Source organism: Gopherus flavomarginatus, chromosome 1 (genome assembly GCF_025201925.1).
Source record: "Gopherus flavomarginatus isolate rGopFla2 chromosome 1, rGopFla2.mat.asm, whole genome shotgun sequence".
NCBI classification, from domain to species: domain Eukaryota; kingdom Metazoa; phylum Chordata; order Testudines; family Testudinidae; genus Gopherus; species Gopherus flavomarginatus.
Window position 1 is genome coordinate 210670816 of NC_066617.1, and position 144179 is coordinate 210814994.

The 144179-nt window shown below is 44.2% G+C and overlaps 1 protein-coding gene across 4 annotated transcripts; it reads left to right on the forward strand.

Annotated features, from left to right (window-relative positions):
* The first annotated feature begins 8960 nt into the window (after positions 1-8960).
* PDXK (pyridoxal kinase) lies at positions 8961-102144 on the forward strand. Of its 4 annotated transcripts, none has more exons than XM_050936708.1 (12): positions 8994-9064; positions 38752-38947; positions 51662-51716; positions 63866-63970; positions 76455-76538; positions 80419-80465; positions 85973-86058; positions 86939-86984; positions 91548-91659; positions 92704-92840; positions 96243-96309; positions 97368-102144. In XM_050936708.1, the coding sequence occupies exons 4-12, from the start codon at positions 63889-63891 to the stop codon at positions 97478-97480; spliced, it is 774 nt and encodes a 257-aa protein (XP_050792665.1). In that variant the 5' UTR covers positions 8994-9064; positions 38752-38947; positions 51662-51716; positions 63866-63888; the 3' UTR covers positions 97481-102144. The 4 variants fall into 4 exon arrangements, with proteins under 4 accessions (XP_050792664.1, XP_050792665.1, XP_050792666.1 ...); XM_050936711.1 differs by lacking the exons at positions 8994-9064; positions 38752-38947 and adding exons at positions 18481-18510; positions 25440-25582; XM_050936707.1 differs by lacking the exon at positions 38752-38947 and having other exon boundaries at positions 8961-9064.
* The last annotated feature ends 42035 nt before the right edge of the window (positions 102145-144179 follow it).

The following is a 144179-nucleotide window of genomic DNA, read 5'->3' on the forward strand; positions in this document are numbered from 1 at the left end:
CCCTACTCCAGGCCTACCCTCACTTCACCCCTTCCTCCAAGTCCCCACCTCTACCTGCCCCCAAGGCTCCCCTACTCTTCCCACTGGCCCTGCCCCCCCACCTCTTCCCCCAAGGCCCTACCCTTGCTCCCTCCCTGAGCATACCCCATCCCCTTCTCTCCCAGTGCATCCTGCATGCTGTTGAACAGCTGTTCTGTGATGTGCAGAAGGCAGGAGAAGGAGGTGTTGATCAGTGGGTGGAAGGCCCTGGGGGAGGAGAAGGAGTTGATTGGAGGGGAAAGGGGTATGTGTGTGTGGGGGAAGCTTGACTACTGATGGGGGGGCTAAGCATCCTCTAATTATTTTCTGTGGGTGCTCTAGCCATGGTATTTTTTTCAAAGGATCTCTGCCTCATTCACTGCACAAGATGGACCTGCTCTGGAGAGGAATCAGAGTTGTGTAGTGAAGGTGAATGTTGTCTGTAAGATCCCTGCTTCATTTGTTGCAGAATTTGGAAGAGTGTGGTGAGTAAAGCAGGGAGGGAAAGGAAGGCCTCATGGTTAAGGCAGCTGAAGATTGTCCTGGAGAATTAGGTTCTATCCCCTTCCTGTGCTACAGAGTTCCTATGTGATGCTGGTCTAGTCATTTAAATCAAACTTGTCATGGGTGGTTGATAACTGTGTTCATCATGTTTTGGATGCCTGACTTGAGAGCACAGGTGCTGACTCCATGGGTGCTCTGGGGCTGGAGCACTCATGGGGAAAAATGAGTGGGTGCTCTGCACCCACTGGTAGCCAAGCTCCCCTCACTCCCTGCTCTTTTTTCTCCCCCTCCCACACTGAGCGTGCCATGTCCCCACTCCTCTGCCTGCCTCCCAGTGTTTCCTGCCTGGCCACTGCCAAACAGCTGTTTGGTGGCATTAGCTGAGAGGGATGGGGGGGCGGAGCTGAATGTGGCAGGGCTAGGGAGGGGATTTGGGGAAGGGGTTGGAATAGAGGCAGGGAGGGGGTGGAGTTGGGGCAGGGACTGTGGGGAAGGGGCAGGGCCTCATGGAAGGTGTGGAGTTGGGGGAGGGGTGTCAAGCCCCCGGGGGGAAGTGGGCACTTATGCTTGAGAGCATGTGGTGTGCTTTGCATAAGAGCTGAGCACTCTCAGATGCAAATAAACTCAATGGAAGCTGTGCTTTGAACATAAAGTACTATATAATGCTAAGTTACCTGAAAGATCAGGTTGTAGATATCTCAAATAGGGCACTCAAAATTAGTGGATATTTTTCACCTTAATCTCTCAGTTCTCTGTTTGTAAAATGGGGAGTTTAATGCTAGTTTGCTGCACAGGGGAGTTGTGAAAATAAACTGTTTGAAGCACTTAGATACTATAATGAGAAGTGCCACAAGAAAACCCCTGAGGAAATCAATAATTCTGTTTGCATAGCAGTGTTTGTTCAGGCCTTATTTATGCACTGTGTTCATTTGTGAGTAGTGTATGGAGTTTGTGTGTAGTGTCAGAGGGTGCACTTTTGCATGCTGTTTGTGTAATTTCATTGTGTGCATGAATACAACCTTCTGACAATACAATTCAGTTCCTTCTACTAGATAGGAGTGAAGTCTCAAGCCTGAAGCCTGCTTAAATAGCCATCTGAGACAAAATTTCATTAGAAACGCTATATCTACAGCTATGCAAATAAATTTGTGCATTAAAAAACTCCATAACTAATGGCTGCAGAGTAGATCTTGAACAATTCTCTTCCTAATTAACATCCAGAAAAAGAATACTAAACTTCTTCTGGTACTATCTCAAGCAAAGCAGCAGTCACTCCCTCTATCACAAAGCACTAGAGAATCAAATGATAAATCCAAACAAGAACATAATCCACTCCTATGTGATGTTATCCAAGGCCTCAGTGCCATTAACCTCCTGACCTGAGGAGCAAATCTCTCCAAAACTGAACATATCCAAGACACTGAACCAAAAGCTAAAACATCAAAGTATGATGCATTGGGCATAAAAAGTCAGAACATGCTAAACTGATACAGCTCCCTGCACAAATCACCATACACCATAGCAAAATGTGAAAAACTCTATGGTAGGCTCTTACCAACCACAGAATATGTGACCATAAACTACAGGTGGAAAATGAAGGCTATAAAGCAAAATGCAGAGAGAAACAACTGTGCAGCCAACACAACAGGAAAGGGAGTGAAAGAGAGGCATTTTCTACTCCATTGGTCAAAGTATGAAGTAGTATAAGGAAAATATTTCTGATAATTTGAGGCAATAAGACTTGTTTAAAATGTTGACTAAAAACTGCACATTAGTAGGAGAAAGATGAGACAGCTGAGATGACTTCAAGCTATGAGTCAATCTTTGACTGAAATCAGGAATGGTCAATAGTGACAAATGGGCAGGCAGATTAAATCCACAAACATGCTGTGAAGTCCTATCCTGGGCTGCAGCTTAATGTATTGTATCTCTGACAGACACACAATTTCTATCTTTGCTCTTGTAGCTGATTATGCCAAATATGCCAAAATACCATTGAACTCAATTAAAAATTGCATTGTGCATGTTATATATGGGTAGTGTCAGTAGGCGCACTGTGCGTGTTCTTGTGGTACTGGAGAGTGTATTGTACATTCTTTGCCTATGTATGGTATCAGTAGTTGAATTGCCATAGTGTGTGGGTTCACTGTATGTTCCATGTGTATGGGGAGAGGTGGCTAAATGTGTGTGTGTGGGAGTGTGATGGGTGCATGATGTAATTCTGGTTCGTTCTCTCTCTCTCTCTGGGACTGTACATATATGATGGGTTTCACTTGGTGGATCTGCATTGGCAGCCATCAGAGGTGTCAGCAGGTGCATTGAATGGCACTGTGTGGCTCAGTGCCCATCTCTCGAAGTTGCTATGCTGCTGAGGGATGTATGGTGTCTAGGCAGTCAATAATGGACTGTGTGATATGTGTGTTTGAATAGCTGCCATGGTGAGTGGGTAATAGAGGTGGCAGTAGGGAGTGGGCATGGGGTAAGTGGGTAGGTGGTGGTGGGGGGCTGTCGGATGCATTGTGTGTGGGAGAGTGTTTGGGGTGGCTGCAGTGGGTGGGTATTGTGAGAGTGCGCACTGGGTGCTGGGGAGTTTCATGGATGTGGGAGGTGGCATTATTTGTATTATGTGGTGAGGGGAAAGAGGCAGGTGGTGACATACGAGTGTGTGGGGCATGGTAATGGGTGAGATGTGTACAGGGATGGGCAATGAGTACACTGATATATAGGGGTGGTGTATGTGGAGGTGGTAATGTGGGGATGGAGAGGAGATGTAGCAATTTCCTTGCAAGGGAGAGAGCTTATTTAATTAAGAATTCTTTGAGGGGGGTCAACAAGCATGTGGATAAGGGGGATCCAGTGGATATACTGTACTTAGATTTTCAGAAAGCCTTTGACAAAGTCCTTCACCAAAGGCTCTTAAGAGAAGTAAGATGTCTTGGGATAAGAGGGACGGTCTGCCCAGGGATTGGTAACTGGTTAAAAGATAGGAAACAAAGGTAGGCATAAATGGTCAGTTTTCAGAATGGAGAGGAGGTAGATAGTGGTGTCCTCCAGGGATCTGTACTGGGACCAGTCCTATTCAACATATTCATAAATGATCTGAAAAAGGGAGTAAACACTGAGGTGGCAAAATTTGCAGATGATACAAAACTACTCAAGATAGTGAAGTCACACGCAGACTTCAAAGAGCTACAAAAGAATTTCACAAAACTGGGTGACTGGGCAACTAAATGGCAGATAAAATTCAGCGTTGATAAATGCAAAGTGATGCACATTGGAAAATATAATCCCAACTATATTTATAAAATGATGAAGTCTAAATTAGTTGTTACCACTCAAGAAAAATCGTGTAGTCATTGTGGATAGTTCTCTGAAAACATCCACTCAATGTGCAGTGGCAGTCAAAAAAGCTAACAGCATGTTGGGAATCATTAAGAAAGAGATGGAGAATGACAGAAAATCTCATTGCTTCTATATAAATCAAATATACACCCGCATCTTGAATACTGCTTGCAGATATGGTCGCCCCATCTCCAAAAAACTATACTGCAATTGGAAAAGGTTCAGAAAAGTGTAGCAGGAGTGACTAATAAGACTGGGACTTTTCAGCTTGGAAAAGTGATAACTAAGGGTGGATATGAGAGAGGTCTATAAAGTCATGACTGGTGTGGAGAAAGTAAATAAGGAAGTGTTTACTCCTTATAACACAAGATCTAGGTGTCACCAAATGAAATGAATAGGCAGCAGGTTTAGAACAAACAAAAGGAAGCATTTTTGCACACAACACACAGTCAACCTGTGGAACTCTTTCCTAGAGGATGTTGTGAATACTAAGACTATAACTGTAAAACATTTTTCCCAGATCTGGACCTTAGCGTCCAAAATACGGGTGTTAGCATGAAAACCTCCAAGCTTAGTTACCAGCTTGGACCTGGTAAAGCTGCCACCAGCCAGAGAGTTACAGTGCCTAGCTCACTGTGGTCTCCCCAAAACCTTCCCTGGGGGATCCCCAGACTCAGATTCCTTGAGTCTCACAACAAAGGGGAATAAACCATTTCCCTTTCCCCTCCAGGTGTTCCCTCCCTGGGTTCCTGGAGAGAGATACAGCAGCAAGCTCTGTGAATCTAAAACAGAAGGACTCCACCCTCCCTGTTTCCAGTTCTGGAATCACAAGTACTTCCCCCCCCCCCACCCAGAGGGTATGCAAAGTCAGGTTAGTAAATCTAACACAAAGAGTTTTTCCCCCTGACTCCTTCCTCCCACCAATTCCCTGGTGAGCTGCAGACTCAATTCCCTGGAGTCCCCACTAAAGAAAAACTCCAACAAGTCTTAAAAAGAAGGCCTTTATATAAAAAAGAAAGAAAAAGGACATAAAAATGGTCTCTCTGTATTAAGGTGACAAATACAGGGTCATTTGCTTAAAAGGGAAAAAAAAATGAATAAACAGCCTTATCCAAAAAAAATACAATTTAAACATTCCAGTAACTACACACATGTAAATACAAAAGAAAACAATATAAACCTTATTGTCTTACTATCTTTGTACTTACAACTTGGAAATAGAAGATTAGAAAGCCAGGAGACAGAAAGATCACTCTCAGAGCCGAGAGGGTCAGACACAAGACAAAGAACTCGCACACAAACTTCCCTCCACCCAGATTTGAAAAAGTCTTGTTTCCTGATTGGTCCTCTGATCAGGTGTTTCACGTTACTGGTGTTACCTCTTTACAGGTAAAAGAACATTAACCCTTAGCTATCTGTTTATGACAATAACAAGGTTCAAAAAAGAACTTGGTCAGTTCATGGAGGATAAATCCATCAATGGGTATTAGCCAGGATGCGCAGAGATGGTGTCCCTAGCCTCTGTTTGTCAGAAGCTGGGAGTGGGCAACAGGATGGATCCCTTGATTACCTGTTTTGTTCATTCCCTCTAGGGCACCTGGCATTGACCACTGTTGGAAGACAGGATACTGGGCTATATGGACCTTTGGTCTGACCCAGTATGGCCATTCTTATGTTCTTAGCTTTGCAGTCTGCTGTATTAAATGAATGCTTTATGTATGATTGTGGGCTAGGATGGTATGTGCCCTTTCAAGGGGAAGGTGAATACAAATTCCCCACCTCTGGCTATACAAAAACCCAGCCTTTTGTAGAAGGGGACCATTGTATGTTGATGATCTGTTCTCGGACTTTCTCAACATCAAAGGCCCAGGCTGTATACAGGAAAGTTTGAATTATTCATGGGGATGCTTCTTCTGAGCTAAGAGGCTGTTATGAATATGACACAGAAAAAACGCTTTGTGGGGGTTTGAAGGATTGACTCCTCCCAGAGGAGTTGGGTAAGCTGTTGATCATATGTAGCTTCTTTTCTTGTTGTCTCTGTAATGCTTTTACCTTAAGAAAAACATGCTTTCTGGATGATATCACAAAGTATAGGCATGGAACTGTGCAGCCTGGAAAAATCTTCTTCAGACAGGAGAGAGAGATGCAGGTCTCTAGCCAAGAGGTGATAGCTGAGGAGCATGGAGCCTCTAAGGGATCATGAGGGGGAAATACATGTGCAGTGGCCTTGAACTGTGGCAGGTGACACCTGGTGTTACGCGGTGGCATGGTGTGTGTGGACTGGTGTTGCAGGGTGTGAGGGTGACATATTGTGTATACCGTTGTGTGTAGTGATGGGGTGGCTGTGTGTGTGCACAGTGCAATAAATAGTGGGAGTGGCTGGCATGGTGTGTAGTGAGGTGGCATGGGGTGTGGGAGAGGTGTGTGCAGGGGGTGGCCCTGTGTGTGTGTGTGGAAGAGGCACAGGTGCCACAGGGTAGTATAGGGTGTGCCATCTGTGTGCACTGAGTGGCATTGGGGCTAGGGTGTTCACATGGGGTGGGACTACGAACAGAGTAGCATGGGGGAGGCAGTGAGTAGCACTGGGTGTGAAGATTGTATGCGCCATGTGGGTGGCAGTGTGTACACTGGACATAACTGGGTGTGTGTGTGGGTAGCACTGGCTGGCATGGGGTGGAGGCATGCACTGTTGGCACTGTGTGGTTGCACGGATGTGTGCAATGGGTGGCACTGTGGGTGCAGTGAATGGCAATATGTGGTATGTGAGAGCAGTAGGTGACTAGGTGTGTGAGATGGGTGTGGATACAGTGGGGGTGGGGGGACACGATGTATAGTGGAGTGTGAGTGCAGTGGATGGTATTAGGTGGGGGGCAGGGATGTGGCACTAGGTGTGTGCGGGTATGGGGTAGTGGGAGTGTGGGTGGCACTGGATGTGTAGTGGGAGAGTCACAAGAGTAGGTGGCACTAGGTGTAGGGGGGTATGGGGCAGTGGGAGTGTGGGTGGCACTGGATGTGCAGTGGGAGTGTGGGTGCAGTGGGTGAGGGTAGTGATCAATGGCTCCATGTCTAGTTGGCAGCCAATTTCAAATGAAGTGCCCCAGGGGTCGGCCCTGGGGCCGGTTTTGTTCAATATCTTCATTAATAATCTGGAGGATGGCTTGGACTGTATTCTCAGCAAGTTTGCATATGACACTAAACTGGAAGGAGTGGTAAATACGCTGGAGGGTAGGGATAGGATACAGAGGAACCTAGACAAATTAGAGGATTTGGCCAAAAGAAACCTGATGAGGTTCAACAAGGACAAGTGCAGAGTCCTGTACTTAGGACAGAAGAATCCCATACACTGCTACAGACTAGGGTCTGAATGGCTCGGAAGCAGTTCTGCAGAAAAGGACCTAGGGGTTACAGTGGACGAGAAGTTGGATATGAGCCAACAGTGTGCCCTTGTTGCCAAGAAGGCTTACAGCATTTTGGGCTGTATAAGTAGGGGCATTGCCACAGAATGAGGGATGTGATCATTCCCCTCTATTCGATATTGTTGAGGCCTCATCTGGAGTACTGTGTCGAGTTTTGGGCCCCACACTACAAGAAGGATGTGGAAAAATTGGAAAGAGTCCAGTGGAGGGCAACAAAAATGATTAGGGGGCTGGAGCACATAACTTATGAGGAAAGGCTGAGGGAACTGGGATTGTTTAGTCTGCAGAAGAGAAGAATGAGGGGGGAATTTAATAGCTGCTTTCAACTACCTGAAAGGGGGTTTCAAAGAGGATGGATCTAGACTGTTCTCAGTGGTACCTGATGACAGAACAAGGAGTAATGGTCTCAAGTTGCAGTTGGGGAGGTTTAGGTTGGATATTAGGAAAAAGCTTTTTTAGTAGGAGGGTGGTAAAGCACTGGAATGGGTTACCTAGGGAGGTGGTGGCATCTCCATCCTAAGAGGTTTTTAAGGTCAGGCTTGACAAAGCCCTGGCTGGGATGATTTAGTTGGGGATTGGTTCTGCTTTGAGCAGGGGGCTGGACTAGATGACCTCCTGAGGTCCCTTCCAACCCTGATATTGTATGATAGGGGGCAGTGGGAGTGTGGGTGCAGTGGATGAGGGGATATGGGGGCAGGGGGAGTGTGGGCGGCACTGGATGTGCAGGGGGAGTGTGGGGGCAGAGGGTGGCACTAGGTGTGGGGGCAGAGGGTGGCACTAGGTGTGGGGGCAGAGGGTGGCACTCGGTGTGAGGGAGTATGGGGCAGTGGCAGTGTGGGCAGCAGTGGCTGTGCAGTGGGAGTGTGGGTGCAGTGAATGAGGGGGTATTGGGGACAGTGGGCGTGTGGGTGGCACTGGATGTGCAGGGGTGTCAAGAAACCTTGATAAGGGGGAGTGTGGGTGGTAGTCGGTGGCACTAGGTGTGAGGGGGTATGGGGCAGTGGGAGTGTGGGCAGCAGTGGCTGTGCAGTGGGAGTGTGGGTGCAGTGGGTGGCACTAGGTGGGGAGGCTGTGGGTGGCACTAGGTGTGAGGGTGTATGGGTGAGGGATGTGGAGGTGTGGGAGCAGTGGGTGGCACTGTGTGAAAGGGTATAGGTCAGTGAAGGTGCAGTGGGAGTGTGGGGGCTGTGGGTGGCACTAGGTGTGAGAGGGTATGGGTCAGTGGAGTGTAGTGGAAGTGTCGGTGCAGGGCTTGGCACTAGGTGTGAGGGGATATGGGGGGCAGCGGGCGTGTGGGTGCAGGGGAAGTGTGGGCGGCAGTGGGAGTGTGGGGGCAGTGGGCGGCACTAGGTGTGAGGGGATGGGCGGCAGTGGGAGTGTGGGTGCAGTGAATGAGGGGCTATGGGGAGCAGTAGGCGTGTGGGTGCAGGGGGAGTGTGGTGGCGGGCGCGGCCCCTTTAAATGGCGCTGCCGGCTCACTCCGGCTCTGGGCTGGCGGATGTAAAAGCGTTTAGGTGTCTGCGCCGATCGCCTGAGTCTGCCGCCTGGGCTCGGCCGCTTTGCTCTCCCGTGTGCGCCCGGCGGCTCCGCGCTGCCCGGGGAGGGGAGCATCCGGTCCCGGCCCCGGCCCGCCGCGTGCAGCTGCGGCTCCGGGGGCAGGGCAGGGCAGGGCAGGGCGCGCGGGCGGCATGGAGGCGGAGGAGGCGCGGTGCCGGGTGCTCTCTATCCAGAGCCATGTCGTGTGCGGCTACGTGGGCAACAAGGCGGCGAGCTTCCCGCTGCAGGTGAGCGGGGCTGGGTGGCCGGGGACCCTGCAGCCCCCAGCGGCCCGGGCGGCGGCGGGGATCGCCTCTTCCCCGGGCCGGAGCTGGGCGCTGCGGGAGGAGACGGGCCGGGCTCGGTGCTTTCCTGCTGCCAGGCGGGTGCGGCGCTGGTGCCCGGCAGGGAAGGGTCGTGTGTGTGTGTGTGTGTGTGTGTGAGAGAGAGAGAGACACACACACACAGGACTCTCCTTGATCGGCGGTGACCGTGTCAGCTGTCTATTGACACAATTTGCCAAGGCAGTGTATTTCTTCGGGTAAGGTAAACCAAGCCAGGCTGTTCTCTGTTAATACAGACTGGCTAGTGTCACAAAACAGGTACATTTCAGTAGCCAGCAATTCCTTGTGCTTGTGAGAAGGGGTTTAAAACAGGATGCTTCTTTATTTGATAACTATACAAGACTCAATAGTATATACTGTGTCAAGTATCAGAGGGTAATCGTATTAGTCTGTATCCACAAAAGCAACAAGGAGTCTGGTGGCACCTTAAAGACTAACAGATTTATTTAGGCATCAGCTTTCATGGGTAAAAAAACCCACTTCTTCAGATGCAGTAGTATACTGAGTGCTATACCAATTTTTAATCTTGTAAATGGGGCTTGGCTTTAAAAAAAAAAAAAAAAGCATGGAGTTAAATACTGTGGTAGGTGGATTTAAAAAGGGATTGGAAATGCTTTTGATTATATTTTGTTTTTTTAAATAATGCTTAGTGCTTTATATTTTCAAAGCATATTACAAACACTGTCTACCCTATTTTAGAAAGTGTACTTAGTCAGATATCATGTTTCATGCTCTCATTTCATTACTGCTGGGTCAGGGAGCTACGGTCACCCCATGTAGAGCACTACACCTAGTCATATGCATTATGAGTTTTCTCACCTTGGTCAGTATCCTGTATTGGCCACTGATGGAGGCGGGAAGCCAGATTTGATGGACCATTGTTATCTGATGTGCTACATGGCAAATTCTATGTACCTGTGTAACTATAATCCACAATAAAACAAATGTAAGTGTAATAAAGTCATAAGGACATTGTAACCAGGAGAATGAACGTAGTCAGAGTTTGGGCAGAATAATGTAAGGAATAATATTTCTTTAATTATACATATGGGGGGAGGTGGGGCTACAGTTGTCTGGTGATAACTTTTGCCTTGTGGCTTAAGTGCAGGCCTGGGAGTTGAATACCTGGGTTCTAGCCCCACAATAGCAGACTTCATTTATGTCTTGGACAAGTCACTTAACCTCTGTGTATGTCAGTTTTCTCATCACTAAAATAGGAATATAACCCATAACAACCTCATGTCTCCCTTGAGGCAAACTTTAATGCTTGCAAAGTGCTTTTGGATGGAAAGCATTGAAGTGTTTTTAATTTAAAAAATACCTACTGAAGTAGCAGTGGATGCTATTTACAGAAGTCACACAGTACAATGTAAGCTTTTAAAATTCCTTGGTGCATGGCATATGATAAACTATTGCTGGAAGGAACTATTACACCTATGGGCTAACCCCAGAACAATAACAAGAATTGTTTGTGGCAAACCGCTAACAAATGTCTATCATCATACACCTCTACCCCAATATAACGTGACTCGATATAACACGGTAAAGCAGTGGTCTGGGGGAGCAGGGCTGCATGCTCTAGCGGATCAAAGCAAGTTTGATATAATGCGGTTTCACGTATAACGCAGTAAGATTTTTTTTTTGGCTCCCGAGGACAGCGTTATATCGGGATAGAGGTGTATTTGAAGGTTGTGCAAACCCAGACTGATGGAACACTAAGGGAGGAGAGCAAATTGCTGTAGTGATGTTTGAGTATCTTATTAGTCATCAGAGTATCTTATTAGTCATCAGAACTGTGAGATGGAATTATCTTAAGAATCCTTTTATTTAATAAGCGGACAGTGTTAGGCTTGGGGATTTGTTCTGTACGCTTTGTGCTCCCTTCAATTGTGCCCGCTTTAAATTCCCCCCCACCCCTCCAATTTTTTCCCCTCTTGTCTTGTATCAGCTGAATCAAGGAGGGTTAAACATGACTCCTTACAGCAGAGTTGATGAGTTCTGTAGTGTGGTAAGCCAAGATGTCTACAGATTGAGGAAGAGGTTTTTGTTTTTTGTTTTTTTTTAAACTCGGTAAAGGACAGAAAGTACTGTCAGCCCAGTGACAGAACTCAAACTTGGATGGATTTTTGTATTGAAAGGGTGAAATACTATTAATCTGCTAGGCTGGCTAAGTATGGCTATTTTTAGACTACCTCCATTTTTTGGCATGTAGTATTTGGCTTGTCTTCTTCAGTGAAAACGTTGCATCTAGTTATATTTTTACATTTTTATTGAAAACTTGTCAATGAATCGACTGAAAACCTGGTCTAAGTGCTGACAGCAGGTTGGATCTGCATATAACAGGTCTCACCACAGTCTAAGTTTTTTGGATCTCCTTTGTTAAACTCTTGTTTTCTTACTCCGCTGACTTGCTTACATAAGGTACTTGTAATGAGGTTTCCAGCTTGTGTACTCTTCTAGCTTCAGAAAAATATGCACAAAGACTACAAAACAATTACTGTTAGACTATTACAGGCTTTCACATATCAAAGGATCATTACAATTGGAGATGGCTGTCAAGAAATTTTGAGATTGTGTGGTCAGAAATGGATCTTATTTCTTCTTAGCCTCCTACAGCACCTAACAGCTTTGTTATACTAACTTTTATTACTAATCTCCTCTGGCTAAAAGAGAGAAACCTGAGAGGTTTGGTAAATGGAAGCTAAAGGAAGCTCCTGAAAGACCATTAGTCATCACTCTTTCAAAAGTTTGAGGGAGGATAATGCTACCTTTTAAAAAATAAATCAGTGAAGAAAGTTGATTGATTTACCAGCATTTAGGCCTAACTGTACTAATTATGGCACCATAAAGGAGTTTACCATTTTGTAATAATGATGTACAACTTTGAAGTTCTAACCAGCTATAGATTTACTATTAAATGCTACCCTACTTTTCTTTCCTCTTCTGAATGAAGGGCAATAGCAAAAACTGACCAAAACGTACAGACTATCGGTCATAAGAGAAAACAAACACAGCAAGATTCAGACAATTAATAGTGTTTGGTGAGCAGTACATAAAGTCACAAACCACCATAAAGAAATGTACCCAATTCTAATACACAATTGCACTCATGTAGAAAATAAGCTCTTTAACACTCAGCAAAATAAACTTGTCCTAGCCAAGATGAGGAGGAGAAGGGAATAAACACTGGGTGGCTTGAATACTGCCTTCGTGACACTGCCAAGCAATTCATTTCTCAAACACTGCAAGGACTCTAGTCTCTGAACTATAAATCATGGTTGCCAAAGGTAGGCACTCTTTTAAATTTCATTTCTCATCCTGCTACAAGTATGGACAGCTCTGTCATCTTTACTGTGGATTAATTTTGATTTTTGAATAGTTTTCATATCCTTTTATCACAAGTGAAACATCAGTGAGAGTCAGAATGTTGGAGCACTATTCAATTCTGATTCACAATAATGTAGCCTGGAGAGGTTCCACAGCTCAGGAAGACCACTTACTTCTGCCGTCAAACAGCTACCATGACAGAGCAGAAGTTACCTCCACAGCTTCTACACTCCGTCAGAGGAGGCAGTCATTTTCTGACATCTGTTCTGACAGTGGCACACAAAAATTATCCTCGGGTAAAAATGGTTTTTTTGCTTTCCCCAACATGAAGAGGTCACATTCTCATGGGATCTGGAGTCAGTCATTCAATTTTCTGATTTTTAAGAACAGCCCTCCAAACATGATGGATTTCAGTGAACCATCTACAAAGCTAGCAAATGAAGTTGAAGGTATAGCTATCCTTTCTTTTACTCTATTCACAATTGCTCCAAATGGCAAGGGAGTCACAGCTGAATTCACATCAACATTCAAGGTGAACTAAAGTAGGGGTTGGCAGCCTTTCAGAAGTGGTGTACCGAGTCTTCATTTATTCACTCTAATTTAAGGTTTCAGGTGCCAGTAATACATTTTAACATTTTTAGAAGGTCTCTTTCTGTAAGTCTACATACAACAATAGTTTAGTTATATATTATAAAGTAAATAAGGTTTTTAAAATGTTTAAGAAGCTTCATTTAAAATTAAATTAAAATGCAGATCTGCAGTTTAGTGTGATCCTTGCCCTTGCTTTTCCTTGCTGAGTTTTCCAATGTCTGGCAAGTATTTGGATACTTTAAGCTGCACACAGGCTTCTGAATGATCAATTGTTCTCTGTCCCTCTCATAGCCAGTTGACAGATTTCATGTGTGAAAATACCTGTTCACACAGGTATGTGAATCCAAATACTGACGCATTGCAAATGCAATTTTCTTCAAACAGTTAAATTTTACTGGCAGGGACGTCCAGCAGATCAGAATAGAGGCCCCATGATCTCTCTCGGTAACTTCAAATGCCCTTTGCAGATCCACAAACTTTGATGCCCACAATTCTGAGCTTTTTAACTGAATGAGCTGCATTTTTAAATCTTCAACCCCCATCTACTCAAATACAGACAAATCCAAGTTGCTTTCGTTTGAACTTTTCAGGTTTAATTAGAAAAGAAAGCTTTGGGCCAAATCGCTGGAAGTCTTGAAATCTGTCAGAAAATTCTGATTCCGGTTCTTGCATGTATATTCTAATCTCAACGTCAAACACAGTGCGCTGTTCCACATGGCATGATAGTGATATAAGCAGCAAATCAGGACTTAAAAATATCCCAGTACAGTGGCTCTGGAACAATTTTTTAAGGTAGGGGTGCTGAGCTGAGCCAGTGGACCACAGCTGGGGGTGGCTGCAGAGCCCTGGGCTGGTTGCTGGGACCCCAGGCTGGCAGTGGGCTGAGCAGGGTTGGCAGATGGAACCCCAGCTGGCAGGGGGCTGGCGGCTGGTACCTCAGGCCAGCAGCGGAGCCCCCGGGACCGGTGGCCAGGATCCAGGCAGTGTGAGTGCCACTGAAAATCAGCTCGTGTGCTGCAGGTTATCTACCCCTGAATTAAAGCTTGCAAGACATCAGCTAGATCAGTATAAGAATTTCAGTTTAATTTAAATAATATTTTATTGACATGACAAACTTTACCAGTGTTGCCAAAATATAATGGCTCCTGTGGTAGTGGTCAGAAGTAAGAACAGTCTGCCAGGACAGGGCTTTCACAGTGTTTGAGGGTTTACCATACTTATCAATAGGTATCCATTCTTGATCCATTTATGTAGGTTGCTCCATTGCATCATGCCTCTCTCTCCTAGAGGTGGACCCATTTTGTTTACCAGATCTCATGTTTCTCCAACATTAACCTTGCTTCACCAGCCTCAAATCTGCTCTTCATATGGCAGAACAAACTAGAGCAGGCCTTTCTGTCATGCCTCTTCAGTTGAAGGTTTCTGAAGAACATGAGTGAAGCGTGTTCATTAAGCGATGCAAAAAATCTCCACTGATTCCAGTCTCCCAATTCTCTCTGGTTAAGCGAAACGGCTCAAAGAAAAATAGGGCAGATCTTTACCTTGAAGTCAGTGAAGCTATACCAGTTTACACCAGCTGAGGCTCTGGGCTCAGTCATCACCTGACTCTGAATGAAAAGTAGATGAATGTGATCACAAATTCTTCATAGAATGCAAAGCCGATATTAGCCTGCAGACACTTGCCATGGAGTGTTAAAGGTAGCAAAGCTTTTCCTTGGAGACACAACATCCTAGATAAAGTAACTATATGTTGCACCCCTTTTCCAGCCCTTTCTCTGTCATTGTAGGTGGTAAGAACAAGACAAGCTCTGTGCCTTTCTATAAATCTGTACATCACCTAGCATATTTTGACTATACTGTAATAAGTCAGAACAAAAGCAAACTGCAACTGTTTTGCCAAGCACAAAGATTAGGATTAGAGATCGGTTCAGACCAAAACTTCAGATCTGAACACCCAAAAACTCAAGGGAAGTTCATACCTATACTTGAAGATTGTGACTTGAGCCCTATCATGGTATAATTCCCCACTCTGAACCTTAGCGTCCGAAAGATGAGGTACCAGCATGAATTTCTCTAAGCTCAATTACCAGCTTAGTACTTGTAGCACTGCCACCAACCAGGAATTCTAGTGCCTGGTACACTCTGGTCCCCACAAAACCTTGCCCAGGGACCCACAAGACCCAGACCCTTTGGATCTTAACACAAGGAAAGTAAACCCTTTCCCTCACCGTTGCCTCTCCCAAGCTTCCCCTCCCTGGGTTACCCTGGAAGATCACTGTGATTCAAACTCCTTGAATCTTAAAACAGAGGAAAATTCACCTTCCCCGTCCTTCTCTCTCCCCCTCCCAGACTCTCCTGAGAGAGAAAATAATCCTAACACAGAGAGAAAATAACCTTTCTCTCCCCCTTCCCTCCTTTCTCCCCACCAATTCCCTGGTGGATCCAGACCCAGTCCTCTGGGGTCTCACCAGAATAAAAAAAACAATCAGATTCTTAAACAAGAAAAGCTTTTAATTAAAGAAAGAGAAAACAGTAAAAATTATCTTTGTAAATTTAAGATGGAATATGTTACAGGGTCTTTCAGCTATAGACACTGGGCATACCCTCCCAGCCTAAGTATACAAGTACAAATTAAAATCTTTTCAGCAAAATACAAATTTGAACTCCTTCCAGCCAAATACACATTTGCAAATAAAGAAAACAAACATAAGCCTAACTCGCTTTATCTGCCTAGTACTTACTGTTCTGGACATCTAAGAGCCTGTGTCAGAGAGATTGGAGAGAAACCTGATTGCACGTCTGGTCACTCTCAGAACTCAGAGAGAACAACAACCAAAAACTAACAGCACACACGAAACCTTCCCTCCCTCAAGATTTGAAAGTATCCTGTCCCCTGATTGGTCCTCTGGTCAGGTGACAGCCAGGCTTACTGAACTTGTTAACCTTTTACAGTCAAAAGAGACATGAAGTACTCCTGTTCTATTAACCCTTAACTATCTGTTTATGACAGGCCCATTTCTAAATAACACAGGAATGTCCATTTTTGAGAGTTTCTTATTGTTTTCTTACCTCTTTTAGACTTCTGGGGGACTGGAAATATTACCCCCCTCCTTTTTTTGGTAAGAATATGGAAAAAAAATCACTGAAAGAGCTAAGAAGAATGAGCATCACCTGTCTTCATAATCAGGGCTGGCTCCAGCTTTTTTGCCGCCCCAGGTGACGAAAGAAAAAGAGGGGAAAAAAAAAAAGGTTGAGCTCCCGCCAAAGAAGAAGAGACTGAGTGAAGGACTTTCCGCCGAATTGGCACTGAAGACTAAGCCAGATGTGCTTGATCAGCCGCCGAAGTGCTGCCAAAGACCCGGACGTGCCGCCCCAGTACCTGATGGAGTGCTGCCCCTTTCTATTGGCCACCCCAGACACCTGCTTCCTTCGCTGGTGCCCGGAGCTGGCGCTGTTCATTATTGCTCCACAGCTCATTCCATTCAGTGGAGAAGCCTACATTGAACAGATTTCAAAAGGTCTTTTTTGTTCCACAGTAGGGAGGTTTTTCTCACCTAAATTATAACCCACCATGAACAATCTCATAATCTAGATCAAAGTGTCGGTGTTTTGTCTATGCTTTTAGCTCCCTCCTATAGATAGCTGCTTTAATAGAGTCAGGATGTGAACTCAGAGGAGATTCCTCCATATTTAAGGGGAGTGAGGATGGGAGGAAATAATCATGTGAACTCAACATTATCAAAAGTGAAGTAAGGATGGAAAATTCAGTTTAAAATTGTGTTTGAAATATTGTCCAACACTAACTTACAGGTGATTAGGTGGCTTTTGGGTATTGGAATATAAAGTCAGTCACACTTCTAGGTTACAGGTCTGAATGCAGACTAATCTGGCAGGTACCAAATATTACTCTGATGGCGTATGTGAAGATAGGCCAGAAAAGTACAAGCTATTCCTACAAGACACTTGTCCACATCTCAAAAGCCATCTTGTTGAAAAGAAAAATCACAGAGGTCAAAGACTGAACATAAATAATGAACTGTTCTTTCACGTGCTCAGATACCAGTGTGATGGGTACCATATATGAATCCTGGATATAACTCAAATCATAGACACAGTTTCTCTAGGTCAAGGTTAGGATACTTCAGAGCAGATGCAACAGAGCAACTGCTTTGCTGTGGTTAGAAAAGGACTTTAGTTTCCAGAGTTATCATACTACACATTTCAGTGGCACTAGTTTTGTTTTAACTTTTAGAAATGTGGGGATGCTTCAAGGGAAACAGCATACACATGGTAAAAAGTTAAATTATGGTGGGAAAATAACCTAGGTTTCCACGAGCCATCAGTGGAACGTAGTATTGTGTAAACCATGAAAACCATGACAGCCCACCATAAAGGGTAAATGACCTATACTGCATGAAAACATACATTTATGTACAATGGAGACTCTGCAGGTCAATGTCCTTTCCATATTACAAATCTGGCAGCGCTGAATTTTTTTACTAGCACAGTCGTGCAGACTGTGTGGTTGTGAATTAGCTCTGTTAAGACCACTTTTAGAAAGCATTCAAGGCTATCTTGAGAACAACTTTTTAAAAAGGCAGTTCAACAAAATTACCACCCTCACGCACACCACCACAATGGTGTTAGCAGAAACTGTTATTTAAAAGTTTAACAAGGAAAAATGCGTAATGCAGATGAGGATCTCATGGGAGTCATTCCTCTCCACATTCCTCTACACCCATGATTTATTAGCAAATCTGCTACGTCTCAAAGTACATACGTTCAAATAACATAAACAAGTGTAATTTATCTCTGGATGGGTCTAAAGGTTATTAGCATATCTTTCCTAGCTGTAATTCATTCGGTACAGTAGAAGCCTATTGCAGACACAATCTTGCTATACAAAATGCTGTAGTTTTTTTTTGTTTGTTTGTTTTTGAACAGGTCTGATCCTTTAATATTTGTAAACTATGCTTCCATATATAGCAAGTGAATAGTGTACAATTAACAGAAGTACAGTAGTCTGTTTCAACAAGCCAGCCTTCCTGAATGTTTTACGTTTTAATGCAGTAGATTTTTGGTAGAGAAAAGGATGTGTTAAAAGAACAGATGTTAATTTAAAAAACATTTGTTGCAGATCTTAAGTGAACAGCAAAATCTTAACAAGTATTAGTTTCAGTAGGCTCCCCCTAAAGCAAGCAAGCCAAAAGTACATGGGCCTGTGTTTTGCAGCATTTTCTGAACTCTATGGTTTCCTCTTAGGACACACAGAGTCTATTTTTTTTTTTTTTTTTTAATCTGGATGAGTACAGAGTGATGCACATTCTTCAAACAAAAATTAAAATATAGTCACCCTGTGATTTCTCTCCAGATAAAAAAACTCTGCAGTGATGGGGAGGTGAACAGAAGAGATTAAGAAACTAGAGAAATCAGTGAGTATGCGCTGTTGCTTTTAATGTAACTGTGTTTGGCGCATGGTGTTAAATGCCTTTGGGCTGGTCTGTAGTGTTGCACTACTAGAGTGGTGGTAACAATGGAGGGTGTGCTAGTGTAGACAAGGCAAAGACATTTTTACCACAACGTTGTCTAATCTGCAACAGTGGTGAAAACACTATGTTGGCCCGTCTGCATTAGTGAGGCTGCACTGGTGATGAAGAGAAACTCCACAACCCAACACCACACACATTTTGCATTTAACTCTTTCATAAAAAGTAAAATCCAAGGGATCAAGTTCCTCTATTTGTAAATCCCATTGTGTCTGCAGCACTCTTGTATTGTGCCCTTTCATATTCCAGGCATATAAAGATCTAGTATTATCCTTCATGCTAGTTCATCCTTCACTACTTCATGCTTTAAATTTGAGCTTCTGATTTTCCAAGTAACAATGAACACTCAGCTTAAAACCTCTTCGGACAAAGGTCTGACTTTTATCTGCTAATGCCTAAGATGACTAAAACAGAGTTTGGGGGGTGGGGTGGGAAACATTTTTCAGTTTAACTTGTGTCTTTGCCAGGTGTATAGTAAGTTTGTTTCATGGCTTTCCCTGTATTGGTAGTTATTCAGTTATTTCCTGCACACAAACTGGGGGAGAGGGAAAAGACAGCAGGGAGGGTTGGTGGGAGTAATTATTTTAAAATGGGAAAATGTGATTGTAAACTCAAACTAACAGGAGAGCTCAGGGATAGGTGTGAAGCCTGAGGTGACTGCCCTTGATTAGACCTCAAGTTCGGTGTCCTTTGGTTGAAGCCGCATAACAGCTCAGTAAGAGAGTGAGTATTTCACTCCTTTTACGCTTGGGTGAGCTGAGGCATGGATTGCTTAAAGTCACAAGCAGGCCGGTATTAGAGCTAGGAATAGAACTTGGAAGTCTTGACTCTTGCTACTCCCTTCATAATTTGATAGTCAAGTGAACTGAGGTCTACAGTATGTTAGAATAACCAACTCTCACTTGTGGCTTGTTCCCGCTCCCATTGTAGTCAGCGGAAACAGAATCAGGCCTTTGGTCATTCAAACAGGAGCTTACCAAACACAGCTGAGTACCTGTCTATCTTAAAGTTTTGTATTGGCACCCATCACCTTCGTATCTGGGCACCTCCCGTTGGCAAAGCAAGGTCTCTGCCTAGCGGCCTTCATGAAGTTATTTGGCTGTTCTCATTTTTCTGGTTTTAAGAGTCTCCCTCCTTGATGTAGGTTTGGCATTGCATTTTATACTGTTCTCTTTTAGAGAGCTGAAATCTCAGAAACTATAGTGGGTTAGGGTGTGATCCATTTATCACCCCTCTGCCTGGGAGAAGAGTGACTAAGTTAGATATTCTCAGCGGGACAGTCTTTCTTAAAGAACAGACTCACCCAGAGCACTATGACTTGTGCAAAAGAACAGTGCTAAGGACCATACCAATAGTAAGACACGCAGATGGTTGCATACCCAAACATCTATAAGAGCAATATGCTTTTAAAAAGAACCCAGAGATTTATAATTTGTATGGATGTTTTATACAAAGTGATAATTGTTTGTTAATACTTTTTCTTTCCTATGCTATTGAATGCATACAAATAGGCCAGCGCCATGAAGTTTGAGCTGAACATTCAGATCTGATGTTCTGGTGAAGGCCCATCTCTGCTAATATGTGCGTGTAAATTTAGTTGCATAGTATTGCACATGACTCTAGTTAGCTATCGTCATGGATCAATTTGTGGAATTCCTTGATGTGGGTGGAATCAGCAAGAAGACCTCAGATCTGTGGCCTGAGGCAAATAGCATGTCATAATATCTAGCAGCTTATAATGCAAACCAAAAAATAAATAAGCTGAGTCTGCTCCCTGTAGAGTTAATAGGAGAACTTGCAGAGGAAGGAAAAATACATTCTCTGGCTGGGAAGCTTAAATTTAGAGATGTACCTTTAGAGATGAGGGAACAGGGTGGCTTTTGTTTTGTTTGCTTTGAATGGGAGTGGGGGGGAAGTAGATGCTGAGATTTCCTTGCCTTCCCATTCCCCTAATCAATGCCTGTACAATTCAATCATTTAATACCATGCCAAATGTATGCCCAAACGGAGATTAGTGAAAAAGCTATGATAAAAACTTCTATGTCATTGTTCGTTGGATTGATACAGAACTGAACTGTATGACGCAGGTAGAGAAGCTGACTGCTGTGTGCGTCATCCAGACACAGGAGGATAGTTGGTTTTTTTTTTTTTTTTTTAGAAAAATGTACGTAGCACAGGATGAGAGAAGTTGCTAGTATACTGAAAGAAATGGCTTACAGGGAAATCTAATAGAGGCTTGCACCGTGTGTTCTTGGTGTCTTGAACTGAATAATATTAGTCTGTCGGAAGAGAAATATAAAATGGAATCATTTGATCATATTCGTGCTGTGACTTGAAGGTTGATTTGAAGAAACATTTTTAAAAATGCATTAGCCTTCCCTTGAATTTGGCTGCTTATTAGAGATGTTCACTTATGTTGTGAGTTTTCTCAGAGGAAAGCAGAGAATTAGAAACCAACTGAGAGCAAATTCACTATGCTTCAAGAGAAGCTGCTGTAGTCTTTTCTTCTTTGACAGCCATTATATTACAGTCAGGTCAGCCAATCCACAGCAAGCTGAAAAAATTGCAATTCTCTGTCAGGAGAGAGAGGCTTTGTTCTTACTTTAGCCTTCAGTATGTCTTGTGCAGTGTAAAACATAGAGAGTTGTTTGTGAAACCTGAAAATGAGTGTGCCTCCACACATCCACAAATATTAGTTTTGTTTTTATACCCAGTGACTATAGTCACATGATTGGAGCAGAGTGACTTGGAATCTACTGCTGGGACCAATTCTTGGCTTGGCCACTGATTTGTTCGGTACCCTGCAGCTAATTCATCTTTCTTCATGTGCAGGTGGCTTTTGCCACCCCTTCTGTGGAACCATTGGGGGACGGATAGTCTAGTATGCTCCATGCCAGAGCCCTTGTAACTGCAGCAATTATCGCTGCTTCTCAGTCTCCTTTAAGATGCCTATTTTGTGACAGCTAGCAATTGCTCCTGAACAGTGCAGATAGCTCATATAGCTTGTCTTAATCAAAATAACCTTGTCTTGGCAGTGCTCCAGAGAGCAAATAAATGTGGTTTTTTGTCTTTAACTAATGTTATAGATTTTATTAAATGAGTGCAAAAGTCTGTGTGGATTTTCTTATTTCAATTTAAACCAGGCTTATTTCAGTAAGTCAATTAGAAATTGGTCTAAGCTAAACTGAAATAAGCTGCTCTTAAACCTGAGTGAGTGTTGTGCCAGTTTAACTAAGGGGGTTTTAAGTTAAAATGGTGCAGTTTCTCCTGTCGAACATTCTCACATAGGTTTAGGTAAGAGTTCAGATGGCATTGAAATTGGGCAGGCTGATCTTACTTGTGACACTGGCAAGCTGCTTAATCTGTGCCTGCTCTAGTTTAACCATCTATAAAATAAGTATAACATGGGTTATGTACTAAATGGCACTGAGTAGTGTGAAGTTTACATAATACTGTACTTATAAAGCATTCTGCACTACAGCTTGCCAGAAAATGGAAATCCCTTCCTGTGAAAAATTTAACACTTTAAAAAAAAAAAAAAAGTCCCAAATTGGGACAAGAAGTTAAAGCTATGAAACTTTCCTGAGAAGGGATTCCTGAGAGAACTAAAATGGATTTTTTTTTTTTTTTTTTTTGGTCTTGCTGGCTGCCTACCTGGGAGGCACTTGTCAATTTCACGTTTTCATTGGCAAGAGCCTTCCACTCAGGCTTCTAGGAAGGCTGTGTGCCCAACTCTCAGCCTCCCCACAAACCCTGCTGCTGTAGAGAAGAGAGCTGGGGTGCTTAGCCTCTCCCTCTCTTCCTGCAATGACTGCTAGAGAACTATTGTTTCAGTGGTTCCTGATAGAAAATTAAGAACTTTAGACAAATTATGTAAAAAGGGAATTTTTCATTCCAGTAAAAAATTCTGATGAGTCTACTTTGCACTTCTGTGTTACCTTAGTCCATGGATCACAAAGTACTGTTATGTAATTAATCTCTCTGATCTTGTTTAAATACTTTGCTCCTCAGTTTCCTACTTTATTTACAAACTCTTAAAGGAATGGAAATCAGTTTTAAAAGATTGTCGTTGAGGCTTGTGTGAAGTGTGCTATACTTGTCTGCTCACAGCCTATAGTCTGCAGTAACACATTTCTAATTGTAATGATGCCACATTTGGCATTACAACTTGGGTTGTTTTTTTTTCTTTCTGTGTTTGGTGTGAGCACATGCCAGCTCTCTCAGGGTTTCATAATATGTGTTCAAGTCATGGCTTTAAGCAATGTTGTAGCAGGAATGCACTCGCTGACCTTGTCTTTAACTATTTTTACAATGCTTCTCAATACTTTACAAAGTTCAGAGTTATGGAGTAATGCACATAGTTCATATAAACAGTTAAATTTGTCATAGGAATGCTGCTGTCAAATGTACACCATCTACATTATACTTACTGGTATAAAATATAATCCTTTTCTGCACACTATGAAATAAAATTAGCTGTTAACTAGGGTTGGGCATTTGGGCCTCCAGTCAAATATTGTAAAACAATTGACTACTGTTGACATTTTAAAGCACTAATTTATTAGAATAGTAACAGTAACACAGAATAAAACTACCAGCCAACTGACATTACTTGGCCAGTCAATTGACCGGCTTCCCAGGCCTAGCTTTCTCTAACACCAGAACAAGTGAACTGCCCAAGGAATTTAAGTGCTACTGTTCTAATTCTCCATTGCACTACATACGTTCACTATTATGCTTCTCTTCAAGGCCAATAGATCATGACACTAGCGCCACAGCAAACAAACACAACTACATTTCAGATTGCTGGCAAAGTTGGCAAAATAGGCTCTGCTCCCACAGATTAATGGCTTTCTACAGATGTTTGATACCCCTGAGTGACATAGCTATGCCAACCTAATTTTCTAGTGTCAACCAGGCCTTAATAGTCACAGCAGCAGCCTGTGAGAACAGTGTATGACCAGGGCGGCTGGAATTTTTATAGTGGGGTAGCTGAGAGCCATTGAACCAAACTGTAGACCCTGTATATGATGAAAATCACTTCAAGTTGGGGGTGCAGCAGCACCGTACTTCCAGCACCTATGTGTATGATCCTAGAAAAAGCTAGGGAGAGTGTTTGTTTGGATTTGGTGTTGGCTAAAGAAGCTAGGGGCAGTAAGCAAAAAAAAGCCTGTCCTTTCTGTTTTGGTTCCTCCTGCATTCGGAGAAGCAAGACTTCATCTGTTCCTTGTAAACACAGAGAATGCATCGGAGAGGGGGACGTGTGGGGTCACGTGCCCTCCTAGATTTCTGAGAGTGCTGAGCTGCCATTGCAGGGCTTGCTCTGCTTGGCCTGCCAGCAGGGGAGGGGTACTCTGTCCTTTTCCTGCTGCGCTCCTCCCACCCACCCCCAGGCACTTCCAAATCACTCAGCCCCTCTCCCCAGCAGCCAGGCCCAGGTGGGGAGCTGGCTGACTCTGCTCAGGGTTGTGGTCTGTGAGAGAGCCTGGCTGGGGATGCGGTGGTGGCCTGCTCCCGCCACTCTCCTCCTAGGCCTGGCTGCCAGAGGCAGAGGCTGAACGAGCTGGAAATGTGCTGGGGGGAGGTGCAGTAGGAGAAGGACAGAGCCTCCCCACCCCGCCCCCTTGCAGGAAGAGTGCAGTAGTCCCAGGCTGGACACAGAGTGGGGAGTTGCTGGGGAAGGTGCTGGAAGCAGGGTCCCTCTGCTGAGCCAGACATAGGGGCACTGTCCGTGCCCCTCCTCCTGCTGAGGTGTCCGTGAGGGCATGGGCGCTCCAGGAAGACAGTGGTGCTGTGAGACTCCCCAGGCTGGAGCTGCCTCCGACCCGATCCAGAGGCACATGCTACCTGCTTCTATGGCCTCAGCTCCCCAGGTGCCAGCAGGATTCACTGCCCTGTGCCAGGGAGGTGGGGCTGGAAAATTCCTCCCAGAGGCAACAAATGGGGCAGTCATGTGACTCCTCCCTTTACATTGTGCCGCCCCATTATTGGCAGGCATGGGTTGTCTCTGCTTGTAAACAAAGAGTACATCAAAGAAGATATCCGACTCCATAGTCAATTTCTGCCCCCAACTGGAACATCTTCAGGACTCTGAACTTTAACTAGCTGCTCAGATCAGAAATGGGCAACAGATAGTCACAGTATTCCCAGCTGTCTGCCTCACTATAATGTGGCAAACTTTACAGTGACTTTATCTCACCAGTACAGCAACACACACATTTTCAATGGCAAGGAGAGATTGTTTTCTTCAAGAAAACATTCCCATCCTAATGTAAAACCATCTTGACTATATTGATGTTAACAGACAATTCATATACACTAGTCTTTAAATAAACAGACAGTTATTTTTCAGCAGTGAAACACTGGAGGATGTAATGGCTAGTTGAGAAGCTCATGACAAAGGAAAGACACACAGTAAAATAACGGATTGCACAGATGCCACTGAACTGAATTTGCTACTGTATATCCAAGATCATCTTATGATGCAGAAATAAGCCCTCTTCTCGTCACCTCTGAACACCTTATCAAACTCAGCCTCATCAAACGCCAGCACAAATGAATATACAAGAATGGCTTATGGAATTGTCACAGCTGTCTCAGTAAACACCATGAAAGCAATTATGTTGGATTCAAAACATTCATCAAAAAGGGGAACTTCCATACCCGCCGAACTTGGACAGAGGAGGAAGGGAAGGGATTTTATATAAGCAATTTCCTTAGTCATGTCTGTATTGGCTTAAATACTATCACGCCTTTTGGTGTTTGCATACAAGTTTATCTCTTACACCCATCTTTTGCTTTGTTTGATCCTGCAGCAGCAATAGTAATAATGGATTTAGAACACTAGTCTGTTGCCACAAATTTGGCACCATGGCTTTCCTGCAGGATCACATGGGAATAGAAGATAACCTATAAAAGAAGCCCTTATTTAACAATCTTCAAATTAAAAGAGTGAAAGGTAAGAAAACCGGCATCTAAATATGTAAATTTCTTGTTGTAGTTCAAATCCCTAAGTATATTTTAGTAAGTGAAATCTCTCAGTGGTGAATGTCATGTTTTCCTCTGACCATGGAGCCAAAATTCTGTCCTCAATTACACCCTAGTTTGAGTGAGAGGCTTCACAGGTTTAACTGAGGACAGAACTTGGCCCTCTGGGTCTTCTGTATAAATAGCAATTGTGTGTTAACCCCAAGATACTGAAATTCGGTTTAGAAAGGCAAGAGCTTATTACTTCAATGAACATAACTTACTGTAAACGTTGTGTTAATTTTACTATTGACCTTTATCACTTGATGTAGGAACAAATCTAACTATGGATGGCTGACATACAGCAATAACATCCAAGAGCTAAATGTTGCATATTAAACATGCATTTTTTAAAAGATACTTCTTTGAAAAAGAGAGATTCTTAAAAGTTAGGCATGCTCCTTTCAACAATTAATGTGAGACCTACATTTTATACACATCCCTCTCCTTTCTTTAACTTGAATGGAAATTTTTATGAACATCATGGGGAAATTAGATCCTAGCCCGCTCCAAAATTAAAACAGTTGTCACTTTGGTCAGATCCTGAGGTCCTTACTCAGGAAGAACTTCCATTGATATCAGTGGAAATTTTGCCTCAGTGAGAACTGCCAGATTAGGCCCCTCCCTACTCCTTAGCTTTGCAGCTCTGAGGACAAACTCTTAATAGTTCTTGCATTTTGCTTTTCTGGGACTAGATCTTTCCAAGTGAGAGGCAGCGCCCTGTTGAGTGACATTTTAAAAGGTCTAGCTGCATTAAAGTAAGAAAAGTGTCTCCTGACAGTAGTTCTAGGGCCTATATGAAGTGAGTTGATGGTCTCAGGACAAACTTTAAAAGTATCTAGGTGCCTTAAGATGCATATGGGAGCCTAGTGGGATTTTCAAAACTATCCAAGCAGGCTAGTTGCCTAACAGTTGTTGGTTTCAATGGTAGTTAGGCACCTCAGTCCATTTGGCCTTCAATCCATTTCTTGCTGTACCGGAGCCCTCGTGAAGGGATCAGGGGAAATAGGGGACACCACAAACTGACACCTGGTAGAGAGGTCAAGGAGCCTGAGCTATCCTTTCACTAACAGAGGAGGTCCTTCCAGATCACATTGAGACACACTGATAGGGCACTGAATGCAGCAAGAGCAACAACAATCTCATGAACAGAAGGCTTCATTCTCCAAGGATATCAAATCCAGCATGAGCACCAGATTCACAGTAAGGCATGAATGCACAAACCCTGAAAACATAGCATCCTAGGATCTTGAATGTAGAGTATAGTGGAACCTCTAACAATAATACGGTGTTTGACAAAACTGAATGCCGTAGAGTGGCTGTGGATTGGTGGAAGGGTAATTTGGTTCAGTAAGGTAAAAGAACCACCTGTCATCTCACTCCTTATACAGGTTAGCCCGGCAAATTACTTTATAAGATCCGATGAGGCAACTAGCAAAGCATTGCATAATTGCCAGCATGGGTCAATAAAGTGAGCTGAAGCTGTTCCCAACTAGCCCAATCTCTGTCTTGTTCTGGATTTTTAATGCAGCACCCAAAGTAGATAATGATAATGCTATATTATGTCTACTGTTTAGTAAAGCATTCAACAATGGACTGCACTGCACAGAAAACTATTCACCATATCTCCAGTATCTTAATGAAACACTTGGCTTGGAAATAAAAAGTTAAGAGTTATCAGTAATGCATCAAACTGGAAGGATGTCAAGTGGACCACTTCAGGGTTCAGTAGAGGGAATAGCACTGTTCAACATACTGTATTTATGACTTTGAAGAGAAAACTATTTCACCAGTGACAGATACACAGCATGGAAGTATAGTAAATAGAGATAGTTAAACCTAGGCTTGGAAAGATTCAGTTTGTATCAGTAAATGTTGACTTCGCTGTACACACACAAAGTGATGAGAAAATATTTCCATTGATGATGATTTAAATGTACAGATTAGCAAAATAAGAAGTGCTGCTTGAGACCATTAAAGTTTAATTTAAGGATATGTACATTGTGTATACTGATATGTTGACAGTTTTGTTGTAATGGTTATAAAGTTTTTGAATTTCAACAGCTACTGTTTATTTAATAATTGTCTGACGTCATCCCTAATTTCCCACAACTGTGAAAAAGTAATTGATACAAGTAAAAAAGCTTAAATGATATTATCCATTAACATTTTGAATTCTGCCACGCCTAGTTATACAATAGATATAAAAGGCAGTATCTAGATCGGAGTGGGCAAACTTTTTGGCCCGAGGGCCATATCTGGGTATGGAAATTGTATGGCAGGCCATGAATGCTCATGAAATTGGGGTTGGGGTGTAGGAGAGGGTGAGGGCTCTGGCTGGGGGTTTGGGCTCTGGGGTGGGGCCAGAAATGAGTTCAGGGTGTGGGAGGGGGCTCCAGGCTGAGGTGTAGGGGTGGGTGGGGGCTCTGGCTGGGGGTGAGGGGTTTGGAGGTTGGGGCTTGGGGGTCACTCAGGGGTGTAGGCTCTGGGCAGCACTGACCTCAAGCAGCTCCCAGAAGCAGCAGCATGTCCCTCCTTCAGCTCCTATGCGGAGGTACGGCCAGGTGACTCTGCGCACTGCCCCATCCGCAGGCACCGCCACTGCAGCTCCCATTAGCCGCAGTTCCCTGACAATGGGAGCTGCAGAGGCAGCGCTTGGGGCATGGGCAGCGCACGGAGCCCCCTGGATACCCCTAAATGTAGTCCCCGGAGGGGGGATATGCCACTGCTCCCGGGAGCCATGCAGAGCTGTGGCACACACACAAGGAGCAGTCCCCGATCCCCAAAAGGAGCTCAATGGCCGGATTAAACTGGCTGTTGGGCCAGATGTGGTCCACGGGCTGTAGTTTGCCCACTCCTGATCTAGATAGTATGAGACGCTTGTTAAAAGGGAGGAGGTTTAATATAAGAAGAACAAAATAGTGCTGTCAAGGCTGAGTCCCCACTCTGTCACTCCGAGTGCAGAAGTGAGGGCCCACAAGGATTAAAAAAATTAATACTTGCCACTCCAGGCTTGTATTAAACTCCCAAGGTTATAGCTTCTCTCTGACCTTGGCTTGGTAAACGCTGCCACCACCCAAATGCAAAAAAACCCTCTTGAATCCAGGAAGGAGCACTTGAGAATTCCTCCCTGTGGGATACCCTCAAGCCCTTTCACCCCCCACCCCCACCCCCACCCCCTTGGGGAAGAGCTGAGAAAGCCACAGCTAATTTCTTTTGTTTTCTATCAGCTAATCAAACAACATGCACAAACCTCTTAGGACACCAAAAATCCAATCCTGTTCTTAAAGGTAAATTTTATTAAAAACAAGAAGGAGAAAAATAAATCTGGAACTTAGGCTTTTTGCTAGATCTTAAAAGAAACAATTACAAAATTTAAGCACCCAAAACAGCTTTCTTGGGGGTTCAGCTTAAAGGCTACAAGCTAACAAAAGGATCAGGGGTTAGGGCAGAGATCCACAGCCTTAAAAAATAAACAGAAATAAACCTGATCATGTCTAGCTAAACATTGTGATCTACTTAAACATTTGGAGTTCAAGTAAGTATTCTAGGCATGGTCTGATGATTTATAATCATACTTGGCTTAAAGCTGCTTATGGCATAGCTGCTCTGTCCAGTGATGGGCTGCCAAAATATTAACAACAGGTTCCCTCCTCCTCACCCACCGAACTCCCCTTCCCTCTTCCAAGATCCCCTCCCTGCCCCCTTACCGAACTGCCTGGGCCGGGGCCGGGACCGGCGCCGCGGGGCCCGACTCCCTGGGCCGGAGCCGGGGGCGCTCAGCCAGGGCCAAGCCGGAGGGAGCTGCTCAGCCAGAGCCGGACTGAGCCGCACGTGCTGTGCCTCTCTGAAACCCTCATTGCGCCCCCCTGCCCTAGCTTACCTGCCTGCTGCTTGTTTCAGGCTTCCCGTGAACATCTGATTTGCGGGAAGCAGGGGAGGGGGAAGAGAAGGAGGGCAGAGGTTCAAGGATGAGGGGGACGTGAGCTGGGGCCGGGGGTCAGGTGGACAGCTGCTCGAGCTTTTGTTAAATTTAGAAGCCCTTTTAGAACCGGTTGTTTCAGGACAACTGGTTCTGAAAAAGCTTTTAAACTTAACAACCGGTTCCTGTGAACCAGTGCGAACCGGCTCCAGCTCACCACTGGCTCTGTCCTAACCCAGAGAGAACAGACAAAGGGAAAGTTTCTTTCCCCATTTTAAAAAGTTCTACCTTCCCATTGGCTCTTTTGCTCAGATGTCCACTTTTTTTTTTTCTTTACCTGGTGGGCTTTTTAACCCTTTACAGGTAAAGCAAGTAAAGAACAGCTATCCAGAGGAGTTTTACAGCTAACTGGCTGGCTATCCATCAAAGGGAACTATCCCCCCACTTTATTTATCACAAGTGCACTTTGGGAAGAATAGTTCTCCGCACAGACCAACACCATGTAAAGGAGCTAATTTAATGGGCCAGATATTTTTCCAAGATAATTCCTAGGGTCATGGCTGGATGGTACAAAAAGAACCACTCCCAGCCCCCTGCATCTTCCTCTGCCTGTACCTCCCTGACACCCCATCTTAAACTTCTTGCACTTTCAAATCAATAGCTGCCTATTCATTATTAAATGCTCTTTTCCACACTTCAGCTAGTTTTATGGCCAGAGTAGCATAGAAACAGAGTGTGAAGGACACAGGAGCAGTCTGTAATACTTTAGTATAGCTTTATCCATTTGATTGTTACTGTGGTTTTATTATACAATTAAACAGAGTTAATTCTAGCACGAGCTAACTGCCCAGAGGCAGGAGAATGTACAGTCAGTTCAGATGTCCTTTAACAATGCAGGTGTCATTCCCTTTGAAGTTACTTCTGATCATGCTAAGTCCTATACTCTGGCTTGGCCCAGACAAGGGGTCAAATATGCAACTAGCCATAAACAGTGATGCAGGGACTATAGTTACGTTTAAAACACTACAGTGACACAGCTATACCACTGCAGCTATGCCACTGTAGTGCTTCAGTGTAGACCCTCACTACGGCAACAGGAGAGGTTCTCTTGTTACTGTAGTTAATCGACCTCCCTGAGAGGCAGTAGCTAGGTCGACGAAAGAATTCTTCTGTCATTGCCCTAATGCTGTCTACACTGGGGTTAGGTCAGTCCAGCTTCATCTCTCAAGTTTTCAACCCCTTGAAAGACATAGCTATGGAGATGTATGGTTTTTCAGTGTAGACCCAGCCCTCTGTTCTTCCAGCCAGTTAACGTAGCCTATCTCTCTATTGATCCTTCTGCTTCTGTGGTATTTTTTACCATGGCCAGGTCAGGAAGCTACAGTAATGTTTAGGTGTAGTGACCTCTTTTTTTTGTTTGTTTCACTCTCCTCTGAAGCATCATGTATTGAGCTAGCGGGAGAGCAGGAAGCCTGACTAAAAGAACTACTAGTCTTATTTGCATGAAATTCCTGACCATGAAGTAGTCTAAATCTGAATCCTTCCCTCACCATTAGATGTCACTTAGAGCAGGGTTTCTCAAACAGGAGGTGTTTACCTGCCCCGTCTGCAGGTCCGGCCGAACGCGGCTCCCATTGGCCGTGGATCACTGCTCCGGGATTTACTGGCCACTGCTTCCAGCAGCTCCCATTGGCCTGGAGCAGCGATCTGTGACCAGTGGGAGCCACGATCGGCTGGACCTGTGGATGTGGCAGGTAAACACACCGGCTGGCCCACGAGGGGCTTTCCCTAAACAAGCAGTGACCCCTGTTTGAGAAACCCTGACTTAAGCCAGGGATGGTGGAGCCTTGTTCATGTTTATCAGGCTGTTTGCAGGGCCGGCTCCAGCTTTTTTGCTGCCCCAAGCGGCGAGGAAAAAAAAGAAAAACCCGATTGAGCTGCTGCTGACGAGGAAGAGAGGGAGTGAAAGACCCGCTGCCAAATTGCCACCACAGACCCGGACGTGCCGCCCCAACAACGGATGGAGTGCCATCCCTTTCTATTGGCCACCCCAAGCACCTGCTTCCTTCGCCAGTGCCTGGAGCCCTCCCTGGCTGTTCGTATTGCTATAGTTTTTTTAAAATGAGTATAGGTTGCTCAACCCCATGTGGAAGGGCCAGTGGACTGTGTTTTGTCTAGTCCCTATCCTCTGACCTGTCCAGCATAGGTGACCTTGTCAGGAGTTAAAACTCCTGCTGGCATAGCTCTTGGGGTCTTTGACACACATGAGCCGTCCTTCTCTGTCAAGGTGCAGTCCCCAGGGAAGGATCTGATGTATTACCCTTTGGTTAAAGGGAAAATATGGGAGTCTTCTGGTGTTCAAAATAAGATACCGCTACCGTTTATATATAAAATTGTTAAGCTTTAGTCTTGTTAGTCTTTGGAGAAAGTTCAGACTGTATTTTAAATAAAGTCTGTTTTATATCCCTCAGTCCCATCAGTGCAATTAGACTGTTCTGATATTTTCTCTAAAGGGAAAAAAAGACAGCAGTAGCAACACCTGATTTGCAATACTTTGTTCAGATGTTAAAGAAGCCAAGTTGCAAGAAGAACAGTTAATTTATAGATAGTGCCACATCAGGAAAGGCTTTGCTGGCAGAAAATGCTTCATCATTCCAATCTGAGCTCCTGCTATTGACATGTCTAGTAAGAATTTTGTTTTATTTAAAATCTGAATGATAACAATGTATTATCACTATAAGCACACCATTTTTACAGAAGGACATAAATCTTCTGTGTACCACAGTTTTCTGATAAAATCCTCTTGCCACAAGCACAAAATTTAGCAACATCACTGTGCCTCATAAAGACCTACAGTACCTCCTCGCTTAACGTTGTAGTTATGTTCCTGAAAAATGCTACTTTAAGTGAAACAATGTTAAGTGAATCCAGTTTCCCCATAAGAATTAATGTAAATGAGGTGGGGACAGGGTTAGTTTCCAGGGAATTTTTTTTTTTGCCAGACAATAGACGTTTTAAACAATTTAATACCGTACACAACAGTGCTGACTGTGAAGCTTGGTTGAGGTGGTGAAGTCAGAGGGTGGGATATTTCCCAGGGAATGCTTTACTGCTAAATGATGAACTAGAGCCCTCAAGGGTTAACACGTTGTTAATGTAGCCTCACACTGTACAAGGCAGCATGAATGGAGGGCAGGGAGACAGCATCGCAGTGAGAGATAGACACACACCCCTGTGTGAGAGAGAGACGTGCGCATTGCCCCTTTAAGAATGCTCACCCTGCTCTAAGCCCATTGCCTTTTTAAGTAGATCAGCAAGCTGAGACAGCAGCTGCTGCCAGCAAGCTCCCTCAGTTCTGAGCTCTGTTGTGTCCCCGCCCCCCAGCTCTGTGGAGATAGGCTACACGAGTGGGGGAGGGGAACTCCCTGAATTAGCATCCCTCTGGCCCCCCCACCCCCTGCACAGCAAGCAGGAGGCTCCCAGGAGCAGCTCCAAGGCAGAGGGCAGGAGCAGCGCATGGCAGTTGGGGGAGAGACAGCTGAACTGCCCAGTAATCGATAGCCTGCTGGGTGGCTGCTGCACAGGGAACTTAGGGGAGCAGGGAGCTGATGGGGGGCGGGGGTCGTGGGCTGCTGGTCCACCCTGGTTCCAAGCCCCCACCAGTTAGCTCCAACGGACTGCTCTTTCTGCAAGCTGTGGACAAAGCAGGCAGCTGTCAAACAACTTTATAAAGGAGCATTGCACAACTTTAAACGAACATGTTCTCTACTTGATCAGCAATTAAACATGTTAACCGGGATGACTTTAATTGAGAAGTTACTGTATTTTTGTAATGCTCTAAGATGCAGAAAACAAAGTTGCCTCTGATTGCTTTTTGCAGCTTCTGCCTTAAAATCCACAGTAAGGCTGTGTGCAGAAAAACATACAGTTTCAGTGACCGTTTTCCCTCAGCTGCTCCTTGTCAAATTGATAAAACATCTATTGGACAGTACTGGATTGGGAAACTTGCAATGCTTTGGTAGTTAGACTGGCTTTCTTCCAGCGAGATCCCAAAGCAGTTTAAAACTTGAATATCCATCAAGAGTTCAGCCACTTGAGTAAAGACATGTGAGACAGCAGGACAGGTTAGTTGTAAAGTTGGCTTGGTCTCACCAGCCAAGCCAGTATGACAAGTTCATGCAACAAGGAGTTTGGGAGGTGACCCTGAGCATAAGAAACTGACTTGGAAGCTGGGTTAACCGCATACTCTTAATTTTCACTTTAAATTGAAAACAGAGGGTGCTGATGCCTGATTCTGAACTAGGGGAGAGAAGCAGGAGAGACCAGGGTCTGTTTTCAAATATAGGTGCTACAGTACTGATACTCAGACCTCAGTGGTTCAGGAGCCAAATTAGTGATAAACATTACTCAAAAGAGCCACAGTAATGTGAATTCATTGTTTCATTTTCTCTCTCTCTCTCTAAGCTATATCTCTATATATCCAGAATTGTTCTCACAGCAAAATGACTGATCAAGTATTCTACAATTGGCTAATAACATAGTAAAAGCATCCTGAGTGGTTAATAACTTAGATTGCTTAATAATTAAATCACACATAGTTTTAATCTCATGTTCTGCAAAGAGCCCCTTGCAGCCCAAATCCTAAATCTGAATAATTCTGTGCTACAGTTAGGGAGCCCCTGGCTGAGTGGGTATTTGAACACTCAGATATTTAAATGAACAGGGTATTTAGATGCCTTATTGTCCGTCGTAAGTGTCTGAATGCTGGATTAGGCTGCCATGTTTTTCCTCTTTTTCCATTTCTTAGCAGTATATTTCATTTCCATGTACAGGGGCTAGTTGTAGCGCTTGGACATTTTTTTGACCCCGTCTCTCAAGTACTAAGTTTACCAGCCCTGGGTGAAAATATAATTTGCTTTCTTCTAGTCCATGCATGTTTAAATCAGTCATGTCCCCTACCAGTGGTATAACTTTACCTACCTCCCAATAAATTCTGGTCTATCAACTGACTTTGGAACAAGCAGAATTAGTTAACTCCCACTGTGCTGGGCTCAATTGTGGCTGTCCTTGCTCCTCTTCTAGGTATACAAGAAGTCTTCAGGCACTCAGGCTCTTCCTCCCACACCTGGGCTGATTTATTTCCCTCCCCCGCCCAATCATGTTAACTGTAGTGGCCCAGCCATGCTGCTCCCTCACTTAAAAACCAAACCAAAAAAAAAAAAAGTGGCACCTGGGTGTTCTGTCCCTCACATCTCTCTCCCCCTATGAAGGGTTTTTCTTCACTGCTAAGGTGACTCTGGTGATCAGCACCCTGGTTAACCTTGCCTATGTGTGAGCAGCTGTATTCAAATTACTGTGGTCTCACTTGTGTTTTACTTACCCTTGTGGGGCACTAGCACTTTTGGGAAGCATATCTTATGATTTTTTTCTGCTGCAATAAACTGAGCCACTCTGTTTTCCAGTGAATTATGGAATAACCTGTCTGTCCTTCTGGGCACAGGGGGAAGGGGGATTGTGGGAAGGCACTGGAGAACTGTCTGAGCCTGCATCCTCACTGCAAAGTGGGCAGGTTACTAGCCAAGTGACAGCGGCACCATAGCTCTAGCCGACCGCTGGTAGCCTGGATTTAAAGCACTGCCAAATTCAGGTGAGAGGGATTGTGGGCGGACAGGAACTGAGTTAGGTGCAACACCTACGTTACTTCTGCAGTGAAGATAAGCCTGACTATCCGCTCAAAATGAAGGTGATGGGAGCTGTGTGCATGTAGTCTCTTTGCAAATCAGCCCAAGCTGTCCTAAATTAGGCATCTGAAACTAAGGCAACACAAATTAGTGGACACTTTAAAAACATTTATTTAAACTTTGGCTGAAGTGACTTGCTTAAGATCATAAAGCAAATCTGTAGTAGAGGGAAGATTAAATCCGTGGCTTACTCTTCAGTGCTCAATCTACTAAACCACAGTGTCTTCTAGGCCAATGATTCTCAAACAGGGGTCTGGGCCCCCCTGAAGGGCGGCCAAGCATGGAGGGCATTAGACTCTCTAGGGCCCAGGGCAGAAAGCAAAAGCTGCACTGCAAGGGACTGCAGCCCAGGACCCTGAGCCCCACCACCCAAGGCTGAAGCTGAAGCCTGAGCAACTTAACTTTGCGGTGCCCCCTGTAATGTGGGGGCCCAAGCAGCTGCCCTGCTTCCTACCCCTTAATGTTGGCCCTGGCTTTTATATGCAGAAAAACAGTTGTTGTGACACAGGTGAGCTGTGGAGTTTTTATTGTATGTTGGGGGGGGGGGGGGCTCAGAAAGAAAAAGATTGAGAACTGCTGTTCATCGATATCTTTGGACTAATGAAAAGGTCCGTGTTCACCCACTGTCCCTTTGCCCTTAGGGAAAAGTAGCTGACAACATGACATTTACTATCTGTAACCGTCTTCCAGTATGAAGGACAGGTAGTAACTGACTTGGTTTGTTCCCCCTTAGATATAACAATGTCATTGCAGCTTTGTAAAGTGTTCTAGAATGAGAATTTTGCTATACAGTAGAAAAAGTTAAAAATGAAAGTCACATAAAATAAGATGTTGCACTTATTTCTGGGGGAAAAGAAAGCAAGGTAGCAAAAATATTAGAGACTCATTTCAAAACTAGAATCTAAAAGTTTATCGTCTTCTAGAGGTAGCAGTAACTTTTTCTCCTTAGCATAGTGGGACAACATCCCTTTCTCCTATCCTGTGGCTGCCTTCAGAACAAATCTTTTGAAAGAGAACACACAAGTTACAGAGCCAGATTTTCAAAGTGTGTGCCCCAATGTAGGGACAAACCCAAGTGTGAAGTTAAAAGTGTGGTTGCAGTGATTAGGTGCCTTTCAACTTCAAAGCATTCTCCGCAGTCTTTAGGCTAACCCACATCTCTTTTCTTTTCTAGTCCTTCTGGGAGCTTCCTATGAGTGAATTTTCTTACGGCATAGAATTGCAACACTCAAGAATCTTCTATAAAGCCAGATTAAGATAATCACCCATTCTGTATTCCAAGGGATGTCCTTTTATTTTGTGGGTAATGTCCTGTAGCCCATATTTAACAGGGATCTTTTAAAAACTTCTGGATCCCTTAAAGTATTTTTTTCAAGCAGTCATCATGCAGAGGATTATATGTTATGACTCAGATGTATAACTTCGTTCCAGAAAGAAAATAGTGGAGTGATATCCTTTCAAAATAAGCTTTATTGACATGCATCCGATGAAGTGGGTATTCACCCACGAAAGCTCATGCTCCAAAACGTCTGTTAGTCTATAAGGTGCCACAGGATTCTTTGCTGCTTTTACAGATCCAGACTAACACGGCTACCCCTCTGATACTTTATTCTCTTATTTTTCATGCAATGGTCATTTTTTGTTCCTAGGAATTTAAGTAGTCACCCAAGGCTGAATCCTGCATGTATTACTGCAGTAAAACACCCACTGACATCCACAAACTGGAACAAAGTGAAGAGTGCAGGATTTGGTCCATAATTCTCAAGTTACTCCCACTTGAGTTCATATAACACTTTTTCATTAAATATATCATTAACATGCAAATAAAAAGTTCACACTGGTCTCATAAGCTCCAAACTGTGTTGTAGGTAAGCTGAAAACATCTATATAGAAGTACATCCTGCCTTTTCCTTGCAAAAATGAGTAAAGTTTCATGTCCCAGGCTGAAATACAGGAGTAACAACAAATATTCAGTCTTCATTCAGAGAGAAGGAAAAATCCTGTATCCAATTTACCTTTTTTCCAGGCTAATTTTTCTTTTCTTCCTCAGCTCTACCTTCCTGCTCCTTCTCGTTTCATCTCATTGCTTCATATCCTTTTTCCTTAGCCTTACAGTGGCTTGGGTTGCATTACTGCATATGTGCACAGCATTTACATTTATTGGAACCACACATTAAAATACCAGCTGGCGGCAGGAACACAAGACCTACAGAGAGGGCAAGGTGCTGCATTGTCCGAGCTACAGAGGCAAAAAGGGCATCTGAAAAGAAAACTGTTTTTAATTGAATTTCACTCTGACAAACTAGATTCCTTTTCCATAAGATTCTATCAATGTACTGTCATGGCAGGTTTTATGGTTAAATTTGTGCAAACATGTTATCTCTATGAGAAAAATTAATGAAGTTAGTAGGTATTGAAAGCAGGTTGGCCACATCCCCAATTTTTATCGTGGTGTTCAGAAATCTTTTGAATTGGAAGCAAACACCGATATGCTAGGTAACTTTATACTTGCAGTTTTACAGCCACTAAAAGCCATGGTTTTCTTGTCTGGCAATCTATATCTATTAGACATTACAAATAGTTCACTTTACTTGTTTGTAGCGATTAAGCACAGCATGCTGTCTTTTAAACACACCATCCTTTTTTTCTGTGCTTGTACAGCACCAAGCACAGTGGCATGCTGGTCCAGGGCTGGGGCACTTCGGTGCTATGGTAATACATATAAGAAGTAGCAAGCAAAACAAGTTCAGTTAGGGTTGCCTCTCTCCAGGAATTAAAGATTAATCTTAAATTAAAGATTCTTATGTGATGAAACCTCCAGGAAATACATCCAACCAAAATTGCCATCTCTAAGTTCAGTGCAGGTTAGAAACTAATGCAATTGCCAGTGCCTCTTTTTTCTAAAGTGGATGGAGTGAGTTTAACAGATTTGTTGCTAGACGAACACATGTATAGAGTGAAATTAAAATGTTGCTTCCATGCCCTGTAGCACGCTAACTTTACACTTTTATTTTTTGAGGAACAGTAAAAAAGGAATAATTTTTTTACTCAAAAGCAGGTACAAGAATAGCTTTCCGCATTCCTTAGACTAACCATACACTTTATCCTAAACAGTACATTACAGAACTGTTAATGAGAACATACTTTTCATGCAGAACTAATCTTTAGAGCTAAAGGGTTTGGGGTTTTTTGGGTCTCAAACTGTTAACTTTCAACTAGGAAATATTAATATTAGGGGTTTAAAATTTTGCATCCCATATCTGTCTTAGGAGCATGGTATAATGTTGCATATGGTGATATCAGTTCAAAGTATATGCAACTTCAAAAAAAAAGAGTAAATTTCACATACTACATCTGCTTCTAAGTCCCCTGCTAATTTCAGTAGTGTTAGTTACATTTTCCTAGATTTGAAAATGTGTTTTTCTCCCCTGTTGTTAGGTATACACCACCCAAACGGGCAAAGTGAAATTGCCTAATGTAACACTCTGCTGGGGACACTAAGAGCTATGAGCCACTGTCAGCAAGAGTGAACTTTGCTGGAGGTTAGACTGTGCGTCAGCTCTTTGCCACCCCAGTCTGTCTTCCTCACTGGCAAACACCTCAAGGATCTCCCAGCCCGAACTGTGCGTAGCAGGTAACAGTCATTGAAATCCAGCCCGGGAGCTCTTCAAAGCTCTGTCTCTGCAATGCACTGCCCATATCACTGTGCATTCATAGAAGGTATTACGTTTCCTGCTCTTTTTAAAGATTCAGTACATGACAGCTTATTAATTTAGCTGGGGTAAACACATCCTTCCTTCAAACACAGCACTCAGTTGATTGATAGTAAGAATAAAACAAGTTTGTTAACAAAAGGACATGGGTTAAGTGATACCATGTGGAAGAAAAAAGACAGAAACGGTTACAAACAAACAAAAGTAAAAAATATATACTTTCTAATGGCTAAGAACTAGGGTGACCAGATGTCCCGATTTTATAGGGACAGTCCTGATTTTTGGGTCTTTTTCTTATATAGGCTCCTATTATCCCCTACCCCGTCCCGATTTTTCACACTTGCTGTGTGGTCACCCTACTAAGAACTAACTTAGCAAGGTTCAGTCTTTGTTCAAGGTGGTTTCCACCAGTCTTCCTTTCCCAGCAATAGCTGGTTGACTATCCCACATAGTCCAAACTGCTGGTTTTCCTTGTCTCCTCAGGTGAAGGATAATTCAGACTCTTTCTGTGTGTCCTTATATCTCAAGATCTGCCTTTGTTTCAGGGGTCAGTTTGATCCCCTGAGTATGGTCTCCTGTCTCTTTTGGGAGGCTAACTCTGTTTTGATTAAGGTGTCTCCTGGTGTGTTCCAATGTGGTGCTTTCTGCTGCCATTTTACAAGGTAAATGTTCTTCCTGAAACCTCAATACAAATAAATAACCATTGAACTTTGTCACACCGGGTTGGAGGTATTGGTCTCTTTTCTTTATCTTTAGAGAGCTTGCTTATCAGTTCCTGCTGACATGCCTAGTTTAAACACCTTTTAGTCACAGACTTTAATGTATAATATCAGGGTGTATCCCTAATTCCATACACAGTGTTGCCCCATGCAATGATAGTCACCTGTGTGGTAATAGTTTTCAAAAGATGCCTCGCAAGGCATATTTTGTACAAATTCCATTGCAGTTGTGTGTAGAGTGTGAATACAGGGGTGCCTAGGGTCACAATAACACACAAATTAAACTGAACATGATAAAATATTTTTTCTAAATCTTCCAGTTCTACTAAACTTATGTGCTAGTCATAACAACAGCTAGGCAAACTTTCTCAAACGAGGTAATTTTAAGCTGGTTGTTCTCCATTGGGAATGGTGAAGCTGAGGTGAAGAAATATCCTGCATCAGTAACAGAAGTATATAACCTGAATACCTTCTGGGGAGAGGGGAGAAAAGCAAATTTTACACAAAATTATAATTATCCCAAGAATACTTAAACAACATAGACAAAAACAATAAAGTTTCATTTAGGCATGAACCAGAACTGTGCAATACAGATCTGGTTATCAAACCTCAGAGGTATTTTTGGATGTGGAGTTTTAGATTGGTTCACTATAGATACTGGGATCCTGATCTAGGGTCATAGTCTAACCCAGGGATTGGCAACCTCTGGCACGCGGCTCACCAGGGTAAGCACCCTGGCAGGCAGGCCAGTTTGTTTACCTGCTGCGTTGGCAGGTTTGGCTGATCGCAGCTCACACTGGCCACGGTTTGCCACTCTAGGCTAATGAGGGAGGCAGAAACCCGCGGCCAGCACATTCCTTGCCCGAGCCACTTCCACATACAGCCCCCGTTGGCCTGGGGTGGTGAACCGCAGCCAGTGGGAGCCACAATCGGCCGAACCTGCCGACACGGCAGGTAAACAAACTGGCCTAGCCTGCTAGGATGCTTACCCTGGCGAGCCGCGTGCCAGAGGTTGCTGACCCCTGGTCTAACCTGGATGACTGCATCTGAAGTTCAGTTGAACTTCTGCTTTTCTGTGTGTGGTCAGGAGAGATTGGCTATCAGTCCCTTTTTTCAAAAAAAAAAAAAAAAAAAAAAGGCAGACTTTGTTAGTAAAGGTCCTTTAAGTATCTTTTAAATATCCATTTTTCTTAGCTGTGCTGGCTCTTCTCTTGAACCTTTTTCAAAGGTCTTGTAGCAGAATTAGTGTTATAGAATAGGTGTGTGCATCTCCATGAGTGACCCACATTCCCGCTCCTGTCCAGCATAGTGACCTCTGCATTGTAGGCAGAGCAGGACAGTGTCAGTCTCTTTCCCTTCTGTCTTTGGGGAGGGGGAGGCTTAAAGCTAAATTGAACTCATTTGTAATGTTGTATTCCATGTTTCATAGCTGGTTCTATTTTTATTGTATCCTGGTCCAATGAATGTGTAAGTTTTTTATTTAGTTTTTCAAGCGTTAGCAGAAGGGGATAGTAGAGATCCGCCAGCCCTGTCTTCTGCTCATCTGTCTATGGTAGCATGCGAAACTTCAGAGATTTTTTTTAAATAAACACCTCCATTTCCTCTCACCAAGATTTCTGTATGAGATGAATGTGAGCAGCCTTCGTTTGGCTCTTCAGAAGAACTCTGCTTGAATTGAGCCTAGTCTGAGGACACCTTGCAGTCTCTATTTTGGGATTAACTGAATTATCTCCCCCAACCCCGAAAGACAAACTGGGTTTGTCTTAGATTCATCCAGGATCTATGATTCTATTGGTGGAGTGTGTCCAAGACAGAAAAGTAGCTAGGAGTGGGGAGAGGAGGCAGAAGCTATGAACTTCACTCTGCCAGGGGTGTAGAGGGCCATTGCAGTCCAAAGGATGGATGATGCTAATCTGGAAGCGGGTGTGGCCAGGGCAACTGGGAGGTAAAATGATTCTGTGCATTCCTCCAAACGGTCTTTTCAGGACCTTTTCCTGTGGAGCCCCAACTATAATCTACAGAGTAGTAATCTCACCAGAGGAAGTGGAGTAGGGTGCATGTCCATGTAACACCCCTTTCCCAGGCAGAGGAAGGTAGTAACCTGAAGTTCACTATGCCTTTAATACTGAATCTAGCCCCAGACTGGAAAGTCTTTCAGGACTCATTGGATCTAATGTGGGTCCAAACTGGCTCACTATATTCTATTTCACTTATTTGTATGTACATAGATCAAAAAGTGCATTATAGAACAAATACAAAGACATGGTCTTAATATCTAAACTTGGGTCCCATGTGAATGTTCCCCCACCTCCACGTTTCCAACTGGATACAGTAGCCTTCTTAACTGGTTTCTGAAGAGATTGCTGTGTGTTATTGCTGCATTCAGCAGTGAATGAACTGATGTCTGGCAGTGTATAATTTGTGTTATATAAATAGTGTATGGTTTATTAATATCTACTCTTTTTTTGGTGCTACTTGTAGCAAAGTTCAGGAGGCAATGGAAAAAGCCATTTTGTCACAGGTAAAATATTGAGGGCATTGATCACACAGCAGAAACCCCACTAGGCAATTCACAGGGTGGCACTTGAGTGGTCTGTGCCATATTGGTCAGGCAAAGTCTTTAGTTTCTGTGTGCTTCAGTGAACTGTGACAAAGTTACCAGCTTGAATTCTTTCTTCCTTGATTAAACTGTGTGAAACTGCCATATGGATCCAATTTCATGAGTCTCAGGTTCAAATGTTAGGCTGAATTTGTGTAATGAGTAGTAGCGAGAAATCTTCTTGAGCCTCGTGTCCCCCTGCCTTGATCTAGGAGTAACATCTTTAGTACTAATGGGAGTCTCTGTAAAAAGAACTTGTTCTAAACAGAAAAGCAATGTTTTATTGTTTTGGATGAATCATTACTGCATAGTTCTGTGCTCTCTGTATGCGTATATAGGAATATAACGCTATAGCAGGCCTGCACAACTCGTAAAGCGGCGAGGGCCACATTACTCCAAAGAAAACAGCTGAGGGCCGAAACCCCCCGGCCCCGCGGAAACACGCCGCCCCTGGCCCAGCGGAAACACTCCGCCCCAGCACCGCCCAGCCCTGCAGAAACAAATCCTCCTTTCCCAGTGCCGCCCCACCAAAACAGCTGTGGGCCAAAAAGGAAGGTTGGGGGTGGGGAGGTGATACTTGATTTTAAATCAACCAGGGGCTCCCAGCTGAAGAGCTGGCTGGGAGCCCTCAGGGTCAAATTAAAGGGCCCGTGGCTCTGGCGGCTGCGGGAACCCGGAGCTTTGTGGGGCTGGGGCAGGGATTTAAAGGGCCCAGAGCTCCTGCTGCTGAGGGGAGCCTGAGCCCTTTAAATCCCTGCCCCAGCCCATCCGCTGGAGCCACCACCGGGATTCAAAGGGCTCTGGGCTGCCTGTGGTGGCGGGGAGCCCTGAGCCTTTTAAATCTCAGCCACGACCGAGAATCTCTGCGGGCAGCTCAGAGCCCTTTGAATCCCGGCTGCGGCTGAGATTTAAAGGGCTCTGGGCTCCGCATGGCTGTGGGGAGCCCAGAGCCTTTGAATCCTGTCCGCAGCTGGCAGGGCCGGCTTTAGGAAGTGTGGAGCCCAATTCGAACATTTTCGGCGGGGCCCTGGCAGGGATGACTGAAAGAAAAAAAAATGTAGAAAAAAAGCCTTTCATTTCTTAGCAACTGGTTCCCTATAAAAAGTTCTGCCACAGTATGTATTTTTTGTACCAGTAGGGTTACCATATGTCTGTATTTTCCTCCTGGGTGGCGATTTAAGATCCAAAAAGCCTGACATGTCTGGGAAAGTACAGATGTATGTTAACCCTACCTAAAGTTCTGTTTTAAAAAGATGTGTCTGAACTAGAAATGAGCTCCGCCACTCCCTGAGGGTGTGCTAGGGTGCACGTGTGGGTCCCCGCTGCTCCCTGCCCACCTCATTGAAGCAGGTGTGCAGGGTTACTTCCCTGGGAACTACAGGGCACCAGTGGACATGGGGCTGGCTGGAGGTGGAGGGGAGGTGGCTGGAGGTAGGGTCTGGCTGCAGACTGGGCAAAGGGTATGGGGCAGGCTGGAGACGGTGTGTGGGATGGGCTGGATGGCTTCAGGCAGGGCCACGAGGGGGTGCGGCATTGGGTTGGCAGGGCTGGAGACAAAGGAGTGCAGGACTGGCTGGCTTCAGGCAGGTGGGTGCGGCAGGGGTTGGCTGGAGACAGGGAAGGGGGTGCAGGGCTGACTGGAGACGGGTTGGTGCAGGGCTGAAGGCAAGGCAGGGGTTGAGGGGCTGGCTGGAGACGGGCTGGCTTTGGGCAGTGGGTGCAGGGCTGGCTGCAGACAGGAACTGGTGCAGGCAGGGCAGGAGGTGCGGCAGGGGTTGGCGTCGGGCAACTGGTGCAGGTACAGGGAGTACAGCCCATTGTGTATGGTGCATGCCCCCTCCTCCTGCCTCCCCCACCAGGGTAGCAGTAGCAGCCCGTGGCTCAGGAGCTATTTAAAGGGCCTGGGGCTCCCCTACTTCCACTGCCCCAGCCCTGTAAATAGCTGCAGGAGCCCTGGGCAAGTGGTGGGGCTCCAGGGGCTATTTAAAGGACCAGGGCAGCAAAGGCATCTGGAGATACCCCACTGCCCCGCTACCCCAGGGCTCTGGGGGCTATTTAAAGAGCCCGCGGCTCCCCTGCTTCTACCGCCCCAGCCCTGTAAATAGCCGAGGGAACCCTGGGGAAGCGGTGTGGCTTCAGCGACTATTTAAGAATAGGGGCGGCAGAGGCAGCTGGAGCCCCGGGTCTTTAAATAGCCCCCGGAGCCCTCCGCTACCCCAGGGCTCTGGGGTTATAGAAAGGGCCCGGGGCTCCCCTTCTTCTACTGTCCCAGCCCTTTAAATAGCCACGGGAACCCTGGGGAAGTGGTGGGGCTCCAGTGGCTATTTAAAGGGCTGGGGCGGTAGAAGCGACGGGAACTCCGGACTTTTTAAATAGCCCCCAGAGCCTCACAGCCCTACCCCAGGGCTCCAGCAGTGGTGCTCTGGTGGCAATTTAAAGGCCCTGGGAGCCCGAGGCCTTTTAAATTGTCCCCTGGGGAAGCTGGGCCACCCCACTACAGTGCACTGGCTTTTGCCAGTACACCGTACTGAGGCTTGGGCATGTGGCCTTCTTAGGGGCGGGCTGATTCAGGGGAATTGGTTGAATTGGCCTAAAGCTGGCCCCGGCATCTGAGATTTAAAGGGCTCTGGGCTCTCTGTGGCTGCGGGCAGCCCAGAGCCCTTTGAATCCTGGCTGCGGCTGAGACTTAAAGAGCTCTGAGCTCGCGGCTGCCTGCAGCTCAGAGCCTTTTGAATCGCAGCCCCGGCTGGGATTTAAAGGGCTCTGGACTCCCCGTGGCTGCGGGCAGCCCAGAGCCCTATGAATCCTGGCCGCGGCTGGGATTTAAAGAGCTCTGAGCTCCTCGCCGCTGCGGGCAGCTCAGAGCCTTTTGAATCCCTGCCACGGCTGAGATTTAAAGGGCTCTGGGCTCCCCACTGCTGCGGGCAGCCCAGAGCCTTTTGAATCCCGGCCGCGGCTGGGATTTAAAGAGCTCTGAGCTCCCCGCTGCTGCGGGCAGCTCAACCTTTTGAATCCCGGCCGCAACTGAGATTTTAATGGCTCTGGGCTCCCCACCGCTGCGGGCATCCCAGAGCCTTTTGAATCCCGGCCGCGGCTGGGATTTAAAGAGCTCTGAGTTCCCAGCCGCTGCGGGCAGCTCAGAGCCTTTTGAATCCCTGCCGCGGCTAAGATTTAAAGAGCTCTGAGCTCCCTGCCACTGCGAGCAGCCCAGAGCCCTTTGAATCGCGGCCGCGGCTAAGATTTAAAGAGCTCTGAGCTTCCCGCCGCTGCAGGCAGCGCAGAGCCTTTTGAATTCTGGCCACAGCTGAGATTTAAAGAGCTCTGAGCTCCCCACCGCTGTAGGCAGCTCAGAGTCTTTTGAATCCCGGCCGCGGCTGGGATTTAAAGAGCTCTGAGCTCCCCACCACTGTGGGCAGCTCAGAGCCTTTTGAATCCCGCTGCGTGCCGCACAGTGAGCCTCTGCGGGCTGCATGCGGCCCGCGGGCCGCATGTTGTGCAGGCCTGCGCTATAGGAACATAATATTAGTTAAGGCCTAGTACTCATCCTGGCCTTGTCTAGAGTAGGGTTTAAAGGTGAAATGTTAGCCTGCATTAGCTAATGTGCTAACATTATTCTTTAAATCATAGTTTGGACAAAGCCTTGGAAGACAAGTTAGAAGTCATGACAAACTACGTTGAACTTTGTTATACGTTGTGGGGGGTGGGAACGATACTGTTTATCCTGCCTGACAGTAATGACAATACTGAAATTATCCAACTCCTGGCTTTGTGTGAATTGCAGCTCAATCATGAAAAGCTATTGCTCTGTTTCCCCAGGAGAACTAGTGCCTTCTCTTTCTCTCTCTAAAACACTAGTTGCAAACAGTGGTGAGCTGGAGCCGGTTCGCAGGAACCGGCTGTTAAATTTAGAGGCCTTTTAGCACCAGTTGTTCCGGGACAACCGGTTCTATAAGGGCTTTATTTAACAAAAGCTCCGGCAGCTGTCCACTCCGCCCCGGCCCCAGCTCACTTCCCCCTCCTCCCCTGAATGCTCCACTCCCCTTCTCCTCCCCCTCCCCTGCTTCCCATGAATCAGATGTTCGCGGGAAGCCTGAAACAAGCAACAGGCACGCAGGTAAGCTGGGGCACGGAGGGAAGGGAGGTGCAGCTGGCTCAGTGGCTCCCTCCAGCCCAGCTTCTGGTCCCGGCCGAGTGGCTCCCTCCGGCCTGGCACCCCTCGCTGAGTGCCCCCAGCCCGGTCCTGGCCCCGGCCGAGTGCCCCTGGCTCCGGCCCCGCAGCTCCCTCTTGCCCAGCTCCTGGTCCCAGCCGAGCACCCCTAGCCCTGTCCTGTCCCGGCCCCAGCCGAGCGCCTCCAGCTCTGGCCTCGCGGCTCCAGCCCAGCCCCCGCAGCACCAGTGCTGGTGCTGGTGCCAGCCCCACGGCTCCGGCCCGGCCCAGCCCCCGCGGCGCCGGTGCTGGTGCTTAGTCCTGGCCCCGTGGCTCTGGCCCGGCCCGGCTCCGGCCCCGTGGAGCTGGTGCTGGTGCTGGTGCTGGTGCTGGTCCCGGCCCCGCGGCTGCGGCTCTGGCCCAGCCTGGCTCCAGCCCCGCGGCACCGGTGCTGGTCCCGGCCCCGCGGCTGCGGCTCTGGCCCAGCCCGGCTCGGGTCCCGTGGCGCTTGTGCTGGTCCCAGCTGAGCGGCTTCAGGCAGCGTGGTAAGGGGGCAGGGAGTAGGAAGGAGGTGTTGGAAGAGGGCAAGGGAGTTTGGGGGGTTGTGGGGGGGGTGGATAGGGATGGGGCGGTCAGAGGGCAGGAAACGGGGATTGAATGGGGGCAAGGGTCCTGGGGGGGGCAGTCAGGAATGGGGTGGCGGGAGGCAGTCAGGGGCAGGGATTCCAGGGGCGGTCAGAGGACAGGGAGGAGGGGTGGTTGGATGGGGCAGGAGTCCCGGGGGTCCATAAGGAATGAGAGGAGGGGTTGGATGGGGCAGCAGGGGGCAGTCAGGGGACAGGGAAAGGAGGTGGATGGGGCAGGGGTCCCCAGGGGTCGTCAAGGAATGTGGGGGGTTGGATGGGGCAGGCGTTCTGGGGCGGCAGCGGCCACAGCCCCCTCATGGGGTGAGGAGGAGGGAACCTGTTGTTAATATTTTGGCAGCTCATCACTGGTTGTAAATGCCTTTAGTTGTTAACACGGAGCAGTGAGAAGTGCTGAACCTAGAAAAGTGAGAGTATGCCTACTTTGGAGCTGGAAAGTGTCATTTCCAGCTGGCAGAGATATACCTGCACTTCATCTGATAGAGCTAGCATGCTAAAAATGGTAGCATAGCCATAGCAGTGTGTGCAGTAGGAGGGGCTCGACACACAAGTATGTACCTAGGATCTCAGATGGGATTGTGCTCGGGACAGCTAGCCCCTCCTGTACCTTACACCACCGGTATAGCTACACTTCCATTTTTAGCGTGCTAGCACAGAGCTAGCATGGATATGTCTTTGTAAGATTGAAATTCTTCCCGCTCCAGAGAGAAACAGGCTGTGACGCTGTTCGGGAGTGTCTGAGGTGAGTTGGTACCACCTGCTTACAGTGGGAGGAAGCCCTCTCTGTGCCCACCAGGGAAATGCTCCTCACCCATTGGATGCTGCTAACACAGGTGCTCCATTCCAGGCTCCATGAGCCCCACTCTTTCCTCCTGCAGACTAGCAGTTTTCACCCCACTTCGGGCACAGGTTATGAGAGTGTAACAATCATCTGGACACCCTGGGGTTCATTTTTTCTTCGTAAGTTTCTGCCCTGTATCTAGTCTAGACAGCAAACATAGGCTTTCTCCACAGATGTTTATTGTTCTCATGTTGATTGGGTCAGCAATCAGACTCCCCCTTCTCAGGTGTTAGGTTTCACTCCCAACAGATCTGGATCATACTAGTGCACATGTTACACTAAAGTCTAAAATTGTTTTCTGTACAAACATCTCGCAGTAACCATGACAATCAGCTAGTTCTTATCTTTCAGCAGAGACCTGTACACCTGATCCCCATTGGGGAAATATGGAGAAGGTGGTCAGGCGCAGAGGTATTAATATCGATCTTGGCCTGTCTGTGTTACACAGGTCCTCTCTTCAATTTTGCATTCCTTTACAATATTTATCTACTGTTATCGTGTGTGGCCCAAATAATATCTGAAAGAAATTAGGGAACACTCTGTATCTATTTTTAGTTTGTTTACTCTGTACATTTGATGACACTTTGTTTTATAGTTCATTTCCCAGTTTCTTGTGTCGTCTGTTGATATGTGAAGGATGCATTGGAGACAAAAACACATAGCTAAAAAATCACAAACTGACTCTGGGGCAGGTGTAGTACCTGCCTCATACTTTTAATCAAACCAGTTTTACACTAACTCACCTTTCTGTCTAGCATTATTACTGGATTCTTTTTTTCCTCTAGTTGCACACTAACACCTGCCTTTTTGTAAGAGATTGATTCTGTGACCCCATGTGAAGTCTAACATGGTCTGTAAAACTATAGCTGCGCAGTATCTGAGGGGAGGAGAGAACATCATCTGCAACAGATTCTTCCAGCCTCTTGTTGCTCCAGGCCTGCTTTGTGTGTATGTACGTGTTTCAGATAGTCTTATTGCTGGCACGACTTGCTCACGTGGTCGTGATTTACATGAGGGTGTTACGCTGTTGATGACAAGGAAGAGATGTGCCTCCCAGTGAAGAGCGTGACTGGCAAAAGCTTCAATTAACCCTCTAGCAAATTGCCTGAAAATGGATCATACACGATTATTTCTGCATCATTACTCTTGTCTCCCATGACTCACAGAGCCATATATAGCAGCTCTTCTTCTGAGGAGAAATTTATCCATAGCAAAGAGGATGTGAAAACAAATACTAAATGTCAAACTGTTGTCAGATTTGTATTAGATTTTTTAGTGGTGGATAAAACTGTAGCATGGCTTGAACACTAGATAAAAAAATGTAGTTATTGCTAGCTATTTCTAGTGCCAAGTTAAAAATCTTCACTGATTTTTTTCCCCCTCCCCAGTCTTGTATTTTTAAATAACACAACAGATTATTTTTAACTGGGAGGTGGGAGAGGAGATAAATTTTTACTTTGGGCTTCTCCCCCCGCCCCATCTTAGGCAATCAGAACATATTTGGCTGCTGCAGTATTTGGATAGCAAATATTGCAAAGGAAATTTATTTGTGAGGTTTTTTTAAATTAAGATGCCACTATTGGATTAACCCTTTGCCATCAAAGTAAAATCTCAAAAATAATCATTTCTCATGGTCTTGAATTTCATAAAAGCTTGTGAAATTTAAATCTGGGGGCAAACAGTGTTTGTTCAGAAAAGACCCTGGAAAAGATTTGGGGATCATGATGGATAATCACTTGAATGTGAGCTCCCAGGATAATGCTACGGCCAAAAGGTATAATGTGATCCTTGGATATAAATAGGGAAATCTTGAGTAGAAGTAGACCGGTTATTCAATCTCTGTATTTGGCACTGGTGCAACTGCTGCTGGAATACTGTGTCCAGTTCTGGTGCCCACAATTCAAGAAGAACATTGATTAATTGGAGAGGGTTCAGAGAAGAGCCTTGAGAATGATTAGAGGCTTAGAAAACATGCCTTATAGTGCTAGACTCAAGGAGCTCACTCTGCGTAGAAAGAGAAGGTTAAGAAGTTTATTGATTTACAATCTAAGTACCTGTAGAGGAACAAATATTTGATAATAGGCTCTTCAGTCTAGCCCTTGGGGTCTGCGCAACGACCCACTTTGTCACTGTGGTCTCTGTCAGTCAATGGCGCATGCTGTTGACAAATGTCAACCGACTAGATTTCATGGTGGCCTTGGGGCCCTTCATTGTGCTGATGAAACTGCTGTTGGGTGGGTCAGCAAGCACTGTAAATGCTAGAAGAAGAAGAAAAATCTAGCCCTTCAATCTAGCACAATCCAATGGCTGGAAGTTGAGGGGAGACATATTCAGACTAGAAATAAGTTATTGATTTTTAATAGAGAGGGTAATTGACCATTGGAACAATTTACCAAGGGTTGTGGTGATTCTCTGTCACTGGCAATTTTAAAATCAAGATTGGAACAACAATCTTGTTCTGGTCAAACAGAAACTATTTGGGGAAGTTCTATGACCTGTGCTATACGGTAGATCAGACTAGATGACCACAGCAGTCCTATCTGCCTATGGCGAGGCAAAGGCTCGCTGGCACGGCACCTCCTGCTGGTTGTCTCGGGAATTAGCTCTTTCCAGCCCAGAGCGCCCCCTGCAGACCAGTGTCTCGCCTGCCACTAGCCCCATGACCCTCCTGGACCCAGGGCCATTTGCCCCGGGGTTCTGCCCCTGCATTAACCCACAATCTGGATCTCCCCTCCCTGGGCAACCCACAGTCCTCTAAACCCACCTTGCCTCAGTGGCTACTGCCAGTCATCATCTAGCCCCCGCTCACTGGGGCAGACGGCAGTCTGTTAACCACTCGTCACTGGCAAGTGGGGTTGGACCAGCTGCCTCTGCCTATTCCTGGGCGGCCTCTCTGCAGCCATAGTACCCTTTTGTGGGCCCTTAACTCAGCCTGCAGCCTGGGGCTTAGCTAGGCTGGAGCTCCCCAGCTCCCTTTGCCCTTCTCCCAGCACTGCTCCACCCTAGGTACCCTTCTCAGCTTCCCAGGCAGTCAGCTCCTTTTCTCTCTCTAGGGAGCTAGAGAGAGTGTCTCTCTGGCCCTCAGCCCTCTTATAGGGCCAGCTGTGGCCTGACTGAGGCGTGGCCCCACCTGTGGCTGCTTCCCCGAATCAGCCTAGCATTTCTCTGCCACAGCCCTCTTGAGGGCTGCTTCAGCCCCGTTAGGGCAGGAGCGGGGTGACAACCCTGCTACACTGCCCTTAAAATCTATGAAAAAGTTTCTGTTCTTTTTTCTTCCAGAAACATGAGAACTCTTTTCCTCACACCCTCCATTACTCCCCCTCATTTTATATTCATTTGGCTCCTTGAATTGTAGTCATGGCATTGCCTGGACAAGACTTACTTCAGACCCTAAGAATGCTGTTCTACTAGCTTCTGCCTGCTGGCCTTCAGGCAAATCTTCTCTTTCAGATATGGAGCTCCACTTTTCTGGTGGGTCCATCGTGTGTCTCTCTCCATGCCCCTTCCTCTACTAAAGAACTGCATGTTTAACACTGGTTACTCAGCTCTTACACATTTAGAAGCTTAGAATGTGATTTAAAGTAACAGACCATGGTAACCTTTGTCTTCCATTTTATGATATGAGTGGCATTCTGAGGAAAGTTCTGTTTTAATAATAATAGTGTTCCTTTATTCTGTGTTGCAGGTTCTGGGATTTGAAGTTGATCCTGTGAATTCTGTCCAGTTTTCAAACCACACAGGTAAATAAATACACATGCATGCTCTTGAAGTACTATTGTGCATCCACTCTGGTGACTTTAGGCCTACCAAACACTCATTCAGCCTGATTGCATGTTATTGGGAAGAAGCTCAATCATTCTGTGTGCTCTTCCTTTTGGATTCAAGACAATACAACAGTATTCAAGGCTTGAGCCAAAGCTCACTGAATTCAATAGGCTTTGAATAAAGCCCTAAATCTAAGGGCTGGTCTAAAGTGAAAAGTTACGTCAGCATAGCTGCGTCTCTGAGGTGTGAAAAGTTTGCACCCCTGAGTGGCGTAGTTAAGCAGACCTAAGTCCCTGTGTAGACAACGCTAGATTGGCAGAAGAATTCATCCATTGACCTAGCTACTGCCTCCCAGGGAGGTGGATTTACAATGGTGATGGGAGAACCCATCTTGTTGCTGTAGTAACTAGCTACACGGAAGTGCTACAACTGCAGTTTTTAAAATGTAGACATAGCTTAAATGTAATGCGTTCCATTCTGCTACTTAATGGTGGATGGATTATTTTTTTTGTTAGCCAATTTAGAAGAAGTAAAACTGCATAAGCGGCTATCATGTCAATATAAGACATTAGGCAGTGAAATAGAACACAAATACTGCATCACCAACATAGGTTATCTGAGCGTGGAGGAATCTCCAGAAGTGGCACTTGTACAGTGAGTCACTTGCCTCTTTTATAGTTATTCCATTATTGCTAACCTGAAACACTCAAAAATCCTGAGCAGGACCCCCCAAATATGAGTGGCTTAAAATGGTGTATTATTTTTTAAAGTAATACAATTTGGGTTCGTATTTGCTTTCTGGTTGGTGAGCCTTTTGGGTGCATTTCTGTCACATTTTCAAGCTTTTCTCTGAATCCATAAGGGCTAGAAACTTTTTAAAAACGAACGTTTAGATTCTCACATAATCTAATGATTCCACTTACAGGGCCTTGAAGAGAAACACCAGTATTGTGAGACTTGCTATAACAATTGTGAGAGCTGGCAACAGTGGCTCTTTAGGTTTCTCTTTCTTATGCTTTGTTGTGAATAATTTAGTAGAAAAATCCCTACTAACTGCAGGTGGTATCAGAGCATTTAAGAGCATATAAACTATGGACAAAGAGAATTCTTAGCTTTTTTTTAGAAAGTTATTTGTTTTAACTAGGACTGTCAAGCAATTTAAAAAAAAATCTCAATCGTGATTAAAAAAATTAATCACAATTAATTGCGCTGTTAAACAATAATAGAATACCATTTATTTAAATGCTTTTGGAGGTTTTCTACATTTTCAAATATATTGATTTCTGTTATAACACAGAATACAGAATGTACAGTGCTCACTTTATATTTATTTTTTATTACAAATATTTGCACTGTAAAAAATAAAAAAGAAATAGTATTTTTCAATTCACTTAATACAAGTACTGTTGTGCAGTTTCTTTATCAGGAAAGTTGAAATTATAAATGTAGAATTATGTACAAAAAATACCTGCATTCAAAAATAAAACAATGTAAAACTTTAGAACCTCCAGTCCACTCAGTCCTACTTCAGCCAATCACTCACACAAACAAGTTTGGTTCCAGTTTGCAGGAGATATTGCTGCCCGCTTCTTGTTTACAATGTCACCTGAAAGTGAGAACAGGTGTTCGCATGGCACTGTTGTAGCCAGCATCACAAGATATTTATGTGCCAGATGCGTTAAAGATTCATATGTCCCTTCATACTTCAACCACCATTCCAGAGGACATGCATCCATGCTGATGAAGGGTTCTGCTCGATAACAGTCCAAAGCAGTGCAGACCGACGCATGTTCATTTTCATCATCCGAATCAGATGCCACAAGCAGAAGGTTGATTTTCTTTTTTTGGTGGTTCGGGTTCTGTAGTTTCTGCATCTGAGTGTTACTCTTTTAAGACTTCTGAAAGCATGCTCCACACCTCGTCCCTCTCAGATGTTGGAGAGCACTTCAGATTCTTAAACCTTGGATCGAATGTTGTAGCTATTTTTAGAAATCTCACGTTTCTTTGTGTTTTATCATATCTGCTGTGAAAGTGTTCTTAAAACAAACATGTGCTGGGTCATCATCCAGCACTGCTATACCATGAAATATATGGTAGAATGTGAGTAAAACAGAACAGGAGACATACAATTCTCCCTCCCAAGGAATTCAGTCACAAATTTAATTAACGCATTATTTTTTTAACAAGCATCATCAGCATGGAAGCATGTCCTCTGAAGTGGTGGCCAAAGCATGAAGGGGCATACAAATTTTTAGCATATCTGGCATGTAAATACCTTGCAATGCCGGCTACAAAAGTGCCATGTGAACGCCTGTTCTCACTTTCAGGTGATATTGTAAATAAGAAGCAAGCAGCATTATCTCCTGGAAATGTTAACAAACTTGTTTGTGTTAATGATTGGCTGAACAAGAAGTACAGTAACTCCTCACTTAAAGTCATCCTGGTTAACTTTGTTTCTTTGTTACATTGCTGATCAATCAGAGAACATGCTCATTTAAAGTTGCACAATGCTCCCTTATAACATTGTTTGGCAGCTGCCTGCTTTGTCAGCTACTTACAGAAGGAGCAGCCTGTTGGAGCTAGCTGGTGAGGCTTGGAACCAGGGTGGGCTGGCAGCCCCCCATCAGCTCCCTGCTCCCCAAAGTTCTCTGTGCAGCAGCCGCCCAGCAGGCTAGCAATTGCCAGCAGTTCAGTTGTCCCTCCCCCCACTGTCTCGTGCTGCAGAAGGCTCCTAGAGCAACAAGAATTAGTGCTCTCAACTAACTGCCAACGAAATTCCAAGAGCAAGCACTGAAACATGTCTCTCTCATTAAATCTAGACCCTGGGCCCAATTCTGCTCTCTCAATGTGTGTAATCCATTGATTTCAGGAAGACTAAGTCAAGGTGCTAGGAAGCATTGAGTGAAATCCTGGCCTATTAAGTCCTTAGGAGTTTTGCCATAGACTTCAGTGGAACCAGCAGTTCACTCTTTGGTGCAAGGTCAGGATGGTGAAAGAATGTCCCAAGAGCATTTAGGAAGCCAAAGTATGCTGGTCATCTGGGGAAACTGTGGAGGGAGTAACAATTAAACATAGAGAACATTTCTTTCACATACACTTGGCCCTTACCAAAAGCTGCTTAGTTGGCTGGTTGCGTTTGACCAGTACAAAAGTGCTCTCATATCTCTAGGGTCCAAAAGCCGTAGAGCTGATTTAAATTCCTTTCACATTTTTGGTGCAATAATGTTTTTCAGTATTTTGATAACTTCATAAAATTGTTGTAAACTCCAGAAATGTAGGTGGTCACAAATTTGCTTGCAATAGTTAGCTAAATGTTGTTTATCGATGGGGATTTCATCTAGGGTTTTTTTGTTGTTGTTGTTTTTTTTTTAACTGCTTTTGTTTCAAGAATAAATTAATTTTATGGAGTGTTAAGAGATTGAGATTTTAATTAGCCCATAAAGTTAAAGGGAAGCTGTTCTGAAGGCCAGCACATTAAATTATCAATAGCATGATCAGATTCTTGAAATGGACACAGGGATATTAGTTGTTTTGAATAGTGTCACCAAGGAATTTGGAAAGGCTTGCCAGTGGGGAGGGGATTGGCAATGTGGGAGGTTTGGCAGCTATTGGTGATGGTGGGAGGAACAACAAATTAGCGATTCTTTTTTCTAAAAGGGTAAAGTACTAACAATCTCAAGAGCTCAAAATGATGAGACTGCCTTTAGAATCATGACACTGAAAAAACACAACTTTTAAAATAATTTGCCTCCTGGTGTTTGAGCCATGCATGCATAATCTGTGCATACAGTCAAATGCAGATAATCAAGCACACAGCACCTTTGTTGTGGGAAACTCAGCGCTGATTGCCAAGTTAGTTTACTATTGGTATGTTGTAGCAATTTTCAAGAGTCAAATGTTGCACCGAATGAAGTGAGGAAGATCAGAGTTGCCTTTTCTTACAGGCAAAGATCTTGAGAGCCCATTCAGCTGCACTATTGTGAGAAAGGCAAATGACTGAACTTCTGTTGAAGAGCTGACATTCAGCTGCCTTTTCGTGAAGTTATAAGAGAGTGCTACATCCCAGAGAGGACAGTTAGATCAGGGGTTGGCAACCTCTGGCACCCTGGCAGGCCGGGCCAGTTTGTTTACCTGCCATGTTGGCAGGTTTGGCGGACCGCAGCTCTCACTGGCACTGGTTCATTGTCCCAGGCCAATGGGGGCGACGGGAAGCTGCGCATGCTGAGGGATGTGCTGGCCGTGGCTTCCCACCTCCCGCATTGGCCTGGGACTGCGAACCGCGGCCAGTGGGAGCTGCGGTCCGCCAAACCTGCCGATGCGGCAGATAAACAAATTGGCCCAGCCTGCCAAGGTGCTTACCCTAGTGAGCCATGTGCCAGAGGTTGCCAATCCCTGTTTTAGATCCTGTATTCTTTCAGTCCCTCTCACTTTTTTCTCTCCCACCCTTTCCTTTTCTTTTAAGCTTGGTCTTGTTATCTCTCTTTGTATTTTGTCATTTGTTATCAACTAACGGGTCTCATCTTCTGAATCGTGCTTGCCATTTTTGTTTTCATTTTCAATCAGTAAAACAAAAGATTATCATTTGCTGATTACTGCTCAGAAAATGCAGCTTTCTATAGTCTCTGGTGATCCTGAAATACAAGGTAGCGTTTTTAATCAAAAACCCCAGGAAGCAGTTTGCCATGTTGCCTGGTGAGGAGTATTTACTGTATGATTACAGTAAGTGACTCACCTTAAAACGACATTGTGCTTCATGCACGCATAAAAGAAACTGTCACACGGTTTACAAAGATTCTCTCTCTCTCCTTTTTTTTTTTTTTTTAAATTGTTTGATCCAACAACCCCCTTCCTATGTAAGAATGCAAATCTAGTTTTGAGGGCTTCAGTTAGCATTCAAAAAAAAATCCATGTATGCTGCTTTCCTTTCTAGAAGTGATTGGCAAATTAGTTGGCAGAATGTATTTAATGTACCTTTTTTTTGTCTCTCTGAATCCCATGCCTGAAACTGTTCCAGCGAAATAGCCTGTATTTTAAAGGCAAGGAACTTTTGACTTCCACAGTAAGGGAATTAGGCTCTGTGGTTTTCTTGGTAGCTCTGGTCTGTGAGATATTCTAATAGTGCCTTACCCATCTTTCTCTCCCCTGTATCACAGCATCCCTCCACGTGTGCAGCTACAGACTGAGAAACTTTGTGCTAGAGTTTTGGGCCGAGTGTAGACTGTGAATTACAGTCTGGCAAGCCAGGGTGTGAATCTGCTGTGCGTCTGCTTGCCGCGCAGTAGTGTCCCATGCGGACACTACAACAGCATACTGAAAACCCCAGGGTGCGGCTTTGCGTACTGCTGTTTGAGGGTGTAGTCACTAAACCATGCTCTGGGACTTTAGCTGCACTGTAGCATTGTCCACACGAGATGTTATTATGTGGCTAGCAGGTTTGCTATACATTCATACCCTGACTTGCTGCACAATAACTTGCTATGTAAATGAGCCCTGAGTGATTTAACAGAATTCCCTGACGAATTGTGTCAGAGCTGGAGATAAACACAGATCTCCTGCCTGCCATGTGTCATAAACACAAGATCTTCTTTCCGCCTTTAAGGCTTTCTAAAGAGTCTTGCTTTCACTCAAGCCACTCAGTACAATTTTGGGGAACATTAGAGGAGAAACTTAGGCTTCAGAATAATGTGTGTGTAGTGAGATAGAATGCGGGGTGGAAAGAAGGGGAAATTCACATATCTCTTTGCAAGAAATATATATTTATAACTGTCTTTTCCCTGAAAAAATTATGTTCCCTCAGGAGGGCGTGGGGTACGGCTTGGTTTGGTTTTGAGTTTTATAATGCAATTCCAAGTTATAAATAAGTTTTTAAAGAAGAAAAAGAGTCGTGGAGGGGAAAATATGTGCAAAAGCTTCATTGGCACAGTCCCTTTTTAATCCAGATGGGTTAACCTGGTCCCTTCCTTGGAGAGGCATGACTTCACACATCATGATAGGGGGTTGAAGGGCAAGAGATATCGCACACCAAGATACTTCTGTGGCTTAAAAATAAATCTGGAATATAAGGAGTTTCAAATAGAAATCACACCCAGACGAAAAGAATGGCTATAAAAGCACTTTGCTTTTACATTTAAGAAAACCCCTAAAACTTGAAAGTGAATGCAGTGTTCATGAATGAGAGAGACTTATACCATTGACTTGAGCTGGATACCATTTGGAGAAGTTTACTGCAAACTTTCCCAAACAGCTCTGCAAATGTAGTCTTCTATCTTGATTTGCAATGTTCTGCTGTTCCAGTCCTGGGTTTGACTTGAGCAGAAACTTCTGATTAAGCAAAATTGTGTGGTGGTTTTGTAATGTTAGCAGGAAATTAGGACGAGAGGGCTCATGTTTTCCTTTCTGGAGAATGTGAGCCGGGAATTGAATTTGGCTTCCAAACATAAAAGGTTAGTACACTGACCTAGTCACTGCCAGCCCAACACCCCCTGATGTTATCAGTGTAGTGCAGTCTGCCCTAGTGTTGTGCAATCATTTTTCTAAATACAAATTGTTTATTATCTAAGCTTTCTTGGCTCCCCTTTTTATATAAAGTGCATAAATAGTCAAGTAGTGTGCAACTTTGAACTTTCTTATTGCTAAGTGCCAAAATATAAATATTATTTCATGGTAGGGCTGTGGCATGTAGGTGGATGAACTACAAAATGTGGACAAATAAATGGTTTTGCTTTCTTTTGCAGTTCACTGCATTTTCAAGATGTTTAATGAAACAATAATAGGGGTAATGATTATCCCTTGGACCTTATGAGGCATGAAATCTAATTCTAAATCTATGCCTTCAGTTACCCTGACGTGAGATGGCCTTCTGGCTGATCAAGAGAGACCTGATTGCCATGATGAAATACATGGACAAAAAAAGTTACTTTTCCTGGAGAAATTATGATAGCAGATCAAAAAGCCACAGAGTAATTTTGCTTAGCTCTGCAATTTTTCATCACTTTACCTGCTTGAATCACCAGGTCTGTCCAAAGCATGTATATAATGCAAATTATCTCTGCCACGAAGACCAAGCTGATATGACTATATCTGCTCCGTGGACTATAGGAGTTAGCAACCAATCCTGAATGAGACTGACGAGACACGCTGTTTTCTTGTAGCAACTTTTCAGATAGGCCATTAATCTTGAATGTACCATACACAAATTCATATGCCCATTTGACAGTTTCCTTTTGAATTGGCATATTAAAAGGTCACTATTTTGTACCCTGAGTTTTGGATCATAATGTCACCTTCACCAAATTTTGTGGTCAGTGTGATATCAGCACAACTTCCTCAGCCAGGACTCTGAGGGTATGTCTACATCTACAATTTTGCAGCGCTGGTTGTTACAGCTGTATTAGTACAGCTGTATAGGGCCAGCGCTGCAGAGTGGCCACACTTACAGCAACCAGCGCTGCAAGTGGTGTTAGATGTGGCCACACTGCAGCGCTGTTGGGCGGCTTCAAGGGGGGTTCGGGGAACGCGAGAGCAAACCGCAGGGAAGGAGACCTGCTTGCACGGGGGTTCGGGGAACGCGAGAGCAAACCGGGGAAGGAGACCTGCTTCCCCGCGGTTTGCTCTCGCGTTCCCCGAACCCCCCTGCAAACCGCAGGGAAGGAGACCTGCTTGCATGGGGGTTCAGGGAACGCGAGAGCAAACCGGGGAAGGAGACCTGCTTCCCCGCGGTTTGCTCTCGCGTTCCCCGAACCCCCCTGCAAACCGCAGGGAAGGAGACCTGCTTGCTCGGGGGTTCGGGGAACGCGAGAGCAAACTGGGGAAGGAGACCTGCTTGATTACCAGAGAGGCTTGCTCAGGTATGCTGGGATACCTGCTTATTCCACTGAGGTCAAGAAAAGCGCTGGTAAGTGTCTACACTTGCTTACCAGCGCTGGATCACCAGCGCTGGATCCTCTACACCCGAGACAAAACGGGAGTACGGCCAGCGCTGCAAACAGGGAGTTGCAGCGCTGGTGATGCCCTGCAGATGTGTACACCTCCTAAGTTGCAGTGCTGTAACCCCCTCACCAGCGCTGCAACTTTGTGATGTAGACAAGCCCTGAGTTTTCCAAACGGATACAATATGCAGTGCACTGAATACAGGGTTGATTGAAGAATTGCACTAAGGGTATCTCTAGACTAGATTGGGGAATATAGTCCTGTTTAAAAACGTGACTAGTGTGTACAGGGTTTGGTAACTTTAAAATGTGTTAGCTGGTTGTGGACAAACCTAGGTTTCCCTGCCCCCTGCCTCCCATGAGCAGCTAATCCATTCTTAAAGATGTTGAAATCCTGTTGTAACAGGGCACTTTTCCCAATGATCTAAAGAGCCAGGGACTATGCTGGCCCTGATTACAGGATGAGCCACTCCTGGGTTGAATCCGCTGCTTTAATATAAAAGGCAACAGGAAAATGCAGCATGTGGCTGATGGAGAAAGTAACTGGGGTGTGCCAGGAAGCCTGACAAAAGCAGGAGAGAGGCCTGGGAGAGACTCTGTCCAAGAAGCAGGAGAGAGACTGACAGATGCTCAGAAAAAGGGGGGCTGTGCTCAGCTGACACTACATAAGTTTGTGTTTAGTTTCTCAAAGATGCTGTTATTTTGGGCTGTCGGGTGAGAGACTGGATGACCAGTATGTACCCAGAAGAGTAAATAAATGGGACCGCTTGTCAGGTCTGTCTTGAATTTCTTTTGGACTGGATGAGTTCTTAAAGGGGCCTTGCTGAGGGGGAGAAAGAGGCAGGAGTCAGCCATAACCTGACACCCATCAACACTAGTGTTTAAAAATATTAGTTAAGATATGTTAAATCTGTGTTTATTAACTATCTTACTGGTCCAAACCTGGCCTGTCGAATGGTGGTGGTAGCCACTCTGTGGTTTGTCTAGTCTTCACTTTTGTCCCTGCAGATGCCGCCGCTTCCGACCAAATTCTCAGCGGACATGGCTGCTTAACAGCTTATTATTTTATTTCATTGAGGGAGTTGGCTTTTTTCCTAGATTCTCTTTCTTCAAAGGAAAAGCTTGTGTTTCTTTCCAGGATTGCTCCTAAGGAGTGAGCTGCATTTTTTTTTTTTTTTTAAATTTCATACTCTACTAAAAATGGCTGAGGCCAGTAGCCTCCCTTCAGTCACATCCCAGATGAGCAGCACTTTGTCTCCTGACCCTTCTGCAGACCAGAGTCTACTTGCTTGTGCACAAGCTCAGTGGCAGCATAGCGGCTGCTGCCAAAACTAGACATCAAAACAGCATCCTTTATCTTTTTGGCTGCAAATACAGAATTATATTTTGTTCCCCTTTATAACTATACTAATGAGAGCCCTTCAGTATATAGTGTTTCAGACCATAGGTCAAATCCTCACCTGACGCATAGAATCAAGTTTTGGCGGGAGGTGTGCTCAGGTAGCATAATGCCTAACTCATGGGATGGCTGTGCAGAGCTGGCAGGTGAAGCAGCCTGGGTGATCTTCTGACTTACGGTGGCCACAAGGGCCAAAACTGCAATCTGAGATCCATGTAGTGGAGAGGAATCTTGGCCACGATTCTCCTGCTCCAGCTGTTCCCTCTGCACTGGCAACAGGGAGAGGGCAAGTGTAGGTACCCCTATGCCAACTGAGGATTGTGTTACAATCCTCCCAGGGCTAGCTAAGCCAGTTCTACAGCTGCACTTCACTGAAAGCTCTACCCTGGTTTGTACAGCCTTCAGTTGTGCTCCATTGTGGCAGGAGCAGCAGCCTGAATTCTGTCCTGAAAAGTAACTGTACAGATGGCATAATCAGGGGTAGCTCTACTGTTTTTGCCACCCCAAGCGGCGCCTCAAATTTCCGCTGCAGACGGCGGGGGTTAGGGCGGCATGCGTGTTTCCGTGGCGGCGGCAATTCGGCGGCAGCTTCTATGTTCAGCTGCTGTCTGTTGCGGCGCAGTTTCTGTCTCCCGGCTGAAGACAGAAGCTGCCGCCGAATTGCCACCACCGCGGAAACGTGCATGCCGCCCTAATAGCACACGGACTGCCCCCGCCGTCTGTGGCGGCAATTCGGCGCGCTGCTTGGGGGCAAATCCTACCACCCCTTGCAGATTGCTGCCCCAAGCACCTTCTTGGAATGCTGGTACCTGGAGCCGGCCCTGGGCATAATGGGGTCCTCTGTCTGTCTTTTGGGTGATTTTTATATTGGATGCACTCTTTTTACAAGTAAAAAGATGTTTGTTCTTTCTCTGGCTGCCAGCCCTGCAAACTCAGCCTGGGCTGTAAGGGTCATAGTGGGTTCTTTCCTATCATCACTAGTAACCAAGGTTTTGCTGACCAAATTAGACTCTTGGTGATACCTGTGCTACCTTGGTGCTGTCAGTGGGTTTACACAGGTGTACCTGATTAGAACTTGGTAAACAATTATGTTGATATGCAAAATGAAACATACTGCACAGCTCATTCTCACATACCTGGGTTGGCTCTGCAAAGATAACTGAAGTAAAAAAGCAGAAAATACTTGAATCACTGAAGCCATCATCAGATATGACTCCCAACAAACACAGGGAGCTGATCTGTTGAATAAGGCCCCGATTGAGCAAGGTATTTGAGGTACTTGACTTCAGTGTGCAGCTCATGCTTAAAGTTAGGTATGTGCTTAAGCACTTTGCTTAATTGGGGCATACCACTTTGCTGTTTTTATTTAGTCACTTCTTAGAGCAGAATCACACCCTTGTTTTACCCACTTCTGCCTAAACCAACATTTAATTGAGAGAGTGCCAAGGGCTCGAGTGACTGCCAGGCTGGAAGTAGTATTTTTTGAGGTTGGAATGTGTAAGAGGAGGAGACAAACAGGATGCAGCTGTTCACCCACTATGTGTGCATTTGGGTTTATAGGAGCAAAATCACAAAAAGGTACCTATGTCAGGCATTGACCACCCTTGATGATTACTCTAGTAACAGAAATTGGAATAAAAAGAAAAGCCAAAGCAAATTTAATTAACGCTTACAGCAAAAAATAAAGAAAAAATTAAAAATCTCTTCTCCTTTTAGGGTAAGGCTGGAGAAGGTGCCTCAAGTAGAATTCTGCTCTCCGTAGTCCCAATAAGATGATGAGCTTGGTAGCATGCTTTGAAAATCAGCAGATTCAGACTAAGGCAGTAGGAAGTGTTCAAACTGTGGGGCCCTCACAGATGTCCACTGAAGTCAACTGAACTCTTTCCATTGACTGCAATGGGTGCTGAGCCAAGCCTTAAATACATGCTTATAACTCTTAGACCTTTCTGAGGATAAGAGTGCATGGAAAGTGATTTCTTTGCTCATAATAGTCATTCCTGAATCCCTACCGATACCCACAGGGCTGTTCCAAAATCCCCCAAATCCTGCTACTTGAAATAAAGTCACTGTAATGGAACGCTGTCATAGGATGTTCCTTCACCGTAGGATTTCGGCTAACACATACCAAATGAAGGGTATTATATCTGATATGAGGTGCAACGGAGTGTGGCAGTTGCTCACTGTATGACTTTCGTATAGCTGTGTTCTGATAGACTGAAGCAGATAAGTCTGTTTGCTAAACTAAATGGAGAACCTCTTTTCCACTGTAATGCAGTGAGGATAGGGGGCCTCGCACATAGAGAAAGAGAGAGAGAGTATGTGTGCGTGTGTGTGTGTGCCTGCGCATGTGCGCATGCTAGATTCTGAGTGGCTGCAATGTGCAGAGTTTATTCTCCGCAAATACGTCTGTTATCAAGCTGTCTGGCTGCTGTCAGGTTGCATTGGTATAATATGAAATAAAAGAAGTTATATTAGTAATCTAAGAAAACTAAAACTAACCTCTGACCTCCAGGTCCAGTGCTGGTTGGTGAAGGCTTTACCTGCTTTGCTGATACATGCAGAACTTGAGTCTCTGGAGTCGTCAGGATGGCCCCTTTAACAAACAATTCCTTTTCAGAAGGATAAGAGAGTTAAGAGAATGCTGAGAATGTAACTGTTCTGTTAACAACTCACCTGTCTAATTTTTTACAGCAACATTAATTTTGGGGGTTAAGGGGGAACCAATTCCTGCATGTATAATTGGTGATCCTAAATATAAAATGAGGCTTTGATAAACCATTTGGCTTTCCTTTTTCAGGTTATGCTCACTGGAAGGGTCAGATGTTAAATTCAGATGAACTCCATGAGCTGTATGAAGGACTTAAACTGAACAATGTGAACCACTATGACTATGTACTCACAGGTAAGTGCTCGTGTTTCTTTGGAGAGCCCATGATATTTACACAAGGGTAAAAGTGATAACCCATATCCTTGCCTTTTTCAAAACCAGTTAATGACATTCTCCCTCCTCAAATTCCTCCTACAGTGTCAGCTGGATACTGTATTCTTTAGCTGCTTATGCCATACGTTGTGAAATAGGTTCTTTATTCCAGCCCAAAGGTGGCTGCATTGTAATGGAATGGGGAACGTAATCCCTGAATATGGGTTTGGGTAAGTGTTAATGTGCTGTATGGTATTCTAATGAAAAGAGCAATAGAAATACAGAGTATTATGTTTATATATATTATGGTATGAAGATGTAAGGATTTAAACTCCTAAAATCTGCAGTGATGCAGCTTTATGATTTAAATAACTGGATTTTATCCTTTTTTTTTTATATACATGGTGTGGTCTGGGGGGATTTTTTTCTTGATCTTTGTGAATGGTAGTGTTTTGAGCACAGGGTGGAGAGTCAGAAGACCTGGGTTCTATTCTCAACCCTGTTGTATTTCTTGAGCTTTGGTCTTGTTGATATGATGTTCCCAGGGGTGAAAGTAACTTACAGGACTTACTGGTACTGCTGGAGTCCTGAGGGGAGCGTGGCCTCATCCGGAAGAGGCATGGCATCTCAAGATTTAAAGGCCCTGGGGAACCAGCTGTGGCTGGGAGACCCAGAGCCTTCAAATCAACTAGGGGCTCCCAGCTGCAGAGGTGGCTGGGAGCCGCCCGGGGCTCTGGCTGCCAGGGGGAACTCCGAACTTTGCGGGGCTGGGGCAGGGATTTAAAGGGCCCAGAGCTCCTGCCACTGAGGGAAGCCCGGAGCCCTTTAAATCCTGGCGACAGCCCGACTGCCAGGGCCGTGGCCGGGATTCAAAGGGCTCTAGGCTGCCCACAGCAGCAGGGAGCTCTGAGCCCTTTAAATCCCAGCTGCAGCAGGGATTCAAAGGGCTCTGGACTGCCCGCAGCGGTGGGGAGCTCTGAGCCCTTTTAATTCCCGCTGTGGAAGTCGATGCGGTCCAGCACGGCGTACTGGCTCTTGCCGGTACGCTGTACCAGACCGGACCAGCTTACTTTCACCTTTGGATGTTCCTTTAACCCAGAAGTCGGCCACCTTTCAGAAGTGGTGTGCCAAGTTTTCATTTACTCACTCTAAGGTTTCGCGTGCCAGTAATGCATTTTAATGTTTTTAGAAGGTATCTTTCTATAAGTCTATAATATATAACTAAACTATTGTTGTATGTAAAGTAAATAAGATTTTTAAAATGTTTAAGAAGCTTCATTTAAAATTAAATTAAAATGCAGAGCCCCCTGGACCGGTGGCCAGGACTTGGGCAGCATGAGTGCCACTGAAAATCAGCTCGCGTGCTGCAGGATGCCTACCCTTGCTTTAACCTTTCATGAGTGTGCAGCCTCATACCATATAGTGACCTTGTGCAGTATCTTCTTTCACTTACCACGGTGGTGCTTTTTTTCTATCTATCTATCTATCTATCTATCTATCTATCTATCTATCTAAAACGTGTGTGTGTATACGTATATAGACAAGGAGCCCCTGTATGAGTGGTTTAAAAGGGTAGATAGGCAGTCTATAATAAAAGCTGCACACCCATCAAAGTATCCAGTCTCCTGCTCTATCAGGGTGATTATAAATAGCATTCCACTTCACTGAATGCAGTGCATCTATTTTAAATTTTGTTGTCTGTATTTCTTATACAGTGAGCTGTTGCTTCTAAAACTCAAGCAGAAATTGATTGCCAGATTGATTGATTACATGACTTCCACGTGTAGGGAGGTGTTTTTAAAGCCAGGGATAACAGGAGACTTTAATTGTATGGATCTGAGATTATGACCCATAACGACCACTTGGGCATGAAGGGTACTGCATATCTGCTGAATTATTTCCCCTTCTGTTTCTATGGAGCTCTCCAAGGTAAGGGAGATATTAAATAGCACACCGAATGAGATGACACTAATGTAATGAATATCAGCGTAAATGGGTTCCATTTGGTAGGGAAGCACATGTATGTATTATTTTTCCTGAATGAAGGGTTAGTCTGCAGCCGTGTAGAATAATTTCCCAGGAAAAACAGAATGTACTGCAAGATTTTCCAGAAGATTATTCTTCATACATTTTACTGTCCATGAAACAAGCTGGAGGTATTTCCTTTTTACAGGAGTGTCTGCGGCATGTAAAACACTTTTTAAAAAAAATTGATAACAGTGCCTCTTGTATTCTAGACAGGGCCAATCAGAGGAGGGGCCAGGAGGGCCATTTGGCCTGGGCCTCAAACTCAAAGGGGGCCTCGAATTTAGACACTTCTTAATTTTTTGGCAAACAAGAGATGTGATTTGATAACAGACTTTTTTTTTTTGCACAAAAAAGACTAGAAAAGCATTTGTTAAATAAAAAAAGTATTCAAATTATGTCTCACTCTTCTTTTGGTGCTTTATTTTGTTTTCATGTGTCATTTTTTATTTTTATTATGGCTAGGAGCCTCAAAAGCTGGAAGTGGCCTGGGCACCTCTGAACCTCTGAGAGGGCCTGTTTCTGGATAGCACTTTACAGGGTGATGAGCTAGGATACTTGGGGCCAAATTCAGAGTAAGTGGAGTGCAACTCTGTTAAAGTGAATGGGATTGCACCTGCTTATATCAAGTCTGTTTGGCCCTGTCAGTGCTGACTGTATATATGCAAAAATGGCGGCAGTTGTATATTTATCTTATATATTCATTCCCAGCCTTGGACAGTAGAGCCTGTTTTTTCTGAGAGTGGAATGTTGGCCTGGTTGCTGGGGGCTTATATCTTCCTCCACAGCTTCCCGAACTTCAGTACATGGACCACTGGTGATCTGCAGCGTATTTGCTCATGGTCAGGCGAGAGTTTATTGATTGGACAATGCTAACTTTCCCAAGTGCTAAATCACCTTAAAAGGCAGCTATAAAAATGTATTGCTCATTTATATTATTTTCCTCCGTAAGCAAGTCTATTTTTGCAATTGTGAATTAGAAATGAAGTGGTCCCTGTGACTGTTCTCTGTCTAATAAGGTGCGGGCCACATTATCGACAAGTTTGAGAACCTCTGCCTTGCTGTTTGCGAACAGTACCTTGTGATTAGAGCTTGTCAAAAATTCTTGAATGAAAAATATTTTAATAAAAAATTGAAGTTTTTTAAAAAACAAAATTTTCACAAAGTTTTTGGATTTTTTTTTGAAATTTTCAAAACTGCTCACTTTTTTATTTTATTTTTTCCAACAAAATATGAAAAGTTTTTAGTTTTCCTCCCTTCCCCCTATTCAGTGGCATAAGGTGGGGATGAGGAGAGGAAGAAAAATCATATTTTCAAAGCTAAAACATTCCAGTCAAATATTGGAAACATTTTCTAAACTAGATTTTGGAAAATACTTCAAATGTTTTGTGACTGTGGCTTTGGTCTGTCTGTCTGTTTTTTTCTTTTGCCAGCTTTGCATGGGATCCTCAATTCCCATTTAGAAAAACAAAAGAAATGCACAGAAGAGAGACACTAATTTAATGTCTTCCTAAATAAAGAACCACTGTTTCAATATTGGGTTCTCACTCTACTCCTGGCTGAGCTTGGAATTCAGCCTTTTATCTTCCAGAGCCATACGTAAGGCTGTTACCCCCAGAGAAGGGAGTTGGATGTTACTAGCTTATCCAGTATAGCGGTTCTTTGCTATCTTTAGCAGTAACATTCTGTGGCACGTCTGGGGTTCCCAGGGTTGTGAGGCACCTCACTACCAACAGCCTTTAACATGAAGAAGCCTTGTCTGTGTCTGCTGGGGGTCATCTCCCCATTTCCATTGGCCATGGGCAACACAAGCACTACCTTCCAGCCTGTGCAGGCCTCACACTCTCTCTCTCCAGGTTAGCTATAGACACACTCCAACCCCTGAGCCCTCTGAGTGCACCCCCAGAGTGGTCAAGCCCTGTCTCACCGAACACTCACAGTATTTGCAGATTTGCTGCTCCGAAAGAAGCAGTACACCATCACTTACCAGTTCCACTTCAGATCACTGCTCTGCTTCACACACAGCACTTAGATATGATTATAGTGAAATCAAGTAAAAGTTTATTTAATTAATCTATAGAGATTCAAGAAGTAGCACGTCCAAGTACTGGAAACACATGGTTACAGGTAAAATAAGATCAAAACTTGTATTCTAAAGCCTAGACTTAACTAACAAAGTACTTTCTTGTCAAATGAAGTTTAGCTCACTGAAAGTCTTTGCAGCATTTTCCAACCAGGTGGGCTGTGACCCTCCTTTCATAAGGCAGGGCCCAATGATAGTTCCTCTCCTCGGTGAAAGATCCAGGCTATATCTCATTTATACCCCTACAAGCTGTGTCTTTACTTGTAAACATGATCCTTCCTGCTTTGGTTTTGTTTGTTTGTTTGTTTTTTCACCTGAAGCTTTTATTTCTCATGATTTCACAATCTCTCAATTAGCACCAGGCTCAGTAATGCAAATAGTCCTCCACTGTGAAGCAGACAATATGCTATATGCAATACCCTCATGACCAAACAAAAATAAGCATCTCTTCCCTCATAGCTGACAGGTGCATGTTTATCATGAAGGATACAGTTCTGTCATGGAGGTCAAGGATTCTGTGACTTCTGGGAACTTCATGACTACTTCTGGGGCAGGGTTGGAGCAGCTGTGAGCCCAGGGGCTGCCGGAGTAGCAGCCACACGCCTAGTCCTGGGGCTATCGGAGCAACAGCTGGGATTGGGTAAGCTCCCCTGGGCCTGGAGCAGCAGCAGTCACTCCTGCCACAGGAGCAGCAGTGGGCCTGGAGCAGCTGCAAGCCCCAGCAGTGCTCTGTTTGCCTCTCCCCCACCTCCTCCTATATATTTTTAGTAAAAGTCAGGGACAGGTCATTGGCTTCTGTGAATTTTTGTTTATTACCCACAACCTATCCCTGACTTTTACTAAAAATACCCGTGACAGAATCTTAACCTTATTTATCGCCTTCTGGTGACCTTCTTTAACTCACAGACCTTGATAACATAATTTTCAGTACAGAGACATAATTTCTTAAGCATTATCCTTGCATACATTTTGCAATGATGGTGATGACCAGTGGGCAGTTGGCTCTTGGTAGAAAGGACCTCGCATGCTACTCTTTAGTAAACTTAATGTGCATATTCTTGAGCCAGGGAATCCCTATTAAAACTCTGTGCCTTGCTCTGCCATCTACCAGTTGGCACAAAGAGCTTCCTGGATCACACCTGCTATTAAACCAAACTGTGAAATTAAGTCCATTTGGGGGCAGACAGATTTGACTGTCACTTGGATCCCTCGTTTTGCGGGGTTACATGGAGAAGAACTAGTGTTATGTTTGCTGTGTGAATCTAAATTGTGTTAGCCTCTGTGAAAGGTTGCTCCCAGATTTTGTCACAGTTACCTTATCTTAGGGGAAAAATTAGCCCCAGTTCCGTGGAATGCTTGAGAGATTTGTGTCAATAATTTACAAATGCACTCTCTCTGAGAAGGTGAATGGTTGTTAGCATAATCTACAGAGATCAGCCTATGATAGCTGCTTATTACAAATCCAGTTCTGCCCTCTGACACCAGTTCCTCCTTGCTGAAGTAAACCTGATTTCATGGACGTGGAAACTGCACCCATTTTTCTCTGCTTCTGTGCATAAATGGAAACTCTGAAATGTACTTAAGTTTTTAGTTACAGTTGGCATTTCTGAGCCAAAAACTGGAGGAGACCATTTTGCTAAAGAGTGCTGTCACTTGTGATGCTAGTAGTATGAGAGCCCAGTGAGATGAAATGAAGTCCGTTTCCAGCTTGCATTAATATTAAACATCTGAAGAAAACTTAAGATACAATATATTAAAAATGAGTTATATGGTTAAACCTTTATCCAAACAGGCTAGAGACAGAGGGTACGTGATGTCTATACTGCAGTCACAGTGCATGATTGCATCCTGTGTAAACATACACAAGCTAGTTCGCATACTAGAGCAGTGAAGCTATGGCAGCATGTCATAGCTGAATAATGACTAGCATGTCATTGTGAGCCATCCATGCAAGTAATTACTCAGGTGTTCCAGGTGGGCCTTTTACAGCCAGCACTACCAAGGCTTCACTGCTCCCATCCCCAAGCTAGTTGGATTAAAACTTGGTGTAACAAAGTTCCTCCTCTACCTTGGTGGGTCCTGCGTTTATTGGCAGATTTGCTCACTTCAGTGATCTTCTCCATAGCCTGGGTCAACTTCTCCTGTGTCTGATCAGGAGTTGGGAGGTTTGGGGGGAACCCGGGCCCGCCCTCTACTCTGGGTTCCAGCCCAGGGCCCTGTGGACTGCAACTGCCTGTAGTGCCTCCGTAACAGCTGCGTGACAGCTACAACTCCTTGGGCTACTTCCCCATGGCCTCCTCCAAACACCTTCTTTATCCTCACCACAGGATCTTCCTCCTGGTGTCTGGTTATGCTTGTACTCCTCAATCCTCCAGCAGCACACCCTCACTCTCAGCTCCGTGTGCCTCTTGCTCCCAGCTCCTCACACGCACTTCTTCTCCTCTGGCTCCCCCCTCCCTGACTGGAGTGAGCTCCTTTTTAAACCCAGATGCCCTGATTAGCCTGTCTTGATTGGCTGCAGGTGTTCTAATCAGCTTGTCTGCCTTAATTGGTTCTAGCAGGTTCCTGATTACTCTAGTGCAGCCCCTGCTCTGGTCACTAAGGGAACAGAAAACTACTCAGCCAGTGACCAGTATATTTGCCCTCTACCAGACTCCTGAACCCCACTGGCCTGGGTCTGTCACATATCCCTCCCCCCTGCTCAACGCCAAGGGGTTGGGCAGCTTGGGAAGCCAGACAGTGCACACATGACAAGCCATCAGCATTATCGTGACGGCTCCCTGCTCTGTGTTGCGCACGGAACTGGAAAGGTTGGAGGGATAAGAACCACCTGGTCACCCTTGTGTTCTTCTCCTTGTTCTGCTGCATCCATTGAAGAGGGGCATGGTCAGTCACAAGGACAAATCTGCGCCCAAGCAAGTAGTAGCGCAATGCTTCCATGGCCCATTTTACGGCGAGGCACTCTCTCTCCACCACTGCATATTTTTGTTCCCTCGGAAGGAGCTTCCTACTGAGGTAGAGAATTGGATGTTCCTCCTTCCCGACCATCTGTGATAGAACAGCCCCCAACCCTACTTCCGATGCATCTGTCTGCAGGATAAATTCCTTGGTGAAATCAGGGGCTATCAGTACAGGCTTACTGCAGAGGGCAGTCCGTACGTCCATGAATGCTTCCTCTGCTGCGTCAGACTATCTCACCAGATCGGGTCCACAGGCTTTCACTAGGTCTGTCAGGGGGCTTGCCCTTGCGGCAAAGTGGGGGATAAATCGTCGGTAATACCCCACTACACCTAGGAATGCCCGGACTTGTTTCTTGCGACCAATTTTGGATGGCCTCCAACTTGTTCACTTGGGGTTTTACCAGACCTTTTCCCACAATGTAGCCAAGATATTTGGCCTCCGTAAACCCTACAGTGCACTTGGCAGGGTTTGCTGTAAGGCCAGCTCTCCTGAAGGTATCAAGGTCTGCCTCCACCTTCTCTAGGTGGGTTTCCCAGTCTGGGGTATGAATGACCACGTCGTCCAAGTAGGCAGCAGCATAACTGTTATGCGAGCGTAATAGCTTGTCCATGAGGCTCTGGAAAGTAGCTGGGGCCCCATGCAATGCAAAAGGGAGGACAGTATATTGAAAAAGACTCTCTGGTATAGAGAACGCAGTCTTTTCCTTTGCGTCTTCCGCTAGGAGAATCTGCCAGTACTCCTTTGTTAAGTCTAGGGTAGTCAAATACCGGGCATTCCCCATACGATCCACTAGCTCATCTATGCGAGGTATGAGGTACGCGTCGAACTGGGATACTTCATTTAGTCGCCAGAAGTTGTTGCAAAACCTTGTGGTGCCATCAGGTTTGGGCACCAGCATGATTGGGCTGGACCACTAACTGTGGGATTCTTTGATGATCCCCAACTCCAGCATTTTTTTTACTTCTGCTTTTATTTCCTCCCTTTTGGCTGCTGGCACCCGATAGGGCCTCATTGTGATTCTGGCCGCAGGGTTCGTGACGATGTGGTGATATGTCTCGGTTATTCAACTTGGGTTTGTCGAGAACACATCTTAGTTCCGGAAGATCATCTCAGACACCTCATTCTTCTGGTCTGGTGTTAAATTGGGAGACACTCTCACCTGTTTGAAAGGCTTGTTTTCCTAGATATTTGTGCATGTCTCTTGTGCATGCCAGGGTTTCAGAAGGTCTTGTTTTTGGCGTCCTGGCTGCTGTACCTTGTAGGTTACTTCCCCCACGGGTTCAGTCAACTCATAGGACCCCTGCCATTGGACCATAGCATGCTTTCTGCCGTGGGTACCAACACCATCACCCGATCCCCTGGTTGGAACTGTCGAACTTTTGCCTGGCGATTGTAATAGGTTCTCTGGGCCTCCTGTGCCTTTTCCAAATGTTCCCGTACAATAGGGGTGACACGGGCTATCCGGTCTCGCATCTGTATTACATGTTCTGTTATATTTCTCCCCTCATTGGGTTCCTCTTCCCAAATCTCTTTGGCGATATCTAGTATGCCATGGGGGTGACGTCCGTATAATAACTCGAATAGGGAAAACCCAGTTGAGGCCTGAGGTACCTCCCGGATAGCGAACATAAGGTAGGGCAGTAGGGTGTCCCAATCCTTCCTGTCCCGACTTACCACCTTCCTTATCGTAGCCTTGAGGGTTCGATTAAACCTTTCTACCAACCCACCAGTCTGCGGATGGTAAACTGAAGTTCTCAGGGTATGTATATGGAGCAGTGTACAGAGGTCCTTCATTAGCTTTGGCATAAATGGGGTTCCTTGGTCTGTTAATATCTCCTTTGGTAGTCCCACTTGGGCAAAGATCCCCACCAGCTCTTTGGCTATCGTTTTAGAGGCTGTGTTCTGCAGGGGAAGGGCTTCTGGGTAGCGAGTAGCATAGTCCAAAACAACAAGTATATATTGGTGGCCCTGAGCCGTCTTCTCCAGGGGTCCCACTAGGTCCATGGCTATTCACTCAAAGGGGACCTCTATGATGGGGAAGGGGTACTAAAGGTGCCCTCAGGTGGGGATGGGGACTGTGCAACTGACACTCTGGGCAGGACGCACAGTACCTCCGCACTTCATATACTCCGGGCCAGAAGAACTGTCATAGGACTCGTGCCAGGGTCTTCTCTACCCCCAAGTGCCCCCCAAAAAGATGACTATGAGCAAGACTTAATACAGCATTCTGGTGTTTTTGAGGTACTAAGATCTGCTGTACCTTTTGCCCCTGTACTGGTGCAACCCAGTATAAGAGATTCTTCTTCATTATGAAGTAGGGTCCTGGTCCCTGGGTTCTCCCTTCCACGGGGACCCCATCTATTTCAGTCACCTCCTTTCTAATGTTGTTGTACCTTGGGTCTTCAGCCTGGTCACATCCAAAATTTCCTCTCCCGGGGCTAATCTGTCCAAGATCTAGGGTCCCAGTCTCTGTTGCCTCTACTGGTTCAGAAGAGTTAGGGTGGGGGTCAGACTCAGGTGCTTCTCCCTCCTGGGTGGCTTTCTTTTCAGCTACCCGGGTCCACCTACCTACGAGAGCGACCCTCTGGCTTTGGTCCAGTATTTGGGTTCCCAAGGCCTTAGCTGCCCTCCTTGCCCTTTTCAACTTTCTACCCTGTCTGGGAATGGAAAATAAATCGGGATATTTCAAAGAAGACTGAGGGTTGACAGTCTACTGTGGATGCCTCACTAACTTCAGGATTCCCCTCTTTCTCCAAACCTCCTACTGGGAGTAAGTCTCCAAACCCTGGGAAGTCCCTCCCTATGAGCACCGGGTATGGGAGTTTAGGGACTACACTTGCTGCTACCTCAGTAGTGTTCCCTTGAATCTCAATTTTTACTGGGATGGTGGAGTAATAACCAACTGTCCCATGGACGCATGTTATCCCTGTACGCTTAGCCCGCAGCGGCTGGCTACACTTCACAAGCTTCCCCGAGGCAAGCGTGATAGCACTCCCCGAATCAACCAATGCTGTGGTCTCTATCCCATTTAGCTTTACTGGTCTGGTGTACATATGTGGGGTTAGTGAGACCCTCACAAGGTGGATTAGGGAGCATGGGTCTGCCCAGTTCCCCAGGTTACACTGCATCGGCTCCTCAGCATTGGGACACTGTACAGCTATATGTCCCCACTCCCCGCAGGCATAACATCTGTATGGAGCCCTAGGCATTCCCCGGTCTCTTGGTTTGGGCAGTCTAACATCACGATCCTCTTCTCCCTCAGTGCTCCAACTCTTTGTGGCTTCTGGTTGGCCTTCAGCCCCTCTCTTTTTCCACCTGTGATCCCCTGGTTGCCCAGTCACCCGAGCTCTAGGGCTTGGTGCTGCTAGTTTAACCCGGGGTGCCTCTTCCTTAACTGGTGAGGTCAGCTCCCTCTCTGGCCTTCGCCTCTCTACCAGTGCAACAACCTCATCATAGGTGGAGGGTTCGCTCTGGCTTACCCAAGCATGAAGGTCTGGCGGTAGCCCCCTCATGTATCGGTTGATGACCAGAACCTCTAGTATCTCTTCCAGACTCCGGGATTCCGTTTGCAACCACTTTCATGCGAGATGGATGAGGTCATACAATTGGGACCACGGGGTTTTGTTTTCCTGGTACCTCCACTCGTGATATCGCTGGGCCCACACTGCAGTTGTTACCCCAGATCTGGCCGGGATCTCTGCTTTCAGCTGGGGGTAGTCTGCTGCAGCCTCTTCAGGCAGATTATAGTAGGCCTTCTGGGCCTCCCCACACGGGAATGGGGCAAGGATGCCAGACCACTGATCTCGAGGCTAGGCCTCCCGTAGGGCTGTCCTCTCAAAAGCCAGAAGGTATGCCTGTACATCATCCTCCCGCATCATTTTCTGCAGCCAGTGGCTGGCCCGTATGATCTGCTGCAGTTCAGCTCTGTAAGGGTCTTTACCTGGCTTACCAGTTCCCGCAACATAGCTTGGTCTTGAGAAGCCTGGTCCATCAGCAGGTGATTAATCTTTTGTTGCAGCCGCACTGCCTCCTGTTGGGCAGCTGCCTGGACACGAGTAGCCTCTTGCTGGGCCACCATAGCTTGTATCAATGCCCATACTAGGTCATCCATTGTGGTGGAAAAAAAAAATAAACCCTCTACCTTTTTTTTTTAAATCACCCTCCTTCTGCCGTGCCGTGCAGTTGTGACAAAGTTCCTCCTCTACCTTGGTGGGTCCTGCGCTTATTGGCAGATTTGCTCACCTCAGTGATCTTCTCCACAGTCTGGGTCAACTCCTCCTGTGTCTGATCAGGAGTTGGGAGGTTTGGGGGGAACCCGGGCCCTCCCTCTACTCCGGGTTCCAGCCCAGGGCCCTGTGGATTGCAGCTGTCTATAGTACCTCCTGTAACAGCTGCATGACAGCTACAACTCCCTGGGCTACTTCCCCATGGCCTCCTTCAAACGCCTTCTTTATGCTCACCACAGGATCTTCCTCCTGGTGTCTGATAATGCTTGTACTCCTCAATCCTCCAGCAGCACACCCTCACTCTCAGCTCCATGTGCCTCTTGCTCCCAGCTCCTCACACGCACTTCTTCTCCTCTGGCTCCCCCCTCCCTGACTGGAGTGAGCTCCTTTTTAAACCCAGGTGCCCTGATTAGCCTGCCTTGATTGGCTGCAGGTGTTCTAATCAGCTTGTCTGCCTTAATTGGTTCTAGCAGGTTCCTGATTACTCTAGTGCAGCCCCTGCTCTGGTCACTCAGGGAACAGAAAACTACTCAGCCAGTGACCGGTATATTTGCCCTCTACCAGACTCCTGTACCCCACTGGCTTGGGTCTGTCATATTGGGTATATGTACACAACATGCAGTCATACCCTGTAATTGCAGAGTAGACATACCCAGGTTTACGTTTTTTCTGTTTAGTTAAGACATTGGCAGTATCACAGATAACATTGATTTTCAACAAGAAGGCTGCCTCCAGCACAGGTCTCAGAAATGCTAATGAAATTTAAAACTTTATATTTCCCTCTCTCATTTGCTGCGTCCTGAACAATGCTGTTTATACTATGAACTTTCAAACTGGTGTTTTGAACAAAAGGGGTTGTGTCTTCTTTTTAAACAGTTCTTTTTTTATTTCTGAGCATTTAGACCAAGTATTAGGCAATTCCCAGGCAAGACTCATTTACTAAGATTTGTTTTATTTTAGAGACTTAATTGAGTGAGTTAGCAAGTGTTGATCTTGATTTTGTTCTATATCCACTTATCCCTGAATAAAATATTAAGATGTTTTCAGTTCTAAATACTTTTTTCCCAGGAATGGGAAGAAATGACTGCCATTCCTTTCTGCATAGAGATGAGTCTGATGTAAATAAAACATTGCTCTCTGAATTAACTTAAAATTCTTTTTCTGCATAAAGGTTACACGAGGGACGCGTCATTCCTTGCAACGGTGGTTGATATCGTTCAGGAGTTGAAGCTACAGAACTCTGACCTGGTGTACGGTAAGGACTTGATGGCTTTTAACCTTTTCGGTCTCATTATTTTCTGTACACATGTTGAAATCACTTCAGGTGAAGTCAGTGCTCTGACATTATTCTGAATTTCACAACAGTGCTCTGTTTTGATCTTGTTGCGACTCCGTTGGAACGTCAGTTTAGTGTTGCTAAAGTGATTTATTTTTTTCTCTTTTTACTTGTGTGCCTTCTGGTGCTTCTCTTGCATCATGCTAGCCAAAGAAAGATATGCCTTAAGGCACGATCCTCTCTATCTAGCAAAATCCCATGAAATCCTATCTAGTTGCTGCTGTTTGTTGCTTAGCAATGATGGCCTGAGACGTACTGATGATACTGGAAACTGATGACTTCTCTTGATCCTCAGATACAGACTTCTCCACATTGTCCTGTGAAGGTGTCAGTTACACCCTTGAGGTAGCACCCTGGCTTTTTTATTTCTGAAAGGCCAGTTCAGACTCCAGGACCATTTAGTTCTGGACCTGTCTCTGAGATTATACATGAGCGCTGGCAGATGACAGTAATGTTCAGCTGCCCATAGCTGGCCAGGCTCAAACCAGCAATCAAGGGACGAAAGAAATCCAGCATTTCCCATTACCAGTTCCCTGAATTATCCAGTTCCTTGATCATTATAGGTACTTTGAACGGCCACGGTCAAACCCTGCAGACCCTTATCAGGCAGAACTCCCATTAAAGTTGCACAGTCAAGTCAGTGGGAGTTTTCCATGAATAGGGACTGCAAATGATGGCCTGACTCAATGATCTTCAGATTCTATAGAGCTGCCTGGTCAGAACACTCCCCAAATGATTCACAAGCAATTATCAGTTGAAAGAGATGACTCAGATACTGGATTTATTAAACTGTTCCTGTAGCTAACAGAATTCTTATTCTGATAGACGTTGGTTTGTGGCGTATGACTCATCTGAGCCAGCGGCACTTAGATTTCAGTCACTGACTTTGGCCTGCAGAGCTGAAGAATTGTAACCACCCTATGTTGGCCAATCTAAGGTGCCCACGAGGTGCCAAACTGCGGGGAGGAAGGGGGTTCCTGTTCGCCCCATTCTAAAGTGGAGCAGTGATTTCAACATCTTTTAGGTGAAAAATACTCAGATTCATTCTGATGTGTTGCGTAGAGTAGCCCATAAATAAGTGCCTCGTTCAGTCATGATATATAGGTATTACAAATGTTTTAACAAATGTAGTATAAGTAACAGACACTTCCTGCTGAAATAAATAAAAGCATCAGTGGTACAGTTTTATAATCACCAACATTAAGAACCTTCTATGAACACCATGAAATTAAAAGACTCCATCCATCCTGGAGTTCCAACTAAACCATGTTTAAACAGTTCATGATGGAAACAACATGCCTACATGGTATCAAATCTCAGCATAAATGTCTAATTGTTACAGTGGTTTTTGTGAACTGTTTTATATAGCCTAGAAGAGGGCCAGGCTGTACCATGGCTTTATAAAATCATTTTGTAACCTGGTTAGTACTATGTATACCAGGATTTGTAGCAGTGTACGTAGCAGCTTCTACCATTTCAAGGGAACGTGTGTAACATGGTTCTAACACTGTCTTGACATGGTAAAAATTATTGGGTAGGCTGACCTAAAGCCAGCACTGTACAGCAAAAAAACATGTTTAAACATGGCTCTGGCTAGTATGGTTTGGATCGGGCTTTTGTTAAGACACCATAACTTAAATTTAGGCCCAGAATATGTGCTTTAAAAAAAATTTTTTTTTAAAGGAAACTGTTTTTTTTTTTTTTTTTGGTGTTTAAAAAACAGACACATGAAACACATATGAAAAGAAATATTTTTTCATGAGTGGTGGTGGTTTTTTGTTTAACCTTCAGTGAAAATATTTCTCTGATATGTTACGAAGCTTCCAAGAGTTTTGTACTAGAGCATGAAATCAGAAAATAGACTATAAACAGAAACGAGAACCACCCAGTTCAGTTTGATAGAATCATAGGGTTAAAAGGGCCACAAGGGTCATATAGACTAATTGCCAAGATGCAGCATTTGTTGTGTCTAAACTATTCAAGACAGATGGCTATCCAGCCTCCTTTTGAAAACCTCCAAAGACCTCCCTAAGCAGTCTGTTACAGTGTCCTGCTGTTCTTACATTTAGGAAGTTTTTCATGAGATTTAATATAAATTAGTAGTTTGAACCCATTGTCTCTTATCCTACCCACTGTGGTAAGAGAGAATAACTTTCTTCTCCATATTTTTATGCCAGCCTTTCAAGTATTTGGAGACCACTATCATATCCCCCCTTATTCTCCTCTTTTCCAAACTACACATACCCAGTTTCTTCAGCCTTTGCTTACGTGGCTTGTGTTCCATCCCTTTGATCATCTTTGTCATTCACCTCTGGATCCTTTCCAGTTTCTCCACATCCTTTCTATATGTTGGTGACCAAAATTGGACACAGGACTCCAGCTGAGGCCTAACTAGAGCCAAGAAGAGCAGTACTATTACTTCCTGGGACTTGCATCCTATGTCTTTGTTAATGCAACCAAAAACTGCATTTGCATTTCTGACTCGTGTTGAGATTGTGAACCACCACACTCCCAGATCCTTCTCAGCGGTGCTGCTGCCAAGCTAGTTATCTCCCATTCTGTATTTGTGCTTTTGGTTTCTCTTCCCTAAGTGTAGCACCTTACATTTGTCTTTGTTGAATTTCATTTTGTCATCTATAGCCCAGTTCTCCAATTTATCAAGACCCCTTTGAATTTTAGCTCTATGCGCCACAATATTTGCAACCCCTTCCTAGCTTTGGGTGCTCTGAAAATTTGATGAATATGCTTTCGGTGCCTACACCCAGGTCATTAATAATGATGTTAAATAACAATGGACCCAGAACAGATCCCTGTGGAACCCCACTTGAGACCTTCCAATTTGACATTATTCCATCAATAGTTATTAGTTACTGATTGTTTAACCAATTATGTATCCACTTAATGGTAGTTCATTGACCATCTGAAAGAAATATAAAAAGTGGGCAGCAAAATAGCAGGAAATAAACTTAACTTAATTTTTAGAATTCTTTCAGTTTAGTGAGTGACGCTGGTGCTGGTAAGAGAGGTAAAGAACATGTCTTTTTGTGGTGCCAAATGTCGAGGTTGTTTCTCTGACAGATTCCCTTTGACACTAGTAGAAGTTTACCTGAGCAAGGACTGACTGAACATTGAATAAAAACCTTGGGATTTGTTTTATGATTTGTATCTTGACAGTGACTCTCTTAATACTGTGGACACATCACCAGCTGCTGAACTATTTCCACTCCTATTTTGAAATTAAGGTCACTCTGAATAGGCTATTAATGTGATTGATGATCCTGAGACTGCACCATAAATGTCTGTCTTAATCCTAACTTTATCATAATTGGTATGTGTCTACAAAATTTGCTCTGGAAGAAGAACTTTCCTTCTTAATTAAAATAAAATAAGGCTTTGGGGTGATGCATTGTATAAATCTAAGCTCCTCTCCTTTTCTTCCCATATTTCACTAATTATTATTGGTCTGAACTGAGGCAGTCGTTCTCAGCATTTTCCATCTCACAACACTCCCTCCTCTACATCTAACCAGGACATCTCGCCCCCAAAATTTAACAATATAGAGAGGGCAGAGTGGTCGCAACCCTCTGATATCTGTATTTGACATCCTTCTCCCCCCTTACCCTTCATGGATCACAAACTCCTGCTCCGATGTACTGCAAGAATGGTTCAAATGACACAAGTTTATAAAACAACAGTGTTTGTACCTTGTCTGCTACTGTTGGGTAAAAGTATATCTCCCCACAGGGACTACTCAGAGGTCCTACTTTGTTTCTAAGGTTGGTTTTATTTTCTGTTGCAGTGTGTGATCCAGTGATGGGTGACAAATGGAAAGGAGAAGGCTCTATGGTTGGTAATCGTCTGCTTGAACCATATTTAGACTGACAAGCTGCTTATACCAGAACAAAGCTACCTTGCTCAAATTTGAGTCTAAATTCCAGTGTCACATTTATAGAGCTCTTACTTTACTTGAATGAACTTAGTGCTTCTGAAGTGTGCTAGATGGATAGCCTTGAAAACTGTGGTCCCCTGTCAACCCCCAGAACAACTAGCATACGGACTGTCAGTGAAAAATGTCCTCCATGCCACTCATAGTGCGTTAGCCATCTATCATTGTGAAGGCCTCTCTGTTGACAATGCCAACAAAACTGCCACTTGGGAATTGAACACCTGTCCATTAGCAACTAATCTGAGGTGAATCATTTCACATAGATTTCCCAACAGCCATTAGCCAGGACTTTGACTTAAGGATCAAAGATTCTATAGCCTGGTACCGAACGCTAAAGCGGCATTAACACTTTGGAGTCTATTTTCTCAAGCAGTAAGCAAATAGAATTTCATTTAAAAAAAAAAGTTAGTAGGAAAACATCAATAGTGAGAAATCTGTTACTTCCGCCAGTCTTAGCTTTCCAGACATAATCTCCTACTATGGGTCCTTTGTGCCATTATAGTTTATCTGTTAAGGTATTAGATTTTTGCCACATAAAATAGCTCTTCTGTTCTCACTTAATGGTAATACAGTTTGCCTTTGCATATGTGTTCTCACTACTTCAGTTCGTGACTCGTGCGGTGTGTGCGCTCCCTGTGCTTTCTGCTTGCACAGTCAGAAAAGAATATGATACTGTAAATTAACATTACGGGTTTGTTTTGAAAGTGTTCCTTAAAAAAAAAAAAAAGCTGTTTGTCACAGCTTCCTGGAGCATCACCACCCTGTTTTTACAGTCTTGATGAATACAGGTCATAAACTAAAGCCTCAACTCCATAGTCTCAGTTCCTGGAAGGCAGGAAACTGGCAAGAGCAGTGCCTGCTTGCCAGGAACAGAACTAGATGAGCTTCTGGGCTCATGGTTGTAATTTCCTCTCAGTTACAGAAGGTTTAGTAATGGCCGTGGGGTGGAAGACAGAGCTATATGGAAGAGATGGAGCAAACATAATTACCTGACCCACCATCTCATTCCTGCTGGAAGATGTAACACAATGACCACTCAAGTCTTTTTGAGTTAGAATGGACCCAGTCTTGTTTTCCTTAATCTGACCATTGACACCAATGGAAGTTTGGCCTGAACGAAGGCTTCATGATTGAGTTTAATATGACTGTATTATGGTAGCACCTAGACGCCACAACTGAGAGTGGGGTCTCATTGTGGTAGGCACTGCACACATGCTGTATGAGACTGTCTTTGTCCCGAAGAGCTAACAAGCCTACTAGACAGCACAGACAAAAGATAGAAGAAAGGAGGTAGCATAGTCCCCATTTAACAAATAGGGAACTGAGGCACAGAGAGTCACAGCCTATAGTAAACCACGAACATTCCCAAAGGGGTTGGTTAACTTGAGTTAGCTGGCAATAAACTCAAGTTACAACAGGAGCAAAATTCTAGTCTAGCTAGGCCTTTAGTGAACTTTGGCTAGCGAGTAAGATTGATATGCCAGAATGTAAAATGCTAAGTTACACACTAGTCTTTGTTTGAGGCTACTAACAGCAGCAAACCAATAGGCTCCTAGTATTTGTTCAGCACCTGTTGTCTGCTCGGACAGTCAGTTTAATAGAGCTAATGAGTCAAATCCAGCCCTGCTGTATTCCCATTGATTTTATACGATACTGCTTCTATTTACGCCAAGGCTTAATTTGGTTCGGAATTGGTATACATTCTTTTTTAATGTCACTCATGACAGAAGTGCTGAGTATTAAAGAAACAGTTTGTTTATCAAAACCCTGCAGAAACATTAACAAACATTAGACTGTTTTTACCTGTAAATTACTGTACAACAGACTGAGGGTCGAAAATGAAGAGCATGTGGCTTCCTGGGCTGATACAAGTTGACTTGGGGTAGTGAACTCCTAAACTTCCACCTCAGCATGAAACTTCTTGTCATGAAAAGTAGCAGACATGCCAGGTAGTGATGGAATTGTATTTCAAGTAGTAGCTGCTCTGTCAGGATGTTCAGAAATGGGAACACAAGGTCAGGGGACAGGTGGGAAAGAGGGAAGTATCAGCACTTTTTAGGTGAAGACTTTAGTCTCTTATTCAGTTGCTAAAGAAAGAATTACTTGAGGCACTTTAGATAACTGTGTGGGGATATAAAGAATTATTTTGTTTTTAATGTATATATTCCAATTATGTTGCAGAAGCAGGAATGACCTTTTATTTAAAGATATTGTCTATTATTCAAAAAATTTCAAATCTAAGACATTTAATTCCCCCACACCCAATATTAAACACATTTCTTTCTTAAAACAAAACAAAAAAAACCCAAAACACCTCATTCCACAGCTTATTTACCCATATATCATTCTTGGGGCCTGGTCCTGCAACTGGATATGTGTGAGTGGACCCTGCACCCAGCTGGGCCCCTTTGACATAAGTAAAATAGAGCTGCCATTAAAACAACAAATGTTTCCTTGGCTCTGATACTGAATCACCTTCTGAGCAAAAGAGTGGGAAACCTAGAAATTCCCCAACCAGGCACCAGTGCCTCCTGACACTCCATCAGCCAGTGAACATGAAGATCTCAGCAGCACTGCCCCAAGTCAGTGAAAGGAGGGGAAACGCTGTGCTATGTTGATCCCTGCTCACGTACTTGGACCTATATCAAATCATAACTGTTTTCCTTGGAGCGATTGTGCACATATATATTCCACTTCAGCTGAGTGTGTTCCCAGTACACTGGAACCAGAGACTTTTAGGACTTGTCTAGAGGAACAATTAGTATGTGGCAAGCTGAGGTGTTGGCCTACTGTGCATTAGCATGCCAAACGCTAACTGTCCCTGTGGACTCTGCTACCATGCACTAAAAGTTTCCAGTTCCCATTTAAAGTGGAGTAGATCAAAGTGCGCTAGGGAACTTTTAGTGTGCTTTAGTAGCCGTTTTGCACTCAGAATCTTCTCACTGGTGGGAGGGGGCTCATGGCTGGGGCTTGGGGTGCGGCCTCCAGCTGGGTGGCACTTACCTCAGGCGGCTCCCAGACGGCAGCGCAGCAGGGCTAAGGCAGGCTTCCTGCCTGCCCCGGCCCCATGCTGCTCCCAGAAGGAGCCAGTGCATGCCTGCAGCCCCTGGGGAGTGGAGTGGAGAAGGGCTCTACACGCTGCCCATCTCTGTGAGCACTGCCCCTGCGGCTCCCATGGGCCACAGTTCCCCATTTCCAGCCAATGGGAATTGCAGGGGTGGTGCTTGCAGGCAGGAGCAGTATGCAGAGGCCCTTCCTCCCCCCCGGGGTCACGGGGTCGTGCTGACTGCTTCTGGGAATGACGTGGAGCCGGGGCAGGCAGGGAGTCTGCCTTAACAGCAGCCCTGCTGCGCAGCCGGAGATCGTGATCGACTGGGAGAGTCTCCAGGATTGACCAGTTGATCGCGATTGACTGAGTGGTCACCACTTGTTTAGGCTTACTATAAATAAGTAGTTTTAGTGTTTTCTTTGATTTTCTCCCTGAAGGGATAACTTCTGTTTTTCTTGTTCCTAGTGTTGTACTCTGGTACTAGCTTTACATGTCCCCAGGTTTTAAATACTGCCCTTCATAGGAAGCTGTTACGAACGTGAACAATGTCTTCTTCATTAGACATGATGAAGAGCGTATCAGGGACAAGTGCAGCATCTGCAACTCCTTGACTAGGAGAACACACAAGTCTGTTTAGGTACAAAGTACCTCATGGAGAAATCCATGTGCCTGGCCTGTGATCCAGGCCCCTCTGGAGGAGGAGTACTCAGCTTTCTCAGTCCCAGAGGGGCCTGGCTCTTCAGATTCTGTCCCCTCCACCATGAGAACTGGCTGCAGACAGTAGACCTCCAGAGAGAAAAGTCATTCTTCTTCCCTGGAGCCATACTCCAAGGCTGCTATAACTCCAGCCCTTGGAAAGTAATGACTGCATCAAGATGGAAGAAGGGCTCCTTGCACTCACACAGGAACTCCAGCTGCAGCATTTCATGTGATACAGCAGGGCTTTTTGGCCTGAGGGCCACCTTGTATGGGGAAATTGCATGCAGGGCCATGAATGTAGGGCTGGGGCAGGAGGTAGGGGTGCGGGAGGGAGTGCAGGATGTGGGAGGGGATGTGGTGCGCAGGAAGGGGCTCAGGCAAGGGATTCAGGTGCAAGAGGGATGTGGGGAGTGGCAGGGGGCTCAGGGCAGGGGGTTGCAGTGCAGGAGGGGTGTGGCAAGAGGCTCAAGCAGGGAGTTAGGGGGCTCAGGGCAGGGGGTTGAGGTGCGGGGTGACAGAGGGATGATGGCTCTGGCCCGGCACCGCTAACCTGGAGTGGCTCTAGGGTGGCAGCGGCAGACAGTGAGGCTGTCGCAGGCTCCCTGCCTGCCTGCCCTGGCCCCACACCACTGCCAGAAGTGGCCAGCACCACGTTCCTGCGGCCCCTGGGGGAAGGAGAGGGGGCAGAGGGCACTGATGCTGTTGACCATTTAACCTGAGGTGCTGATGGGCTTTCCTCCCAACATCCCAGTTGTGGACATTTGTGGAACAGCAATATGGTCCTCTGTCTACACATTTGCTAAGCACTATGCCATCAGAATAGCTTCCGTTTTACAGTCATCATTCAAGTAGACGCCAAACTCCCACCACCTGAAGGAGCAGTGCTTGGGAATCACCTGAAGTGCACAACCACTCAGAGGAAAAAAGGTTACTTCTCTGTACAGTAACTGTTGGAGATGTGGAGATATCCCATGACTCACCCTTCTTCCCTGCTCCTTCTGAGACTAATGTTGCCAAGATACCGGTGAGAAGGAACTGAGGGGAAGTTGGAGTTGCCTCCCTTTATTCCCTTGGTTGTAGGCACAAGGACACATGGGCTGGTGTGTGCACTACCCCAACAGCACTGCTGACTAAAAGTCTCTATGTCAAGTGTACTGGGTACAGTGGAAGGTATATGTGTACAACATGTCTCAAAGATAAATAGTCACTGTACAAGATAAAAAGTAATGGTTGTAACTAACTTTTTTTTTTGGTTGGTTGGTTGGTTTTTTTTGTTTTTTTGGAAAGTGTTTTTGAGCCAGGAATCTTTGGTGGCCCCTACCAGCCCACATAAATGAAGTTATTCTTACAACCACCATGCCAGGTGGAGAATAATTCCTCATTTAACAGAGGTGAGAAACTGAGACACGGAGAGGTTAAAGGACTCTTCCAAAGTCGCATAACAAGTCAGTTGCAAAGCTAGGAAGAGAAGCCAGGAGTTATGACTCCACTTATTGCTCTAACTTCTAAATACTCCTGCAGGTTGGAAACTGAATAGTCCACTAGGTTAGAGAATGCATGTTAATGTATGGAAATCAAATTTAATGAAGGAAAATGACCCCTGCAACTTCCAAAGTAATTTCTAGCAGAGTTCATTGTCATTTTCCTGTTCTTTTTCAGTATGTGCCAAAGGAGCTTCTCCCAGTCTACAGGGACAGAGTTGTACCCGTTGCAGATATAATAACTCCTAATCAGTTTGAGGCTGAGTAAGTACTCGTTTCTTTTAATGCTTGGTAAATCTGGGGCTAAAAGCAGGAACAAATGAGCCCCCTTCCTCCCGTTATACTTCTTAAGTTGGCTTTTGTTTGTGTTTATGGGTTTTGTTACTTTTTTTTAAAAAGTTTTTAAATGTAGCTTTTTAGTAAATCTTGGAGATTGCTTGTTTTAAAAAAAAATTAATTTCACCTTTTTAAATTATAACTCCCCAAAATATCCTATTTTCTTAAACATCTGAATTTTATTGTTACTTTTAATTGACTGTGTCCAGAGGTCACATCTGAAGCTTGTTGGAAAATATTTTTGTCTCCCACCACCTTCTCGGTGCAAAAAAATGATTTTTTTTCCAGTTTTTGATTTTTGTTTTGTTTTTTCCCCCGAATAGTCTGTCTGAAAACCGAAATAGTTGGCTTTGGAAATACCATAAGAACACCTCATGATCCCCTTCTCCTCTCTGGGCTAGGCTCCCTGATCAGTTTAAATCTCAATGATGCATCATGGTCTTACCTCTTTTTCTGAGAGAGTCCCATGTTTTTGATTCATCATGAGAGATGGAAAAATGAGTTGTGAAGTGGTGGTATTTGTGATGCAGACAATTCACTGCAACATAACTTAGACCACCCATTGGTTTCATGTACAGAGCATTTTAAATTTTAGTCAGTTGACAATAAGATATGAAATTTTATCTGTTGTATGCAAAAGACATTGAAAGACAGTCTGGTACTACATGCTATTTTATATAGTCAATTATTTGCTCAGGCCCTCTTGTAAACAAGATACCATCTATTCAGAGACTTAATCCTGGTGAGGAAAGCAAACAGTGATTGTACATAGTTTATATGCTTTTTAATCTTCTTTCCTGATTTCCAGGTTGCTCACCGGCAGAAAGATCCACACAGAAAAAGAAGCTTTAGAGGTATGTAGGTGTGTGTGTTTCCGGAAGTCTAACTGCAATTTTGTAGTTTATAGTTTGTGTCCTTAAAGCTTGCATATAGCCTGCCGTCTCTCCTTCTCTGTAATTTCTCTGCAAAGCTGTAGTGATTCAGGTCACACTTCATGCACAGAAAACTTTTTATAGTTAGTGTTGGAATGTTGAAGAAAATCTTTTTTAAAAGACATAAATAAAACCACAACAATGATATTAAATAGAGCACTGTGGACTTAATGCCACTGAGATGTAAGGATGGGGTGGAAGGTGAAGGAGCCGCCATATATTATAAATGATCACACTGCCAGTCATGGAGAAATGCATTAATTAAGATGAAAACCATACTCTTCTTTCAAATGTCTGATGTGGTGTGCTAGCTGCTCCCCCTGCTGCCAGCATGAGACTACTGTGATAGCAACACTGCAGGGCTAGCACGGCCAGCTTTCACTCTGCCAAAGGGCTTGCTAGAGAGGAAAAAGTTACCAGCAAGCTCTGCAGTGCCGCAGGGAACAGCACTGAGGAAACTGTGTGCTGGAAGGGTTGGGCTCTGGGTACTATTCTGCTGTAGGTAGCTGCGGCTGGAAGGTTCTTAACATTAACTTTTAGAGGGGCTGGGTGTTACTATCCAGAGAGCTGGGCAGCAGGATGGGGCTTGTGGTGCTCACTCCAGTAGAGCAGAGGACAAGCAGCCAGGCTGCAGTTATGGTCTTCAGACACTTCCAAATAGCAGGCACAGAGGAACCTGAACCTTGTTCTGTGAAAGCTAGCATCATGATCTGACAGTGTTAGGCCTGGTCTACACTGGGATGGGGATTGATCTAAGGTACACAACTTCAACTACGAGAATAGCGTAGCTGAAGTCGATGCATCTGAGTTCGAATTAAAATTACTTCGCGTCCTCGCAGCACGCTGCGGCTCCCATATCGACTTTGCTTCCGCCTCTCGCCGAGCTGGAGTTCAGCAGTCGATGGGAGGGCGATCGGGATCGATTTATCGCATCTACACTACATGCGATAAATCAATCCCTGATAGATCGATCACTACCCGCCAGTCCGGCAGGTAGTGTAGACGTACCCTTAGAAGCTGCCGATTTCACAAACATCCCGTTCTACAGTAAGGATTTGTCCTTGTAGGGTTAAATCCTCTCATTCTTATGCAAGCTAAACAAACACTGAAGTCTGCAGGGTTGGAACCCTGAAGTGTAAAACTAAGAATTTGATGTAATGTTGACTTGAGGGGCTCAGTTCTATTCTAACACATGCTTCCTTTCTGTGAATACAATTGAATCCTTCAGTAAAAGACTCTGGAATTATTTCTCCTGATTTGATTTTTCACCTTTTTTTAATGTTGGTCTGAAAATTGTATTCCAGTGGTCATGCTGACGCCCAGGATAGTAGAGAACTTACAGCAGCCGTGATATTTGCAGTTTTTCCTCCAGCAAAGCCATCTGAATGTCAGTTGCTGATTTGTTTTGTTTTTTTCCCCCCAGCGGAAAGCAGCTCAAAAAATCAGACATTTTTACTTTTATTCCTGTTTTGCATCCCCCAATGTGCCCTATCCAGGGGATACCCCTTATGCTACTCACCACTAATTATAACAGCGTCTTTGCTGTTCTCATTAATGGAATTAAGAGCCTAAGGCCTAGTCTATACTGGGGGGATCGATCTAAGTGACGCAACTTCAGCTATGTCAATAACGTAGCTGAAGTCGACATACTTAGATCTACTCACCACGGTGTCTTCACTGCGGTGAGTCGACTGCTGCCGCTCCCGCATCGACTCTGCCTGCGCCTCTTTCGGCGGTGGAGTACAGTAGTCGATGGGAGAGCACTCGGGGTCAATTTATCGCACCTGGACTAGACATACCCTGAGTAGCGTGGAGTGGTTATGCTGCTAGTCACGCTTACAAGCCATTAGTTTCAGTCTGAACGTTCCAGTCCTACACAAGAATGATGATAATATGCTACTGAGTAACTGTTTTTCAAATGAATTCTCTTCCAAGCAATGTGATTGCTGGATGCTGACCCTTATTTACTGATAAAAATCTCTCAAAAACAATGAAGTCTCAACCAGGGAGGCGACAATGTAGTAATAAACAAACCTTACCCATTTGAAAACCAATTTCTTGTAGGATTTTTTTTTTCCTTCTGGCCATGTTTTTCCTCAGCTGCCTGCAGCACACAGGGTCTGTTCCACATGATCTCTTCTGTACAGCAAAGACCAAGGCTGGAATCCTGGCCCCACTCAAGTCAATGGGAATTAAGTCAACAGTAGGGCCAGGGTTTTACCTCAAGTGCAGAGCAAGTAGAGCTGGTTGGGAATTTTTTGACAAAATGTTTTTGTTTTCATTAGAAAAACCGATTAATCAAAACACACTTTTCACAGAAATGTTTCTGTTTTCATGACAATTGAGTTGGGAAGCTTTCTCAGGTTGGTGGGGAGGAAAGAGAGAGTGACCCCCAAATAACTTGTAGTTAGGGCACCCTGCTTTGAATCAGGCAGAGCAGGGACTTGAACTTGGGTCTCCCACACGTTAAGTGAGTGCCTTAACCACATGGCAATTGGCTATTCTGGAAAGCTTGGGGTGGGGAGTCTCATCACCATCCCCCTCCCCCACCCCGGCTTGAAGACAAAATGAAAACAGTTTTTGAAACCTTGAAACTTTTTCCAAAATGGAATTAATGTTACCTAGCCAGCTCTAATAGTGAAAGCAATGGCAGCACTATATAATCCCCTGACACAATTATACATGGTCTGGTGTTATTGTAGAGGTGAACAAATCATGCTAGAGTCTTAGATAAACCTGCCTTGGAATGACCATGCTAGTCAGAATTCTCTCTTCTGCACTAGAACTCCAACCTGAATGTTTAACTGTGCTGGGTCTGCCTTATTGAGACTTCCTTTGTAGTGAAGATCTGGCCCTAAGCCAGGTAGTTGTTCACTCTTCAAAGATGGAAAAATCTTCATTCTATTACTTTGCTACATCAGTCAGATAAAGAGTCGTCCAAGTAGAGTGGAAATCCCATGCACCTAGCAACCAAGTACTAACCATTGTTAGGCAATCATGGGGTCACCATGTTATAACCTTGTATAAAAGCATTGCACAACTGATGCCTCATGGAAAATTATGAAAGGGGTTGCTATTAGAAACAGCTCTGCCACAGATGCAATCCACTTGCTTTCCCCTTTTAAAAGACCATTTATAAACCAGTTCTCAGAATTACTATTCCATGGTCTCTGAATTCTTGCGCACAGTGAGAGATCACAGTATGTATGTACTGATCTGATAACATCAGTAATGCCATTGACTGGTTCCTGAGCAGGGGCATCTATTTATAGGGTACAGCCAAGTCTCTGTTGGAGAGGACTTTTCAGGTTTTTTTCACTTTTCATAATTTTTTAAATTTTGATCGAGATAGTACAAGAATATTAGAAACCCTGGTGAAACATTTAATATGGAATGAAAATGGACATGCCATCACCTCATAGATTCAATGCACCAGCACCAGTTGGTGGAGTTACTGATTTTTACCAACTCTGTGTGTGTTAGGAAGTTGACAGTTGAGAAATAACTTTGAAGCTCAGACAAGAAAGGAAGGTAATACAGAACAGAAATTGGAGAAGTAAGCCCTTATTATTCAGCCGCTCATGAGTCATAGCTAGGCTGAGAGGATTTCTTCTAGGGGAATTTATTTGTTATATCTGCTTTTTATGCTAAAATCCAGTACTGAAGTCATCCATTCTTCGTGTAATGAAAATCACTTCCACACCAGCCAATTGTAGAGTCAAAGAGAGGGATTTTGATTTCTGGTGAGAAATGCTTAGGGGGGGAATATACCTAAAATGTTAGACACGTACACATCATCTGCAGATACAAACATGCCTTTGAAACATACGGTACCTACGTTCCAAAATGAGAAGGAGATTGAGAAACATTTACATGAGAAGCTCAGATAAATTCCCTTTATTTAAGCCTTATTAAATTTATTATTATTATTATTTTTCACTCTTATGATGATGGCTATATAAGCCATTCTGTCATTATAGTTCAGTGTAACAACTTCTCTAGCAACTGAGGTATCAGAATCCTATTAACTATTACAAGACACTAGCGCTCTCACACATGTTTATGTGGATTCACTCTCCCCCATCTAATAAGATCTTAAATTGTGGAACTTTTTGTGTGTGTGTGGCGGAGGGGGGAGCACAAACCCCACATGATTAGAAGTTTCTTATTACTTATGGTTTTGCTCTCCTCTTTGGAAGCCTGTACAGTTGAACTCATGGTATAGGAAGAAGATCTGAAAATAATACAGAGAAACTTAATATATTGTAATAAGTGCATAAATGTTATAGATTTCTAAATCTAATCCTAATATTTTAAATTAGTTGTTTGAGAGGAAACTACTTAATCTTTATGAGGGTTGCAATGAAGTTTTTAAGTATTCAACAAAACTGTTCTTCAGCATTATTAATGGAGCTGTGCTCAATGACTGCTGCCATTTATCAGTAACACGTAATAACTAGTTCTTGTCATTTTGTGCCTGGGAAGGTAATGGATATGCTTCATGCTATGGGACCAGAGACCGTGGTGATCACAAGCTCAGACCTACAGGGTTCTCTGGGAAGTGACTTCCTAATTGCACTAGGGAGCCAAAGGAAAAGTAAGTCATGGTCTTGTTTTATCAAACAGCTCGCTCGATTTGTTTCTGTTGATTTAAAAATAAATCACTCCATTAAAACAGCCTGGAGTACATGGGAACAGCTCAATCATACGGATTCAGGCGCCTGCAGTGGTGGTGGGGTGGGAAGATGGAAACTTAAGATGTTTGTCAGTGAAGAAGAAAAATCGCACTGTCCTCTTGACAAAATAGATTGTAAACAAACTGGACAGGAACAATTTGTTTCTTTCTTTCCTAATCCTTTTTTCTCCCCATGTCTTTCCCGTCTTCTGATAGCACCAAGCACTGTCTGTGCTCGGTAAATTGTTTAAATGCTCTCATATTAAAGGAGTGCTGTTGAGCAGGATGGTGAATAATCCTACTTCTTTTTTACCTATGAGATGTAAATATAGAGATTGCATGCTGGGCTGCCAAAAGAAACAAGCTGGATTATTACTTAAGAAATACAGACCTCATGTAGAACCAGTTGATGTTTCTTGGCACCACCTAAAAATTCTATTCTACTAAATGGACCATAAGCTGCTTTTTTTTAATGTAGTTGTAATCATGGGTCAGGTACAGATTGCGCTGTTCTCCATTGCGGCCTGTGACTGCTCTTACATTTAAAACCGAGGTGCAACCTGGAGATACTAAGTGTTCCAGCACATAATGCTTCATCTTGGTTTAAGCAGCTTCCAGATTCACTATCCTTACCGAACCAGCTGCCAATAGGTCAAGATGGAGAAATACATGCTTGGACCTGTGCATGCTGTGGCTTGGATTCCTGTATGGAAGATGTTGGTGTTAGCCGGCTCTTCCAAATTATGTGTAGCACTCACGCTGCAGGTGTGGCTCCCAAATGGGCAAAGTTTGGAGAAAAATAGTTTGAAGAGCTGATTTATAGTTTCAAATTTTTTAAGATCCTCCGAAAAAACTGCTGACTTAAAGTGTCAAGCACTACAGTAATAATTGCCCTTTAAATTTTAGTAAGTATTGTATTAATTGCAGGGAGAGGTTCTTTTTCTTAACTATATGTCTGCCTTCCAGCTAGAGCGGATGGCACCAAGGTGACCCAGAGAATTCGAATGGAGTCTCCTAAAGTGGATGCTGATTTCGTTGGAACTGGAGACTTGTTTGCTGCGATGCTCTTGGCCTGGACCCACAAACATCCAAATAATCTTAAGGTGTGAGAGAGGATTTTCTTTTTTTTGGCAGGAAACTGCTTTAATAAATGACTTCTTTCATTTTATTATTGTTAGTCCCCAGAATATAGATACAGAATGCAGGCTAGACAATATTTGGAATACAGAATAACACTTCTTGCAAGAGTGTGAGCTATTCCACTGACCAAATTTCATCTCTGGGACACTTAACATTACACATACTTAAAAATGTCCCATATAGATACAGTTCCCTCCTCCCTCCCCCCAGAAACCCACTAATTTTTTAGTAGTGTTGCTTGGGTGATTGTATTTCAGTGATGGCTGATGAGGTGTCTTTCTCTGCACAGTCTGTAAAAGTATTTGGGGATTCTACCAAATCAAAGATACTCTATAAATTTAAAAATATTTGGTTTTTATCATTGGTTCATAACTGATTTTTACAGTACTGGCACTTGTTATCAGAATAAGGGTCCTGTGCGCTGATGCTTTCTTACTTATTAATTTTGGAGACTGTATCCATAATTTGGATCCTTTTGCTCCTAGTTATTGAGAGATTCTACAGCTTTTTACACTATGCATTAAATTCAGCTGCAACTTGTATGTGCCTTATAGAGTTGAGAAAAAACAACTCATTGACTCTTGTTAACCTTTGGATCAATCAAGTTGGCCTCTGAACATTGTGGTCCAAAGCACTGTGACTAACTTGGGTGACTGGGGGTGGGGGTGGGGGAGGGAGTGGCACTGTCTGTGAAAGAAAATGTAGAATCAAATAAAGTAAAAATCTTAAATGAATCCACATGTTCCATAGAATCTCTATGGATAGTAATTCTATGCTCTAATAAAAATATAACATTAGGGATCTATTATTGACCACCTGATCAGGACAGTGATAGTGATGATGAAATGCTAAGGGAGATTAGAGAGGCTATCAAAATAAAGAACTCAATAATAGTGGGGGCATTTCAGTTATCCCCGTATTGACTGGGTACATGTCACCTCAGGACAAAATGCAGAGACAAAATTTCTCGATACTTTAAATGACTGCTTCTTGGAGCAGCTGGTACAGAAACCCACAAGGGGAGAGGCAACTCTAGATTTAATCCTGAGTGGAGCGCAGGAGCTGGTCCAAGAGATAACTATAACAGGACCGCTTGCAAATAGTGACCATAATATAATAACATTTAACATCCCTGTGGTGGGAAGAACATCTCAACAGCCAACACTGTGGCGTTTAATTTCATAAGGGAGAACTATGCAAAAATGAGAAGGTTAGTTAAACAGAAGTTAAAAGGTACAGTGACTAGAGTGAAATCCCAGCAAGCTGCATGGACACTTTTCAAGACACCATAATGGAGGCCCAACTTAATTGTATACCCCAAATTAAAAAACGCAGTAAAAGAACTGAAAAAGAGCCCACATGGCTTAACAACCATGTAAAAGAAGCAGTGAGAGATAAAAAGGCATCTTTTAAAAAGTGAAAGTCAAATCCTAGTGAGGTAAATAGAAAGGAGCATAAACACTGCCAAATTAAAATGTAAAAATGTAATAAGAAAAGCCAAAAAGGAGTTTGAAGAACAGCTAGCCAAAATCTCAAAACATAATAACCAAATATTTTTTAAGTACATCAGAAGCAGGAAGCCTGCTAAACAACCAGTAGGGTCCCTGGACGATCAAGATACAAAAGGAGCGCTTAAAGACGATAAAGTCATTGCAGAGAAACCAAATGAATTCTTTGCTTCAGCCTTCACAGCTGAGGATGTTAAAGAGATTCCCAAACCTGAGCCATCCTTTGTAGGTGACAAATCTGAGAAATTGTCATAGATTGAAGTGTCACTAGAGGAGGTTTTGGAATTAATCGGTAAACTTAGCAGTAACAAGTCACCGGGACCAGATGGCATTCACCCAAGAGTTCTGAAAGAACTCAGATGTGAAATTGCAGAAGTATTAATTATTAAAATTGACAGACACATAGAAGAACATAAATTGTTAGGCAAAAGTCAACATGGTTTCTGTAAAGGGAAATCATGTCTTGCTAATCTATTAGAGTTCTCTGAAGGGGTCAACAAACATGTGGACAAGGGGGATCCAGTGGACATAGTGTACTTAGATTTCCAGAAAGCCTTTGACAAAGTCCCTCACCAAAGACTCTTACGTAAATTAAGTTGTCATGCGATAAGAGGGAAGATCCTTTCATGGATTGAGAACTGGTTAAAAGACAGGGAACAAAGGGTAGGAATAAATAGTAAATTTTCAGAATGGAGAGGGGTAACTAGTAGTGTTCTCCAAGGGTCAGTCCTAGGACCAATCCTATTCAACTTATTCATAAATGATCTGGAGAAATGGGTAAACAGTGAGGTGGCAAAGTTTACAGATGATACTAAACTGCTTAAGATAGTTAAGACCAAAGCAGACTGTGAAGAACTTCAAAAAGATCTCACAAAACTAAGTGATTGGGCAACAAAATGGGAAATGAAATTTAATGTGGATAAATGTAAAGTAATGCACATTAGAAAAAATAACCCCAACTATGCATACAATATGATGGGGGCTAATTTAGCTACAGCTAATCAGGAAAGAGATCTTGAAGTCATTGTGGATAGTTCTCTGAAGAAGTCCACGTAGTGTGCAGCGGCAGTCAGAAAAGTAAACAGGATGTTAGGAATCATTAAAAAGGGATAGAGAATAAGATGAAGAATATCTTATTGCCCTTATGTAAATCCATGATATGCCCACATCTTGAATACTGCATACAGATGTGGTCTCCTCATCTCAAAAAAGATATATTGGCATTAGAAAAGGTTCAGTGAAGGGCAACTAAAATGATTACGGGTTTGGAATGGGTCCCATATGACGAGAGATTAAAGAGGCTAGGACTTTTCAGCTTGGAAAAGGAAACTAAGGGGGGAATATGATAGAGGTATATAAAATCATGAGTAGTGTGGAGAAAGTGAATAAGGAAAAGTTATTTACTTGTTCCCATAATATAAGAATTAGGGGCCACTAAACGAAATTAATGGGCAGCAGGTTTAAAACAAATAAAAGGAAGTGGTTCTGCACACAGCACACAATCAACCTGTGGAACTCCTTGCCTGAGGACGTTGTGAAGGCTAGGACTGTAACAGGGTTTAAAAGAGAACTAGATAAATTCATGGAGGATCAGTCCACTAATGGCTATTAGCCAGGATGGGTAAGGAATAGTGTCCCTAGCCTCTGTTTGTCAGAGGGTGGAGATGGACGGCAGGAGAGAGATCACTTGATCATTACCCATTAGGTTCACTCCCCCTGGGACACCTGGCATTGGCCACTTTCAGTAGACAGGATACTGGGCTGGATGGACCTTTGGTCTGACCCAATATGGCCATTTTTATGTTCTTATGATTGGAATGTTGGTAAGCCTAAACATATATGTATATTTAATTGCAGGTGGCATGTGAAAAGACTGTATCAGCTATGCAGCATGTTCTGCAAAGGACCATCAAGTGTGCAAAGGGTAATCATTTTACACTCTGTTCCTGAATTTACTCTGTTCATATCCTCATTGGAATAAACATTCTGGAAAGTTGTTTTCAGCACTAAATATGGCCTATTATTAGACTACATCCACAGAACAGAATGAGGGAATTCTAGCACTGATGTTTTTACTGCTGTGTCCTCTAACCCTAACAGTGGTAAAAATGCACTGGCCAGTTGATAATAGTGTTGCACCTGTGGTGGGACTGCATTACTATTAGAGCAAAAGTGGGAGCAGGGCCAGCTCCAGCGTTTTTGCTGCCCCACGCGGCGGGGGGGGGGGGGGGGGGAAAGGCCGCAATTGGCACTTCTGCTGCCGCCGCTTCATTCTCGGCAGCAATTCGGCGGCTGGTCCTTCCCTCCGAGAGGGACTGAGGGACTCGCCGCCGAGTTGCTGCCGAAGAGCTGGATGTGCTGACCCTTCCCATTGGCCGCTCCAAGCACCTGCTTGCTGCGCTGGTGCCTGGAGCCGGCCCTGAGTGGGAGAATTTGAGGAAAATGCTGAGTGTCATGGACAAGAGAGCCTCACCTTTTTCCGTTTTTGGATGCACCAGCTGCCTCAGTTTCCCTTTTCTGTGTATGTTAGGACGGGGATTGATTCCTCAAATATTGAGTGGTGAATTTCTGTCTTATGCTAGCTGAATAAATTATTCTTCAAACTGTCTTCTCTTGGGAAGGGGAATTAAAAACACCAGCTGGAAGTACATAAGTAATCTTGTTCTACTGTACTGCCACACAACCTGGTCCCTGTCACCTAGAATACAAGATATTGAGCTTCCTCAAGTCCCAGTAAGATCCAAAGAGGAGTTGAGGGCCCTCAGAACTTCTCAGGAGCACTCTCTAAATAATGGTGGAGCTGCAGAAGTACCTGAGATGGGGAGATGGGGAAACAACAATGCGCTGTATACCCTCTGGTGGAGGCAATGGTAGCACAGTGGATGAGAAGAGAAAAAAATAATGATGGAGACAGGACAGAAACGTTATTCATTCTTTGTGTGTGTGTTTGTTTATTATTGATGTTTCAATATCTTCTTTTAGCACATGCTGGAAAAGGAAACAAACCCAGCCCAGCCCAGCTGGAACTGAGAATGGTTCAAAGCAAAAAGGACATAGAAAACCCGGAGATAATAATAAAAGCTACTGAGTTATAAAGGCTGTATGTCTCCCAGTAACGCACAATGTATTGATGTCCTCTTTTTCTTTCCTGTAAATTGTACTGTTTGCCTTTGATCTGTGACAGAAACCTGACTTCCATGAAATAGTGCCCTGCATAGGCAGATATCCACGATCAAACATACGTGCTGGCCTTGCTTGGTTTAAGGGGGAAAAACATGATTAGTAAAACTTACTCGCAGGTATCAAAATGGTTGTCAAATTCACTCAGCCTGTGTACCATAGGTAAGAGAATACACAGGTTCCTGCCTCGCCAAAGACTTTGGGTATGAATTTGCTGGTGGAATGACTGACTGACTTGCATATATATTGTAGCAAAGCATCTAGTGCCAATTTCACTAGCTACCTACTGCCTTAGCTGAAGGTATTTGGCAGCTTATTGTGGTATTCACTATCTCAACTGCTACAAAACTCAGTAGGGTTGAAATTGCACACAACTTCAGGCTGTGTATGGGGAGATATTTAGCATTAGATGCTCTGCAGAGGTGTTGAAGTGTAACTTCATGTTGCTAATAACTTTTCCTGTTTCTGGCCTATGAATGAATTGTGATTCCAATTTCTATAGGCGCTAATCCCTTTATTTCCACAAGTACCACATCACTTTGTCCCCATGTTCCACTCCAGAAAAGACCAATGTTACTAATCTAATTATCCAGTCAGTAGCACCAAGTAGAAATTTGTAATTCTAGCTCTGGGACCAGATTTAATTCCTTTTTTATTAAGACGTCGAGACAAAGCTTCTTTAAAAAAGGAAGATGATGTGGCTACCTTTTGTAAATGTAACCCTATTAGTAGTCTAATGAATAGCAAGTCACTGGGATATTGACAACATTCATTATTTGTTGAGGGCATTTTAACCTGTATGGATGGTTCAATTTAGAAGCCTCAGAGGGTGCACCTGCTTAACAAAAATGTACAACAGGTTCATCAGTAAAGCACTAAATAGTGAACAGTTGCCTACACTTGCCTGCAGACATAAGTGGAGGGGTTAGTTTGTTCATAATTCCATTCTTCAGACAGTTTCGTGATCTGAATTTTACTGAATTATTTTATGCTGGCTCTCCAAAACAAAGAGCCATTTTTTTTAATGTGTGCTGCAGGATATTCGAATGTATCTAAGGCTATATACAACTGCTTATTATCATCCATGGTACCGAAGCACTTCATTATAAAGTTCCTCCTGTTCTAGTTTTTTCCCTCCTTCCATGGAGGCAGCTGGGGAATTTTTATTGGTTAACTTTTTTATACCAAAATCCTGTTCCCTGAAGTGCTCTCAGAATGGGTTTCTTGACAATTTCTATATTCTGGGTGCTGATTAGGCAGTGAGGATAATCCTGAGAGATGTTGATCACCTACAACTCCTCTTGACTTCAACAGGCATTGCAAGTTCTCTGCACCTCTGAGAATGAGTCCTAGTGTGTTGTATATGCCCAAACCTAAAAACGCAGTCTGTGAGCTTGATTTGTTCATCCTGGGAGAGACAGATACAAATTGCATCCTCTTGCAGTAGCAGGGAGCAGTTGTGCACAGAGGGAGATGCTAAAAGGAAGGCAGTTTAAGTTCCATCCTGTGTCTGAGGCTGCCCAGAATAAGCACTTGATCTGTGTGTTTCCTGGGTACCTTCCCAGAAACTTCTTTCTGGCCAGCCCTGCCCAGTTACTAAGCTGTGTCAACTGTCTAGGTCTGGGTCCCTCAGCAGTGCTTGGGTTGTAGGTAGATTGTGCTACTGCAGTCTTTGTTAATCCAACATCCAAGTAGACTTTCTGCCATTGAAGCCCCCTATTTTGTTTCTACTAGCAGAACTCAGGGAGAGAATTTACACAGGTATCGCTAATTTTAGACCAAACAGATTTAATGTTTTTCTTTTTAATAGAGTGGAAGTTTTCCGATTTTAAGAGATGTCTTAAATCTCTCTCAGCATCTTTGAAGCAAATAACACACAAGATGCTAATACATTTTGCAATAAGTTTAAGAACTCTCAGCTTTTGCTCTAAGTGGCTAATACTTTATCATCTCCAATGCACTCCGCAATTAAAAGTTAAAAATTTGCTCTTCTGACATATGAAATACACAAAAGAACCTAGTAAACTGGACTGTATCGCCACAATTTACAATAACCTGCACCATGAAATAACTTCCTAGCAATAATAATTCTGGTAATCTGAATAAAGCATAGAAGCTTCCTTAAGCACATGAGCTTATGGCTGATGTCCAGCATTCAAAGTCCTCAGCACTGTATTTTTAAATAGTTTAAAGCTGTTTTCCTTCGAGATAATGGCTAATTCCCATATGTTTAAAAACTTTATTACATAAAAACTGCCCTCTTTAACATACAATGTTTGCTGTGGAAGCTGCATGGGAAATGTAATCAACTTTCAAATTAGAGATAGTAACTTTTAAATAAAAATGATATTTCAGTAATACAACTCCAAGGACTTTCTACTTATTTTTCAATACAAATACATTTTTACCACTACCAAATGCTAATCACGTAGTGGCCATGTAGCCCACCCCAGGGATAACTATAAGCATAAACCTTTTTTATTTCACTTTTTTAAACTCATAACATTTCATGTTGACATTTGCAGTCATTCCCATAGACTTGGGAAGCTATGATCAACAGACTGTTGCTCCATCTCTTCACACAATGATTCTTTAAATAGCCTCACAGTGTTAAACTTATAGGACTAGACCCTACAGAATTTTCAACTTTTCCATAGCTTAGTGAGAAATTCCTGTTCTTCATGTCAGGGGGTCAAAGAGAGAGGTTCATAATCCTCTTCTTTTTTGAAAAGCAGCAGTAACAATACAGATCCAAGCTTCTTGCCATCAAGAGAGCATATTTATGGCAAGCTTGCGATAAGATGGTACCAAAGGAGTCTCGTTTGGTGTTTAGGAGCATATACATTGGTTTGTGCTTCTAGAAAAAGGGAGAGGTTAATATGGAAAATGGAATAATAGATTCCATGAAAGAGGTTAATAAGTTAAATGATAATAATTCAATACAGAATTTTTATCTGTAAAACTTAGCCAAAATGAATTTTTCTATGAAGCAGAACAGAGGGAAGCTAATAAGAGGCACCTGTGATTTGCCATATCAGCTTGGACCTGTGGTCTAAATCGGATATTCAGACCTCAGGAGTGGCATGTGCCTGATGCTTCAGAGGAAGGCAGACCCCCCCTCCTTCCCCACCCCTCCAGTAATGCCCTTCTCATTTAATATCTGTGATGAACTGACACAATACCACAAGAAAGCAGAAGGAAAATAAAGACATAAAAATGCAGAACAGAACTTGGAGAAGTTCAGTTACGAACTGGCCGCAATTTGCAGCCACTGCATTCTACCATCTTCTGTTGAAGTCAGTGGGAGATGCTCATATGATATCTGAATGAACTCCCATTGAAGTCAATGATATTCTTTCCATGACTTTAAATAGATCAGGCCATGCATCAGCTGCAGAAGCAGGCTCAATTTCTAATAATTGAAGAAGCATTGAGAAACTGACTGTAAGTGCACATTGTAGTTACCTTGTAACATTGTACATTGTAGTCACAACATATGGACAAAGGTATTTTTAAACATTAAAGCAATTCATATAACTTGAAGGCGTTTTTACCAGTGAAATGTTATGCAAGACTTTTTCCTAGTGTTTTTAGAACAAACTGTATGTGCCACACTGGACAAACACAACATGATCATATCCAATCATTCTTATTCCCCCTTCTCTTCTCTTGGATATAACATCCGTGAAGAGTCCACTGATACAGAAATTACACGTACTTCCAGAGCAGCTAGGAAGTATTCACTCTGGCCTTTAGCACAGTTCCCCATTATTCATTTAAAGGAAATGAGTCTATCACAGGGGTCAAGTCTTATCCACTTGCAGATCCTCATCCAAAGAAAAGCTGTCAAACTAAAATGAATGTCTCTAATGACTGCAGAGGTACAAGCAACTTGGCAGAGAGCAGTAGATTCAATCATTCTGTTCAGTGATTTTCATCTGTCAACAAAATGGAATGCTGGTGTTACTTGAGCTAATTGTGTTTGAACCCATTTTCTGTAATGAACTTCTTTGTGTGCAGGCATTTTGATTATTATAGTTTCACTTATTTGTGGAGCTTTATGCAGAATGGACCAAAACTCTTTTAAAAATTAATTATCTAGTCTATTCTGGGCTGGAACCCAACCTTTTTATGCATAAAACTTCTGCTGACTTCCTTGGAAGATACATGCATAACAACACTTTCAAGTTTTTTTTTTTAAAAAGTGTTGTGGAAGTTTATTCATGCTTGGCATACATACATGTTTTTAAAATCTGCATTAAAATTGGTAATGTAGATGTTCATTTGCTGATTTATATTTAAAATGCAAGAAATCAATAATCAACATACTATACAAAAAATTGGAGGACCAAGGTTTCTAGCTAAAAATACTGCCTTGTTAAGAGTATCCTATACGTATCTGGATTGGTTGATGTTAATTCGTTGTCTGTTAGAGTGGTTGTGTTAGTCTATTTTATTTGACAATATGTGGCAAGAAAGATTGTAATAAAAATGTCTACATTAATATATTGTGCATAAAAATTGTTAGCTCCTATTTTTGAATATGTTGACCATTTCAGAATTAAACCAAACAAGAACAGTTCGGCAGTGTTCTGAGTAAGTGGATTTGATTAAGATTTTATGAGTATCTGATACAAAGATTGGGTGGATAAGGGGAAAGCCCACATTTGGACACCTAAATCGTCCCAATATAAAACCACAGGATTGGGGAAGGGTGGGGGGTATACTAGGCTTGTCTTCTACGCATTTCTTTGAATAACTTTCATAGCAGCAGAAACTTGCTGGAAGGTTAAGCGTTAAAGCTCAGATGGCATTAGTGATTCGAGGATGCTAGACTGATTTATAGAGGATGTTTAGCTCCATAACTGCCTGTGGGAGACCTACATGTTCCAATTGAAAAGTGACTCTGGCATTCTGCATCTCTATTCCCATATACGTGTTACTAGGGTGAGAGAGTATTTTGCCCTCATCGGGAATTAGGGGCTCCAGAACAAGAACCACAGTTCATTCCTTGGTCTGCTTCTTGAGTAGTGAAATCGAAGGGAGTGCAGTGCCAGGTGAGGTCCCCTTGCCTGTATCCACATGGCATAATTTACACATTCGGGCCGTTCTGTGAGTGGGAGAAGGCAGACATCCAGTTTAGTGAAAAACATGGGAGTTCCTCTATTAAAGAAGTCACTTCTGCAAAATGCCCGTGCCAGTCAGAAAGGCTGATTTGGTCACTCAGCCAAATGAAATTGGTGCCCCCCAATTAAATGACACAATGGCTCCCCTATACCCCTTTAAAAAGTTGTTTTACGCTGGTATAAAACTAACATATAGTCCACCTACTTAGAAACCAAAATGTTTCTTGACTGAAGCTTAAACACTAAACAAATCATTTCTCTTAAAACAGATTGCAGCTTTTCATTGTTGGAGTACCTTTCAATGCCTGTTTAAGTCAATGGAACAGATTTATTAATTAAATATTTAGAGTAGAATATTTTCAAAAGAAAAATGGCTTTTGAAAATACCTTTTTCTGCTCTCTTCTTGGTGTTAACTATTGACAAATGAGACCCTTTATTTGAGGACAGTTTTCTGTTCCACAGCATTCTGAGATAAATTGTTTGCTGTGCACAGCAACGTAACATTTCAAGTCTGCAAGAGCTGTTGAGCTTTGAAACTAGAAATCTCTTACTTTTAAATATTTGGGTAAATTGGTTAGTTTATGCACATTTATATTAGAAGATTTCAGATAAGCATTGGGGCATCCTGTTTATCAGAAACATGAAAATGTGTGGTTATTTTAGCAAAGAGCCATGAACACAGACCTTATAGGGAATCTGTTGTTTTTAAAATATGTTTTCTTCAGAGTGAGATCCCAAGCTAGTTGCTCATCATTTGAATTGAGTCAAAAGGAAACTAGCCAGGAGAGAAGAGCATATAAGCAGTATAGCAGCCCCACAACTTCCATACAATTAGCTAGAAAACCAGTCCCAGGCCTTGATAGTGAGACCAAAAAAAATCCTATGAATTGGCACTTGTTGCTCCAGCTACAAGCTCACTCTAGCCTTCATTCAGGAAAACACTTACATACTTAACTTTAATGAGTCTTTATGTAAATGGGATGTAAACATATACGTACAGTTAAGCATGTGTATGAAGTACTTTCCTGAATAAAATGCATATTCCTCAGTTAGTGCCTCTGGGAGCAGCCACAGGTCTTGAGGGAAAAAAACCCCCTGAATTTGTAGAGAATAAGGTAGCACATTGAAGAAAATACCAACAATATTTGAAGGCTGTGCCATTTGTTATCACTGAAATTACCTGTATAACGTACATGTTGCCTTCGTTGTTGCATTGCTATTTAGAAAAATCTGTGTCTAGAAGAATGTAGCATATGTACTGTGTATATGTGTTAAAAGTTTTACTTGCAGTGGGGGGAAAATGCAGAATTTGGGGGCTGGCTGTGCAGGCCTTCAGAATGGGAGCAGAAAGTCTTACGAATTATATTTTTATAGACAGCACTGTGGCTTCAAGTCCCAGCCACATCATATCTGCCTCTTCCAGGAACGTAACATTGTGAGGGAGGAGAGCAGAAGGTGGCTATGACATGTAGGGATAGTACAACACCAACAGCCCTGGACAGATTACAAATAAATAAAATATGCCTTTGAAGTAATATTTTTTTAGTTCGAAATTGTTAAACAGAGAAATATTTACAAGTTAACTTTCTATGTACTTGATATTGTGTGGTGTTTCGTATTGAATAGATGACCCTGTTATATGTTTACATCTCTTAAAGACTGTCCTTGAGGCATATAAAATAAGTAAATGAATTGTATGTCGGACAGACAGAGTGCCATGTAATGGTAATGGTTTTAATTTCTAGTGAAAATGTCAGCTTTGATAGTGCTTGTGTATATTCTGGTTGGCTCTCGTGCATTTTGTTCTTTCTACAGAAAGGCTTATATGCTTAATTGTGGAGGAGTGCAGTAGTACAGTAGATAAAGGGCTAAATATTGCTGCCCAACCCACTGTAATTTGTACATTGATATTTTTTTTTAAACATCAGTAGTCCCAAATTTCAGTTTTGAGTTGCATTAACAGTACTAATAGATAAAGCTGGAGTAAGTTAGAAACATATGGATTTTGATTTAAACACGTCTCGGAGGTGTTGAGATGAGTCAAGAGAATCAACGTTAACATGACTAAATTAAATTGAATGTGAAGCTGACGGGCTTTGTTTAGCTGCCCATGCAGAGTGGCGTGCAAAAATAGACAAACAGTGTGGATAGAGAAAAGTGAAGTGGGTTTTTGGCCAACAAGTTATAGTAATTTGAAGTGTTATGAACGTTGTTTTTTAATACATGGCCTGACTTTCTGAAGAGCTGTGTTACCAATAAATCCCATTCAGTTGGAATTGTGGGTTTCCAGCACCTTTGATGGTCAGACCAATTATTTCTTACCTTGATGTACTTTTTTCCGTTTAATTTTTAGGGCTGGGAGAATAGAACAAAAGCAAACCACTTCTAAATATCAAGAAACTGGTTTGGGTGGTTTTTTACATTTATTTTACAGGGGCAAGGGGCTGTCTGCCTAGATAAACAGGGTTGGAGTCCGATGTTGGATGCTGTATCCATATCCCAGCCATATATATCTATGAGTTGGAGAAATTATTTGACAATAGTCAACAATAATGTCTTCTTTCCCTTCTCTTATTTTTCTAAAGAACCAGTCCAGTCTCCTAAAAACACTTATAAATACCTCACTTTTTCCAATAGCTGGGGAAGAACTTATCAGCTGTCTTCTCTTGGGAGATTTTTTTGTATCCAGGCCTGACACAGTGCAACTTCTGCTTTGCAGAGATAGCAAAGAAGTGAAAAACCTGATGGAGCATCTAATCATGTGACATGGGACAGAGGAGGGTATGCTTTATTCTGTGCTTTACTGTGCACATACCCAACTCCCATTGTGATCTGTGGTCACAATTTATGTGTGATGAGTCTTGAGGAGAGGCTAGAGCCCCTGAGGGATGGCAGTATCAAAATGCACTAACTTCTCTGTCTGCACTGCCCTTCAGGAGGAAATGCACCAGTTCTCGGAAGCTTGGAACACTAAGGCAGGGAGAACCAAGTTTGTTTGGTTTTATTTTCAGATACAGCCCCCAGGGCCTGATTCAGCATATCATGCATTTGATATTAAAGCACATGCTTATGTGCTTTGCTATATTGGGGTCCTCAAAGGTCACTTGCTTCCTTTCTAGCAGTGACATAGTTTTCATGGGCCCTTAGATTCACATAGGGGAAATAAATGGAAGGTGCTTGCATACGGCAATCGTTTTCACCTCTTTTTGTATATTTCTACATTGAAGTCAATAACACAGTTAGGGGCAGGATTTTGCCCAGTGCTAAGAGCAACAAAAATTTTAGGCCTTGATCCTGCAAGTAGTCATATGCGTGCTTATACTTTAATGTGCACAAGTAGGTCCCATTGATGTCAATGGAGCTATCCACATGCATTAAAGGTTAAGAATGCATTTGCAAGATGTAATGTAATGTATTAAATTATATTCCTTAACTTTTACAATAGTATGTATGAGGCTAATAGAACACTCTAAGATGCAGTTAACATCATCTGTTCTTCCACACCCAAACTCTGTGTCATTTTGAAGGAATAGATATGCTTGATACTGAATTGTCAGCTGGTGTGGTGGGCCCCACTTATTTCATGAAAAACTTTGGTGTTTAATCACTAACTACTTCAAACCAATATTGAAATCTCAGTGCTCTCAAGTGAATTCAGTTTGATTGTTTCAACCGAGTACTTCTCTCCCACTGCAAAACCACTACACAGTTGCACCATTTGTAGTTTAGTGATTGTCGTCGTTATCGGAAGATCCACTAGAACTGGGTAGGGATTGCCTTGTACAACTACAGTTATGTAGGTAAAGTAATGTGAAGTAGCTTTCACGGTGCCTGCTTTCACAGTAGTTGCACACTGTCACGTTACCCAGATCTGACAAGAATTGTTTAAAAATTAGCCTGTTTCTGTAGAACAAATTATTGTCGTTCTTGCAGCAAAACTGCCCCTCCGTCTGAACTCATAGTTCTTGCACAAGAAAAATTTAAGGCACCCAATAAACCCTGCTGTTCACTATAGAAAACACTGGATTTGAATTGTGCTACACTCGTCAGCAGCTAATGGGTTACTTTTTTTAGTCTCCCAATCTTAAGTGGCATTAATATGTCTTTTTTTCCTTTATTTACAGATTAAAAAAAAAACCTTCCTGAACCAAAATAACACTAGTATCCCTGTGAGGAAGGGAGTTCCAGAAGATATAGTTTCAGGCAGTATAATGCTAGTTGTCATTATCAGCTGTCAGCCTAGTACTGCTTTGTTGGAAGAACCTATCAATAATTGATCAATTGTAGAAGAGCACTTGTGGGTGTATATACATTATAGTCTAGCAGAGCCCTTAAGTATGAGCCTAACTTTAAGCATGTGAGTATTTCCATTGACTTCAGTGATACTAGTCATGTGCTTAAGCACTTTGCTTGATTGAAACCTTTGTCCAGAAGTGCCAAGTGGCTCCATCAGAATTGATATTTATACAGGAAATGTTCAATACTGATTGAACAATGTTTTCTCCTTATTAATATATTGGAAAACTGTAGTGTGGTTTGTCATTTTAGGAGAGAGATGATGTGATAGAAGGGTTTAAGTTCTGGATATTCTGATGCCATTGGATCGTGACCTTACAATTTGCTGTTGGCGGCATTTTAAATGTAGCCTTTTTATGTCATTCACTTTGGAAAAGCAAGAAACATTATTTCCTAAATGCCATTTTACTGTGCTTTTCACTTTTTCAATCGCTGGAGAAAAAGGAGTTTGGAATTATTTTCCATTGGTGTTTTCTCCAGGTTCAAGTATCAGAGGGGTAGCCCTGTTAGTCTGGATCTGTAAAAGCAGCAAAGAATCCTGTGGCACCTTATAAACTAACAGACGTTTTGGAGCATGAGCTTTCGTGGGTGAATACCCACTTCATCGGATGCATGTAGTGGAAATTTCCAGGGGCAGGTATATATATGCAAGCAAGCTAGAGATAACGAGGTTAGTTCAATCAGGGAGGATGAGGCCCTGTTGTAGCAGTTGAAGTGTGAAAACCAAGGGAGGAGAAACTGGTTTTGTAGTTGGTAAGCCATTCACAGTCTTTGTTTAATCCTGAGCTGATGGTGTCAAATTTGCAGATGAACTGAAGCTCAGCAGTTTCTCTTTGAAGTCTGGTCCTGAAGTTTTTTTGCTGCAGGATGGCCACCTTAAGATCTGCTGTAGTGTGGTCAGGGAGGTTGAAGTGTTCTCCTACAGGTTTTTGTATATTGCCATTCCTAATATCTGATTTGTGTCCGTTTATCCTTTTCCATGGAGACTGTCCAGTTTGGCCGATGTACATAGCAGAGGGGCATTGCTGGCATATGATGGCGTATATGACATTGGTGGACATGCAGGTGAATGAACCAGTGATGGTGTGGCTGATGTGGTTAGGTCCTGTGATGGTGTCGCTGGTGTAGATATGTGGGCAGAGTTGGCATCGAGGTTTGTTGCGTGGATTGGTTCCTGAGCTAGAGTTGCTATAGTGCGGTGTGCAGTTACTGGTGAGAATATGTTTCAGGTTGGTAGGTTGTCTGTGGGCGAGGACTGGCCTGCCACCCAAGGCTGTGAAAGTGTGGGATCATTGTCCAGGGTGGGTTGTAGATCTCTGATGATGCATAGGAGGGGTTTTAGCTGGGGACTGTATGTGATGGCCAGTGGAGTCCTGTTGGTTTCTTTCTTGGGTTTGTCTTGCAGTAGGAGGCTTCTGGGTACACATCTGGCTCTGTTGATCTGTTTCCTTATTTCCTCATGCGGGTACTGTAGTTTTGAGAATGCTTGGTGGAGATTTTGTAGGTGTTGGTCTCTGTCTGTGGGGTTAGAGCAGATGCGGTTGTAACTCAGTGCTTTGCTGTAGACAATGTATCGTGTGATGTGCCCGGGATGGAAGCTGGAGGCATGAAGGTAGGCATAGCGGTCAGTAGGTTTTCAGTATAGGGTGGTGTTAATGTGACCATCACTTATTTGCACCGTGGTGTCTAGGAAGTGGACCTCCCGTGTAGATTGGTCCAGGCTGAGGTTGATGGTGGGGTGGAAGCTGTTGAAATCGTGGTGGAATTTTTCCAGAGTCTCCTTCCCAGGGTCCAGATGATAAAGATATCATCAATGTAGCGTAGGTAGAGAAGGGGCGTGAGTGGACGAGAGCTGAGGAAGCTTTGTTCCAGGTCGGCCATAAAAATATTGGCATATTGTGGGACCATGCGGGTGCCCATAGCGGTGCCACTGATCTGGAGATATATATTGTCATCAAATTTGGAATAGTTGTGTGTGAGGATAAAGGCACAGAGCTCAGCAGCCAGTTGTGCTGTGACATCATCAGGGATACTGTTCCTGACAGCTTGTATTCCATCTGTGAGTGGGATGTTTGTGTAGAGAGCCTCTACATCCATGGTGGCTAGGATGGTGTTTTCTGGAAGGTCACCAATGCATAGTAGTTTCCTCAGGAAATCAGTGGTTTCACGGAGATAGCTGGGAGTGCTGGTGGCATAGGGTCTGAGTAGAGAGTCCACATATCCAGAGAGTCCTTCAGTGAGAGTGCCAATGCCCAAGATGATGGGGCATCCAGGATTTCCGGGTTTGTGGATCTTGGGTAATAGATAGAATAACCCTGGTCGGGGCTCTCAGGGTATGTTGATTTGTTCCGGTGTTAGTGTAGGGAGTGTCCTGAGTAGATGTTGCAGTTTCTTAGTGTATTCCTCAGTGGGATCTGAGGAAAGTGGCCTGTAGAATTTGGTATTGGAGAGTTGTCTGGTGGCCTCCTTTTGGTAGTCAGACCTGTTCATGATGACAACAGTCCCTCCTTTATCAGCCTCTTTGATGATAATGTCAGGGTGGTTTCTGAGGCTGTGGATGGCATTGAGTTCTGCATGACTTAGATAATGAGGCAAGCGATGTTGTTTTTCCACAATTTCTGCCTGTGCACGTCGGCGGAAGCATTCAGTGTAGAGGTCCAGACTGTCATTTCAACCCTCAGGAGGAGTCCATGTGGAGTTCTTCTTCTTGTGCTGTTGGTGGGAGGGTACCTGTGTATCAGTGCGCTGTTCAGTGTTGTCCTGAAAGTATTCTTTGAGTCGGAGATGGCAAAAGTAGGCTTCCAGATCGCCGCAGAACTGTATCATGTTGGTGGAGGTGGCAGGGCAGAAAGAGAGTCCCCAAGATAGGACAGACTTTTCTTTTGGGCTGAGTGTGTAGTTGGACAGATTGACGATATTGCTAGGTGGGTTAGGAGTACCACGGTTGTGGCCCCATGTGGCAGGTAGGAGTTTAGACAGGCTGTTGATTTCTGAATTAACTAAGAAAAGGAGGACTGAAATTTGGCCTTACTTAAAATATATAAAATGAACCTTAAATATTGACCCATTTGGTGATTTTTTTTCTTCTTAATGAAAGGTGGTAGCATCTGGAGGAGGCCAATGTGTAGGACTTTTGTTTGAAGCACATTTAATCCTGCTGTGCTGCTGTCCAGTGTAAATGAACAAGGCAGAGGCCACCAGAATCTGTTATCAAATAGAGTAATGCTGTAATACAGAGTGTATGTTTTTGTGAAAGTCTTAATTTCTTCTTATGAAGATTAAACACAAATCATTATTTTCATGGTGTATACGTGAAATGTAATTTTTTTTCAATAAAATGTTTCTTTTCCTAAACGGTTTACCTGGAGTGTTTTAATGACCCATTTATCTCTGGAGTCCTTCATATGCAAATCTCACTAAGAGCATAGTAGAATGAGGGGCCAGTGCTCACCTCACATGCATTGTTAATTATGATTTTTCTCTTGCTCAGTCATAAGAAAGGTAAAACACAGCAAGCCTCTGTGTACTTTGTCAAAGTAGTAAAAGATTACTGAGCAAAAGACCTGCTGAGAAAGCCTCCTAGGCCCAGCTGGACAGACTTATGCTAGGAAGCTAAAAGAGCTGTATAGACATGGCTTGGGCTTTCAAGCCCACCCCTTACCCCGGGCTAGTGTCAGAGATTTTTAAGACTAGAAGGTACCATTAGATCATCTAGTCTGATCTGTGTCACACCTGCCAGAGAACTTCACAATGACCCCTGTATCCAGGGATAACTTGTTTGATATTGACTGGTTGATGCTGACTTGCGGTGAAATTCCTGTGGTTCCTTAGAGTTCAAATCATCATTGTAAAGCAGAAGGATGGTATTTAAGCAATGCACATGGTATATTGTTAATGGTGACAAAGATGAATAGGGGGAAAGTGTCACTAGAGTAGAGGTCTGCTCAGGGCTAATTTTGAAACCTAACCTGAGCCCGATCCAAGTCCAAGAGAGTCAAGTCATTCTCAGACCTGACCAGGACCTGACACTTCCCCTCAAACCTCTGTCAGCACCACTGTCTTGTCCTTGGGACTAGTCCTGGTGGGGTCTTCCCACTCCCCACCCCCTGTGCCTGCAATCCATCTCCAGTCACTGCCTGCCCCATGGGCTCAGTGTGGTGACAGCTTCGAGTCCCACTCCTGCCGACCACCGGCCCCTGCTGGACTGTGTGTGCTGTGGAGTGAGAGGTGCTGTGACTCAGCACACTCACTGCACAGCAAACGCAGCAAAGTAAGGAGGTAGCAGCCGGCAGGAGCAAGGGCTGCAGCTGCGTCAACCCCACAAGCAGGAGAAGGTGAGCAGAGCAACCCAACCTGAGCCTGAGAGTATCTGGTGGTTTTCTGATCTGACCTGAACCTGACCCTTGTAGTTATAGACTCATAGACTTTAAGGTCAGAAGGGACCAATGGTGATCATCTAGTCTGATCTCCTGCACAAGTTCCATCAAGTTCAGGTCAGGTTGCAAGCCTCTAGCTCAGAGGATTGAGGTGTTGGTCAGTATCTGTTTCAAGTTGGTAGTCAAAGTTTCACCAAACAGCCTTGAATTGTTTTGTAGAACAAGTGACAGGTCTTGTTCCAATGTCCGGTGGGCAAATGTTCACAGCTTGTCCCAGCCTCCACCACAACTGGCCATCTTGTTGATAGTCACAGAAGCAAGGCATACAAATGATTACCTATCGCCTCACACTCCAGGTTGTCTCTTAGGGACATAGTTGTGGGGAAATTCACACTGCAGATGCTGTATTTGCTCTCTGAATCAATAGAGGGGTTTCATAAAAAATCCAGACGTACTTATGCAGTTTGACCAGGTGCAAGTACGAATTCATGTCCAGCCAGCATCACCTCATGTGCGATTATATTACTGAGCAAGCAAAGCATCAACCTGCTGAGTGTTCTTTATATCACAATGGGGGAAAAAACAGGATAGTGAACCTTCTCTGTAGATATGAATTCCCTATAATTTAACAGAATAATATGGCTATTGACTTGAATGCAGGTCCACTTCTGTGTGTGTGGTACAGGAACAATTGGTAACTTTGGAGCTGTATTTGTTTCTTGAATGCTTATTGTGTCAAAGTATGCATCACAGCCCAGGAACACTTTGGGGTCATTAACTCTAAAGGAAATATTGATTAGAGAACAATGCCATACTTCTCAGAAAAGATGATTTTCAGCTGAATGTAATGAGCAATTGAAGTGTTTAGAATGAAAGTGCCCCCTACTGTTAGCAAGACCCTGCTAATACTTCTATTTTGCCATATTTAGTTCACCACGTCAGCTTGACTCACACCATAGCCCGCTGGTGTCAGCTTGGCTTCCCGCTTCGGCTTGTCACCCTGGCTGTGCACATGCCCCTCTGCCTGCCCAGGGGAGTGCCAACCTGAGAGTCAATAATATAGGAGAATTCATGGGAGAGCCTTAGGTCTTGTTGCACTAAATAAACCTAGTCCTGTGTAGGAACTGCCATATTTGATCAAAGCAATCGGTCATCCAATCTAGCTGGAGCTAATGCATGCTTCTTTGGAAGCAGGTGGGAGGAAAGAAACATGCAGGTTGGCATATCGCATGTGATGATTCTTTAGTGACTTTGGTTAAATGCATTTGGTGATTTGTCTAGTTCCTAGTACACAGATTGTTCATATGGGGGGGGCGGGACGGGGGAAACTACCATCATCTGTAACAGACAGCAACTGGCAAACTTGGCAGAGGTGCTCAGATAGAGTCAGTCTCTAGGAGAGGTTCCGCCATTTCAGAGTTAAGAGCACACTAGCAATGGAAATTTTCACTGCTTTCTATTTTCCTTGGATAAATACAGGACTTTGTCTTTGGCGGTGTCAAACTGGCATTTTTCACAGGTAGGTCAGTCTTTTCCTGTCTGGTAAGTGGAGAAAATAAGGCACAGACACAGTTGTCTTAATTGTGTTAGTATAATGTTGCATCGGTTTAGGTTGAATATATGGGCGAAAGGTGTTACCATAACCTAATCACTGTATCACATTAAGCAGTGTTAAAGAATGTAGTATATTAGACCTCAGCCTGCTTAGCACCACGTCAAACACAATGTTTAACTTTTAAAAATCCAGAAAAGAAGGGGAAAGAGTTAAAGCATTTGAAATGAAAAGTATTAAATAATTTTTTATTTTATTTTAACATCCCTTGTTCCTTTTCCCGTTAGCTGGAGAGAGTTTTTAGAAGGACAAACCCCCTTGTTTGACAGTCTCTGAAATGTATTAGAGATGGCAATAACTATCCTTTTGGGGAAAAGAAATGAAGTTGGTTAAGATCAGCTTGAAGCTGCTGCTGTTAAAGTCCAATCCAGTTTCATCCCTGAAGGAGTTTGGGATTGTGCTGGAGCTGGTAGGGGCAGTGATGTCATCTGGCTCTCTGTGGTGCCATATGGTCAGGACATCCCTCAAAATTAGGCTGAGGAAGCCTGGGGTCCCAGGAGATGGTGGGGTGGGTGTGGCCTCCATGAGGGTTATGTTTTCTCCAGTAACCTCTATCTGTCCTTTTTGTTCTTTCATATTTGTCCCACAAAATCTCTTTTAAGGACTCAAGAAAGGAGAGAGGGGTGGAATATTCCATCACCTCATTATTTTGTCCAGCAATTAAGCCTAATATCTAATATACCAATTTTGGCTCATTAACTTCAGGCTCCACATCTCTTGTTTTTATCAAGCGTAATTTTAACAGCCTTTAGAATATATCAGCATGGCCTTTTTGGTTTAGACCAATCCAGCTTCTTACACTTGCACTTGTTACAACATTTGTTGTTCTAGGTTATTGTGCCACCTCACAAATTTACACTCACTTTTTACAGTTAAACTCACAATTGGAGTAAATTTGTAGGCCAAGTCATCACAACCCCACATTGTGACTTGACCAAGTTACTCGATAGGTAACTGACAGCGCTGGGAAGAGAATGTATGAGTCTTGGTCTGCAAGAAACATTAGGCTGCATTCTGATATGTGACGAGCTAATAAGCCAAAGGGAAATTCTACAAGCTTTGGTGAAACCAAAGGAAGAACCTGACTGACTGGTTAAAATCTTTCATATTCATTTTCCTGGCCACTTTCTGGTTTAAAACTTTACAAGTCATTGATAACATAAGTCATTTTCTTCAAAACTCTGGGCTTATACCGGGTAAAGAATCAAGGCTGATGAAATCACTTCTAAGCGAATGGGAGTGCCTTTGAGAATCCTGGCCTCTTATTCTTCACAAGTCAAAACTTGTAGCAGCTCACCTGAGCCTCGAACAAGATTTCAAGAAGAAAAAAGGCAGAAAGAGGGAAAAAATCCATGATGAGACTGGACTGCTCTCTACAGCCCTGAAAACCAAAGTTCAAGATTATTTTTTACACTGCTCTAAACTTGCTTATCCATAAAATTACAAGAAGATCTGAAACAACAACAGAAGTCAACAGCATGTTTCCATTTATTTGGAGCCGGATTACTAATGATGCCAAATTACAGCATCACACAAAACTCAAAATTTATCAAAATGCTATGCAAGAGATTTGATAGGAAATGACTTTATATTTTTTTTAAGAAACTTACCTTTTAAACAAGCTGAGAGAGATACTATTTGGAAAAAATGACTTACAGTGGCATAGAGAGTACACTTATAAAGTTGCAAACAATACCAAACTGGGAGGAGTTGCATGTGATTTGGAGGATAAGATTAAAATTCAAAATGATAGTGAGAAATTAGAAAAATGGTCTGAAGGAAATAGGATGAAATTCAATAAGGACAAATGCAAAGTACTACACTTAGGAAAGAACAATCAGTAGCACACATACAAAATGGGAAGTGACTGCCTAGGAAGGAGTACTGTGGAAAGGGATCTGGGGGCCATAATGGATCACAAGCTAAATATGAGTTAATAGTGTAATGCTGATAGCTTCAAAAAAGCAAGAAAGATACACCTGATGTGATTTGTCTTTTGTGATAATAAATCTCCTTTAAAGCTTTCAACAGTATTCTCGTTGAACTCTTTCCTCTTCATGGTAAAGTTTTTGGAAAGAGGTGGAGCCTTCAAATTTTGTCCCAACCCCCAAAAACCTCTGTGGAAGAGAGTTGCAGGGGGTTTGCATGGCGGTATTTAAGATGGTAACAGAGATGGTAAAAGCTGATTGTCCCTTTTTTCTTGTTAATAGAAAAGCTTACCCAAATTAATGGATGAGAATGTTTTTAAATGAACAGAGGGAAAACACTCTTTCACAGAGCATTGGCAACCTTTTCAGTTCATTACTGCAGGAGGTTCTGGGTCAGATACAGCAAGTGGATTTAAGAGAGCTGGACACATGTGAGCATTAATAACATTCTTTAGTTATGCAAGCTAAACCAACGATAATCAGATCTCTTTTTCCAGGAGTCTATTAACTTTACAGTGATGCCAGGAAGGAATCTGACATGCCTGGTCTCCAGCTTCCAGCACTGTACAATTCAGTAGCTCTGTTTTGGCAAGGGTGCTCTCCCTCTGATTCAGGCATGGGCCACTGCTGGAGACCAGTGTCTAGATGTGATGTAGCACTGGTGTGAAGTGATATGCCAAACCCTATGTTCCTGCACTCATTTCCAAATGGTTTAGCTGACACAGATGGCAGCTGGCTTTGGGGACATCCGTAAGGCATGGACAGCAGGGCAGAGATGGGAACTCCGTTTCTCTTCCTGTTTCAATGTTCATTTGATGCAAAGAGCACACATGTTTTTAAAAGCTAAGATCTCTCATTAATATTTAAACAAAGTGTGACGGATACCGCCTGATGTACTGGGATTTCACTGAGCCTCTCCTGATCAACCAGCCTGGGTTCCCTCTCCCTGCTTTGCTGAATTACAGTCTCCGGCCTCATGCAGCACACACACACGCGTAGGGCCACACCCTGCTGCAGACACAGACTGAAGTCAGCTCTGTGTGAGAGGACTACCCCAGCACTCACATGCCCACCCCTTTTGGGCAACAAACCCAAAATAATATTGTCTTGCACTGTATAGAAATATCTATACCGCGTATGCTCATAAAATTTGCCCTCCTCCTTAATGTGAAGAGAGATGCACAACTTCTTGCACCCTCAATTATGAATTGCACAAACTGGGTTATATTATAAACAGGAAATAAGTTTATCAACTACAAAAGGTGGATTTTAAGTAGTTAAAGCGATAGTAAACAGAACAAAGCAGATTACTAAGCAAATAAAACCAAATATGCAAACTAAGCTTGCTTCACTAAAGAAATTGGTTAAAAACAATAATTTCTCACCCTAGATATTGTTGCAGGCAGATTGCAGAAAGTCTTGAAAGGCAGGTGCAATGGTCTCCAGCTTGAGACCTCAGGTATTATTACTCACAAGCCGGACCCCCTTCCAGCTAGGGCTCAACTCTTCTCCCCCCCAGTTCAGGTCTTTGGTTTCAGGTGTCTTTTAGGGTGGGGAGGCAGAGGAGAACCACGATGATCTCACTCCTCTGCCTTATATAGTTCTTGTGTAAAATAGTTCTTATATAGTTCTTGTGTAAGGCAGGAACCCTTTGTCTTCCAGTGGAAAAACACTGGCATTCCAACAGGGGAGGAGGGGTATTCAGTACCAGGTTATTCGGACCCATGTCTTTGCAGGGCTGTGGCAGCCATTACTGGTAGGCTGTCTCCGGTGTCAACAGGAAGACTAAGCTCTTTTACAGTCCATTGTCTCTGCTAATGGCCCATTAGACTGTCTGGCCTTGTTATTGAACCTGAAGGTCTGGTTGGGGATGACACCCAAAGTAACACATTTGAAATAGATGCATAATTAATATTCCTTACTTCAGATACAGGCACACAAATTGGATAATCACATTCAGTAAATCATAACCCCTCCAATGAGCTTTCATACGAGCCATCTTGCATAAAGTATATCTGTTATGTCAGATCCATATTATAAGCATATTTTCATAAAGAATATGGAGTGAAACATCACACAAAACTTCTCTATAGCTAACGTACAGGCTAATGGACACCCTCTGTCAGCACATCAGACAGTTACAGATAGTGAGTGAAAGTTCCAAAAGGGCCTAGGGCCATGGCTACACTGGCACTTTACAGCGCTGCAACTTTCGCGCTCAGGGGTGTGAAAAAACACCCCCCTGAGCGCTGCAAGATACAGTGCTGTAAAGCCTCAGTGTAATCAGTGCTGCAGCGCTGGGACCGCGGCTCCCAGCACTGCAAGCTACACCCGTAAGGGATGTGGTTTACGTGCTGGCGCTCCAACTACACTCATGCTTCAAAGCGCTGCCTCGGCAGCGCTTTGAAATTTCAAGTGTAGCCATATAAGTCCCACTTTCGAAGGCTGGAGAGGAGGAATCAATTTGGGGACAGAATCCAGAGGGATGTTAGCTTGATCAGGTAATCATGGGTACAGGTGAGGTTAGTAGGGTCAGAAATGTCCATAAGGCTGGTTTTGGCAGGGAGCCACAAACCCAGCTCGGGTGGACAAGGCTAGAAAAAAAGTTTTACCAAGACAGCCGTGGAGACAGGGTTAGGGGTGACCAGATGTCCTGATTTTATAGGGACAGTCCCAATATTTGGGGCTTTTTCTTATATAAGCTCCTATTATCCCCCACTCCCTGTCCCAATCTTTCACATTTGCTGTCTGGTCACCCTACAGGGGGTTCAGTGATGCAGCATAGTGACATCCACTACAATTGGCTTGAATTTTTCAGGGAGGATGGTGTACATTTGTAAATGGAAGTGCTGACATGTGGCTAAGAATGTGAGGGAATTGACTGGGCAGCAATTGTGATACCACGATGTGTGGTTTGGGGAAGAGCAACCAAGCTACTCACTGGTCCTCCCTGTGGCTGGTTTCCAGTGAGGTTAAGAGCATAAAATGAACAGTTTCCAGAGGTCAAAGACCTGGGATTTTGGTGATGGGCCTCGGGCTCATGGGATAGAATGAGACGTTGTGGCCCTTGTGGGCTGAGGTCCCCATCCTGCTGCACCCTCTGTCCCCTGGAAGGGGAGGGTTGCTTGGACTCAAAGTGCTGACTCCTGGGAGGTGCGTAGGCTAAGGAGAGCCACTCCAAGTTATGGGTTATATGGTAAGGAGTCCTCTAACCCCTGCAGTGGAACCAATTAAATACCAGATAGGGGAGGGTGCAGATGCTGTACGGATACTGCCCCTCCCCTGGGTTAAGTTTTAATAAATGTTGCAGCCTGCCACTTAATTCCATGCATGTGTCTGTTGTTGTTTCACCGCTGTCCACATCAGTGTCTCTCTTTGACTTTTTTCTCTTTTGACATTTTTGGTGCTGTCAGAACAATTTGGTGAACTCAGCATAACTTTGTGAATAGTTTTGGTCAACCCAAAACTACATTTTTCAACAAATAAACTATTTGCCCAAAGGATGTTGCACAGCTCTAGTTGCAATATCTTTACTTGCAATATATCCTTCAGACACTGGTTGTTTTGTGTGACAGAGTCCGTCAGACACAATACTAAGGGTATGTCTACACTGCAATGTAAGCCAGGGCTCAGAGTCAGGCGTGAATCTAAACCCCACCCACTTTTTTTCCACACAAATCTATCCGACTTGGGTCAGTAAGCCCTCTGGACCCTGGCCCTCTGACACAGCAAGGGTCCCCTGGGACAGTGTTTCTAGCCTTTCTATCCCAAGACTACCCAATCAACTTCCAGGAAACAGAAACCATCCCCCTGGTTCAAATGCAGTTGCTCAATGTTTAACTCTTCCATTTGATTCTGATCAGTGAGCTGCAAACAGAGTGAACCGTCTCCTGCATTAGCTATGGCCACCAACAAGAAGTCCTTTGCCATGAGCACTGCTACTTGGTCACAGAACCCAGTCAGATTCTGGTAAATCTCTGGTGCGAGGCAAGCAAGATGTTCAACTTCAGCAAGAGTACCAGGAATGACCACGTGTACCAAGAAATAGTGGAGGAGCTGGCAGCATTGGGCTTTCAATGGAGAGTGACCAGTGCAAGGAGCAGATTAAGTGGCTCAAGGACAGCTACTGGAAAGCCAGGAATGAGAACTGCATCTCTGAGATTTCCCTATCATTCTGCCTCTTTTACAAGCATTTTGACTGGGTGATAGGCACTGCACCCTCCATGGTTCATGATAACCTGGTCAGCTAGGATGGTGACTTTCTAGTATATGACCAGAGGGGAGCCAGCAGCCACTGGATCAGGCTAGCACTCAGACTGGTCTGAGGAGGCTTTGCTGCCTGAGCAGCTGCAGTATGTCCTGTGTCTATACTTGGAAGAGCTGTTTGATTCCTGCTCCTCCCCAGAGGCAACCCACAAGGGCCCGGCTGCAGAAACAGAGGCAGAAATAGCGTCAGAGCCTGCTGGTAAGTATTTGGCTCCATGTATGTTGTTGTTAATGTATGAATGGGAGGAATCTTTAGTCTGCCTCAGTTGTTCACCCTGGACCAGATGAATACCGCAGCACCCAATATAGTCAGAGGAAGTGTTGAGAGGGAGTCCGTGGGGACAACGGTTACTAGTTTCTATATTTTAGTTATGTTTAGCTGATGATGAAAATAAGAGAGTGCAGCTCCCTGTTCTGAAATCTGAGTAACCTTTTACTATTTTTAATGCCATAAGGTTAGTGGGATACAGACAACTTGGATTGTTTATTGCTAACTAAAATGACCCTGTATGGACTGTTCTATTTACAGACACTAGAGGGCGTTCCTTTCAGCAAAAATAGACACTTCATTGCATAGACATACTATTCAAGCACTGTGTGAATGCTACTTACACACACATTCCCCTGTCGACACTTAGGTAGGGAGATACGTGTGTGTCCATGTTCATTATGCCTCAGACTGTTTTCAAGATGAATCTTATAATCAACAAGGACAAGTGCAGAGTCCTGCACTTAGGATGGAAGAATCCCATGCACTGCTACAGACTAGGGACCAAGCAGCTAGGCAGCAGTTCAACAGAAAAGGACCTAGGGGTTACAGTGGACGAAAAGCTGGATATGAGTCAACAGTCTGCCCTTGTTGCCAAGAAGGCTAATGGCATTTTGGGCTGTATAAGTAGGGGCATTGCCAGCAGATTGAGGGATATGATCATTGTCCTGTGTCCAGTTTTGGGCCCCACACTACAAGAAGAATGTGGAAAAATTGGAAAGAGTCCAGCGGAGGACAACAAAAATGATTAGGGGGCTGCAGCACATGATCTATGAGGAAAGGCTGAGGGAACTGGGATTGTTTAGTCTGCAGAAGAGAAGAATGAGGGGGGATTTGATAGCTGCTTTCAAGTACCTGAACAGGGGTTCCAAAGAGGATGGATTTAGACTGTTCTCAGTGGTACCCAATGACAGAACAAGGAGTAATGGTCTGAAGTTGCAGTGGGGGAGGTTTAGGTTGGATATTATTAGGAAAAACTTTTTCAGTAGTGGTGGTGAAGCACTGGACTGAGTTACCTAGGGAGGTGGTGGCATCTCCTTCCTTAGAGGTTTTTAAGGTCAGGCTTGACAAAGCCCTGGCTGGGATGATTTAGTTGGGAATTGGTCCTGCTTTGAGCAGGGGGTTGAACTAGATGACCTGAGCTCCCTTCCAACCCTGATATTCTGTGATACTGAATAATGCAGCACAAAAAAGCTTTTGCATGAGAGCTGAAAGCACAGACACACTCTCAGACTTTATGCAATCCTAACCATCTCAATGTAGCTACTGAACCATGGCAATCGGCCAGTACAAACATCTTAGGTAGTGAAGCAGCTACTGCCTAAGTTCCTTAAAAAAACTAAAAGTAGCAAATGAAAACAAAACAAAAAACCCCTAAAGAAAATCTCAAATCAAATTATTTTTCAAAAAATTCAGTTTTTCAAAAATATCCACATTTCATTATAAAAGATTTTCAAAATGAAAAGTGTCCCTGCCTCTGCAATTTCCTTAAGGGCTTTTGATGCTAAAGCATATACGAGCTGGAGCCCATGTTGATCACTCAGCAACTGTCACATAAGCCCAGATAACACACCAGGAGAGTCAGTCTGCTTGGGAAACTGCCAATGCTGGTTGAGGGGAAGGATGGGATTGGCACCCAGGGAGTATGGGTGGAGCAGGGGTTCAGGTTGTCTCCATTGTATTGCATGAGAGTTTCAGCTTTTATTACAAAAGGTAAGTTTCTAACCCTCAGGGTAGCAGAGAAAACCTTGAAAACTTGAAAACAGTGCACCGTAGCACTCAGAAACCTAAAGCAAGTAAAAACCTCCAACTTCTATTATTTTAGAAAAATCTCATGAGTTTTAACCATTTAGGGCTGGCAAACTAACATGTACCCCTAACACAGGGGTAGGCAACCTATCGCACATGTGCCAAAGGTGGCACGCGAGCTGATTTTCAGTGGCACTCACACTGCCCGGGTCCTGGCCGCCAGTCAAGGGGGTTCTGCATTTTAATTTAATTTTAAATGAATCTTCTTAAACATTTTAAAAACCTCATTTACTTTACATACAACAATAGTTTAGTTATATATTATAGACTTATAGAAAGAGACCTTTTAAAAATGTTAAAATGTATTACCGGCACGCAAAACCTTAGATTAGAGTGAATAAATGAAGACTCGGCACACCACTTCTGAAAGGTTGCCGACCCCTGCCCTAACATGTACCCCTAAGGCAGTTCAGTCTTAGTACTGCTCAGAGTCACTAAGGGGAGAGAGATGCACAATAACTCTTATCTGCTTTGGGGTTTCATAGTAAGGGAGTTGAGATGTTAGATAACCAGACTCTACTTCCAATCAATAAATTGTGACTTTATCCATGGTTCAGTGTGGAATGTTGAACAGCTGTGTCTCATCTGTTCTCCAATCAAGGGTGCCTTTTACACTGCTTCGCTGTGAAGGCAACCACTCCTGGTCTGCTCTCACACAGCCTCCAGCATGTAAATTATTCTCAGCAATACTATATGAGTCCTATAGCCAGTAACTCCTGAATTATACTGCAGAGTAACACCAGCAAATTCCTAGTCCCAGAAACATACATCAGAAATGTACATCACATATTGTCCAGCCTTCTCCTGGACAATACAAGCTCATATAACCTTAAGATGTTCCTTTGTTAAAATGCAGATTTTTCACTCACACCCTTTTTCTTACCAAAGAACAGCCACTTAACCAGATGATAGACCATTTGATTTTGCTGACATCTGGCTGAAGGGTCAGTCTGCCTTTTTGTCTCTGAGGAACTGGTCTGTGGGTTTTCTCCAAAACTGCAACATGTCTAAGTAACATCATACAGTAGAATCATATCACTTTACATACAATGTTGCCACACACATATTTTAACAGGACAATGATGTTCAGCAGATTATGAGTTTTCAAATTATACCTCAGAAGGCATACTTTATACAAAATTTATCATAATCCTGATAAGGGGTGAACATAGAGGTACAGACTGTCACAGTAATACAGAAAGGTCAGTATATACCCAATCTGGAGAACTGTCTTGCAGCACCTACATCTTCTCTCTGTTCCAAACTATGAGCTCAGTTTTGCTCATATTTGTATGTCTTGCTCATATTTGTCCTCATTTAGAAGACAGAAGATTCCAGATTCCACAGAGTTTACACACCTTTTCTTATCTAACTATGCACACAACAGTTTAGCTGGCAGTAGACCATAGCACACAAATAGCATAAAACCAAAGAAATATTTGCACTAATTGTACCTAGCACACAGTTCATATTTGGCAAACCTTAACAGAGCATACATCTTGCATCTGACAGATGTCATATATACAATGAACAAAGGTTAGAACAATTTAACTACTAGTAAATTTGCACAATAAATCTTAGCACAAGCACAGAATATTCTGGGAGATTTAAACTAGTTCAAAGTTCTAACACCTCTATTTCTTGAGTGGGAATAATGGTTTAAAGCAGATTATAACTCATCTAAACTGCAGCTGGCATAACCAGCTTTAAAAAGAAAGGCCCGATGGCTGCTTCTTCACAACATCATCTCCCAAGAGTGACTGGAACATGGCAAAGTCAGCACTGCAGGGAAGATTGCAGGTCTTTTTACACACATGCAGTGCAGCCATTTCAGACTCATAATCCTATTATATTATTTCATTCTCTCCAGGAACGATGAGTCAACAGTGAGATAAAGTCACATCTTATTATCACCATCCAACAGGGAGACATGGCCACAGATTTCCCCAGCTTGAGGAATGGGAAGACATTGGCCCTGTGCTGCTGATCAGTTTGATTTGTTGATGTTGCTCGGACTGGTTTATTAACCCTCTCTATTTAGGAGTCTCTCTCTCTCTCGCTCCTGAAACAGTGCTCTCTGGGCTGTCTGTTCTCACACAGGATCCCATCTCTGTCCTTGCCCCAAGACCCCTGGCTGTTTCATACCCATGTCACACTCTGGGCTGGGACTCCACAAGTTCTTTTTAGAAAACACCGACAACTAGCAGCAAACATGAGTCCCAGCCTGCAAAGCAGAGCAAAGTTGCCAAGATAGATTTTCCCACACTCCTTGCCTCTTGGTGTCAAGGCTGAGATCCAGTATTAGGGTTAATCTACACTAGAAGTGCTACAGCTCCTGGTAGCATTCAAGACACTCTAAGCTGATGGGAGAGAGCTTTTCTGTCAGCGTAACACCTCCACCTCTATGTGAGGTGGTAGCTATGTTGGTGGGAGAAGCTCTCCTGCCAACATAGCTCGGTCTACACCAGCACTTAGGTTAGTATATTTTACACCGCTCAGGGATGTGGATTAGTGTTCTGGTAAGTGATACGTTCTAGTGTAGACAAGCCCTACGTGGCATTAAAGTGCCACTTATTCTTCCAGGGACACAAGCTTGAATTATATATAAAGTCATTAAAACAGGAAGCAACTGACATCTCTGATGTATCAATCCCTCACCCCTGCCCTTGCGATTTTGAATGAATTAGATGTTGGGTAAGTGATGTAGTCACTTTATTATGGCAGCAGCATCCATAGATGTCAAGCATTTACATCTACAATCAAGATGATAAAGGCGACAATAACTCCTCAGCTCTACATGACATCTGGAGAAGGGCAGGAAATGGCTACATTTAAAGGTGAACTGAAAAGCTTGCTTCAAAATAAATATATGTAGTCAATGGCTTAAGCGTACAAGTCAGTAACAGAGTACGTGTGTAGGCAGATAATCATCTTGGCACTTTTCACCCCAAACGATCGCACAGTGTGTACGTGCAGCACCCTGGAAATGCAGCCATCTTTGGAGTGGTGGGCAGCAGCCCACTGCAGAACACTGAGGGAGGGGAATTTGGGGCCAGACACCAAGGCAAGGCCCCATCTTTATGCCAAGTGGCTCAAGCGGTCTTTAATGTCTCCCCAGGGCTGACTGGACCTTGGTTTTGAGGGTCCTGCACACAGTAACCTGCACTGAACTCTTTTCATGTACCAGACCTCAGAAGGAGAAGGGCTGAGATGATCTTGCTGCTGGGGTCTGAACCTTGTCATTCTAGGGAGCTAAAGATTTCAGACCCAGTTGTTATATGACAAACAGACCATCACAAAATCCTTTTCTCCTTCATTTAGAGTCCAAGATCCAAGCTTAGGGTTCTGAGCTACTCCAACAATAACTGATGACATTTTAAGCACCTAAAATGAAAATACTCCCTACTCTTTGGATATTAGTGATGCTATCAGCGGTAGCCAAGGAAACACAGAAACTTAAGCTCAGGTTTTGGCAAGTAAAAAGCCTTTCAGTTCACCTTTTATGTAAAAGCTGTAATCTGCTAACTTGGTGCCAGAACCACAGAGAATGAGATTTTTATGAGACTCCTCAGTTATAAAATATTTATTTGTAAAATGCAGGTGAAATGTGTGTTTTAAGACACATCTGTTAACCCCTCATTATGGATCAATTTTAGGTTTAAGCAAGTATTTGCCAAGAAGTGCTGCTTGGTACTGAAAGCTGATTTTCCAACAAATATTGTTTTATAAACTCTCCCTTTCCCATCAAGTTTAAGTACTTTTAAGCCAGATGATTTCCCCTGGATGTAGTTGTAGCATTGTAATTATATATTAACTGGGAATTCTCATCCATGTTGCTCTCACTACTATGAACAAGATATTTTCACTTTGGACACTTGGCAGCAGTGCTACTGTTTTGTTTTTCAACATGTCTAGGACACATTTCTCTTTGTTAGATGTACCTAAGGTAACAGTCATTTCCTTCTCTCCCTCCCTCTCCTTAAAACTCAATCCTGCAATCTTTAAACACATAAGTAGTCTCATTGAGTTTCATAAGTGCTGGAACTAGGAGTGTTAGGGGTGCTGCCACACCCCCTGGTTTGAAGTGGTTTCCATTATACAGACTTTATAGTTATGTACCTGTGTGCTGGATCTGAGCCGTAGCCAGGGCCAGTGCATGGAAGTTTTGCACCACTCCCCCCAGCAGCTAACCCCACCCGCTGCGCCTCCCCCAGCAGCTAACCACGCTCACCCACCCCTCCCACCAGAGGAGCCCCCCCGTGGCAGCTAACCACACGCACTGCCCCTCCCACCAGCCACCATGGCAGTTAATCCAGCCTGCCACCCCCCCAACCCAGGGAGCAGCTACTCCCTGCCGCAGCTAACCCCGCCCAGGGAGCCCTCCCCAGCTCTCCTCCGCTGAGCACGCCAGTGCCCCTCTAATTCTCCTCCCCTCCCAGGCTTGTGGCACCAATTGGAGGAGACTTAGAGCGGGGTTTGTGTGCTCAGCAGAGGAGACAGAGTGGAAGTGAGCTGGGGCAGGGAACGGTTCCTCTGCATGCTCCCCCTCATTACTGTGGGCGGCCCTCCCCGTGCCCCCCCACCCCAGCTCACCTCCACTCTACCTCCTCGCCTGAGCGGGCTTTTAGGTGTCCTCAACCACTAGATACCCTAGGCGACCACCTAGTTCACCTAGTGGTTGCACCAGCCCTGGCCATAGCTGGACACACCATTGAGGGACTGTTTTTTCAAGCTCCTGCAGAGATCTTTGTCCCTTCCCATGAGAGGAATTTTTTTAAGTGACTGTCATTGAACTGGGATTCTATAAAGCCTAATTCTGTCAGTGGTTCCCAGCCTTCTTTTGCTAGTATCACAGCCTGACACAACTGGCACCATCTTTTTCTTTTTCACCATCTAATTTCTGTCCCACTTCCCTTTTTTCTGTTTTCTTTCTTGTCTTCTTCATCACTTCTTTTTTCCTCCTTTATTTTTGCTGACACTTCTCCTTCCCTTGCACCACCCCATCCTCCCTATCAGGTCAGTGTCTGCCTCCCAACCACCATTCGCTAGAAGCTACATGCTGCTGGGTGGAGAGGACGTGCATTGGTGTCAACACAAGGCTGAGCTCTATGGCTCCAGAACACAGAAAAGTAGATTGGGCTGGCAGGCTGCTGCCGCAGTCTGCAGGCCTATATGTTATGAGCTGTTCCCACAGCCAGCTACAGAAAGGGACAAACAGGGAGCAAGGAGCAGGAGTGGCTGTCCAGGAGCTCCCTGCCACTTTACCTGACAAGAAGAATAGTCTTGTGGTCAAAGCACTGGATTGCAACTCAGGAGCTCAGGACTGAGTTGCTGGGTCTGCTCATGAAGACAATTCCTGTGGCACCATAGGCAAATTACTTAAAACTGTCCATGCCAAAGTTCTCCCCCTGTAAAATGGGCATGATAACACTTTCTACCTTGTAGAAGTGTTGTGAAGATACATTCATTAATGCTTGTGAGGCTCTCATCTTTGCTGATAATGGGGACCTTATAAACAGGTAAAGAGATGTGGCAGCATGGGGAGGAGGGCATTGGGATGTATTTGGGATCCTGTGGTTTCCCAACCCTCACTCTTCCTCTCCTCTGCCCTATGAAGTCATCTGGTGCATCCCAGATTGGGAAACCTTGGCCTAATCTATTTTAAAGTGATCTCATCATATAAACTTCTACAGCAGAATCCCACTTACCAATGTTTGAGCTTTGAATGAAAAACCTTGTTCTTAGTGTGGCAATTTAATCTGCCACTGCTGATTAAGACTTAATTGATCACTTTACATTACATCCATAGTGATACTAGGAATTAGTCATGGCTAATGTCATTACAGAGAAAGATTCTATAATAATTTATCAATTAGGCTTTGTCAAGCTGTGAGCACATACGGCTATCAACAGTGGCAGCTTCTCAAGATAAGCTTTTCTTAGGCTGTTATTATACAGTCTGATCTTTATTCGTCTGCTAAGATGGCTCTGAATACTATACACCATTCCATGTCTGTTTTACTTATCCTTTTTCAGATGTCACTAGCCTCCACTGGTCATCAAAATACCATATTACAATATGACTGGAAAAACATACGTTCCTTTAATCATTTCCCATTGTTGTTAATTCTTTCCCCAATATCCAACAGCTGTAAAAAGAAAGTGGTAAAAGTACAGCATATTAGTGAAACTCTGAAGGAGGAAAAGGAATAGACAAGAGAAGGAAAACGTGGGGAGAAGTTTTCCATCTCTGCTGGTGATGTCAGGATAGAACCTAAAGCTAATTTGCATGCTGAATTTATATTGTTTTGTCTGATGCTCAGATACCAAGGTGATTGGGCTTGTCTATACTGGAACTTTACAGCGCTGCAACTTTCTTGCTCTAGGAGCAAAAAAAACCCCTGAGCACTGCAAGTTTCAGTGCTGTAAAGTGCCAGTGTAGACAGTGCATCAGAGCTGAGAGCTATTCCCCTCATGGAGGTGGGATTTTTAGAGCACTCTGTCCCAGTGCTCTCTCTCAGATTTAAATAACCAAAATCATGGGAGGTGGGTTTTTTTAGTGCTCTCTCCCAGCGCTATGCTGCGACTACACAAGCCAGGTTAAAGCGCTGCCGCAGCAGCACTTTAAATGTTGCCAGTGAAGACATGCCCTTAAGACAGAGTTGGAAAGTCACATGTTTGCTCTAAGGAAAAAAATAAGCTGCCAATGAAACTTCATTCTGTGTAGCGTTCCCCTCTTGGGCCAAGTTCTTAAATTATTACAATTTTCCTTCATTTCCTACAAAGGCAAATTCTCCTTGACATCAACTGGGCACTCACCAGACATGACTGAAGTGTTAAAATCCATGTGCAACCTGGTATATGGATTGTGCCAACTCTTTTCCAAACCCCAAAGTCCAGAGTTTGGTCAAGAGACCAGAGGCCTAGCAAATAGTGATTAGCTAAGAGAAAGCTGGGGTAAACAGATAACCTTGCTCTGCCAAAATAAGCCTAATCAGCAAATTGCCAGGTGTTGGAGCTAAGAACTAAATAATTCTGTCTTATTCAGAGTTGCAAATTGAACAAAGAATCCGTTCCTATTGCGTTAGTTTCTTCTGTAGGGACGTGTTGTTCCACATATCCAACCTTGAGTTTATGAAAGATTGGCACATGTCAGTATAAGATATGGCCTCCTCCCACCTCTCTTTCCCAAGGACCAATGCCTGTCTTAAAACATAAGGAGACAATCTTTATTGCCATATATTTTCACTGTTTCTTTGCTTTAACCCCTTGGATTTACCTGTTGCACAATCAAAGGAGTTGCTTCATTCCTATGGACCCCAAACTGAATTCAACATATATATATTTTATACTAATACATTTTATCAAAGTATTATTTAAATGTTAAACTTGCTAACTTGAGACCATGGGTGGAGACATTATGTAACCTGTTAGCCATTGGCTAATGTGCTATCTTGTCTTGCTGCAAAACCTATCTGGGGGTGTGGAACTGCCTACTCCGTCACTTTCCCCCGCCCATGGAAAATCTATATATTCTATTGTAATCAATTGATTGACAGTGTCTCTGACCCTAATAAGCAAGGTGACACTCTACCAGTGCAGTGCGTAATAAACTCCTATGCTTGACCTCTACATGGTGTGGATTTATGTTCCTTCAATGATCCAACTCCAAATGAAGTCTGTGGGTGTCTTTGCATTGAAAGAAAGGAGGGTCCAGTGGTTAGGGTGCTAGCCTGGGACTTGGTTCAGGTCCCTGCTCTGTTCCAGATTCCCTGGGAGACTTTAGGCAAGCCACTTAGCATCTCTGTGCCTCAGTTCCCCATCTGCAAGGTGAAGTTAGTAGCACATGGGGATGTTGGTATGATAAATTAAAGAGTGAGAGATGTTTAGATACTACAATATAGTGGCCACATAAGTAGCATAGATAGAAGGAACTCAGGCTCCCCAGTGCAATGTGAAGTAAGCACCTTAGAGGTTGTTGGGGAGGGTTGTTATTGGTGGATGCTTTATTTAGTCTTGAAACGGTTGTGGACTGAGCTAGACACGATTTCATCCATTTGGTTATTCCATAACTGTTCATTTCATTACCTCACTGTGAAGTTCCACTGGGCTGCTCTTCACAAAATAAAACAGAACCCTCCCTGGAAGATGCAGTATTTGCATATTTTGCAGGACAAATTGGAGTAATAAAAGCATTTTAAATAAATCAGTGTGTTTTCTAGTTATGCTGGAAATTTGTCCAAAATTTCAAAAATATTCTCACAGGAGAAAAAAAATTACCATTTTCCTTTAAGAATAAGAGATTTTTTGTGGCCCCCGGGGAGATCTGCTGTCAATCCTAAAAGCCAGGGATAGAAATCTCAGAAAAACAAAACACCTGACTATAGAGATTGTCCAAGATTCTGACAAACACGTCTAAAAATAGCAAAATGTCAGTGTTATCTGGGGGTAAGGATAGGGAAGGGCGGCAATACAGGATAAATTAGAATAAGGTAGAAAGCTTCCTTTCCTTTGGAAGAGATGCACTGGAGTAAACTTTGTTTTGACAACATTGTATCTAGAATGATGCTTAAAATATACACTTAACTGTTTATGCTGTAAGGTCCCAGTCCAGCAACACGTTCAGCATCTTCGTTATCTCAAGTACGTGAGATGTCCCATTATTGGGCTGGGACCTATATGGTACTCTGAGAATGCACATATTCAGTAGTAATGCTGTACAGTAATGATATTTCTGGTACAGTACAGGAATGAATGCATCTTATCTCAAAGCTCTGTGAAGGGAAGCTGAGCCTGAGGGTAATGTACAGCCCTACCTCCTTGTCCAAACACAGTTTGATTTGTACACATGAAAGTATTGGGCAGAGACACAAAACTGGTCTCTTAAAGGCCCTTTTGATCCTCTTTGCATCTCCAAGAGTGAAGCTTTAATTAGCTTTGTTACATATTGTGTGGGCATGTAAAAGGACAAGGAAGAACAGTGGGGTGGGGTCCTTTTCAGGGTGAATTGACTCATAATTCAAGATGTTAACACATGACCTCAAGCAGTACAAACTAATTTTGTCCTAAAACTTGTTAAATTGCTGTGATTTCCCCCCTCCGCCCCTTCTTTCTACCCCCTCCCCCCTACACCCCTTCTTTCTGTTGAAGAATCTTATTCCACTTCAGGAATTTGGAATCAGCTTGAGGAAGTCTCTTTACCAGCCAGTAGGTAGGAAGATAAAGTAGATAGAAATTGTGTGGGCATGCATCATCAGTCTAATGCACAGATGTGTGTGCACAAAACACAGTGTTGCTACTGAAGTGATATAGATAGGGCCCTACCAAATTCACGGCCATGAAAAACACATTGTGGACAGTGAAATCTGGTCTTTTGTGTGCTTTTACCTTATACTACACAGATTTCACGGGGGAGACCCAAATGGAAGTTGCAAGGGGGTCATAAAGTTATTGTCAGGGGGTGTCACAGTATTGCCACTCTTACTTCTGTGCTGCCTTCAGAGCTGGGTGACTACAGAGCAGCAGCTACCGACTGAGGGTCCAGCTCTGAAGGCAGCAGCACAGAAGTAAGAGTAGCCGTACTGTAACCACCCCTCCAATAACCTTGCAACCCCACCCAACCCCAACTCCTTTTTGGGTCAGGACCCCTACAGTTCCAACACTATGAAATTTCAGATTTAAATGACCAAAATCATGACATTTATAATTTTTTAAATCCTATGACTGTGAAATTGACCAAAATGGACTGTGAATTTGGTAAGGACCTAGCTATAGACACACCCTGAGGGTTGCTTAGGTGATTGCCACTTTCAAACTTTTAGGTCCAAATGGTAAATGATTTTGAAAAGTTTGGTAAAATTCTGTTCATTTCTTTTTTATTTACCATAATGTGAAAGGTGTCTTGCTTAAAGCAGTCAGCATTGCATATCAGATGAGTACAAACAGTGCTTTTACATACAGACCAGATGTTTTTCTAAAAGATCTTCTCTAGGAATTATTTTGGGGATGGTCTGTGCTGGCCTGGGTTATACAGGAGGTCAGACTAGATGATCACAGTGCTCCCTTCTCACCTTGGAATCTAAGAATCTAGTATTTCACAGTGTGTTCACTGGATAAACAAATCCTTTCTGCTTTAATTCAAGTCTCGTATTCCAGTATTTGTGCAGAGAACACTTTCCCCAAGCCTGATTAGGAATCCTAGGAGTGGTTGCAGGATTTTTGTTTGACAACTAAAAACCAAACCAAACCAAACCCCAGCAGTTTCAAAGAGCTGCAGGACACATTCAGTGTGTCTTGCATTCTTTATATGTTAATCAATAGGAGAGACACAGACGCCGGGGTGTTATAAAAGATGGAAGACCCAGGGCCGGTGCAAGGAAGTTTCGCACCCTAGGCGAAACTTCCACCTTGCACCCCCCCCAGCTAACCCCACTTCCCCACGGCAGCTAACTCAGCCCCCCACCCAGGGAGCCCCCCCCGCAGCAGCTACCCCCCCACCGTGACAGCTAACCCCTCTCCCCCCTCATCCCCTCATGGCAACTAACCCTGCCTGGGGAGACTTCCCCGCTCCCCCAGCAGCTAACCCTGCCTGGGAAGACCTCCTGCGGAAACTAACCCTGCCTGAGTAGCCCACCCCAGCTCACCTCGGCTCCACCTCCTCCACTGAGCACGTCGGCGCTGCTCTAATTCTCCTCCTCGCCCAGGCTTGCGGCGCTGATTGGAGGAGACTTAGAGCTGGGCTGTGCTCAGTGGAGGAGGCAGAGCGGAGGTGAGCTGGGGCAGGGAGCAGTTCCCCTGCGCGCCCCCCCCTCGTTATTGTGGGCAACCCCCTCTGCGCACCCCCCCACCCAGCTCACCTCCACCTCCTCGCCTGAGAGGGCTTTTAGGCGCCCCCAACCACTAGGTGCCCTAGGTGGCCGCCTAGTTTGCCTAAATGGTTGCACTGGCCCTGGGAACACCCTTCTCCTCACACACACTAGCTTTACCCCCCTGCCAGGGACATGGCAGAGTATGGCAACCTGGTGCCTTGGGCACACCATGACACATGGCCCCCAACTTCCCCCACAGAAGGGCCTCAGCAGCATGGCCCTCCCCCATTTAGAGCCGCAGTGGACTGCTCCCAGAGGAGCAAGGACAATGGCATAGGACATTCCTTCTCCCCCCAAGAAGTGGCAACAGGAAGCCCTCTGCTTGCAGCTGCAGGGGTCCCCTATCTCCCTGTGATAGAGTGTTGTTCACCCATAAGACTTGAAGTGGCTGTGGTGGCTAGGTGGGCCAATTCACTGCCCAGGCTGCACCTGGAGGAGAAGCCAGGGAGCAGGGATTAGTTAGCTGATACTCAGCTGGACAGGAACAGGCTGGGCCTGTAGAAAGCCCAGAAGCTGAGAGCAGAGAGGAGGCTGCAGGGAAAGTAGTCTGCGATCACTCCCGGAGAGAAGGGAGGTTATAGAGATAAGGGGGGCTATAGAGATAAGCCGCCTACAATTACTCCCTGGAAGGAGGAAGTTTGGGGTTGCAAATCCAGAGGAGGGGGAAAGCCAGAAAGGTAGGAAAGTCTTAGGGGCAAAACAGCTAGGGATAGGATAGGGCAGACCTTAGCTGCTGATGAGAGGCCCATGAGCTGGAACCCAGGGTGGAGGACAGGCCTAGGTTCCCCTACCAGCCACTGGGGAATGGCACAGAACAGACAGTGGAGAGCAGACTGCTTGAGATGGTTTGCCCTGAAAGACTTTGATACCCCAGAAGCAGGGCCGGCTCCAGGCCCCAGCGCGCCAAGCGCGTGCTTGGAGCGGCATGCCGCAGGGGGCACTCTGCCAGTTGCCGGGAGGGCGGCAGGCGCCTCCGGTGGACCTCCCACAGGGGTGCCTGCGGAGGGTCCGCTAGTCCCACGGCTCCGATGGAGCTTCCGCAAACACGCCTGCGGGAGGTCCACTGGAGTAGCGGGACCAGCGAGCGGCAGAGCGCCCCCGCCCCCCCGCGGCGTGCCGTTGTGCTTGGGGCGGCGAAATGGCTAGAGCCGGCCCTACCCAGAAGGATGGCAACATACATAGTGACCTGGCCAGAGGGCCAAGTAGCGAAGGAGGATCGTCTGGAGTTGCAGAGACAGATGGAGCATCCACCAGAGGAGGACACAGCACCTGAGTGAAGCTAATCCCCAGATCCACCAGGAGGAGGTGCCCGTAGCAGTGAGTGGACCCTGTCACACTCCCCAAGAGAGAGGCAAGAGTGGCAGCAGAGTACTTCCCCCCACCCACCGGCACTACCTACCCCAGGAGCCCCACTGTATGTTTGGATGGGTGGGTGGGATGAGCTTGCTGCCTTCTGGCCCTCCTGATAAACACACACACACACACACACACACACACACACCCCTACCTACCTGCAAGGGTGGCATTGGTAGGGTCTCCAAGAGTCATGGGTGTAGGACTTCTCACCCCACTGAGATAAGATTTAGAACTCTTAGAGCTATTGTTCCAGAGCATCTGCAGACTCATGCAGATATCCCTGCATCGGTTATGTTGGGTTGTGTTTTCAAGGTTGTCTATGCAACTCTGAGGGCTAGAAATGTGTTAATACAAGATACATTTTCAAATCCTTGCCATGGAAATATCAGAAACAAAACAATGATTACAACAATGAGCTTTTGTTTAAAGAGATGTTATGCACTAGGAGTATAGATAATCTGTTTAACAGGGCATCACCATGTTACAGAGTAAGCATCAGAAGAACACCCAGGGCATGTCATTTCCAGTGATTTTATTAAATCGAGTGACGTTTCTGATTACACATTTAACAAACTAGGCATACATGCTTTTAAAAAAAATGAAAGCTGAGGTTCTGATGTAGTCACATGACTTCGTAAGATGGGGCCACAGGCACACATCCATATTGCCTATACTTTAACCTGACCCTTTGCACAGTTAGGATAGAGTCCCATCATATAAGCATATCAAATGCTAAATCAGTGCTACAATGTAGGGAAAAAGGAATAAGACATAGAACCAAAGTCCTCACCCTCTGTCAATAAAGTATCACAGGCAATGTTTGCAAGAATAGGGTTTTTATCCCCAGTATCCTGCCCAAGAGCCAATCTGGAGAAATGCTTTTTGCTTACCTATAGTAAACTCCCTCAGCTTAAACTGTTTACTATTTATTAACCTACTGCTAGAAACTTGCATGTAGTGATACTGTCCACTCTTAACCAGTTATAGCTTTCCAACAGTGGCTCCCTCAGTTGGTATGTAAAATGATTCTTGTATATTGTACACAGGGTCAAATTCTGCCTTCAGATACATTCTAAGGTGGAATTATGCACCCAGCTGTGAAGTATTTAGTGATGGAATGAATGACAGATGTATGTCGTTGCCACAAGGGAAGCTAGAGGTGGTCTCGTGGTTATGGAAGGAGCCTGGGCGTCAGGAGACAGTAGGCCAGGCTCTGACTCCTGCTTCCATGTCTCAGAGCAGCTGGAAAGCTAGCTCAGTTGGCTACAGAAGGACTCACCTAGGCAGTGCAGCAGTTCTACACCAACTGTGTCCAGACTACCACAAGACTGGGGTACTTTTGCACTTTGGATGTTCTCGACTATCTGAGTGTCACTGGGGGCGAATTAGAGCAGGTTTCGGGCTGGCATAGCTTATGGCAGGAAACAGACTAGTTGCTGTCTGGCCCCAGAATCCCATGTTCACCTAGGTTTCTCACAGCCTACTCAGTCCTCTCTCCTGACCTGTGAAGACAGAAAACGTTTCAAGATTGAACTGATAAGGGTTGATGCTTTCTGCTCTGTGAGAATGTTTAGAAATCTATATGAGGGTATATGTCTTGTGTGTATAGCTTCCCTCTGCCCACCTCACTCAGGCAAAAGCCCTCTTAAACCACTGGAGAGGCAAACTATGGATACATTCCTCCTCCAACCTTACTTCAGTGTTTTATCAATACAAGTGGTCAATATCACTGGCAATAATGTAGACACAAAACAAACTACTTCCTTAGCTGTAGTTGAAGTTTCCACCCCAAGCCCTCTGTGGCTGATTTTTTTTACATTCACTTCTTCACTGAAATGCTAAATTGTAGATATTCCATACCAAGCTTTAGCATGAGCTTTCTTCTAATAAAAGAAAACAAAGTTAATCGGTCTCAGTCCAGTTCCAATTGACAAGTATCCACATCACAATCCACCTCTCCCCCAAGACAGTTGGCACTAACTGATATTCTTGTGGGGAATCCTAGTGGAGAGACCGAGAATTAAATGGGCTTGGACACTGAACTGCTCTCTCACCTTAGAGGTGGTCTCTCCAGGTCAGGGATGAGACATGTTGGTGGGGCAGTGTGTGGGGAAACTTGCATTGCAGCCGAGCCTGTTTTGACTCTGGGGCTAAGAATCTAATTCCTTTAAATAAGTACTAAGCATTTCCATAAAACAGGGGGAGAGGGGTGTTTGAAAAAGCAGCCTGCCAGCAGTACAGGCAAGGAAAATTTAAAACAGTAGCCTGGACAAGAAGTACATGTTTCTATTTTGATAGAAAAGGTTTAGGCTAAAACTAGAGAACAGAACACAGTTCAACTACTTTCCTATTATTGGCAAGGGGGCCCATCTCCTTTTCTGGGGAGAGATATTGTCAAGGCAGAATCCCTACTCTGGCACTCCCAGTGCACAAGTAGGGGCCCACAAGGATTTTAAAAAGCAATATTTGCCTCTCCAGGCTTAAATTAAACTCCCAAGGTTACAGCTTTTCTCTGATCTTGGCTTGGTAAATGCTGCCACCACCCAAATGCAACCAAACCAAACCAAACCAAACCCTTGGACCCAGGAAGGAACACTTGGGTATTCCTCCCTGTGGGGTACCCTCAAGCCCTTTCAGCCCCCTTTTGGGGAAGAGCTGAGAAAGAAAACAAAGGAAATTAGCTATTGCTACCAGCTAATCAAACAACATTCACAAACCTCTTAGGATACCAAAAATCCAATCCTGTTCTTAACAAAGGTAAATTTTATTAAAAACAAAAAGGAAGAAAATACATCTGGAACTTGGGCTTTTGCCAGATTTTAAAAGGTGCAATTCCAAAAATTAAAAACCCAAAATAGCTTTCTTGGGGGTTCAGCTTAAAGGTTACAAGCAAACAAACATATGGAGTTAGCACAGAGGAGTCCACGAGCCAAAATAAACCTGATTGTGTCTGTAAGCAGAGTCAGGATAAGCTCTACCCTGACATCTGGTGGAAAGAATGTCAGAGAGTTTATTTGCATAGACACGCCTACCCTATCCCAGATTGCTGAGCGGTGGGACTGCTTGGTGACAAATGACTCACCCTCAGTTGGGTGGTACTTGCTAGACAAGGGTCATGGGTTCCAAAACCCAGTGAAGTAGAGAGGCTGGGGACAGGTATCTGTGCCTGGTGGTGCAGGCTCCTTGTGGAGCCAGAAGCACCAGTTGCACCCCCTCCTCTCTCCACTGTGGAATGTCAGAGTTGATTTTTTTATTCCCTCAAGAATCTAAATACAGGTTGCTGAGCTGAATGCACTTTGGGCTAATGGTGCACTAGCACTGGGGCTCCCCCACTAAGAGCTGAGATCACTAAGAGTTGAAATCACAAAAAAGCTGAAATGACTTTGCTGAGAGCACTGAGCATTGTGCTAGCTAGTGGGGGAGCCTGAAGATATGCTGTGGAACAGAGCAGCTGGCGGAGTGGAGCAGTTGCGGGGACGGCTGGAGCGGATCACGGGACAGCTGGTGGCAGCAGAGCGGCTGGCAGAGCGGAGTAGCTGCGGGATGGGTGGAGCGGCCCACAGAGTGAGCAGAGCCGAGCAGTTTTGCAGAGCAGCTCATGGAGCAGAGCAGCTGGTGGAGCGGAGCAGTTCCTGAGGACGGCTGGAGGAGCAGAGTGGAGCGGCTGGTGAAGCGGAGCAGTTCGTGGAGAAGGCGGAAGCAGAACCCACGGAGAGGCAGGGCAGTTGGCCCTGGATCACGTAAGGTGCCCCTTTCTACCCAGGCTGGGGGGAGGGACCTCTACAGATAGACTCTCGAACTCTGGGGTGGCATTGACCAGAGACTTTTGGGTTGTTGGACTTTGGGGTGATTGGACTTAAAACCCTAAGCGGAAAAAGGACAGTGCCAAACGTACTTGGAGGTGGGTTTTTGTTTATGGTTTGTGTTATAACCCTGTTTGTGGTGTTTCTCCAATGGGATGCCGCATTGATTCCTTCCTTTATTAAAAAAGATTTTGCTACACTCAGACTCCGTGCTTGCGAGAGGGGAAGTATTGCCTCCTAGAGGCGCCCAGGGGGGTGTGGTATGTGAGTGTCCCAGGTCACTGGGTGGGGGCTCGAGCCGGTTATGCATTGTGTTACTGAAACGGAACCCCTGGATACTGAACCCGGCCCTTGTTGCTGCCAACTAGAGGGGCAGAAGGGTTACATGTCTATCTAAACATCTCCTGCCTTCCAATGATTCCTTCTAGGTATGGAAGATAATTTTTCATACCTGGTTCAAACCTTACACAGCATTTCTGCTCCATGTCCCTGCAGCCCAGAAAGAACAACCAACAAACAGAAAGTTTCTTTCCCAAATCTAAAAAGTTCTACCTTCCCATTGGCTCTTTTGATCAGGTGCCCACTTCCTTTTCTTCTATCTGTGGGCTTGTTAACCCTTTACAGGTAAAGCAAGTAGAGAACAGCTCCCAAGAGGAATTTTGTAGCTAACTGGCTGGGTGTCCATAAAAGGGAGCTACCCCCACTTCATTTATCACAGATACAGGTAGATTTGATCTGCTGGTTCTATTTGCTGCCGTTTAAAGTTAGAGAGAAATATGGAAAGGGGGGTGGGTTTGGGAGGTTAGGGGTGAGAGATTAGTTACATTACATATATTCAAGTTATTATAAGTAAAATGAAACTGCTTGCCAAGAAGGCCATGTTACAGCCTATTGGAGCATAATATTAGACTCAAGGCTGTGTGTGTGTGTGTGTGTGTGTGAAAGACAGAAAGAGAGAAAGAGAGAGAGATGTCTCAGGGCAAACCACTGGACTATAGTAATGCACTTTAAAGGATATGGTCAGTTCACTTGTAATTTTTTGTTTACTTTCCATTATTTGTATTACCGTCTTAGAAGCCTGAAAATGTTCTCATTATTATTCCATTTGCTAACGCTTTTTGCCCTATGATTCAAATGATACAAATATGACCTCTCTTTATTAAGCAGTATCACTTTTTCCTATGAAAATTTGCAAGAGCCCCAACATCACTGCTGAGGAGCTTTGTGAAGTCATTGTTAGTATACCGTGCGCTGAGAGAGAAATTACACATGGAAAAGACAAATATAGCTAAAGTTTAAAATAAATACAAAACAAACAAAAACAGCTAAATGGTTTTGAGCCAATCAATGGCCTTTAAGGCAGCAGTGTTCCCCTTAAGACATTCACAAAGCCCAATATGAAAAGAGCGACCCTCAAGCAGGTGTGCAGCATCCTCCACAGAACCTCAGATGCACTGCCTTGGTACAGCAAGTCACAGCACACCTAGACTTGTGAAGCTGGCTCCAGAGACAGTGTGGAAGACCAAAGCCATGTAGTCATTCACCTGGCCTGATGATGATGTAGGAGTCCCTGGTAGTGGCAGAGGCTCTTTCCCATTCTGGCTGCCACAGTGTGTGGATAGTCTCGGTTGGATGGAGAGTGTGCAATACTATCTCGATAAGATTTCTGCCACACAGTGAGTGGTAAGGACATCCCACATATCCCTGAACAGTGACAAGTGTGTAATTTGCTATGAGTTTGTTGGCTGCATTCTGATGCCAGGTGTTAGTTGGAGGAATATTGAGCAGGACTGGTAACCATACACATTTTGTTAGCTTTAGTGTTCCTGTGATACTTCTCATGGTAGGATTAAACTGTAGGTCTAATAGTCTAATGTGGGCAGAGTTTAATCAAAATGGGGCAAAGTATTCACCAATTGAATAGGAGATAGTGAGCCCCTTGCAGTATTGGTGCATAGGCTCCCCAGGGGGACCCTAACAGTTTGTTTAGAAGGCAGTTTCTGATCTTGATCTTTTGAACTACTTTAGAAGATAGTGAGTGAATGATCCAGCGTGACCCTGCTAGGTGCACTGGCTTTGAATTGTGTGCTAATTGCTGACCATCCAAAAAGATGTGAAACTCAAGCTGGCTCTGAGTGTGGTGTAAGTGGAAGCATGTTGACACAGTTTAACTACTTGGTTTCAGTCTCCACTTCTTGCAATGATCACTGAATGCAGCCATATCACTGTTCAAGTTCTCATCAATCTTCTGGGAGTTACAGTCCCTTGAGGCCCAACAGATATCATCAGTGTACATGAACCACTTGGAGATGGCATTCAGTAGGTCAGTGGTGAATATATTAGGCAGAGTTACCCTTTACAGGTAAAGCAAGTAGAGAACAGCTACCAAGAGGAATTTTGTAGCTAACTGGGGGACGGAGACACCCATCTGTGGGGGATGGAGACACCCATCTGTCGCCCTGACCGTTCATCCCGGGAGGTATGCTGCCTGCCAGGGGCCCGTATCCGAGATGTTACAGAGGCATTGTCGAGGATTATCCGGCCTTCTGAATACTACCCCATGCTACTCATCCATGTGGGCACAAATGATACTGCGAGGTGTGACACTGAGCAGATCAAGAGTGACTACAGGGCTCTGGGAGTACGGGTTAAGGAGTTTGGAGCGCAGGTGGTATTCTCTTCGATTCTTCCTGTTGAAGGTAGGGGTCCGGGCAGAAACAGATGCATCGTGGAGGTGAATGCCTGGTTGCGAAGATGGTGTCGCCAGGAGGGCTTTGGCTTCCTCGACCACGGGATGCTATTCGAGGAAGGACTGCTAGGCACAGATGGCGTTCACCTTTCGAAGAGGGGAAAGGCCTTATTTGCGCACAGACTGGCTAACCTAGTAAGGAGGGCTTTAAACTAGGTTCGACGGGGACAGGTGAGCAAACCCCACAGGTAAGTGAGGAACAAGACCTGGGAGATGGGTTGGAAACAGGAGGGAGCATGGGCTATAATGGCAGAGAGGAAGGAGGGTCAGGGCAAAGCTGGGAGGCAAGATCAAACCAGTATCTTAGATGCCTATATACAAATGCAAGAAGTATGGGTAATAAGCAGGAAGAACTGGAAGTGCTAATAAATAAATACAACTATGACATTGTTGGCATTACTGAAACTTGGTGGGATAATACACACGACTGGAATGTTGGTGTGGATGGGTATAGTTTGCTCAGGAAGGATAGACAGGGGAAAAAGGGAGGAGGTGTTGGCTTATATATTAAAAATGTACACACTTGGACTGAGGTGGAGATGAACATAGGTGACGGAAGTGTTGAGAGTCTCTGGGTTAGGCTAAAAGGGGTAAAAAACACGGGTGATGTCGTGCTGGGAGTCTACTACAGGCCACCTAATCAGGTGGAAGAGGTGGATGAGGCTTTTTTCAAACAACTAACAAAATCATCCAAAGCCCAAGATTTGGTGGTGATGGGGGGCTTCAACTATCCAGATATATGATGGGAAAATAACACCGCGGGGCACAGACTATCCAATAAGTTCCTGGACTGCATTGCAGACAACTTTTTATTTCAGAAAGTTGAAAAAGCTACTAGGGGGGAAGCTGTTCTAGACTTGATTTTAACAAATAGGGAGGAACTTGTTGAGAATTTGAAAGTAGAAGGAAGCTTTGGTGAAAGTGATCATGAAATCATAGAATTTGCAATTCTAAGGAAGGGTAGAAGGGAGTACAGCAGAATAGAGACAATGGATTTCAGGAAGGCGGATTTTGGTAAGCTCAGAGAGCTGATAGGTAAGGTCCCATGGGAATCAAGACTGAGGGGAAAAACAACTGAGGAGAGTTGGCAGTTTTTCAAAGGGACACTATTAAGGGCCCAAAAGCAAGTTATTCCGATGGTTAGGAAAGATAGAAAATGTGGCAAAAGATCACCTTGGCTTAACCACGAGATCTTGCGTGACCTACAAAATAAAAAGGCGTCATATAAAAAATGGAAACTAGGTCAGATTACAAAGGATGAATATAGGCAAATAACACAGGAATGCAGAGGCAAGATTAGAAAGGCAAAGGCACAATATGAGCTCAAACTAGCTATGGAAATAAAGGGAAACAAGAAGACTTTTTATCAATACATTAGAAGCAAGAGGAAGACCAAGGACAGGGTAGGCCCACTGCTCAGTGAGGAGGGAGAAACAGTGGGCCTGATGAAATGCATCCTAGAATACTCAAGGAGTTAATAGAAGAGGTATCTGAGCCTCTAGCTATTATCTTTGGGAAATCATGGGAGACAGGGGAGATTCCAGAAGACTGGAAGGGGGCAGATATAGTGCCCATCTATAAAAAGGGAAATAAAAACAACCCAGGAAACTACAGACCAGTTAGTTTAACTTCTGTGCCAGGGAAGATAATGGAGCAGGTAATTAAAGAAATCATCTGCAAACACTTGGAAGGTGGTAAGGTGATAGGGAATAGCCAGCATGGATTTGTAAAGAACAAATCGTGTCAAACTAATCTGATAGCGTTCTTTGATAGGATAACGAGCCTTGTGGATAAGGGAGAAGCGGTGGATGTGATATACCTAGACTTTAGTAAGGCATTTGATACGGTCTCGCATGATATTCTTATAGATAAGCTAGGAAAGTACAATTTAGATGGGGCTACTATAAGGTGGGTGCATAACTGGCTGGATAACCGTACTCAGAGAGTAGTTGTTAATGGCTCCCAATCCTGCTGGAAAGGTATAACAAGTGGGGTTCCGCAGGGGTCTGTTTTGGGACCGGTTCTGTTCAATATCTTCATCAACGACTTAGATGTTGGCATAGAAAGTACGCTTATTAAGTTTGCGGACGATACCAAACTGGGAGGGATTGCAACTGCTTTGGAGGACAGGGTCAAAATTCAAAATGATCTGGACAAATTGGAGAAATGGTCTGAGGTAAACAGGATGAAGTTCAATAAAGATAAATGCAAAGGGCTCCACTTAGGAAGGAACAATCAGTTTCACACATACAGAATGGGAAGAGACTGTCTAGGAAGGAGTATGGCAGAAAGAGATCTAGGGGTCATAGTAGACCACAAGCTTAATATGAGTCAGCAGTGTGATACTGTTGCAAAAAAAGCAAATGTGATTCTGGGATGCATTAACAGGTGTGTTGTAAACAAGACACGAGAAGTCATTCTTCCGCTTTACTCTGCGCTGGTCAGGCCTCAGCTGGAGTATTGTGTCCAGTTCTGGGCACCGCATTTCAAGAAAGATGTGGAGAAATTGGAGAGGGTCCAGAGAAGAGCAACAAGAATGATTAAAGGTCTTGAGAACATGACCTATGAAGGAAGGCTGAAGGAATTGGGTTTGTTTAGTTTGGAAAAGAGAAGACTGAGAGGGGACATGATAGCAGTTTTCAGGTATCTAAAAGGGTGTCATCAGGAGGAGGGAGAAAACTTGTTCACCTTAGCCTCCAGTAATAGAACAAGAAGCAACGGGCTTACACTGCAGCAAGGGAGATTTAGGTTGGCCATTAGGAAAAAGTTCCTAACTGTCAGGGTAGTTAAACACTGGAATAGATTGCCTAGGGAAGTTGTGGAATCTCCATCTCTGGAGATATTTAAGAGTAGGTTAGATAAATGTCTATTAGGGATGGTCTAGACAATATTTGGTCCTGCCATGAGGGCAGGGGACTGGACTCGATGACCTCTCGAGGTCCCTTCCAGTCCTGGAGTCTATGAGTCTATGAGAGGTGGTGCTAGCACTGAGCATTGCAGGAGTCCATTCTTCTGGGATCTCCATGTGTGGGTTTTGTGGCCCAGAGTCACCTGAAAATGTCTACCTTGGAGCATCAGCTCAGTTGCCATGACAACCCACCTAGGAAGAACTCTTGACATCTTATAAAGCAGACCAGTATGCCAGATGGTGTCATAGGCTGCTGTAAGGTCAAAAGGCATCTCTACTTTTCTTCTGTTGAAATCCATTTTCAATGCAAATAATAAATGCTAACACATGGTCACAGGTACTTCAGTTTGGTCAGAAAACTGCATGATCATCAAAAGTTTTTCTGTCAGGAGTGCAGTTCTCTGTAGAATCATCTGCTCCAGAAGTTTGTAGATAGCAATCTGGAGTGATATTGGGCAATAGCGGCCTGCTAAAGAGTGGTTTTTACCTGGTTTTGGTAAAGGTATCACCTTAGTTTTCTACCATGTCTTGGATATCATGTTCTCCCGTATGATGCAGGACATGAAGATGGACAACCAATGTTGGATTTTCTTCCCAAGGTGCTGCTGTAGTTTTGGTAATACATTGTCAAACCATCCAGGCTTTCCCTATTTTCAGTGCCTTTCTTATTTCTTCCCTAGAGAATGGTTGGAAGTTTGTCTTGATTGTGTTGCAATTGCTTGTATTGATGCCTTTCTTTTTTGATGAACACTTCAATTTTTCTCTGTTAGCTTTAGTGATTGTTGGCCAGGTGTGTGGCAACACTGTTTGGCGAGGCCTTTTATTACTGTATATCTGGTGGCTTTTTTGCTACACTGAACTCTCACATCCATGCTTTTCTGCTAGATCTTGACATGTCCATTTCTGAGATTGCGTTTCCCCCAGCATGCTCTTCAGGCTACATTTGTGCTCTAGAAGAGGCGATTTCTCAATCATTGCATGTTTCCTACTATTAAGGAGGTCTGCACAGATCTATCAATTAACTGCTACAGCAGAACCAACACAATTTGTCTTTGTAGGTTCTACAAAACTGGTATTTATAGAACAGACATTCTTAATATGATTAAATGCTAGACTTAAAAAAAAGACTCTGGAGGACACACCTGAACTAGGTCAAATTATGAACCTACAAATTCACCAGTGCCTTTTAAAGGGAGAACAGATTATTTTCTAGATCCAAAAGGTGCTTTCCTTTGTCTGTAATGTTAA

Excerpts from the sequence above, each read along its gene's own strand:
- PDXK (XM_050936707.1), top strand. The coding sequence starts at position 8,969 with ATGGAGGCGGAGGAGGCGCGGTGCCGGGTGCTCTCTATCCAGAGCCAT. Across the intron at positions 51,717-63,865 it reads CCAGTTTTCAAACCACACAG|GTTATGCTCACTGGAAGGGT; the intron begins GTAAATAAATAC and ends TTCCTTTTTCAG. Across the intron at positions 92,841-96,242 it reads AACATCCAAATAATCTTAAG|GTGGCATGTGAAAAGACTGT; the intron begins GTGTGAGAGAGG and ends ATTTAATTGCAG.